General features: G+C 34.4%; 10 protein-coding genes and 2 pseudogenes across 12 annotated transcripts in view; 4 read left to right on the top strand and 8 right to left on the bottom strand.

Moving 5' to 3' along the window:
• Positions 1–20,384: 20,384 nt before the first annotated feature.
• On the top strand, positions 20,385–22,063 carry LOC144547507 (aspartyl protease family protein 2 pseudogene; annotated as a pseudogene). The gene has a single exon (XR_013509091.1). The product of XR_013509091.1 is annotated as an aspartyl protease family protein 2 pseudogene (transcript).
• A 458-nt stretch (positions 22,064–22,521) lies between these two features.
• Positions 22,522–24,992, bottom strand: LOC144547466 (Glycosyl hydrolase family 17 protein). Its single transcript, XM_078296119.1, has 3 exons — positions 24,799–24,992; positions 23,306–24,370; positions 22,522–22,792 (listed from the first exon to the last, which is right to left on the bottom strand). Exons 1-2 carry the CDS (start codon positions 24,896–24,898, stop codon positions 23,331–23,333), a joined length of 1,140 nt encoding a protein of 379 aa, XP_078152245.1. The 5' UTR covers positions 24,899–24,992; the 3' UTR covers positions 22,522–22,792; positions 23,306–23,330.
• A 3,960-nt stretch (positions 24,993–28,952) lies between these two features.
• LOC144547233 (F-box protein At1g67340-like) lies at positions 28,953–29,859 on the top strand. Its single transcript, XM_078295820.1, has 3 exons — positions 28,953–29,077; positions 29,182–29,347; positions 29,458–29,859. The coding sequence occupies exons 1-3, from the start codon at positions 28,953–28,955 to the stop codon at positions 29,857–29,859; spliced, it is 693 nt and encodes a 230-aa protein (XP_078151946.1).
• A 3,335-nt stretch (positions 29,860–33,194) lies between these two features.
• On the bottom strand, positions 33,195–41,902 carry LOC144547450 (RING/U-box protein). 2 transcript variants are annotated; one of them, XM_078296102.1, is made up of 14 exons: positions 41,763–41,902; positions 40,204–40,280; positions 39,964–40,049; positions 39,168–39,258; positions 39,030–39,079; positions 38,846–38,921; positions 38,566–38,672; positions 38,328–38,393; positions 37,216–37,604; positions 37,009–37,117; positions 35,458–36,382; positions 35,292–35,366; positions 33,908–34,867; positions 33,195–33,532 (listed from the first exon to the last, which is right to left on the bottom strand). In XM_078296102.1, exons 2-14 carry the CDS (start codon positions 40,270–40,272, stop codon positions 33,317–33,319), a joined length of 3,219 nt encoding a protein of 1,072 aa, XP_078152228.1. In that variant the 5' UTR covers positions 40,273–40,280; positions 41,763–41,902; the 3' UTR covers positions 33,195–33,316. The 2 variants fall into 2 exon arrangements, with proteins under 2 accessions (XP_078152228.1, XP_078152229.1); XM_078296103.1 differs by having other exon boundaries at positions 41,688–41,813.
• A 15,744-nt stretch (positions 41,903–57,646) lies between these two features.
• Positions 57,647–59,382, top strand: LOC144547644 (Acid phosphatase/vanadium-dependent haloperoxidase-related protein). The gene is made up of 2 exons (XM_078296334.1): positions 57,647–58,491; positions 59,091–59,382. The coding sequence occupies exons 1-2, from the start codon at positions 57,826–57,828 to the stop codon at positions 59,250–59,252; spliced, it is 828 nt and encodes a 275-aa protein (XP_078152460.1). The 5' UTR covers positions 57,647–57,825; the 3' UTR covers positions 59,253–59,382.
• Positions 59,383–61,918: 2,536 nt separating this feature from the next.
• LOC144547607 (putative LRR receptor-like serine/threonine-protein kinase PAM74) lies at positions 61,919–66,965 on the bottom strand. The gene is made up of 11 exons (XM_078296299.1): positions 66,540–66,965; positions 66,054–66,192; positions 65,892–65,963; positions 65,555–65,626; positions 65,390–65,473; positions 64,748–64,896; positions 64,062–64,315; positions 63,689–63,815; positions 63,318–63,386; positions 63,007–63,187; positions 61,919–62,332 (listed from the first exon to the last, which is right to left on the bottom strand). The coding sequence occupies exons 1-11, from the start codon at positions 66,961–66,963 to the stop codon at positions 61,921–61,923; spliced, it is 1,983 nt and encodes a 660-aa protein (XP_078152425.1). The 5' UTR covers positions 66,964–66,965; the 3' UTR covers positions 61,919–61,920.
• A 146-nt stretch (positions 66,966–67,111) lies between these two features.
• On the bottom strand, positions 67,112–68,524 carry LOC144547234 (putative LRR receptor-like serine/threonine-protein kinase At1g05700). Its single transcript, XM_078295821.1, has 2 exons — positions 68,289–68,524; positions 67,112–67,698 (listed from the first exon to the last, which is right to left on the bottom strand). The coding sequence occupies exons 1-2, from the start codon at positions 68,392–68,394 to the stop codon at positions 67,112–67,114; spliced, it is 693 nt and encodes a 230-aa protein (XP_078151947.1). The 5' UTR covers positions 68,395–68,524.
• A 6,062-nt stretch (positions 68,525–74,586) lies between these two features.
• Positions 74,587–75,246, bottom strand: LOC144547235 (secreted RxLR effector protein 161 pseudogene; annotated as a pseudogene).
• Positions 75,247–76,926: 1,680 nt separating this feature from the next.
• On the top strand, positions 76,927–91,823 carry LOC144547237 (putative LRR receptor-like serine/threonine-protein kinase At5g59680). The gene is made up of 13 exons (XM_078295822.1): positions 76,927–77,284; positions 86,525–87,074; positions 87,424–87,844; positions 88,030–88,128; positions 88,222–88,322; positions 88,449–88,520; positions 88,598–88,681; positions 89,033–89,172; positions 89,596–89,909; positions 90,172–90,292; positions 90,588–90,647; positions 90,734–90,914; positions 91,299–91,823. Exons 1-13 carry the CDS (start codon positions 76,927–76,929, stop codon positions 91,729–91,731), a joined length of 2,934 nt encoding a protein of 977 aa, XP_078151948.1. The 3' UTR covers positions 91,732–91,823.
• A 1,473-nt stretch (positions 91,824–93,296) lies between these two features.
• On the bottom strand, positions 93,297–100,523 carry LOC144547238 (putative leucine-rich repeat receptor-like serine/threonine-protein kinase At2g19230). Its single transcript, XM_078295823.1, has 13 exons — positions 100,445–100,523; positions 99,616–100,168; positions 98,892–99,436; positions 98,452–98,590; positions 98,085–98,156; positions 96,076–96,147; positions 95,910–95,990; positions 95,333–95,535; positions 94,838–95,082; positions 94,497–94,623; positions 94,342–94,410; positions 94,077–94,266; positions 93,297–93,828 (listed from the first exon to the last, which is right to left on the bottom strand). Exons 1-13 carry the CDS (start codon positions 100,521–100,523, stop codon positions 93,360–93,362), a joined length of 2,844 nt encoding a protein of 947 aa, XP_078151949.1. The 3' UTR covers positions 93,297–93,359.
• Positions 100,524–108,965: 8,442 nt separating this feature from the next.
• LOC144547239 (receptor-like protein kinase At3g21340) lies at positions 108,966–111,304 on the bottom strand. The gene is made up of 6 exons (XM_078295824.1): positions 111,297–111,304; positions 110,733–110,991; positions 110,197–110,333; positions 110,073–110,125; positions 109,571–109,760; positions 108,966–109,446 (listed from the first exon to the last, which is right to left on the bottom strand). The coding sequence occupies exons 1-6, from the start codon at positions 111,302–111,304 to the stop codon at positions 108,966–108,968; spliced, it is 1,128 nt and encodes a 375-aa protein (XP_078151950.1).
• Positions 111,305–140,316: 29,012 nt separating this feature from the next.
• Positions 140,317–144,179, bottom strand: part of LOC144547670 (putative LRR receptor-like serine/threonine-protein kinase At5g59680) — an 8,400-nt gene continuing 4,537 nt past the window's right edge. The window contains exons 8-13 of the mRNA XM_078296364.1: positions 143,417–143,550; positions 142,692–143,047; positions 142,396–142,522; positions 141,583–141,642; positions 141,134–141,320; positions 140,317–140,880 (exon numbers count right to left, since the gene is read on the bottom strand). Of these exons, the coding sequence (XP_078152490.1) occupies positions 140,412–140,880; positions 141,134–141,320; positions 141,583–141,642; positions 142,396–142,522; positions 142,692–143,047; positions 143,417–143,550 (1,333 nt within the window). The 3' untranslated portion in view covers positions 140,317–140,411. The remainder of the gene's footprint in view (positions 140,881–141,133; positions 141,321–141,582; positions 141,643–142,395; positions 142,523–142,691; positions 143,048–143,416; positions 143,551–144,179) is intronic.

Below are 144,179 nucleotides of genomic sequence, written 5' to 3' on the forward strand. Positions count from 1 at the left end.
TTTTTCATATTGGTCCTCAATTAATATAATTTCACACATTGGTGTCTACTTTGCAATTATACCGCTTTACTTTAAACATTTGCAATTCGATCCTAGTAGTTTTTAAAATCATCACATCTACTTACTTTAATTAAAGGACCAAATTTTAGCAAAGGTTTAAGCCTCTAATTAAAAATTCACAATTTACTCCAATTCCATTATTTTAATTCTCAAAGCCGAAACCCAATTCTATTTACACATACACATCATGTCATATTCATTTCAATATTTTAGCCCCTTTAATTCATACAAATCACCATGGTCATACATTTTACAATTCCGACCCTTAATAAAAATCATTTGCAACATAGTCCCTTATACTTAATTTATTCTAGAAATTCGATCGAGTCGGGAAAATCAACAACCCGTACTTCGATAATTAGTCAATTCACATCCTACGACATTAATCAATTCATCAATACATAATTCACGAATTTTAGAAATTAACCGAAGGAGAAAAATGTCGGAAGAAATTGATCGGGTCCGAGGGTTTCGTCTCGCCTTGCGGCCACCTCACTCGAGCACTATCAAGCATCATAATAGCACCAATCAAGCACCGAGACAGCACCAATCAAGCACCAGTGCAGCCCCAAACCACACCATCACGGCACCAAGCAAAAATCCACATTTCTAGGGTTTCCGAACTCGAAACTCAACGGCAATCGAACCCACGAGAGAGAGAGGTCAGTCGGGAGAGGGGTCCACGGTTTAGGGAGAGGAAGGGTTTTCTGGTGGGGCCGCGGGTCAGGGAGCATGGGCACGGGTTAGGGTTTTGACGGGTGGGGGAGAGAGGCGGGAAAAGAGAGAGAGAGGGGGCGGGTGGTGGTGGGGCTCACGGGTAGAGAAAGAGGAGAGAGCGGGGTGCGGGGCTGGTGGCGGGCTCGCCGGCGACGGGAGGGGAAGAGGGGGCGGAGCCCCTCTTGGTTTGGCGTAGAAGAGAAACAGAGGGGGGGGGGCTGTTTCTGTCACGGTTTGGGAAGGAGAGGAGAGAAAGAGAGAAGGGAGGGGTGGGGGTGTTAAATGGTATGCTTTAAGATTCGTGCTGGATGAGATGAAAGGTGGATATAATTCCAGCATTTAAATTACACTATTAAGATCCGTGTTAGATTAAATCCAAAGGTCCAAACAATTCAGAATTTAAACATTGTTTCTTTTAAATGGGTTTTAATTCTGTTTCTTTTATAAATTCGAGTCGAAGTTTCATAATATTTTGTAACTATATTTGTACATATAATTCGTATATTTATTTCTCAATTTAAGATTCGAATAATTTGATTTTCCTTTTATATAATTATATATATTAAATTTTTGAATTCGAATAAATCGATATCGGATAGTATCTATGTCTATATATATATAATATCAAATCAAGTCCTCAACATTCTCAAATAAATGAAATTGGTAACTTTTATATAATTTATCTCGTACGAATTATTTCGTATAATTATACTCTTATTTTGGAATTTAATTTAATTATTTATTTACACGAATCTAATTAAATCAATTTCTTCTTTCCTAAAACTTAAAAAGAATTGTAACGAATTTTCTAAGTTTCTAATTTACCGAATAATTATAATTTTATTCCTAGTGCTATATTTTATTTTATTTCTAATCTCTAAATTTTATTATACATATTTTCATACATTATTAATATTACGAAATTTTAGTTTCGTTTTAGTCGGTCAGAAAATTTCTGAACGATCGTTAAGTTAATTAAACTTTTTATTTAAGCTAATTGATTGATTTATCAATTTAATCAAGTTTTAAAATTTCCGAATGTAACAAGTATAATTAATGCGGGGATTGTTATTAATTCATAGTAATTAATGCGGAGATAAATGAAAATTCTTAGCGAAATTAGTGGGGGTATAAAAGGTAGTTAAGGAAATTAATTTAGAGAGAGAGAGTGCGGGGATAAATGGGGGGACAGGAGTGGGGGGATTAGTATAATTATTCTTAATTTTATCTTTTTTATTTTGATTTTTTTTTAACTTCAAAAACTAATTTCTTACTTTTTAATTCGTCATTGCCTTTTTCTTTGCTTTCTATTCTTATAACTTATTTTTTAGTTCTACTAAAATTACAATAACTTTTTCTTTTTTCGGTAACTGTAATGTGCACGTTGTCCTTTTCCTATTTTAGTTTGTACCTCTCTATATTTCTAAAACTGTTAAAAATTCTAACTTGATCTGATTTTTGTGTTTATCAGGTTCTTTCTGATTCTGAATCAGTGCGCTGGTTAAATTATGCGGCTGAAAAGATGTGGCCTGTTTGCATGCAGGATATTGTGTCACAGCTACTATTACCTATCATACCATATTTCTTGGACAAATACAAACCATGGACAGTAGTATGGTTTTCTAGGTCCCAATTTTTCATTTTTGGCTTTTTTTTTCTTTCTAATTTTGCAGTCAGTCAAATCTATGAAATAGCAAAAACACCTATCTTTAGTATTTTCATATTCTGTGTTGGATTATTTGTTACCACTTTTGGTACCTCAAAGTTTATGTCATGAATGCAGAGAAAAGCAACTATCAAGAAGCTTTACATGGGAAGAAGCCCACCTATGCTCACTGACATGCGGGTCCTTCAGGAATCATCAGATGGTGACCACCTGGTAAACATTTCCACATTGGACATACCTCATAATGTGCACGGTATGCGCTCGTCGGATGGATATGGTACCGCTAAGCGATTAATCGGGAATAATCGGTCACAATTGGAAAATATTGGCCAATTAATTGGAAAATTCATTGACGGTTTGATCACTGCCAACGACTAATCGGACGATTAATCGGCCTAAATAGACGTTTTTTACAACACTATTTTAAACAACTTTCCAAGTTTTCAAGTGAGATGTTTTAATTTACTCGGTCACGTGATCTGATAAGTTGGAGAACCAAACTATCAATGAAGTTGACGTTACTCTTATACATATACTCTCTAAATTTTTTGTATCATCATTGAGACATATAAAATAAATATTATAATAAATTTTCTAGGTACCTTTTAGAAAAAATAAAACTCTTGGGATTTACTGAGCCAACTTTGAGTACTACTATCTTCTGCCACTGACTACTTCTGCTTGCTGATCTTTACCAGTAAAAACTTTTTCATTCCGAGCTCTCCAAATCATCCAAACAGGCACAGTAGTATCACTGGTCCCCTTTTCTTCCAATCTGTAGGCCTTCTATACAATGCTAGTGATTTGAGCCAGGTTTGCTTGACACAAACACCATCTGTCACTGGCCTATATCCCAGTCTCATACAAACTCCCCTCAAAACCGCAAATGCAAGGCGGTCTCTTCTTCCCCTGTATTGCACATAACACAACCTACTTGACACTGTATGTGTCTCTTCCATAACACCTCTTGAGTTAGAATTATATTTCTTAACAAAAGGAAACCAAAAACCCTTACTGTCGGTGGTACTTCATACTTCCAAATCACAGGTATCGATCATCTTTTCTACTGCCGGATCAATTAGGGCAATACGCCGGTTTCAATTCAGATTTTTCTTTTTTATTGAAATGACTTTAAAATCAATCTATTATGGAGTACATCTTACTAAAAAAAATATGATGAGTATTATGACAACTAATTTTGTGCAATTTCAATGAAGATCATCACGCGAAATATAAAGGTCTAGCAATGATGATAATAAGCTTGGAAAATTTTAAATAAGACTGACATAATCCGGCTGTACTCATGTCAAAAGTGCTGAATTAAATCATACTAAAGATACAGCAACACAAATCATTGTCAGATGGGAGAAAAAAAATGTTATGTATATATACATTAACTGTTGTTTTCGCATGAAATCATTGAATTGACATACCGTAAGCATTGCAAAACTAATCGTCTAATCATGATCATCATGCTACCGATCAAGAAAATTCGATGCTAAGTTACTTTGGAATGAAAAATTCATGCGAAGCGAATTGGAAATTACATCTTCAGAGCAACTATATTTTTTTTTTCAATTTAAGAAATTGGAGGATAACTAATTAAAATCATGTAGTTAAATGAATGCCATCAAATTGATTTCTTTATTTACAATTGATATGTCTTTCATACTGTTGCCATCCAACTATCCCAAATTGTGCCTAATAGATCGTGTTCTTTACAGAATTATGCATTAAAAAAAGAAGTTAATTGACTAAAATCCTTGCACTATGTGGATATCATCCATTGTTAGCAGGCGAATTCTCTAAAAGACTCTTGTCAAAATTAATCACTAAATATTTTTTGTGCTATATTGCGATATGTTTAATATATAAGTTTGGATAAAAGAAAAGCAGAGACCCGTTATTTTTACTTTAAATCGTGTAGTTCATAGGTTTTTTTAGGGTGTTCTGTAGAATTATAATCTGGTTTTTTTAGGGTTTTTTTAGGGTGTTCTTTTGACAAATCTAAACCTATTGTTAAGTTAATAACTTAATATGCGTTTGTATGGAAAGCTTTTGGGCTAAATCATTAAGATCGGTTATCTGTAGAATTTATACATGTACGTGAATAAATTATATGGAATCAAGAGATATGGATACAAATAAAAGCAGATTAATTATAAATAATATAATATGTCCTCGTGAAGTGTTATTTTAGATAAAAAATCAATAAAACAAAATAAGTTCTTTTTAAATTAGATGTTTGTAAAATCTTTTGATAGAGTTATAATTAGGATTTTTTTTATTAGGAAAATTACATTATAGAGAATTTTGCTAATATACTTTGGATTAAATCTATTTTAGAAGGTAGCAGAATATATATTAATTTTAATGGTGCACTTGAAAAAAAATTAGCTGTAAATGAGGTCTAAAGCAAGGAGATTCTTTTATGTATGATTTAATTGTAATGTACTTAGTAAAATTTTAAACAATGCTTAAAATGCAAGATTCGTTAAACATTTAGGTCATTTTCTCGAATTTAGTAGTACTTTGAATTTGAATTTCGTTGATGATATTTTATTATTTTTGGAAGCTAATAAGTATACGGTAGAAACTTCAAAATAGTTTTAATAAGCTTTGCGAACCTTTTAAGTTTAGAAATAAATTTTGTTTAAAGTAAAATGGTTCCTCTTAATATTTTTGAAATAGAAAAAAAATCAATTTAGCAAATAAACTTGGCTATAAAATATTTCGGTTACCTATTACTTATTTATAAATACCTTTATATTGGAAACAACTGAAAAAAGAAGAGTGTAATATCTTATGGGAAATTATTGAAAAAAGATGAGAGGTGGAAATAAAAACTACTCTCATTAGGAGGTGGGACTACACTTTTAATTTTGAGAAAATGTTTATGTCCATCATGTATTGTCCACCATCTGTCCACAGTCTTATCCGACTCCGGTTCAACTAACTTTAACTGCCTTCGGTCCTCACCTTCTAACGGTCTCGTCTTCTTATTTAAACAAGTCGGCCGACGACAAAACCTTCATTTTTTGAATTTCATCATCAGATCAACCAACGCTTCAGTCAGACCATCTCTGCCCAGTCAGGTTTGTTGGAATTTCGGGTAGGTTATAATGCAACAATTCGAAACAGTTCAAGATTTGTTCACTACCCGAAAACCAGAATCCAAGTATAAAACTAATCCTAGGATTAAAACAGAGTTTACCACTAGACGCGCAGCGGAAACTTCAAGTCTAGCAGTAGCCTTCTTTTGCTTTCCTTCGTGTCTCCTTTCCTTCGTGTTTCCTTTCCTTCGTGTCAGATCCACGCAACAGCCTAGCAGTCACGCCTCTATCAGTATCCACACGAACAGATTCAAAATCAACAATCAACTGGTATGCTAGTACCAATCTGAAAGCCCCGTCTTTTTTCTTTCTTTCTCTTACGTTTTCTGATATGTGTGAAATGGAATTTTCTGGAACAAATGAAACCGAACTGCTGCAGGTATATTAATAATACTTATGCATCCATTCAATCACACCATCTGGTTGCACCTTTTAGAAAACGTGATCTGATCTGAGATCATATCAGATCAGATTAGATCAAGAATTTGGGCCTAGCCCAATAAGACTTAATATATTAATTCAGCCCATATTATTTGGCCTGTAGAACACTTCTTACAAGGTTGTCATCATCCTCCTCCTCGACTGTTCGACGAAACAGATCTGGCTTCTGACGAACGAGCCTCAGTGCCTGTGTTTACTCTTCTTCTCCACAATTAGCTTTATAATGATTTGGCTTGTGATGAGCGAGCCTATTCGAAAGGTCACCGAAACAAAGCAAGGTCAACTGATTTCCCTCCGCTGAAATCAATTGACGAGCGAGCATATTCGAAAGAGTACAAATATCAAATGAACGATTATCGATCAACATTTAAGTATTGTTTTTTCTTTCATTGAGCATTGTTTTAGTTATATAGATTCGCTACCAATTTTCATCAGAAGTAACTTTATAACGATTTGATTTGGTGAGTACAAATAAAATTAGAAAGATAAGAGTATTTTCAAGCTTTTGGCGATTATCAATATTTAAGTATTATTTTTTTTCGCTGATTCTTCGTGCCATGGTAATCCAATTTTTTATTCGAAATTTGCCGCAGGTTAAGCAAAACTTCATTATTGCGTTCTATGTATCGCTACTGATCTGTTGTTTCTGGTGGATCTTGATCCGATCTAGTAATACTTCGAGTCTGATCTGATCTGATCTAACAGGTCAGCTGTTGATTTGGTCTGGTTTTGTTTTTTTTTTTTTTATGGAGTGACCGTTAATCTTGTTTTTATTTGGATTGAATGTCAGCAACGGAATTTAAACTCAGTGAGTTATTTACTGATTTTAATTTACATGATTCATCTAATAGGTTTAAAGGTTTTAGTCATTATTTTACAGGTTCTATTTGTTAGGTTAAAAGGTTTTGTATACTATTTTAGGATATGTTTTACAATTTTACAGCATATATCAAATATTTTACATGATCTATGTGTTTTACTTCTTTTCATTATTTTATTAGATCTGTTTAATTGTTTTTTTAGTATATATATGCAATATCTTACATCATATATGCAATAGTTACATGATCTGTTGAACAGTGTTACAAATTTAAATTTATAGTATTTATCTAATATGTTTATAGGATATATATAGTGCTTTACATGATTTATGCAAAATTTGCAGGTTATGTTTAACAGTTTTACTGGTTAGATATTTTACAGGATACAATTTACACTTACATATGATACATCAGTTAATTTTGTAGGATATATTTGTTAATTTCGTTGATTAGATATGTTATTTTACAATATTATTTTTTTCCATAGTTTTTTTGATGCTATTATGAATGTTGAATGATATAATTAGGTTTGCTATTTTGTGGTGAATATTATGTTTTGTGTTGAACAGATGATGTGTGTGGTGAATAATATGGTTTTGTTGAAGATAATGGATGTATGTATAGATTTATAAATTTTACAGTATTGATTGTTTGTAGGTTGTATGTTTTGTTTTTGTAGTTTAAGTTGAAATTTTGTATTTTTACATTTTATTTTATCATTTTCATATGCTCAGTTTACATTATTGAAATTTTATAGTTTTTACGTTTTGTTTTCACAGTTTAAATTCACAATTTTACAGTATTGAAAATTTATATTTTTTAAATTGTATTTAATCGTTTTCATTTGCTAATTTTACATTGTTGTAAATTTATAGTTTTTATTTTTTATTTTCACAGTTTAAGTTTACAATTTTATAGTATTGAAAATTGACATTTTTTAAATTTTATTTAAAATGCTAATTTTACAATTTTGTAATTTTATAGTTTTTACCTTTTGATTTCACAGTTTAACTTGATATTTTTACAGTATTAAAAATTAATATTTTTCAACATTTTATTTTATCGTTTTCATCTGTGAATTTTGCATGTCTGTAATTTTATAGTTTGTATATTTTATTTTTATAGTTAAAGTGGTCAATTTTACAGTATTCATTATTTTGATGATTTATTTGTGTGTTCATTAAATCGAGAAAAAATAATAATAAAAAATTAATCGGAAAATTTAATTTTGCCTTTTTATCACTTTTTTGTCAAAATAACTGCTAATAACTAACACTAACTGCCAATAATTTTCTATAACTATAATTTTCGAAAGTACAGTTTGAAAGTACATTTTTTTTGTCTTGTTGTGGAAGTTGTCATCTGTTTCTAAATAGGGACCACTTCAAATAGTTGCTGGATGTTTTGTGATTAACTGATATATTTTATATGATATATTATATATTTATACATCATGTAGAAGTAGTTTTACAGTATTCGTGTAAGTCAAATTTGTGGACAAATGGTGAACAAAAGTCTGTGGACAATTAGACGCTTCCTTTAATTTTATTCATCTATCACTCTCTATTGGACAAATTAGACAAAGACTTGATAAATCAAGGAAAGATTAATTTAATATGGTGGTGATAAAATTAGGAAAAAAAAAACTGCTTTGGTATCATAGAAAGTTGTGCGTAAAAATAAATTACAGGGTGGTTTAGATATTTTAGATTTACAAACAATGAATAAATCTATCAATAAAATGGTGGATTAGATTTAATAATCTCTCACAAGTAAAGGTAAATGCAAAATAATTTTATTAGCTCAATATGGTAGTAATTGTAACAAATATAGAATCTCTTATTTTTTTAAATCTATTTTAAAATATAGAGACAATTAAATCTATTAAGATAGACATACTATACCTATGTCTCCCTTTTGGAAAGAAGTAGTCAAATTAGATTCGCTAGGTAGATGTAGTGTAATATATCAACCTGGGACACTCTCTCAACTCAAATTCTGGAGAGATGCTTGGGATAACTCATATACCTTAGAGACACAGTACCCCCACTTATTTGAAATCTGTAGCAACCCTAATATATCTTTGCAGGAAGTTATTCAAAGTCAAGGGAAAGGAGTTAAATTTCAGAGATTTTTAGATCCAGTGATGTGTGACGAATGGAATTAAATCCTATACAAAATTAGCTTCGTATCATTTACTCATGCCACCGATCGAATTGCCTGGAAATGGGATAATAATGGGGTCTTTTCGGTGCATTCATTATACAAATTTCTTAATTTTGGAGGAGTTAAAATAGGCAAAGCTATGCTCTGGTGGCAGGTGCCACTACCTCATAAAATCCAGATTTTTATGTAGCTTATGACACATGGAAAAATTATGACCAAAGTTAACTTGAGTCACAAAGGATGGTCAGGTTCACTCAAATGCCAGTTCTGTACAGCAGATGAAACCATAAATCATTTGTTCCTTAAATGCCCTATGGCACAACATATTTGGTTTTGGATGGGTAGTAGTAATATACATCATTTCAAGGACTGGAATACTATACAATATATAGTTTCCTTTGCTTGTACCCTAGATAAACACTCTCAATTAGCCTTCCTAGTAGTCTTTAGTGCGGTTAGTTGGACAATTTGGAAATTGCGGAATGAAATGTGTTTTCAACATAAAACATGTAAGACTTTTCGTTCTATAATTTTGATGATCATTGCTCTATCTAATTATTGGACAGGTTTGCTCAAGCATCCAGCCAGAGAGTTAGTTCCCTTTTGGTTGCCAACTGATGTTGAGGCGATCCCGCTGAGGATATGAGATCCAGAAGACACTCAAGTGGTACAATTTCAACCATATGGCGAAGGCTCCTATTCCAACAGTGCTGATTGCTCGTGATTCATCTATTTAGATTACTTAGATTTATTCACTTGTGTTGCAAAATATGTGTGAGAGGGTGAGTTGAGAACCTTCTATCAGTGGTATGTTTTTTTGGTATTTTCTTTGGCATAACCCCGTAGGGGGGTCAGATATGTTTTGTTTTGTTTTTGCAAGACTGCATGTGACTTTTGGTTTCTTGAATGAAACGGGCTTTAAGCCTTTTATCAAAAAAAATAAAATAAATAAATAATAGGTAATGGCAGATGTAAATATATTATTTTGGTTGTATGGATAGATACGTCGCCGAATGTGGCGATTTTGTTTATTAATATCCATAATTAAATAACAAATACAAAAATATCAATAGTTTTTGGGCATTTTTAAAAATGCTCAAACTTTCAGAATTTTTTATTTCTACTTTCTGCCAGGTCCGTCAAAAATTCTGATGGTTCCAAAAGAAAATGGAAAGCTAACAATTCTGAAGGTGTATATATGATTTTTTTTATTTGACATCATTTGAGCCGAACAATTAAATGTAAGATGTCTGGGTTTTTTAATTTAATTAAATAGAAGGTGTTATGATTTTTTTTTTATTGAAATATTAGAAATATTTTTATATTTTTTGAAAATAGATGGAATACTATAGAAGTGAATTTATTATAAATATTGCGACAAATAACCTGGATCAATATTTTTCAAGTAAGATTTTTGCAATTGTAAGAAAAATTATTAGAAAGACTACAACAAATAATAGAAAAAAATATATTTTGGATTTGAGTTATTGATTCTGGTTCAAAAGTCATTACTGGATAAATAAAGAAATTATCGTGATCCTTGTAGTACATTAAATTCTAAGGTACTCCATCTATTTTCATAGAAGCTATTTTATATATTTAATATTTTAATATTCTAAATAACTTATAGAGAAATAGATGGAGTAACTTAGAATGTGAATGTACTACAAGGACCATAATAATCTATTTAATCCTGAAGTGATTTTTGAGCCAGGATCAATAACACAGATTCAAAATATTTTGTAGTATTTCTAGTACATCTAAATTATAAAATATTTCATCTATTTTGTTTGATGTTCCGTTTAGTATATTCAAATTTTAAGTTGCTTTATATATTTTAAAATTAATAAAAGATTCAATTATTCGGCACTGGCACTATCGCATGATGTCAAATAAAAAAAATCATATATACCAGAACCGCTAGAAATTATGGCTTTCTATTTCTTTTAGAACCGTCAGAATTTCTGACAACCCTAAAAAAATGGAAAGTTAGAATATATGACGGTTTGGATATTTTTAAAAATTCCCACAAACTATGGATATTAATGAAAAAATATATACTTTTGGCTTTCCAATAGTGCCTGATCGATTGAGCATGCAATTAATATATCTATACTGTGCAAAAGGATTTTGCTGCATTTGTTATATTTCATTTCATTAAATATATCGTTCTAATTTAGACTAAATATTAGTTAAAATTTGGTTATTTATGTGAAATGTTATAAAATATCTTAATTTTCTAATTATGTAAAATATATAATTAAAAAAGGAGTAAGGCTTGGGTGCTATGGATAGCTTGTTTGCGTCAATTTTTTTTTTTCTTAATTTTGATATTTATTATCTATAGTCTATTTTGATTAAAATTGCTTATTCATATTTTCTAATTAATTTATATTTGTTAATTGAATAGCTGGATCAATCTCCTAACTAACTGGAAGAAAATATGAAAAATTAAGTTTTGAATGGTGCAAATGAAAGCAATCAACTTCTTAATTTGAAGTCTGAAAAAAAATAAAGAGCTAGTTAGGTCTTCTCCAATTCTGACCCAATTGTATGACTAATTAGATCTAAGATATTAAGGTCAAAAAAGAAAAATAATTTAAATAATTTAAGCTCAACTCGACGAGATCCATCATATTTTGAGATTGTCGAGTTACAAACACTGCCAAGCCTGCTCAATGTATCAATAATTGAATAATTGGAAACAAAAATAAACAACATGTGGCATTTATCAATCACAAGCCTTTCCGTTGATTAGTCTCACTCTAGTCCTTGCTCGACTTCTTCATCTTCATTACCTCTGCTCGTTGACCTCCTAATCCACGCCCCTTCTATTCGTGCTCATTCTTGACCTCGTCATTTTCTGGAACCCACATAAAAGTGGAACGGGTGAGAGATCGAACATTCTCTCAGTGCGGAATTTAGTTCCAGCCCGGATATTTGTAAAATCTTCCTTTTATTTAATCAACAACTAAAATGCAATCTATATTACCCTATCATGCAATGACTACCATTCATATGAGCACTTGTTACTTTAAAATCTTATTAATCACTGATCATTACTTTGCTTATGATACGTTATATCTCAAACCCGACTGCAACTAGCATTCCCTGCATATCGTTCTCGACCGCGACTAGCAATCCCCGCGTATCGACCTTTCAACTATCAAACCCGACTGCGACTAACAATCCCCGCATATCGGTCCCGACCATGACTAGCAATCCCCACGTATCGGCCTTCCAAATATCGAACCCGACTGCGACTAGCATTCCCCGCATATCGGTCCCGACCACGACTAGCAATCCCCGTGTATCGGCCTTTCCAACATCGAACCCGACTGCGACTAGCATTCCCCGCATATCGGTCCCGACCGCGACTAGCAGCCCCCGCGTATCGGCCTGTCCATTCATTCATCTCACAGCGATCATTCGTTTTCTTATGCTAATGTTATACTCAATCGATATATTCTATTCATATCATATTGTTCCAAACGAAATAATCATATTATTTATTATCTAAACAAAGCCAAAGGGGTTGTTCGAATCAACATGCACAATTTCATAAATAAAAATATAATGCACACAAAGGAATAAGTAAATAATTTTACAAAAAGTCCAGGAAACCCGCACCTGATATTGAAGTAATTTTCTTGATCATCTCTTGCATTGTTTAAATCTTTATAAGACGAATCTGATACAATAATATACCTCTAATTAATAATGTATAATATTCACTCGTTATCATTATCCAAAACTTCTTGATTATACTATTAGTATTATATTCCCATATTATTAATCCTAATATTATACTTTAATTAGTTTTACTTTGACAATTCATTTTGATTTGCAAACAAATTTGAAATCTTAATATGATGTATCGTAAAATTAGTATAAAATAACTCAGCAATAAATTAGCGAGAAAATCATTTAATTATTTTTATTCTACAACTATTTATAATTGATCAGAAGAGATCTCTAAGTTTTATATTTGCTGAAATTTATATTTAAATAAAGATTACCTAAATTTTATATTTTACTGAATTTACTTTTAGATCTATAAAAAGATAATTGTAAACAATTATGAAAATGAAATCTTCACTTCTAAATAAATTAATATTGTAATGTCCATATTATATGCTTTCTGCAATTGGACTCAAATTTATGGAAATATTATTTTGGTATGGTTCTCCTTATTAAGAGATTATAACATTCATATAAATAATTCTCACGCAGAAAGAAGAAACAAATTAAGAAATATTTTTAAATTATAATAGAAATAACCAAAACTTAATTTCACGTGACCTTAAAATAAGTACTATATTATGATTACAACGTAAATACTACATTTAATGAAATCAAAGACAAAATTATTTCAGATATTAATATAATTAGATTAATACTTGTTAATAAATATTATTTTCATATTTCTAACATTATTAAAGGGATTATTACTAACAAATTCATATTATATTATAATTAATGAAATTAATATTTATAAGAAAATACTACCTAATAAATTCCAGATAAATAATTTCTTATAACTAAAATCATACAATCCAATGATAAAAATTATTCTAAGCCCATAAACCTGATTATCTTATCCCAATCAATTCAATTTATTGTACTGCCAATTTAATATCAAATGATATAATTTTAATTACCTTAGTTGCAGATTTTCCGAATGAAAGAGGAGCCTTGATAACTTTAGATCATGAGATATATAAATACTAACATCTAATAGTTTTGAGATGGAGAGTTGGAGGTTTGAGATAAATCAAAATAAAAGGGTTGGGTTGGTGGAGACAAAAACAACAATCAACGGAGGCGGCAGGGAATTAAATAAAGGGTGCCTAGTGTAGGGTTTAGTGTTTAAATAGGAAATTAAGAGGAGGCAGTTAATACGGCCATTTTTATTAATAACCCTGAAACAAATGTAAATTTTAAAAATTCTCCTGTTTCCAATTTTTTTTTAAAAATGCCCTGACCGCCTGGGCCCAGGGCGGCCCAAAATTCCCTGTGGGGTGCCAGCCCCTGGGGCGGCCCAAAGCACAAGTGAGGCGCCACACAGCAGGGCGCCTCATGTGTGTGTGTGTGTGTGTGTGTGTTTTTTTTTTTTTTTTTAGAGAAATCTTAGTATTTTGATTTGTATAATTTTGTGAAAAAAAGTTTAGGGTTTATGTATATGTGTATGTCAAAAAATAAAATATTATGAGTATGTCAAAAAATGTAAAATTTGGTCTCCAAGCATATTTTATAATAGATTGAACATCTAACGGTTTTAATTATATTGTTACACTTTTAATTATATTGTTGAACTTTAATTGTATTATTAAACTGTGTTATAATAACGAAATGTAAAGTGCAAACAACATAATACCAACATGAACATGAAATAATAAAACATAATGTCAACATAATGCGCGCCAATGTAATACAGCAGTCCCATAGTAAAAATACTACAGTCAGAAATATATTACAATAAACAAAAAAGTTCACACAAGCAAAATAGCAAGTTTATCTGCCCCTACCACGACGTCTCAATAAACCTAACAAACGACTAGTTGTACTGGTATGAGCTGCAGGTGCGGCATTACTTGTAGAGGCTTGGCAACTAGATGATTGGCTCGGAGGGGGGGGGGGGGGTTGTGTTCTACCAGTTGCTTCAGCAACAACTCTAGCATTTTCTCTTTCGTTGTGCGCGTTTATGGCATCTGAAAATAAGAATACAATTCAGTTAGTAATATAATAAAATCATAAATGAATTCTGAAAAATGCTACATACCTGCCCTGCGCCTGTCAGAAACGGAACGACGAGCTTGATTTCCCGATGGCCTCCTACCACCCATCTCGTCCATGGTCATTATAGCACGTTTGTGTCTCCTCCTCCCCTTCCTTATCCATCCTTCTGAAGGGAGTATTCTATCACCGACATATGCAGGCCACTCGTGCTGATCGGGATAAGAATGGAAAGATCCACCCCAAGTGGAAGCAAGGTAATCGGTACGGTACATGTCAGCAACATAGTGATCCTCGCAGTAGTTCCTCACTCGGCATACCGCCATCACGTGACTGCATGGTATGTGACTTAGTTGGGGTCCCTGGCATGTACAGGTTACCGCCCTAGCATCTCCGAATTTAACCACGTACTTGCAAGCCCTCTTGACAAACGCCATAGTGCTGTCTGGTTTACGGCTGGTAGGAACGTACTCATTTGGATTTTGCACTTCGAATTCTGTTCCATCATTACCCATCGGGATCACGGTCATAGTTGCACCTTTGTCCCTGTGTCGTCTTAGTTTCTCCTCCACTCTTGTTGAAAATGACTGGTTCATCCTTATTAATTCTGCGGCCTTAGCACGTCGCATCTGAAACCAGGCATTTAACTTGTAGAATGTGTCCTCTACAACTGCAGCCACAGGCAACATCCGACTCTGCTTGAATACTGCATTCAGCGACTCGGACCCGTTGGTGGTCATAATTCCCCAACGCCAACCTCCATCACGGGATTGATATATTTTCTCGTATGCTGGATCTTCGTTGACATCTCGGGGATTATTTTTGCCCACCTTCATTAAGTAGAGATTTGCCTTTGGCATGTACTACATAAAAAATAAGGAAATAGAATAATGTAAGTAAACAATTGTACTAAAAAAAAATGTTTTCTTAAAGTACAATAATATATGTAAACAATTGAAATACATGTACCTTTGCAAAACTGCTAGTCATCTCTACCACCCTTCTCGGCTTTTTCTTTCTGCAATTCCATCTAAATGTATCAGTAACCCACTTGTTGCCCTCGGTTGCCTTGGAAAGGTTCTCCGCAACGTGTTGCATACACAACCTGTGCACACACTGGCCAGTACGTGTTGACCAACCGTAATCTTCACGATCAAAAACATATTTTATTCCTTTGTGCTGGTCTGATATCACGCAGAAAAACTTCCCTTCCCCAATCACCCGTCTTCTTAAAAACTGCATAAAGAATCCCCAGTTCTCGCTGTCCTCTTTATGAACAATTGCAAACGCCAAAGGCAACAGCTGGTTCTCAGCATCATATGCGCATGCTATCAGTAGCCTCCCCTCGTAACGGCCAGACATGAAGCATGCATCAATGCTGATAACGGGTCTGATGTATGGCACAGCCTGGATACAAGCACCGAAAGCCCATGCTATGCCCTTGAATTGTTGAGCTCCCTCTATTAGTACTCCGTCTTTATCAAAAAAAGGGCCATGCCATCGCTCATATACGGTGCCGACATTTGTACTTGCCATGGCCTGGAGCAATGGTGCCAGATAGCCATACGAATCCTTCCAACTACCGAATATCCTGCAGATAGCAAGTTCACGACCTCTCCACAGCCTGTTGTATTTTGGGATTACATATTTGTATTTGTGTCTGACGATCATAGCCACCGCCTTGATGCTCATCGATGGATCCAACTTAATGTCCTCCTCAATTGCATCGGCAATTAGTGATGTCGTCAGCTGCGCATGGTCTGTCCTTGTGGACGCAGACTTGCATGTATGAGGTGGTTCACACTTCTTAATCATCCATGCTTCCCCTAAACCCACAGGGGTTGCAAAAAGGCGGAACTCGCAGCGCGGGTGAGTTTTACACAGCACAACTAACCTTGTTCGGTCCCTTTTGTGTAGTATACATTCCCAGTTGCCGTGAACATGAGTCTCATTTATTTTCTTTACAAGTTCGTCTATGTTGGTATAAACTTGCCCTGCGGCAAGTTCTTTATTGTATTCAACACGAGGACCGAAGAAACTAATGTCTGCCTCTTCGAAAGCTGTGGTGTCGTTGAATGTGGCGACCGGATGCTTACTTTCCCGACCTGTAATCGGGAATTTTTCTGCCCTGGATAAACCTGGTACATTTGCATCACCATCTGATAAGTCATCAGCTTCCCTAACCCCTTGGTATTCGTCCCCCGTTTCCATTTCCCTTTCTGGTATGGCATCAATAGCATCAACATCAATATCAATATCATTTCGATTAACGGGTACCGGTCCTGACTCTGGCATAGTTGGAAATCTAGGGATTATGGGTGTCTGTCTGGGTGGTGGTGGCAACTCTTCAGTATTTTCTGGGGAGTTGTGGTACCCCTAGTTGTCATAACCGGGGCTGTGGTACCTCTGGCTGTCATAAGGGGACTGCTGGTGATATTCCTGTTTGTCATAAGGGGATTGCTGGTGGTACTCCTGGTGGTCATAAGGGGAGTGCTGGTGGTACCTTTGGTTGTCATAAGGGGAGTGCTGGTGGTACCCCTGGTTGTCATAACCCGAATTGTCATAACCTGAAGGTCCCGCCCCAGCCGAACTTGAAGGTCCAGCCCTCGTCCGGGAAACCCTCTTCGAATATATGTCCATCACCGGGACCCCACAAGCCACAAATTGAGTATACACAACTCTCCACAAATTGGCATTTGTTATTGGAAACTTAACAAAGTAAGGTCTACCCCCCACACGTGAGTTGTCAATCCGTGTAGCCAATTCTATTTCATACCTGTTGGGGTTTACAGATGTCTTTTCGTATATTAGCTCCTTCAGTTCCTCAAATGTGGTATTTTCATTAATCTCGAAGCCAAATGCGACTTCTTTCGTGTAATGCACGCCATCTTCATCCCTTTCTAGCTTGCCGCCGACATACAGTGCAACTAACATCTCTTCTTTAACAAACTACATTTTTAAAAAAAAATTACAAGTATTACATGACATAATAATGGGTACAATAATAAATGACTAATTGAAAAATAAATGACTAATTGAAAAATAATTAAATTTTTTTTTTTTAAAATTACAATGTTGATACAGTACGTGTACAGCAATTGCTACAGTAAATATACGGTACGCTACAGTGCGTGTACAACTAAATTGCTACAGTAAACGTACAGTACGCTACAGTCAATGTACAGTAGGCAACAGTAAATTTACAGTAGGCAACAGTAAATTTACAGTAGGCAACAGTAAATGTACAGTACGCAACAGTAATTACAACAGTAAAAAATAACTACAGTAATGACTAATTATTATAATTAAAAAACATACCTATTCACTCAGTTTCTCGCCTCGAGCGAAATTCTCAAATCGAGAAGTGACAGAGGCAGAAAACGGGGTTTATAAATCAGATTAAATATGGGGCGCCCTGCTGTGTGGCGCCTCACTTGTGCTATGGGCCGCCCCAGGGGGTGGCGCCTCACAGGGAATATTGGGCCGTCCTGGGCCCAGGCGGTCAGGACATTTTTAAAAAAAAATTGGGGACAGGGGCATTTTTAAAATTTACATTTGTTTCAGGGATATTAATAAAAATCTTCGCAGTTAATAGGATTCACGTAGTTTTAATTTTTTTGAAGGGTCGGTTATTTTTATGGAATGGGCTGCTACTAAATTTTAATTGGGTCATTACTCAAATTTATTTCTTAAGTTACCACGTTACATCGATATTCATTATGCTTTTAAATCTCTCAGGTTAATTAATGTCAATAATGTTGAACAAATAAAAATAAAAAAAAGTTACGTGACAGAATGTTACACTAATAAAATCACCTCATATAATATCATTGATTTGAATATATTGCCTGACATCACAAATGATTGAGGTTAGTTTATTCTTACAATATTTTGATTGAAAATAATATAATGAGTTAGTTATTTATTGACGGGCCTTTTTCTTTGTAGGTTATCATGTTCGTAGCATTAATGGAGAAAATAAATTAATGACCTATCATCAATTTGGATGGACTTTTTTAATATGATATTGAGAATTTGTGGAATATTTTATCAATTTAAATTTTATGCAAACAATTTATTAATTTTAGCATGATTGATGTAATTTTTATTGTAGTGTTTTGTTGTACTTTTAATTTATTATTTTAATCACAAGTTGAATGTTAAAATTAATTATGATAATTTAAATTCAATATATTTTTCATGTAAGTAATAATGTCATTTTTTTAGTGATTTTTGCACAAAGAATAGATAAAACGTTAAGTGACAAAGTATATATATATTTTTTTTATAGTAGATCATTAAAAAATTGTGAAGTTATAAAAAAATCGATATATACAATATGATAGATCTTAATAATATAATACAACCATTCACTGTTGTAATTTTTTTTTAAAAATCTTAAAGATTCAATTAATGAAAATGAATATAGAATATTTATTATGTTAATCTGATTTCTAAGGAAATAAATCATATAATAACATATGACATAGATATAAATTTTGAACAAAATAACTTACTTTATAAAAATATAATTTTTAAAGAAAAAGTTATGTGGCAATAGAGAGAATTAGTTTTTAATTAATGAAAATACTTATGAAGAATAAAAATATCTATATTATAATATATTTTAATTATGCTGTGTTAATAAAACTTTTTATTATTTTAATATCATCACCCAAAATTTGTGTTATCATAAGAAAACCGGACCCGCGAGTAGGTGACCGTTGTCGGCATCCTCGTTTTCCTTGACTAATTTGTCGTTCCGTTTCCTTTTAATGCGGCCGTTACTCTTCTAGAATAAATTGTTGCTAGAATTCCTGAAAAGGTACTTTTGGTCTTCGAATATCAATAGATAAAATGCGGAATTTAAAAAATTACATATGACTTAGTAACTAATGCACAAGTGAATAATTTTATAGGGGACCAAAGATTTTGAGTCTTTATTTTATAATTTTGATATATTTAAATTGTTAAAAATCAAATGAATAATGTTCGTATGAAGACATATTTTTGAGCTATAGTGGACAAATATACATTAGAATCAATTTTTTTATTCAAATTTATTAAATTTAAATTTATTATTCTATAACATTTTACTCTTAACTATATATCACAATAATATCTAAGTACATAAATTAAAAAAAAAAAAAAGTCAATTAACCTCGTTCATTTTACCAGGTTCGTCTCTAAATCATGCTACCTAGAAATTTGGACTCATTGCTGAATTTAGAAGTGTCATTAGAATTATATTATAAATATTTTCTTTATGGCGGGCGCATTTCTGTTCAGATTCCAAAAATGTTTCTAAACCACAAAATAGAATTCATAAATTCCAAATTAATAAGATAAATGATACATTATTCCTAAAATTATTTGTAACTCAAAACTACTGGAAAGAAGTAACGCTGAAACAAAATAATTAATACGGATAATAAAGAGGAATCGGTCAGCAAACATGCCATTATGAGGTAGGTCTAGTGGTCTACCATTAATAAATTCTAGAGAAACGGAACACTTATCTTATTGCCTAAAATACCGTGTCTCTTTATCACCGTTTCTGTATCTGGTCGACCGGGTCCCAGCCCATTCTTCATAAGTCATAACTAGTTATTTATTAGTCACGCGTCACTGGGACCATCACTTCACTCTCCTCTCAGTCTCTCACTCGCACCGCGAGACAGAGACTCACCTTTCCCATGGCTTCTCTCTTGTTCCACCTTTTGCTTCTCCTCCTCCCTTATGCCTGCATCTCTACCCCTTCCCACCAAACCCTTATTCCTACACCTCTACAAGATTACCCCACACCTACTCCATTCGCCGAAACCCTAACCCACACACACTCACCGCACACCGTTGAAAACTCCTCTCTCCATCTTCCCATTTCTCACCATGACTTCCTCCACCTTTCCTCAAATCTCACCTCCCATTCTCTCCTTCTACTTCGCCTAAACCGTGACTCCGCCCGCGTCTCCTCCCTTCATTCTCTCCTCGCCCTTCCTATCCATTCCAACCGCTCCTTCATCTCTCCAGTCGTCTCTGGTCTCTCTTATGGAAGCGGCGAGTACTTCACCAGGATCGGAATTGGGACGCCTCAGACCCAATCCCTCTTTGTGCTTGATACTGGGAGTGACATTATCTGGCTACAGTGCGCGCCGTGCCGACGCTGCTACAAGCAGACGGGTCGCGTCTTCAACCCACGAAAGTCTCGTTCCTACCACTCGGTGCCATGTACGGTACCACTCTGCAAACGTCTCGATCTGCCGGGCTGTGACAAACGCCGGCGTCAGTGTTTGTATGAGGTTTCCTATGGGGATGGGTCAGTGACTACAGGTGATTTGTCAACAGAGACTCTGACGTTTTCTGGTGGGTCACGCATAGGCCGTGTGGTAGTTGGCTGTGGCCATGACAATGAGGGTTTGTTTGTGGCAGCAGCCGGGCTTGTTGGTCTGGGCCGTGGACCCCTCTCCTTTCCTTCACAACTTGCGCACCGGTATGGTCGCCAATTTTCATATTGCCTTGTTGATCGTACCAGTTCTGGCATAATTCCAAAAACTTCGTCAATTGTTTTTGGATTGGGGTCGGTACCAGCTGGTATTAAATTCACCCCAATGGTCAGGAATCCTAAATTGACGACTTTTTACTATGTGGATTTGATCGGGATTAGCATCGGTGGGACCCGTATTGCAGGATTAGCTCAGTCTGATCTGCATCTCAACCGGCAAACTGGCAGAGGCGGTGTCATAGTTGACTCTGGTACTTCAGTCACAAGACTATCCCGTTCTGTGTATGTCACGGTACGTGATGTATTTCGGGCAGGTACGGGTGGGTTAAAACAGTTAGCTGGTGGGTTTTCTCTGTTCGATACATGCTATGATCTCTCGGGCAAGTCAGCGGTGAAAGTGCCAACAGTGGCAATGCATTTTGCAGGAGGAGCTGATTTGGTACTTCCACCAGAGAATTATCTCATACCAGTTGATACAAAGGGAACCTTCTGCTTTGCATTCGCTGGTAGTGATAGTGGGGTTTCTATTATAGGTAATATACAACAACAGGGGTTTAGGGTTGTGTTTGATGGAGACAGAGCAAGAATGGGATTTATTCCAAAAGGTTGTTGATGAATTTTGGATTGAATAATGCCATAATTAGATATACTGACAATGAGGAAGTGTAAGATGAAAGAGAAGAAGAAGGCTGATCAGCGAGAGAACAAATAGTTCTGCTTTTGTAGAGAGCAGAGAGTTGTTATTACGAGTTCAGTGGCATGTTTCATGTGTGGTGCTTTGTTTGATAGATCTCGGGTGTAATAAAAAATAATGAAAATGATGAAGTGTTTTTATATTTTCTCCCAAACGACAAGCAAACAAAATTAGTTAATACTGTATCGACTGACATTCCATTCCTCTGGAGTATCGTCCCCCCCTCTGAAGATGTATATATATATTTACTGAGAACACATGACGAGGATCGAGATACACAATTCCTCATTTGACGGAGGTACAAGTTGGGAAGATTATAGAACTAAAAATGTCAAATTTAAAAAGAGTGGTTGACTACTTGGCCTATTATTTAATAAGAAACTTGGCTCTTTACCACATTCCCTTTGCTAATTTGTTTATTTGTTTAAACTTTTATCTATCTAGTTCGTTGGGATCGTGCTGTGGTCCATTGGGATTGCATTATTCCACTAGTTCATTAGTCTCATGTATAAAAAAAAAAAGAAAGAGAAGAATGATATATTAGTGATAAATACAGAATGGTATAAAAGTCATAAATAAAAATATAGGTGAAGATCAGATTCGGATTGAGATACCATCAGAAAATATGTGCATTACACGAAACGTAATTCTGAACATAAGATCTTGATGTTACAAAATTCAGTACAAAATGTACAAAAAATTTATTCTACAGCTTGTTTGCGTCAGAAAGAGGGAACATTTACAAGTTCATGTTTCTTTTTTACATTCTGAAGTTAAAAAAAACCAGAAAATTCATCATTTGTACATGTCATTGTTGTTCTCCTTTTCCCATACGCCATCTCAATTGCATTTTATAGTGTAGCTCAGTTTGAACACCTTGCAGGCAAATAAATAGCAGAATTCAGGTCTAAGATAATTAGCAAGTAACTAGATTTCATTAAATAGAAATAATTTATTATATAAACAAAAAACAAAAAAAACAGATGTAACACACAACAGACGTCAATTTCCTATTCCTTATTTTTCGTGAAGCCTACAACATTTGTTATTATTAGAAATTCATTTAAAAAAGGAATGCTAATTAAGTCATACGAGAACCTGCATACATCTAGCTCCTAAAACTGTCAGAAAAAAATGCCAGTACCAAACTCTGGGCCTGGTACCAAGCTCGATAGTTTTAATAATTGTGGTTCACTACCACTGCCCTGGATTATTTTTACATATAAAGTGCATTTCATGACAGTATGTTGTAAATACTTCCGTTTACTGTGCTCAGTACCTATTGTCCTTCACAATATTCCAGTGAGAATATATGAAATGCAATACTTCATCCATATAGATCAATTAATTGTGGGTCTAGAAATTAACTACACAATTTCATCAACATACCTGAAACAAGAATGGATGTGACAGTTTACATTTGATAAAACCCGTTTTGTGCTTTCACTAATTCTGTCCTTTTAACACCACCTTTCTTCTCAATGCCGAGCTCATACTTCTTGCTTCCATTTGCATAGAACAAACCCCAGTGATTCTCAGTTGGTTCTCCTACCTTCAAATCTTCATCAAAGAGAGCAAACAGATACACCATAACAGGCACACCAGGTCGCATGGGTGTACCTGCTACTGGGACCCGCATCACGTGCTTGATCAACCTCTGATTAAATAGTCTTGCATTATCCAAACTAGCAGCATTGTCATTTTCATACCCATTAGTAGGCCAACCCGTTTCGGTCACAACCAAGGTTAGGTCGTGGAACCCTAGAGAAGCAGCAGCCGTGTTCAATGCATCCACTAATATATCAAACAGGTTTCTGTAGACAAGACCAGTGTTCGGGTCGGTGTAGAAAAGACTAGGATTTTCAGTGAATAATGCAAAGTCGAGGGGGATTTCGTTGGTCTCTTTGTAGGTTAGGTATGGGTAGAGGTTCACCATGAAAGGAGATTGGGTCTTGTTAAGAAACTGTAAAATAGGTTTCATAATCGGACCTGCAATTCCATCCTGAAAAATGCCATTTGAAGGAGGCGATCGAATTGCTAAGACAGCCACCGAATGGGTTGTGGTGACTTTGATCTTTTTATGGATTTTGAACCTTTTTAGGGATTTGTAAACATTTTTAATGGCTGGGAGGAGGTGAGGTGCTAGATCTGGTACCATTGAGACCTCATTTCCAACCGAAATTGACAAGATTTTCGTATGGTGAATGAAGGGTAGAATGCTCCTTTGCAAGATTAGGTCAGCTCTTGTCGGGTCTGTGGCCAAAAGAGGGAGTTCTTGATCGGGAATGCAGAGGGAGAGAGTTATGTTTGTATTAGAGAAAGCCTGGATCAATAAGGGATCCATGTCAAATGTTTTTACATGTTTTATGTTGGAAGAGGTGATTAATTTCACGGCTAAGTCGGGAGGGGGTAAGTTCGTGCCCAGTCTGCCATAGTTAATTCCAATGCCTCGACCTGAATAATCATGAAAATTATGGAGAAAATATTGATTACACTAATAACTAAGAAATGCATATTGAACAAAATATAAATCTTGAGGAAGGAAAGACAGAGACACTAAGTTTCATATTTTCATGTGTATTTGTAGTTCCTTATTTTAGTATCTTGAGTGAATGAATAAATTACAGGAAAATATAAAATCAACTAAAGATATACAGAAGCATATAAAATAAAAACCAAAACGATAAGAAAATCCTACAAAATATTGCAGAAAATTTTAGCGGCATTTTCACAAGCAGGTGACGGACTTGGGTTAAAAAGAACCAATTCAAGAAACAAAAAGAATGACATTGCACTAAAGAGCTCAAACAAATCAAGAATAATTATTTGACTAAAAAGACGGAGCTTTATTAATGAAGGAAGCGAATTAGAGCTGAACTTACCTCCAAAGAAGAAAGAGGATCCGATAGGGAAGAAGAAGCAAACGAAGAGGATGAGGTGGAGACAAGCGCATCTCACTAGCACTTGATCCGCTGCTGCCATGGCTGATCTTGGTTTCTTTAAGCGAGAGAAAGACGGAGACACGAGAGGTTAATTGGCGCCCTTTGGTTTGAACGCTAGTCAACTGAGGAGATGAAGTGCTTAACGAATTGGAGCGAGTAATTTCGGATTTAGAAAGAAGTTATGGCCAATTTTTTGGGCCGGGTTCACTGAATGAAAAATTTCACGAGATGAGATCTCATGGACATGTAGGGGTGTGTAGCCGAAAACAAAAAAAAATATAAGGGTGCAAACGGATCGGATACGGATCTGCTAAAACCATATTCGTATCTGTTTTTATTTTTCGGATACGGACACGGATTAGATATTAGACGGATATGGATACAGATTGAATATTAATTGGATACGGATACGGATATCCATTTTTTTATAATAGTGAATAATATTTTTCTTTCATAATATATATTGGGTAAGGCTAAGGTGCTATGGGTTGCATAGAGGACTATGATGCTATGGCTCAATATTCGAGTTTTTAAAATTTAAACGGTCGATTCGAACAGTTCATCTTGTTCTTCATATTAATGTGTTTGAAGACCAAATTTTGCATTTTTTTTGAAATTTTTTGCTATTTGTTTAGATAGGCAGAAAATCAAATATCTGAATAGTGCAGAATTTTTTAGATCAACTGATTTTCTATCTATCTATCTAAAAAAATAGTAAAAAATTTCAAAAAAATGTAAATTTTGGTCTTCAAACACATATTAATATGAAGAATAAGATGAACTGTTCGAATCAACCGTTTAAATTTTAAAAACTCGAATATTGAGTCATAGCATCGTAGCCCTCTATGCAACCCATAGCACCTTAGCCTTACCCTTTATATATTAATAAATCATCTGGTTGAGATCTCGTGCGAATCATAACACGACATGGACATTCCAGATTTGTCCTTCTAGAAGGCCTGAGTATTTCCTTTATCTAACAGATAATAATAAAGAAGGGTCTTGCAATTATCAGAGGCGAATTCATATGTAATTAATGGGTCAGACCCTTATTTATTTTCTATTTTTTTATATTTATAATCTATTTTAATATAATTTAAACTAAAATATTGTGGATAATATAAAAAAGTTTATATACTTGATATTCATTCACATTTGACCCTCTATAGTCTGAAAGTTTGGCTCCGTTCTTAATAATGATGATGTATAGTAAACTTGTAAAAATTTAAATTGACTAAAAATAATTCAGCTAGCTGCACCGATGTCAAAAGTGTTGAATTGGATCATACTAAAGCTACGCCAAAATAGATCAATATCTCTCACGACCATGCCACCAGATTTGGAATCGCGACAAGATAAGCATCCTTGCTTCCATCCTTAGTCCTGTCAGCCTACATCGCAAAAAAAATAACAAATAAAAACAATACGAGTCAGATTATTTAACGATGTGCTTATATATAATTGACTTAATTAAATAACTATTCAAACCTATTAGATTAATGAAATATAATTAATTAAATATAATTATGCAAAAAAATACGATAATCATAATATATAAAGCTAATTATACATCAATTGAAAATGTTTTGTATAAATATTGCTATCAGTATTATTTATGTTTTAAGGTTTTTGAAAAATAGTATCTAAAACAAACACCATATACTAATTTAAGTAGGGAAAAAAATGGAAAGTATATATTGGGTATATGTAACTTGACATTATTTTAGGAATTAATATTAATGTAACATGTCAACGAAGTCTTCTCGAGTCCAATTTTAGAAGGCAAATTTTATTTTACAACTATTTTGACCGAAAGTTGAGCTTTTAGTACAAATAACACATTCAAATATATATTTAGTGTAATCAAGGATGATAGTATATATTATTTCTTTTTTAGACTTTAATTTTTTTTTCTTTTTGGACTGGAATTGGACTTTTTTAGCATTTAGAAAAAAATAACAGGGTATTTTTGTCAATTTCTGAAACTATGCTTACTCGGAGTAAAACTAGGGTGCTCTTAAGTTCACCAAAGTTGTGGTGAGCTTAACTCTAAAACTCATAAAAGCGATTTCAAATAATGAATCCGAACCGTTGAAATCCGCCTACCTTACGTGTGATGCATCTACATATGAAATTTTTAAACATTCGAATTAATTTAGTATAAAGTCAAGCAGTCAAAATTAGAAGGTTAATAAATTAATTTTAGTGCATTCATTTTTGAACGTTTTTTGACCGCTTGACTTTATACTAAATTAATTCGAATGTTTAAAAATTACACATGTAGATGCATCACACGTAAGGTAGGCAGGTTTCAACGGTTCGGATTCGTCATTTGAAATCGACTTGATAAGTTTTAGAGTTAAGCTCACCAAAACTTTGGTGAGCTTAAGAGCACCCTAGTTCTACTCGCTTACTCGTTATTAAATGCGAAAAGGCCTCCTAATGACTAATGAGTGCGTATCCTCTGAGATATCTCAACTTTTGCATGACCGACGTGTCCGGTGCCTATTCGGGGGTAATGTAAGGAGTAAGTATTTGTGTGCTTTGAGATTCGTGCAGAACGTATTTAAATGGTTGAGATTTTCCATGAAGTCACGCAAAGTTTGAGATATCTCAGAGGATACGAATTCATGACTTACTCGAGTCCTTTCACACCTTGTTTGGATGGAGAGCAGAAGAAGGAATGGAATGGAAAGAAAAGAATTTGTTTGTTGAATCGTGTTTGGTTGACAAATTATGTCGGAAGTGAAAGGTATAGGAGATGAAAGATTTAACTATGTATCATTATAATTAATAAAATCAGTTTTTCTCTCAATTTGAATTTTAATAGATGGAAAGAAATTTTGTTGTTACATACAATTTTTTTTTGTCACAATCCTACAACAGTCACTGAATTCTCACCAACCTTCTAAATTTTAGTCAACCAAATAAGAAATAAGATGAAAATAAAAATTAAATTTATTTTTCCTCATTAATCATTCAAATACGGAAAAAAAAAATCAAATATATTAATCTCCATTTCTATTACATTCCATTTCCTTTCTATTATTCACCACACATTCGTTCCTCTACTCTCCATCCAAACATAAACATAGTGTTAGATGTTTGGTCCTAATAACAGAGGATCATAAATATCTGGGCTATGTGAGTCACTTAAATCTTGATGGGCCCAATACGAAGTTTCTCTTGCGAGTTTAAATGGGCCTTTTGAAATCCACTAGATTCGTTTTCCGTTCGGTCAGCTAGACCCAGTTCACAAGTATGATTTTATTTCTTAAACACATTTAATTTAACTACGTATTTTAAAATATGTAGTTACACTCGCTTTACTACTATGTCTATTGACTTGTTAATTTGGTACAAACTGAGCATTTTGCAATTACTAATTTTATTTTTTATTTTCACTTTAATTTTTAGCAGTGAGAGATTTTATAAATAGTTCAGTATATATGATGTTATCTTTGTGTAATTAGAATATCTATGCTGGAATAATCCTACAATTTGCATTGATGTCTTAATGAAATCAGCCGAGAGCTTACAACAACAACAAAAATTAGCATTTTAAAATCAAATATGGTATATGTTGAGGGAATATAGTTTAAGGTCATTGGCAAATAATATATATCAGGGATATATACCGTCTATTTAAGAACGGAAAAAATTGGAAAAGTACAGGAATAGACAACTCCGCTCTATTTTAGAAATTACAATTCTTTCAACTTGTTAATAACTCTTCTTAATTCCATTTTAAGAAGATAGTTTTTCTTTATCAAATTAAATGAGGAAACTTTTATAATTGTCTTCTAAATTCTCTCTATTGTAGACTTTCACGAGATGAGAGTAGGCAAAAAAATGGAGACTCTCAAATTATAAGGAATTTTTTCCTAAATTAGGGAATTGTTTTTCCAAATTAGGGAATTGCTTTCTTAATTATTTCTATTGCTGCTACCTTCCTAATTTGCTTTGTGACCCAACGTTATATATACACGTGCATTATAAATCATAAGAGCACGTACACTATTGAAAAGAAAGAATAGCATAAATTAATAATGCATCGCAACAAACAGACTTCGAATGGTGCTACAACAAAATCAATGAAGAGAAAGGTAAACACCTCGATAATCAACATGCTCCCGGAAGATCTAATTGTCGAGATTGTAGCGCAGCTCGTTTCTCATTCTTCTGAGCCTTTTGTCGATCTCTATAATCTCAAAAACACGTAAGTATTAATTTTTCTCTTTAATTAACTTGTACATGTATATATGTAATATATTTCATTATATATACTTAATTTGTTATCTTTTGTTGTTAACATGCATGCAGGTCCAAATTATTTTATGCTGCGTCAAAAGATGAGATAGTGAAAGAACGTATAGCACTGGACAGGGAGTTTCCGAGTTTAAATTGGACGGTAACTGATCGTGGCATGTCTATTCTGAACGCTTGTGCAGAAGCTGGTAATGCCGAGGCTTGCTTCATACTTGCACTGGTAAAAGGGTTAATTAATTGCAAAGTGCACCTGTAAATTAATTCATACGGCATTTAAATATATTTGACAAATTACTTTTGTGTAATTAATACGGCATTTTATTTCTGCAGATAAATATATTTGACAAGGAAGATATTTCAACAGGAGTAGACCTTCTAAAAAAGGCAACATGCAAGGGCCACACAGAAGCACTCTACTTGATGAATATTGTAACTCTGCGGTTCCAAGAGCATCATCTACTTACCGCAGTCAATTCTGACGGTGTCTTTGGAGCAGATGAAATAAATTTTGGCCACGGTGATGATCAGTTTGAATTATGCCGCGAGAAAGTTGTGAACCTTATCAGACACATTTCATGGAATAAATGGCAAGCTACTCTTGTGGGGAACAGACAACAATGGTGCAAAAATTCAGAATGCGGAACTGTCAGGGGGTGGGATCGTCATAGAATCTTTTGTAGCAATGCATGTCGTTGGAATCACGAGTATTTTGCTTTATGCAGAGAGATGTGATGCTATAGATACTCTTATTTTTGAATTTTAATCATTTAGATGTTCTATTTTCATAAGAAGAACTGATGATTTTGTACCAGTGATGTAAGAAGAATTGATGATTATGTTCTAGTGATGTAAGAAGAATTAATGATTTTGTAACAGTGATTTATGGTTATGGCTCTAGCTTGTACTATAATTTGTTTGATGATTTTCGTGGTCGATTTAATTATAAACTGTTCAATTAAACCATAAATTTTGTTTTTTTTAAGAGCGTCATTATTGTTTATAAACTAATTTTGCGAAAATTGAGCTACTGATTAATTAGTACAGATAACACATCAAATTTTTGGACTGGAACTGTGTCATTAGAAAAAAAAAAGGATATTTTTGTCAATTTCTGAAACTATATATGCTTAGGATCGTCAGTACTCGGTATTACATGGGTCGTGTTAATTAAGATAAATGATAAGAAATGAATAATGTATAATTGTCAAACAAATTGATAACTAACTTAAATAATTTAAACTAAAAATATAACAAATAAATATATTTAATAGACACACACTGGATGCCTCCAGTCAAGGTGCTACTGGACCTCAACATCACAGCAAAGAAGATAGTTAGGAGTCTTAACAGAATTAGTTAGGATTAATTGATTAGATGCCGTAACAGAGTTATCAAAGGCTGTAGATGCTATTGTGTTCACTATATATATAGACCAATTAGGTGATGTAATAGTTTGCTGAGAAAATCATAATACAAGAACAAGATTTCCTTCTTCATCTCTAATCACTTTAATATTGAACACATCCTGTACGTAATATCATAAAATATAAAAAAAAATATTATAATTTTTGTATCTTATTAAATGATATAACTTATAAAGTGAACAAAATGATATAAAATGTTGTATAAATAAAGTTAGTATAAATTATTATAAAAAAAGATAAAGGCTTACATAAATCAATTTTAGCACAAATTACTAAATAAAAATTTATAAAATGTTGCATAAATCAATCTACTTATAATAATAAGAAGTCTAATGTTATACATACAAATAAAATAATTATCATATAATTTAATATTAATCAATTACCCTATAGAATAACATATATGAATAAATAGCTATTACATATATATATCCTTATTTTATATGATATATAACAAATTTTTTATGCATATTTATACCCGTTAAGTTAGTGAAAAAAAATATTATCTATATATATTTTCTTTATGGAATACAATACAATGATTGGCACCCGTAGAATTGATGAGTGTGGTTAATATGTACATGTGGCGTGTTAAGTAGGAAATTAAATGCATGTTGGGGCACTGTTTAATTGTCATTGTTATCCCTTCAGAAGGATATACATGAGACTCTACACAAATATAACAATTAACGATTCCATATAAGAAAAAGGAAATTAATCTATCTCCTCGAAAAAGGATTTGTCGTGTAAACTATATATATTCGTTCCTTTCCTCCGGTTGAATCAATCCAACGGTTCGGAGTTTCATTTAGTTAGTAGCACACTTGACACCTGTGGCTTTTTTTCTCATTAATTAGTCAACCCGTCTAGTTATATATATATGTTATTTTTCACCCGCTGGCCGCTAATCTTTCAGTTATAAAGAACGCCCTGCTAGAACTTTGCGAAATGGAGAAATGAATGAATGATCTATATATCATTAATTATATTGAGTCATCTGGTTAATTAATTGAGATCTCGTGCGAATCATAAAGCGACATGGACATTCCAGATTGTCCCTCTAACAAAAAATAATAATAAAATTAAGTCTTGCAATGATGATATCTATCTTAAGTAAGCTTGGAAAAATTTAACTCGACTAAAATAATCGGCTGCCCCCATGTCAAAAGTGTTGAATTGGATCATACTACAGGTACACCAAAATACAGATATGAGAGAAGTTTGTTATGTATACATTTTTGTTTTTGCATGAAATATTGCAAAAGTAATCGTCTAAATCATCATTATCATGTCCTTCCAAACAAGAAAGTTATGATCACAGAGAAGCGAAATGGATAACACATCTTCAGAGCAACTATATATTTCAAAGTTTTACAAATAGGAATATGTAATTAAGTATCCAAATGAAAGAAAAATTATTCAGATATATGTTTAATTTTAAGAAATTGGAGGATAACTAATTAAAAAGATGTATAATTATATATATTTTTTTAATACTATCAAATTGATTTTTATACTATCAAAATCCTGTATATATATTTGCAGGTATCATTGGCTGAAATGAATTCTCTTTTGAAAACTTGGTAGTAGCTATCAAGGTTCTTGAGAGAGAATCAAACTCTCGACCTTTGGGTATAACAATTCTAGAATATTTTTCTAGTCAATTATGCTACCTCCCCTTTCTCAGGCTGAAGTAAATTCTCACGATGCCTTCGTAGCGGATGAAATACAATTTGGTTACACTCATAATCACTTTAAATTTTGTGTGAGATAGTTTTTGAACCTTATCAGACATGAAACAAATAATAGGCTACAGATACAGAAAACGGATAACAATGATGCATAAATTAATATTGGCAAGAGCTGGAATTGCCCTATAAGTTTTTGTAGGGACTCATGAGCATATTGCGATCGATGTGCAACGAGATGTGAAGAAATAATTCCAATTAATTAGTTAATTTTGGAATAATTTAATTTACTTGCTCACAATTAGATAAATACTCTTATTTTAAATTAAAATTATTTTTCAAATATTCTATTTTGTTAAAAATATTGAGGATTTCCTACTAGTGATTTCTAGTTATGAATCTACTGACTTACGTTTGGTGATTTATTTTTATTAACTGGTTGAAACCATCGATGATTTTGCCTACGGCAGTATTGTTTTATAACTTTGACCGAGCACATTTTAATATAGAGATCATATAAAATTTAACAGAAGTTCCTTTAGTGGAGATTGAACCACTAACAGTACAAATCTTATCTGCACCTGGTCTGCACGAAATTTCCAGTCGCACCCCAGGCGCATCTGCTACTATTTTTTAACTGCTGACCGTATAATGGTCTTGATCAAAATTTCAAATGATATTACATCTTTGCAATACATTTGTTCTTTTTATTCAGTGATTCAAGGATGACCTTAAGAAACTCAACTGGGAAAATTAGTTTGGAGTGGATAAAAGATCTCATTGAGGAATTAAATTATTATCTTTGAATACGTGTTTCAAGATGATTTTAAAAAATTATTGTTATTGGTTATATTTTCGCACTGCTTAGTAAATTTCAACGCCATAAATTGTTATGCATAATGTTCTAATATGCTATCATGCTTTCTAGACTCGACCCAACTGTGATACTGTACAATCATGATTCAATAGTGAATATAAACTCCGGATATTTACATTATGCATTAATTTCCAGGAAAACATATTTTCCACATAAAAATAAATTCCCTTGCTAGTCTTAAATTACTTAGTTACTCATTACTACACATCACCCATCTTTTGAGCAGCCTCAACATACTGCTCAGCTAGCTTTTTTACCTTATCACCCTCCTTTATTAAAAAATTTGCACTCTTCTCTTTCTGGTGATATTTCATAACTTTTTCTGTTGTTTTCTCAACAGCCCACCTATATTGCCTGACATTTATCACCCCACTTTTGCAAAGAGGCCTGATATGTTCTTTCACATAAGCTTCAACCTGAAATTAAATCAATTTCAATTTTACACAGACATCTATTAGCTAGAGCAGAATTGAATATAAGTAAAAATGAACTCGTGGGAAATTATCTAAAATGAAAAAGGAGGATATACAAAGAAAACTCTGCTCTACAGCGAATGCAATATATCTTATACAACCTGCAAAAAGGCAATATAAATGCCACCACAAAGTATGGCACTTTGCTCAATTATTCAAGCAAATGGGGGCAAATAGGTACGCGAGGCACTTTCTACTTAACTAAATGTATTCTCCTATGTTTTGCAGGGGTACACCTGGTATTTCCAGATTTTGAAGAGAGAGAGAGGCAAGTTGCCCTAAATAAACTCCCCATCGTAAGAAAAATATATGATTTACCTTTTTTGATATAGAAAGCGCTGAATCAGATGGCTTTTGGTTCACAGGCCCCCGTGGTTTCTCTCCCTCTGGTGCATTCTCACAAACCATTGAATGGGTAGGTGAGCAACTCAATTTCTCTTTATTATGTGAAATTGACTTACTACCAGCACAGCTCTCACCCTCCGATTCACACTCATCTTTCCAATCCTCTCTGTTAGTATTCACATTACTATCCATATTCACATTTTTATTTTTGTCACAATTTTTCGTATCACCAGTTTCTCCATCTGACTCTTTTTTTTCATCTAGTGCTTCATTCTCTGACATCTTTACTACAACTGAATTATCTTTTGGCATGCCCAAATCTTCCTTTTGACCCGATACTGAAGACTCCCATCTAGGAACCACATTATTATCTAATTTTCCTTCATTTCTCTCCGACTCAGAGCGATCACTCCCAATGCACTCAAAATCAGACTCCTTCCTTTGTCCGTCTTGCATTTCTTTGGTTTCGGTATGAACCAAATCTGCTTCACCCTTTAATGATGAGTTATCTTCTACACTGGCATCATTTCTTTCTGGGCTATTTGGAGGTGAATCAGACAAAAGCCCAGCCATTCTCAAAACCTTTTCAATATCACTGTCATTCTTTTCAATATCACTATGATTAGCCTTTTCAACATCGCCATCATTAGATTTTTCCACATCATCATCACCATCAACATCACCATCAACACATTCAGGTTTTCCAATATTTGGGATATTTTCTACCTTTTTGTCCAATGTGAATTTGTTGGCATGTTGTCGAAGGGACTGCGAAACAAGATTAAGATAGACTAGTTTACTATTAGACTGCTTGCATATTTCTTTTTCTATGTTAACTGCATCAGCAACTGCCAGCTCAGTTTCTGCTGATCGACAGATTGAAGGTAGGTTTGCTCTTCGTAAAAAATGTTCAGTAATCCGATAAAGTTGAGCCTGAAAAAAGATTATTTTCGAGTAATTCAGTAATAATTATTTTTACTTAATATATTTATAACTAATGTAACTTTCATTCTTTTGTTTTGTTTAACTTCTGTCTAATAAATGCCATGCATTACAGTGCTGGAAGAAAAAGATCATTAAAATCGGAAAAGTGTTCTATTTATTTTTCTTTTGTTTAATTTTTACTGTCCTTCTTAGTGTCCGACATTTGAAATCTGTTAACAACAAAACTAACAATAACATCCTTCAGAAAATAAGAATTACTTGTTCCAGGTTTTTTGTTTTAACATAAATAGCATTGATCAATATTAATGTCTGGGTTGGGTTTTATTGTTTACATACTTACTACAGAGAATAGGTTGACAAATTAAAGTGATATATTGACCTTTAAGATCCTAAAATATGAAATTAAGAATACCTGCCTAACGGAGATGGGAACTTTGTTGTGACGGTCAGCCCCCAGCACCGGTCTCATATCAAGGGGAAGTCTTGCCTACAGATAGAAATTGAAAAACCAAAATGTATTATAATGTCAAATGGTAAGAATTATTGATAAGAAACAAAAACAGGAGAAAACAACTAACCAGTAAAGGATAATTTCCCTTTAACAATAATCCGTCTTCACCTCTCTCCTGGTTGGAACCTGAGTTCATTGAGGCATTCTTTCTAGCTAGCACCTCAAGTGCCCATTTCCTTTTATCAGTCTTTATTTCACCAGATTGGTTTGTTATCTTCGCTTGGTTAGTTAACCCTTTTGCAACCGTAATTTTGTTTTCTTTCTTAATGGGAACAACACTTGATTTATCATCACTTTCTGGTTTGTTATGGTTACTTTTTACAACTGAGGCATCACTAACATCAGACAAGGGCTTTATATCATCTTTTCTTGGCAAAACTGAGACATCGGCTAAATAAACCCTAGAAAGAATAGATTTTTCCTTCTCCTCATTTTGTCCCTGACAAAGCTCGGACCATGTAGAACCTTTCTTAAGGAGATCAAGAATTGACTGCAAATTCTCGACTTTTTCCTGATTCACCTTTGAATTACACCGGTATCGCCAAAATTCAACCTCACAGTCCCTCTGCCAGGCTGGACGCCTCCTCCCGGTGGAAGTACTGTAGACCTTCTTCATTAAATTCTGACGCGCCTTTCCTGTCTGCACAGTGGGCCGTTTTGCCCTCACAACAGATGGGCCTGTTTTGTTTGTGGCTATAACTGCACGAACTGCCTTAAGAAGATTATCATCATTTATTGAGTCCTTTAGGGTGTTTATCTCTGTTTGTAGATTATCAACTAAGTCTGATGGTTTCTTTTCTCCTTCCTGGTTTCGCATTATCTTTCTTGTTCTGACCCCCGAATTAACTTTTTCTTTGTTTAACGCCCTTGGACTCTGCTCAGTAACTATACTCATGATATCTGGAGCGGATAATTTGGCTTTCTTTGATACGGCCACTGGTTCCATCATAATTTCAGTGTATCTTCTTTTAATGGTTTGAGGTGGCAGTTCACTGAAAGAAATGATAAAAGATAAAATAATTACAAAGCAAACTTTTTTGTTCGGATTGCTGAATCGAGAACCTTGTTTAAGAGAATGGAAAATAATTCCAGTGAATATAATGAGTACAGGACATGACTTGCACAATGTGTTTGATTCAACAGATGAGGCAGATGAGAACAAAAATGGAGAAGCACTTTTTTAATGAAGGAAGCTTTTTCCTTTATAGAGTCAATTAATTCTACTCTCCAAAGATAGAGAGAATTATGGAGGAAATTATAACAAAGCACTTTTTAATTTGTGCATACATTATTAGTTTATACCATCTCCAACTCCTATTCTCCTACAATATAAGTTATAAAGCAGACTGCAAACTGAGACTTTATCTGTACAATTCTTTTGGGGCAACAGACTCATACAGTTAGTCCAGGGGTATATTGGAACTACACATCTTAACAACTAGAAATGTTTTTCAAAAATTAATTTTAGCTTATGAATAATTTGCAAGCATGAAACAAGCTAAGCTCAGAGGAAATTTACCCAAGATAACAAAATCCCTCTATACTGGGGATGTCTTCATGGTCTTAACTGAATATTATTTTCGAACAAAAAGTAGCAAAACTTAAGGAATTTACTTACACGGGATGCTGTGAGACATTACTTGAATTTTCTCCCACCAAATTATCAGCTTTAACTTCCTGCTCCTCCATAGTATCAACCATATCAATTTCCTGCGAGGGCACCTTACCTATAGATGCAATTATGATACAATGTAAACTTTATTATATGACTGCCAACAAAAGTTACTCTCTCAATAATTCATAACCTATACCATTGTTAAAATACCTGGTTTAGTCTCTAGCGCAACAGGTCCATCACAGACTTCAATTTTCATTTCTTCATTCATTCCAGATTTCAAATTTGTTTCACTAAACATTGGTTCTTCAGAAACAGACTCAAATATAGGAGATAATACCAGTGGAAATTTCTGATCTTTCAAAATCATTTCTGACTCTTTTAAAACCAAATCTGATTCTGATTCTTTGCCTCTCTCACAGTTGTCAGCAGATCCCTTATGAAATGAGACCACAACTGCAGTTTCACCATCATCAATAGAAACTGATACATTCCCAGGAAATAATGAGGCTATATTGCCAGCTTCAGTTTCAGAATTCTTTTTTGGACTATCTTTGAAAGTAAGAACTGGTTTTGCTTGACCAGTATCAGAAGCACACCTATTGAAAGAGAAGTAAATGACAGTAAAACAAAAAACAAAATAAAGACATATGGAGTGGAATAACAGAATGTATATATATGTGTATGTGTGTGTGTGTGTGTGTGTTTCTCTCTCTCTCTCTCTCTCTATATATATATATATATATATATATTTTTTTTTTTTTTTTTGCAGTTATGAGCAACATTTTGTTGTCTTGGCAAGCAATAATTATCACATTCCACCTGAGACCAAATTTTATTTTTCTTTCTGATAGCTGCACTTAGCATCTACTTTTGGAATGATATGACAGAGAAAGTAAATGTTGATAAATGTTGACAACTTTGCCCCCAACTTGTAACAACTATAGATAACAAAGTCAGGGCAATTTAGTGAACTTCTTGGTCACTTGTGTTTTAACTAGTGAGATGTTATTCAAAAATAACACAAAAATGTAGCATACTAGCAGCAAGTTCGCAAAATTGGTGGTGTTTCCTGCCATAAGATTAAAAGGTTGGTTTTTTATTGCCAAAAACTACACAAAAATCCAACCAGAGAGGATAACTGTACAAGCATCTAAAAATCTAACATAACCATGGAGATAAAATTAATATATGATCATATCTAGTAAAAACAATAGAGAAAACTCACAAATGCTAATAGATAATAAGATGCAATTGAAAGTGTATACAACTACACAAAAAAATTATTCATCGATAAACACCAACAGAAAGAATAAAATTACCTTGGGCATATCCAGCCTCCTGCAAAATTACAACTTGGGTTGAAATCCACACATATAGCATGATACCTATATTCATAAAATATGCACACATTATTCAGCATGCGCGATGCACACATTTGTAAAAAAAGCCCAAAACTCATCAACAAATGTTTAACTAAGATATGCAATGTACATAGTGTCTAATCGGAAAAAACATGATCCATATAGTTCTAATTTTTTAAGAAAATAAAACATGTACCAGTTTTCACAAGAATCACAAGCAACTGATGTATCACTGATCAAATCACCATATGTTGCTACACCGCTCTGGATTTTGCACCCACCTCCATTCAAACATTTAACATTCTATCAAAGAAAGTTGAAATTAGCACGGTAAAAAAGTTTTGTTTCTGATTAAAGTTGCACGAACTGGTTTCAAAATCCTTCTACCAGGTTTTCAGTGTGATGCCTGCCACATATTGTATAGATGAATTTGCAATAGACATATGAACTAGAAATGATGTGTATAATGTTATTACTTCTTCATTGATATAGTTAGCTGGGAAGTAAAGTGTGTCAATTTCACCCTCCTTTAAGTACCAATCATCACCTTCTCTGAATGGAACAAAGGTTAAAAAAAGCATAAATTAAGCATTAAAATCAAACAAGAATATGGTATAGTTGGTACAAATGTAAGGAAAATTGATGAATGGCCATTCTCACATCGAAAGAGAAGATTCCTCCCCATCAATACAATCGCTCGTATCATCCACCTTGCAATTTGACAGTATGAAATCATTTCAATTTATCACAAAAGATTATGAGAAATTTTATTTAAAATTGCTCCAAACCCAGAATTACAGGATGGAATGTTATAGAGTGGAAGTCATTTTTGCAAATAGGGCAGTGATTTGAAAAGGCTGCCCACTGCTCAATACATTCATAACAAAACCTGTTCATTAGAAAGAAACTGCATTAGTGAAGAAGGCACACATCATTAATCTGTAATATAATTTAGAAGAAAAATGAGCAAGCTCTAGTTGCACGTTTTTCAAATTTCACTGAATGTTTTACCACGATCGTAAATGCCACCCAGGATTTCACATATTTGAATTCAAAATCAGTTTCTTATGTTATTTTCATATAACAATTAAATGCTAAATTTGAGGTTAAATTTATAAGAAGCAGACAATATTCTCCTTGGTTTCATATGAACACAACCTACTTACTCATATATACATTCAATACCCTTTTAGCTTTGGAACCCAAAATTAAAATTCATTTAGCATGACTGCAGTTCAGTTTTGGCTTCAAACCATTCTGGACTTGAGGCAAAATCATCAATTTTGATACTAAAATGGTGGTGGGTAGTTGTTATTTTCATAACAGTAGCCTAATGGTAGGGCTGTAACAGAGAATATACATGTATGGTTAGACACAGAAAATATTATACAAATTGAATCTATTTGTAAAAATAAGGTCTCCTTGAAAAAATCATATCCATCTGTAAAGTCAGGTTCTTTTAAAATCCATGAGGTCAGTTGACCAGTTTGACTGTTTGAGGTTCAATTTAACAATGCTCATTTTATAGTTTGTTCTTTGTAACATAAACTACCGCTTAGCTGCGACAATTACATTAACATAGTTTTACACATACCAGTGTTGGCAACAGTCCAGGACACCTCTCTCAGTTACAACACCAGTGCATATTACACAAACTTCACCACTAAAGGTAGCATCCTCCTTCAAACAAAAAAAAGTATATAAACACATCAAAATCAATCAACAAAAATAATATGATAATGACACAGGATTAAGCAATTTTTCAATTGTTGTATCAAATAATCTTTATTAGAAAGACGGCAAGTGTGGATGTAAATTGTGAGAAAGTAAGTACTAGATCATCCTCGGCACCATAATCTTCTCCTTCCATAGTTTCTAAGTCAACATTTTCTTCAAGATCCATGAGGAAATCTGCCAAAGATTAAAAAAAATAACACATACATTATATCAGGCTCCAGATTTTAAATTGACAGAATAAGGTTTACAGAGACTAAAACTTCTAAATATATTTGATATGGTAACTTCAATGTCCAAATGCTGCTTAAGTCTATGCTTCTATGTATTATTGGAATTAGGGCATAAGGGACCTTTTAACAGGCTCAAACTTTTTCAAAATAATGGAATGAGGTTTAGAGAGGCTCTAACTTCTAAATCAACGGAATATGCAAACTACGAAGTCTAAATACTGCTCAAGCCTATGATTCTATATATTATAAGAATTCAGTCATAACAGACTAACTGAGTAGGATGTGTGATTACAATTATGAGACAGTGACTACAAACAAGCTAACAAACTACTAAAAACTATAAGAGGAACTAAGATGAATTTTCTTATTGGAAGAACATATTTTCTTTCAAAAATCTCCTTCAGAATAGAATGGTATGCAACATGTTTTCAGAGAATTAAGAAATAAGATCCACTAAAAGAAACTTTTTTCACTGGAAGTCAAACAAGCAAAAGAAAATTACAAATGTCACAATTATCAGTTTTTATTTCATTACATACTCTTCTCACAATGTGGCAAATCCCAAGTCGAACAGATTTCTTCGATAAGTAAATTGTAATCAGCAATGAAAGATATGGGACACTTTGACATAGATTATATTTGGTTACAGAATAGAGGGAGAAAAAAAAAATATCCAGCCAAGCAGATTGAGTAAAGACAGGAACAACAAATGACATTTTTATAGGAAGTAAGTTGCTTAATGACTTTCTCATTGATCAAATCACAATTTCCTCAATTACAAGGTTTGAATGAATCTAACTGCTCTTAAATTTTGTCGGTACCAGTGGAATAATGGGTACATTAAGATGAATGAGTTGAACAAATTACCAGATTGACCAAATTAAATTGAAAAAATTATTGAGGTTTAAACAATCAGAAATCAATCTCTTATCTTGTCAATGGAACAATTTAATGGATAGCCAAAATAATCTACTGAACAAAACTTAATTGTATCTAACCAAGAAACTCTCTACATTTTACCATGTTTATCTATGCCTCTATCAACTTTTAAACTCATTTCCAACTAATCATGATTAAAAAATACCAGCTTCACTTCCTCTACAATCCATCAGGACCTACTCCATATACAGAAACAAATTGGCACATCTATAAAACAAACACCGCAAGGTTGAAAGTTTCAGGCATTGAGTACATGGATATAGTTTTCACGGTTTACTAAAATCCACTGTATATAACTCTTTCTCTGTACAAATTTCTAGATCGATCATTCCGACAAATATCAGATGATGCAATTTATTAATAGGAAACCAAAAAAAAAAAAAAAAGGTAGATTCGGGAACGAGAGCATTACTGGGGAAAGAAAAAGTTGCAAGAGGTCAAAATTGAGAAATTTAAAGAAGGCGATGCAAGAAGAGGGTGAGCGTACCTCCGGTAGTCAGACGGTGGTGATCACAATTCTCACTCTGTCGTTCGTCGGAAGCAAAGAGGGACGAGACGGGAAATTTTTCTTCAACTTCACCCGGGGGAGTACACTGTCAAGGGGGACCCGCTTAATTGCCCCCTTTCGGGCCGATGTTAGAAAAGCGATTCCGGGCTCAGTTAGTTAACGAAGCCCAATATATAGTTTAATCGATCTGGGGGGTTTTCAAAACGTCAAATTAGGATGTACACGGTCGGATACGGATTGGATCATCGGATAGCGATCAAACTATATTAATATTGTATCTGTTATACTTTTTTTGAGAGAAATGTTCTGGTATCCTGAGTCATTATATTCAAGTGTGTCCTTTAAGTAGTTTAACAGAAAAATTTTTCAATGTTATCTAACTTTTATTTTTAGCGCTAATATCTAAACATTTAAAGTTGTGTTTATAATATTTTATAATGCTACTCGCAAGTATATAAACCTCTGTATGAAAACATTAAAATTCTAAATCCGTATAGTTTTAACTTCTAATTACTTTTGTCTTCAAGCTAAAACGGAAAATTTTATTTTACCTACTTTTTTTTATTTTTTCTCTAATCATTATAATTTATTTTTCCGACGATCCGTGATGAATTTTACGAATCTAAAAATATAAACGTTTTCTATTCGATTTTATCTTTCAAATAAGATACATGAAGAAATATTTTTGAGTAATTTTAAAGTCATTTGTTTTTTTAAGTAAAACTCATGAGCACTTTAAATTTTCAAGGCTTTGTACATGAGGTTTATATGCTTTGAAGTATTATTGTTGAGGTTTAAATTCTTTGTATATGAGATTTTTATGTCTTATTCTAGAGATTTACACCTTGGTTGGATGGAGAGTGGAGGAAGGAAGGGAATGGAAAGAAAAGAAAACTTTTCGTTAAATCGTGTTTGGTTGACAAAATTATATCGGAGGTGAAAGGTTTAACCTTATATCATTGTAATTAATAGAATCGGTTTTCCTCCCAATTTGAGGTGTAACGGATGGAAAGAAATTTTATTGCAAATATTTTTAGAAAAAATAACACAAATGTCCAAGTCTATATCTTACCAATATAATACTCATACAAGTTTTTTTTTATCACAAACCTACAACAGCCATCAAATTTTTCATTAACCTTCTAAATTTTAATCAACCAAACAAGAAATAAGACAGAAAGGAAAGTTAAATTTATTTTATATCATTAATCATCCAAACACGAAGAGGTTAAATATGTTAATCTTCCTTTCTATTCCATTCCATTCTCTTCTATTCTTCATCTCCCCTTCCTTCCTTTACTCTCCATCCAAACAGGGTGTTAAAGTGTTATTAATGAGGTTTATATGCTTGTAAACAGAGATTTAAATTATTTTGAAGCAAAATAAAAAATAAAAACTGAAAGTCACAAAGATTTAAAGTGGTAAAAAAATTACGACACAAATATAGCTCGAAAGTTATTCTTCATGGATCTCATTTGAAAGAGAAAATCGGATAAAAAATGTTCATATTTTTAGATTCACAAAATTCATCACGGATTGTCGAGAAAATAGATGAGAATGATTAGAGAAAATAGATGAGAATGATTAAAGAAAAAATATAAAAAAAGTGGGTGAAAAGAATTTTTTCGTTTTTGGCTTGAAAATAAAAGTAGTTAGGAGTTAAAACTATACAGATTTAGAATTTTAATGCTTTCACATAGAGGTTTATATGCTTGCGAGTAGCATTGTAAAATGTTATAAACATAGTTTTAAATGTTTGAATATTAGACTAGAAATGAAAGTTAGATAACATTGGAATTTTTTTTCATGTTAAACTACTTGGGGGACGCATTCGAGGATTTTGTTTGGGATACAATTATCAGGCTCCTTTTTTAATATGATACAAATACATATAGTTTTGGATATGAATATGGATTGGATATTAAACGAATACGGATACGGATCGGATATCGGACGAATAAAGATATAATTCATATTAGTGTATTGAAATGGACCGACCGGTCCAGAACTAGATCGGACCACCTGTGATTTGGATCTGGATCGTGCCGTACTATTGATGGGGTCAAAATCAATGCTAATAATATTTATACCCTAATTTTATACTCTGAGTTAGGCTACTATGACATTGGTGTTATTTGAAATTAAATAACACCAACTTTTAAACCCTTAGATCTGCCTTGAGATTCGTAATATCCGCTTTTACTGTTCAAGCACTTTATTTTGTACGAATCTCAAGGCAGATCTAAGGGTTTAAAAGTTGGTGTTATTTAATTTCAAATAACACCAATGTCATAGTAGCCTAGCCCTACTGCCAATTCGCAAGCGTACGAATCTAGTGTATAGTATAGATCGGGGTATCAATTCGCAGGGATGGTAAATTAAGAGATCTAAATGCAAGCTAAGTCTAGGTTATCGGTTCCTTTAGGTTGGTTGGTTGTATTTGATTGATTGATTGATTGTTGGTTGTAATGTTGAGTTACAACAGTAAAATAGTATTAGATTAAGTGTTTAGAAGATGGACTTCTAGGAACTCAGACATTATATCATTCAGACTTGTTTAATCTAGGTTTTGGATAACATAACAGTTGCATATGGTCTGTCACCAACCGCATACTACTGCTAATACCTGTCAGTGTAAAGTTATTCAGTAGCATGCGGTTCTGTTACCATCCACATGCAACTGCGCATACCGTACAAGGGCTGATTTCCACTCCAATCGAAATCGCATATGGTTTGGCCTGAACCGCATATGCCCTACAGTGGTATCAATTGCAATCTGAGAGTTGCTAATCCTATTCTAGTGTTGATCTCCGATCAGTCTCACAACACCCTAATTGAGTAGGTCCTGGTCAGGTACCTAGTACAATCATATTAAGATTAATGATAAGTCATAATTACTAATATTAGAAAGGGTCAAGTTCACTTGGTCAGTCATTCCTCTAACCTTTCATAATAGCAACAATTAAGATTACTCCACTACTAGTTATAGAGTGCGACATTCGTCTGCTAAACTATATCCTAATAGGTCTTTAACTGAAGTTCGGATACAAGCAGTCACCCGGTTGGTCTATTCTACTCATATCTAAGATAATTATTATTTGGTTATTGGTCAACCTCACAATGGTATACAAGGAGTGTACATCTCAATGTATATGAGGTTCGTTTAAGAACCGATTAAGTAAGAATATAAGTAGTAAATCTCAGTAAGAATTCAAATCATAGTGCAAATGACAAATACAAATAAACAACTAGATTAAACTCATAAGAATTCAAGATTAAACTCAAATACACTTTCGACTTAGATTGCAAGTATACAATCCTACCGCGTAGTATATTATTGGGTATCGAACCACAAGGAGTATGGTAAATACTATGCTTAAACTTTAAATAATAAATTTCAGAAAAAGAAGAAAGTAAAGTGCAATAAAGTAAATGGGGGGGGGGGGGGGTTATTCTAACGATTCCTAAGGTTGGGTTCAATACCCAAAAGAAAGGAGTTTGAAACAATAATTGTAAATAAAAGTAAAAGAAAGGAACTGATTTGCTTTCAAGATTTAGAGATCTAGGGGTCTTTGGTCTACAATCCCTTGCTAACTCTATTAATTCGGTATTTGTTTGAATTCATGTATGATTTGACGATGTTTCTAACCTAATATGTTATTAAGGATTACTTTCGTAAATTAATAACGTGCCTAAGTAATTCGGAGTTCTCGATTAGGTCCCTCACCCTAGCTACCTAGACCCATTGAGCTCTTGTTAGTCTCTCCTCTTCTCAAATATTGGTACTTCACAATTAAGTCCATCATACCAATACCCGATTCGAATTGAGATGTCCTAATTAGGGTTTGACTTCACGGTTAGGTCCTTCACCAAGTTCCTAACCTTAATTTCTATAGTTCCGGCTTAGATTAAATTGGTTACAATCTTAATCTAAACCTAGGGTATTTGCATTCATAGTTTGGTACTATCCTATTAATCACAGTCAATTTTGGTTTTTTCGAATCCAAAATAAGATACTACAATTCAAGTACTAACTATGTAATTAACACAAATTATTAAATCACAGAAATTAACAATCAAATCCCATAAAACAATCATAATAAAAATAAATAACCGAATAAAATAAAATTAAACAAGTTCATGCATTGACCTAAACCCCTAGAGAGAGAACTACTCTCTCTTAGAGAGATCCATTACAAAAAGTTGGCAAAGTAAGAAGAAATGAAATAAAAGAAGTAATTACACCCTTTATCAAATCAAAAACCTCTATCTTGCCGAATCTTGCTCAGGAAACCCTTCTTCTCCTTACTTGAAAGCTTTCCTTACTTCAGAATTTATCGCTAAGTATTGTGTGTGTGGAGAGAGAGATGAGAATGTGGATTGATGGATGTTTTGAATGGGAATGAACCTCCTCTTTTATAGCCAAGGACCATGCCCAATTAAGAGGCTAGGAAGTGGAGTTAGTGGGGGCTATATTTGGATTGTTTTCCAGGATTGCCTTGTCCACATTTGACTATAAAAACGTGTCCTTGGTGCGCCAAAAATAGAAACTGTGTTGAAAACGTGTAATTTTGGCTGTCTGCGAGTTTAGTACGTCCAACTGACTCCAAATTTATTTTTTTTAGTTTTTCATGCTGTAGATCTTCTTTCTAGCTTTCCAAAAAGTGGTCGTATGCCCAAAACGGAGTTACGAGTCAAAAGCTATATATGGCTATTTTAAGTTCAGGCTCCAGTATGAGTTCTGCTACAGTGCGTCCGCACTGGGCTCGGATTTTTCCTGTGCGTCCAGATTTCATCCGCATCGAAATCCATGCGTCCGCACGGATTTTGATGAATAGCTTATTATACCTTTCTAAAATTGGCGCGCGTCCAGAAATTCATCTAAGTACTTAGTGCAGCCATATCGCAAACTGTGCGTCCGCATTGAGCATTTTTCTTCGGTTTTCTTCATTTTTCTTCATTTTCTGCAAATTAAAACCAAACAAATGCAGTAACTTGATCCTAGGTGTATTCTATTCACTTTATATTCAAAATACAAGATATTTGGTGTTGTTGTGTGATAAAAATTAGATCGAATATGTATATAATTTAGGCTTATCATTCTTCTCTTCTAATGGAGACTTCGTTATTTTATTGATATCTCATTTGCATAGCCTCCGTAAGAGAAAACCCTAATTCTAAGTGCTTTATGATGTAGAAATGTGTATGTGTGCACAGAGATGATGTTTCCTGGGCATCTAGATACTTATATAGGCTTTGGTTGGCAAGTTAGGGTTGTAATCGTTGTTCTGATAGTTTTTGCGTGTGGATGCCTGAGTTGCATGCGGTTTGTGTGTAAACTGCATAGAGGGCATAACTTCCTGCGGTAGCTCTTCTGGGTCGCATGAGGATGAGGGCATCCGTACAGCTGAGGCTGAAGTGTCAGAATTGCTTCATTTTATACATGTTTTAGCTCGAATATCATCGGAAATATGTAATTCTCTTAGATCAAGTAAAATAACAAAAATGAATCTGATTCTTTAGAAAATAAGTAATTATAACTCGATAAATGATAATATTTTAGACTAAGTGATAGGGAAAATAACGACTTATTTCACCCCTACCAACCATGCGCCACATCTAAACCGGATTGTACCGTAGCTAGAAACGGGTCTAGCATGGATTTGGGTCGAATTTTTTCACTAAAACCATGTAGAACCGGACCGCACTAACCCGTGGTTAGAATTTGGATTTTAAATATGCCTCCTTTCAAGATATTCTGACATCCGTCAATTAATCGTTAAAACTGTACCAATTTGTAATATTTTGTATAGAGAAATTATATTATTTGGATACTAGAATTCCATACCTTCATTTTGATAAAGAACACAAAAATTCATGTAGCCATTTTCTCTAAATTGTATATGGTAAAAACCTAGGATTGCTAATTGGAATTTCATCTTTTCTAATTTCTAACATCTGTCAATTAGTCATTAAAATTGTACCACTCTGTAATATTTTTATATAGATAAATTATATTATATGAAAACTAGACTTTCATACCTTTAGTTTGGTATAAAGAACACAAAAATTCATGTAGTCATTTTCTCTAAATTGAATTTTGAATCTAGTAAAAAACTGGAGCTACTCACTAGAGTTTTAGCTTTTCTGATTTCTGACCTCTGTCAAATAATCGTTAAAACTATACCAATCTGTAATATTTTCGTATAGAGAAATTATATTATCTGAAAACTAGACTTTCATACCTTTATATTCATGATAGAAAATATAATATAATTAACTCACAAATGTTGAATTTTAAAACTTTATAATATTTCTAGATGTGTCAATGTGTACAATAAGAATAAGATGTAAGTATTTTCATATCCGTACATGTTACAAATTGTTCTTACCCTCTACGAATTAGCTCACCCGTATCCTACCCTTACCAGTTATAGTTGTTGGATAACAAAACAGGAGCGAGTAAATAACGAATAATATAAATATAATTATTATTGTTATTATTAACTAAATAAAACATTAAACATTCATTTCACAAATATATATACGTGTTTTGAAGGTCTAAACTTTATTGGGATTTGTTAGAATTTATTTACGTATTTTAATAATTAATTAACAATAAAACAACTATTAAGTGTAGTTAGAGAATGAATATCCATTGCTCATTAATATATATAATATATATAATATTATTTTTTATAATTATCTGATCGGATAATGGATACATAATATACTTTACGAATATCCTTATCCATTTAGATAACAAAAAAAATATTATCTATACTCATATTCAATAAATAAATAAAAAATCTTACTCACACCTATTTTATCAAATGCAATTAGAATAGAATAAAAGAATAAAAGATGCCACTAACACTCCTAATTATTTCTTTAATATTGAAAAAATATCAAATTAATTTATTATCAATTAATCACTTTCGAACAATTCAAAATAGGGATCGACTAACTATCCCCTAGTCAATTTCCCCCATTCATCCCCCAGTCAATAACTACTTGTGGGGACCATTAACTTTTTTTTTGAAAGCTTGTCAACAGCTGACAAGTAACTGTATTAATGTTAATAAAAGTGATACATTTGACACGTACAATCTCATACAGATTGTCGTTCCTAAAGCCTATTGATTGAAAGAAATTACATTCCCTATGTAACCCGAACCTGCCTCTAATTTATAACCCAAAAATGTTAATTGAACTGAAAAGAAAAACACATTATCCCTCACACTCAGCAAATTTGTAACCAGAGAGTTATCTCTTGCTGTGCACGTTTAGCCAGTACCTCCGGCGTAATTCTCCTGCCTTCAAATATTATAGCATTTCTTTGCTTCCATATCATCCAAGCCACACAAATAAAACTAGTAAGCCATCGATTATAGAATATACCCCCTTTCCTTTTTGCATCTGTTGCCGATTTCTCCCATATCTGTTGCACTGTCATGGCCGGTGTCATGAGATTGCCCACTCCGTTTCTTGCCACTGCAAACCAAACCGCTACAGAATAGGGGCAAAGGTACAGGAGATGTAACACTGATTCTACCGGGCAGTTTCGACATAAGACACAATCTGCCTTTATGTGCATTCCCCTTCTTCTCAACTCATCCCTTGTCAGTAGCTTGCCGGATATGACTGAATATGCGAAAATTTGAACTGTCTGAGGGATCTTACATTTCCAAATTGCGCTGAAAGCTGTCTGGATGCGTCCCCCCTCTGTCAGAACTTTATAAATGGATTTAACTGAGTAGTGACCTGTTTTGTCCCATCGCCACCGTATCTGATCCTGCTGCCATGTGGTGAATACCATATCAGTCAATATTGTTTCAGCTTGGTTTATTTCCTCTATCACCCCTTGTGCTTCTCTGATTGATATATGCGGTTTACATGCCATCGGAATCCTAGCCACTGCCCTTGGGTTTTCATTCCAATTGTCAAACCAATATGAAATGGTAGAGCCATCCCCTACAGTCCATGCGGTACTCCAAGTGAATAGATGCTTAATTCTACATAACTGTGACCAAAAAAAGGAACCCGTGATATTCCAAATCTTTGGGGTCAAGTTAGCATTCCCCTTCTTCCGTATTCTAACGATTACAATCGCCCATATACTCTCTGGCTCATGATAAGCCTTCCACCACCATCGTAGCATTAAGGATATATTAACCATCTTGAGATTAGATACCCCCATACCACCGCAATTCCTAGAAATACAGACCGTTTCCCAATTAGTTAAGGAAATTCCTCTTTCCGAACCGCCGTTCTTCCCCCAAAGAAATCCTCTACGGATCCTGTCAATCCTTTCAATTACCCATTGAGGTAATTGGAAGCACGTCATGTGGTAAATGGGAATGGCCGAGAGCACTGATCTTACTAACTCAAGGCGACCACCTCTGGATAGCATTTTACTCTTCCATCCCCCTAGTTTCTGTTCAATTTTTTGAAGCAGCGGCATGTATGTTGCTTTTGTTGGTTTCAACACCGTCAACGGCATTCCTAAGTATTGTACCGGGAATTGCTCTTTAGTACAACCCAATACACTCTGTACCCAAGCAATATCGACCTCCGCCAAGTTAATAGGCACAAATATGCTCTTTTTGTAGTTTATTTTGAGGCCCGAAATTGATGAGAAAATTCTCATAACCAGTTTGAGGGATATTAGTGAAGTAACATCTGCTGATGCAATTACTGCAGTGTCATCCGCATACTGCAATGCAATTATTGCCTCACCAATTTTCCTCGTTAGCTTCCTCTGCAAAAATTTATTCAGTGAGCCCACCATTTGTTGAAAGACATCAACAGCTATATTAAATAGCATTGGTGAAAGAGGGTCCCCTTGGCGCAAACCTCTTTCGTGCCTGAAAAAATCTGACCCTTCGCCATTAATAATGACCCGAGATTGAGCCGTAGTCAGAAGCGCTTTTACCCATTCAATCCATGTTGCCGGGAAACCTCGTGCTTTCATTACCTCAAAAAGAAACTCCCACTCAATTGTATCAAATGCCTTAGCAAAGTCCAATCTCATGAAGACAGCTTCCCTTTTGGACACCGAGATGTGCTGGAGAATTTCTCTAGTCGCCACGAAATTATCCGTGATTTGTCTCCCCTTTATGAAGGCCGTTTGATACGGCGATACAAGCTCGTTCATAGAACGGCCCAGCCGAATAGCCATTATTTTTGAAATTAGCTTCGGTATTATGTTGATGATGCTTATTGGGCGGTAATCCCCAACCAACTGAGGCGATATTGTCTTAGAAATCATGATGACATTGGCGAGGTTAACCTTAGACAGATCCACCTGTCCATTAAAGAATCCTTTAACAATGGTGCAAATTTCCTCTTTCAAGGTGGGCCAATATAATTTAAGGAACTCATTCGGGATCCCGTCAGGACCCGACGCCTTATTGTTAGCCAGTGATTTGACCGCCATTTCAATTTCTGTTTCATGAACCGTTGCTATTAGATGATCCAACCTCGGGTTATGTGGATACAATGCCTGTGAATTGAAATGTTTGACATGTATAGTTTGACCAAGGGTATTCCGCATGTGTTGTAAGAATAGCTGCCTAATTTTGGCTTGGTCTGAGTGCTGCCGGCCCTCATGTGTAATAGCAAGTACCGCATTCGTTCGCATTCGAGATGAGGCAAAGGCATGAAAAAACCGAGTGTTACGGTCACCTTGACTTAACCATTTGCACCTAGCACGCTGCCTCCACCTCTCTTCAAGGTTGTTCGCTAATTCAAATGCTCGCTCTTTGACTTTGCATCTTAACTTGAATTCATGTTGATCCAGTACTCTTCTTTCTTCAATCCTGTCAAAGAAAATAGTAGCTTTTTTGCAAAATGACAATTGAGTATCCATTAGAGAGAAATCTTTTTGGTGCCAGTAAGCCAAAGAATTATGTAAGGTTAGTGTTTTTTTTGTAAAATTTTCCAAACTTAGCTGTGGGTTGCCCTCCCCATGAGACCAAAGCTGTTGAACAATTTCTCTGGGAGTATCATATTTCAACCAAAAAATTTCAATCTTTTGAACCATTGGACGAGTTGCCATGTTTTTGCATGTTAGAATCAAAGGCACATGGTCTGAAACCACCATTTCCATTGCCTCCAACTGCACCACCGGGTAATTTAGTTGCCAATCCGCCGAAGTGAATACTCGGTCGAGTTTTGAGAAAGTTGGTCTCGGTCTCTTGTTAGACCAAGTAAACTGTCGGTTCTTTAACTGTACATCCACCAAACCAACATCTCGAATTAGATCATTAAATAGGTCCATGAGTTGAAAACCTCTCAGATCCCCAGAGCGATCAATTAGCCATCTAACCAAATTAAAATCCCCCGCAATAACCCATGGATAGCTGATTAGACATGCCACTGTCTCCAATTCTTGAATGAAGTCTGTTTTCTCTTCATCTACACTTGGACCATATACATTTGTCACCAAAAAACTGAAACCCGTGCTCTCTTGCCTAAGTACAACCGACAAGGTATGTACAGTAGACCAAGAGGCAATGAGTTCAAAGGATCTCTTCCAAGCAATAATAAGGCCTCCACTTGTGTTGAATGCTTGGTTGTAAGCAACATTTAAATTAAAAAAAGAAGGTAAAAATCTTGAGACATACTTGAAAACTACTTCATTAAGTTTAGTTTCTTGCAATAAGCATACATCACATCTAGCCGATCTAATTACATCACGAACGACATTGCATTTTTCAAAGTTCCCTAACCCTCTAACATTCCAAGATAAAATTCTGATTTTTTTGTAATTCATTAAAAAGATAAAAGCATCTCAAGATCAATCTTAACTTAAAAGCTAACAAGCTTCCCCCGAGTCAGAGTCCTCATCAGACTCAACTCGAAAACGGGCTTCACTTTCTCTAAATTCTTCCTCTGTCGGCCCATTGTTATCTGCTTGAGGACATGCTCCCATTAAGTTCCTTTCTGCGTTATCCTCACTTAAGCTTTTGAAAACCTCATCAGTTGAAACCCCACATGCTTTGGCGATTTGCTCCCCATGGATTTGTTGTATGGAGACCTCAAAATGGCCTTCTGGATTGAGATCTATTGTGGCCTGTGTTGTTGCTTGGAGAGCCCTTTTCGACCTATCCTCTGGCCTGCCTTGAATTGGAACAGGCTTCCTCTTAGTCCCTTGCTGGGCCTCTGAACTTGTAGAGCCCGATCCAGCTTCACTTAAAATTAGTGTGGCCGGCTCCTGTGGCAACAGCGGCATAGTTGACGGATGTGAATTATTACCTTCTGGCGGACCCGTTAGGCATGCCTCTTTGTCTGGAGGCGACAGGGGTGTAGGATTGATTCTCTGTATCGGCTTGTTGTTGCGCACCCAGGTATTAGATCGGCTTCTTCTGCCATATTGACCCGTTTCATTAGAGCACTCATTTGAAGTGCCCTGTGCCATCGCCCTTCCCCTACCACGCCCAATCATGCCTTTGAACCGTATGTGTCTGGACGTATGAAATGGCTGAACGTGGATGTACTTGTTCACGTGTTTGGGATATGTTTGATTTGGTCTTCTTCTTGACTGGATTGGTTGTGGCCCAGTTGCTGTCGAAGAGGCCCTAAAGTGGTGTATATTTCCTTGTGCATTCCCATCTGCACCACAGTCAATCCCCTGTCTTGGAAAGAGCACTTCTTTTCCCTCTTTTGGAAACTGGGCTACAGTACCTTGTACTGGCGTCTCTCCAGGGCCCCCAGAATCATCTATTCCCTTTTTTTTTTTCATCCCGTGATAGACGACCTTTCCTAGGAGAGTCAGGGTTCATTGAATTTCCCGTTGGCATGGTAGTGTCTGACTGCGTAGTATTTGGCTGTGTGCTCTCCTGTGTGCCGAATTGTGGTGATGGTGATATCTGACTCGCTACAGGTGAATCCTTCCTAGTTGCAAGCCCCATAAGGTTATCTTCATGTTTCTGATCGTCTGTGGCCTGAAGGAGGTCCTTGAGTGTGTACACTAATAACTCCGCCGTGTTTTTGATTCCGGTCAACACCTCCATGACCTCCGATGGAATTCTGCTTGGGTTTAAACCAGTGCATAGCTCAAGAAGAACTCTCTTAGAACAAACTATTAGGTCAGAGTCTTCATTCCTTGCCGGCAAGTGGTTGAGGTAATCTTCAGGAGAAGAAGGTGGCCTAGGGGGGGAGGGAGGTCGGTGCAACCTTGGTGGGGCCTTGGGGAAGTCAGCAGCTTCATAGATGACACCCTTTTTCCATGCAATAGTTCTGATCCTCACTGGATGTTCTATGCCACCGGCAACGATACCCATGTTGAGAGGAATTCTGGCCAAGTCGTCTGTGGCCACCACTACCCTTGCAGCCATGAAATTCGTAGCATGTTCTGGTGCAATTGTCCCTAGAAACAACCCAAACTTGGACACCATTCTGGCTATCTTCTTCTCATCCCATACATGTACCGGTATTCCCACCAGATCCAACAGGACCTTAAACCGAGGTACTATAACATTTGCATTATGGGTCTGAGACCAATGCTCAAAGATGAAGCCTTCATCCCACAGTGAAGTTGGCGTTGCCTTGACGAAGGTATCCACTGCCAAGCCCATCGGCAAGTGGATGAGGAAAATGTCTTGAGAGAGTTGAGCAATTCTTATCTCCTCTTCTCTTACCAAGCCCGTATCCACGGCAATACCGACAACTTGGTGCACTTCCAGAGCAAACCGTGCCTCCCTGCCATTAAGCACAACTGCTCTCCCTAGCCTTTGAACCTCCTTATAAAAGTCGTCGTCTCTTTCAATGAAGCACGTGATTTTGTCAGGTCTCCCCTCAGGCATCTCAGGTGGTGGAGGCAGATCTCCAATCAAAAGGTCATCGAACAGTGGCTCAGAGTAGTTTGGCAACTGTATGTGTTGTGTTGGATGGAAGGGTGGTGCAGCTGGGTTTAAGTCAGTGGCAGTGCAGGACCGGCCGGTGTGACCCGTTGCCCAGCACTTGCCACATCGTTTGGGGTTGCGGCATTTCGATGACGTGTGACCTATACGGCAACAGTTAAAACAACGTCCCCACCATTCCGGGTACGTTGGCAGAGATGGAAAGCGGAGCTTAGTGGGGCTGTGGGGGGAATAATAGAATTTGGGTGAAGTTGCGGACAGAGGGGAAGGTGGTCTGGATGAACCCGGAGAGGTCTTAGCCGAGTCCAATCCTGTCGAAGCTCTGCTAGAGTTTGAGGAGTTACCTGAGAGTACTTGAGCATATGACCTTTCTAGCTGATAGGGCTTGTATGCTCTAACCTGGTCAATCCTCTCGTCCGATGGAGTCCTCCAGTGGTCAGGGAACCTTCGACGCCTTCGAACTTCATGCCATTCACCATCGCCAGCCATGTCGTCGTAGTGTTTCTTCCTCTCGTTTTTCCTCTCCTCCTCTTTTTAAAAAAGAGATCGAGAAAGGCAGGAGCTATCGAGAGAGACAAAAGTTGCAGCGCAAAATCGGAGAGAATTCGTGGGGACCATTAACTAACTGTACTTCATTAATTACTTGGGGGACCACTTAATATTTGATATATTTTATAACTGACGCGTGCAAGTATGAATACCTATGCGCATAAGTGTTAATATATATAATATATCAAGTATTCATACCTAAGATACCAAGTATTTAAAAAAAAAAAACTGGACACATCATATACGCATCTCCTACATGTTTTTAGAGTTGGGTTTTTTTTCTCCGTTTAATCTCAGCAATATTTTCTGACAATCTGTGAGAAAATTTGCAAATCTAAAACCATGGACGTCTTCTACGTAATTTTCTCTTTCAAATGAGATCCATGATGACATACTTTCGGGTTGTCGGTCGTGCAAGTATTCATATCTTGTCGAGCAATTATTCATACCTCCTCGTTCAAGTATTCATATCTTGTAATGCATCTGTATATAATTCATGTCTGAAGTGTTTGTGCCTGATATATTTTATCAATTTTTTTTCCATATGACAGAGAATGACATCTGAAAGTATCAATTTTATTTTTATTTCCATATGGCATGTGATGATGTATGAAAGTATTAATTTCAAATATTGCAAGTATTCATATCTTGTCATGCAAATGTTAATATTTTATGTATCAAGTGTTTTATCTAAAATATTTTATCAACGGTTTTTTTTCTTTTGACATCAGATGACGTTTGAAAGTACTAATATAAAGTATGCAAGTATTCATATCTCCTCATGTAAGTGTAAATAGTCCATGTATCAAGTATATGTATCTAACAATTTTTTTTTTTTTTTCATATGGCACTGGATGATATATGAAAGTATTAATATAAAGTATTGCAAGTATTCATACATTGTCATGCAAGCGTGAATAGTTCGTGTATCAAGTGTTTGTATCTAACATATTCTCTATTTTTTTTTGCTTGTGGCACTAGATGATATTTGAAAGTATTAATATTATGTATTGTCAGTATTCATACCTCATAATGTCAGTATTCATACTTATAACTGAAGTATAAATTGTTACGTTGAAAAATATCTTAATTTAATATTTTTTTACAAATTACTCTATTTGGTGCTTGATTGTATTAATACGTAATATGGAAAGTATTCACACCTGTGCATTTATGTACTAATATTTACGTTGTAGACTATGTTGCTTGGATACAGGTACGGATATTGTATAAGATACGATACGGATACGATACAAATGCGACGATATGACAATTTTTAAAAATCTAGAATATAAGTATTCATACAACATCGAGCAAATATTCTCACGATAAATAATATCTAAATATAATATTTTTATTTATAACTTAAGTTTCATTGATGTACTGCCTCCAAAAAAAAGTTGACGCAAAAAAATAAATCATGATACATTTGCGTCAATTTTTCAATGGAATCATTTTTTTGTTGATGTACTGCCGTACTGGCTCCAAGAATCATGATCTTGTTCATAAAGTATACAGTCAAGGGAAAAAAAGCAAAAGAAAAAAAAGAAAAGGTCTTGAATCCAGATATTGTTGAGGTATTTAATTAGTCCCACAAGACCGCCATAAATAAATGACAAGCATTTATATACTGGGAAGTCGGGAGTGCTTCTATGTTTTGAAATAATTGAGTCGGCCCAGGCCCATATAATATGTACGAGACAAATCGGATACGGAGAGAAATTGCTGGTTGTTTTTTTTTCTTTTTTAGAAACAGTTAAGTTAAGTCGTTAATTTTAATGATTAATGAGTTAGTTATAGAAAGGTAGTTAGACGGGGGATAAATGGGGGATAGGAGATGGGGGATAAAAATCTTTATTCTTCAAAATAATACAGCAATCTTAGAAACATACGAACCGTCCTAAAAATTGATCGACTATTATCAATTAATCACTCAGCGCATTTTAGTTTAGAATATGATCCGTTCGATCTTCTTAAAATCCATGTAACTCAAATCTCCGAACTATTATTGAAAATCCACCGGTCCTGGGCTCCTTTGACCTTTCGCTTCCTAATCCATTCAACCAAGTACATTGAAGAGGCCTCCTCGGAATTTTCGAAGAGCGATAACAATTAACAAGGAAAAGAAAGAATTCGTATCCTCTGAGTTATCTCAAAATTTGCGTGACTTTATGGAAAATCTTAACCGTTTAAATACGTAATGCACGAATCTCAAAGCATAAATAATACTGACCCCATACATCACTCCCGAATAGACACCGGACACGTTGGTCACGCAAAAGTTGAGATATCTTACGAAAAAGAAAAGGACTTGCCCAGAATCTTCCCGTAAGATCCGCTACTTTATGCCATTTGCTACCCCTGAAACGTCAAACAACGTTATAAATTACGAAAAGGATCACCATCTAGCCTTCCTCCCGGTACCATCTCATTCTCATTTGGTTAATTTATTTCTCCCATACAGCCATACTGGGGTGGGGGTCAAATAACAGTCGATTTCTTAATTATGAACACCCAATAGATAGATAGATAGATAGATAGATAGATAGATAAAGGGCAGCATATTCACTATCATCCAGTTCCAGTTGGGGTCTTTCTCCGCTCTTCAGTGGCGATGCGGAGCAGCCATGGAAGTTGTAAGCTTGAAGCCCTGTTTTAGGGTTTTCTCTTCTCTCCTCCCGCGAAAGCCTAACGCTAACCCTAATTCAAGAAAGTTAAGTTCTATCTCAACCAGACCGTACTCACGTGCCTTCTCCAAGCTCAGCTCATTTCCTCTGAAAAACCCGCGATTCGAAACCTTACAAAACCAATCCAATGCGATTCCTCATTTTTTCTTCATCTTTTCCCTCCTTCAATCTCTTCCAAGGCTTCAATCTTTCCTCCATGGCGGCTTCTCTGACCCCACCAGTAGGCCTCATTTCAAGTGCCAAGCTGGCATTAGTACTATCCTCATGAGCACAACTGCAGCCGCCATCTCCAAGTCGCGTGTGAGCCCGTTTATCTGTACATTGGCTGCCAATCCAACCTTTGTTTCCGGATTAGTCGCCTGGTTTCTGGCACAGACTATGAAGGTTTTTCTTAACTTTTTCGTGGAGAGAAAGTGGGATTGGGGAATTTTGTTTAGTTCAGGTGGGATGCCTTCGTCGCATTCTTCTCTTTGTACGGCTCTGACAGCCTCTGTGGCATTGTGCCATGGGATTAGCGACTCGATGTTTCCTGTTTGTTTGGGGTTTAGTTTGATTGTGATGTATGATGCCATTGGTGTCAGAAGGCATGCCGGGATGCAAGCCGAGGTATTCTATCTCTCTGTTATTTTAAAATTTCAGTAAAGTTAATTAGTGGTAAATAAATATAATCAAGAGGGAGATTATCATTAGGTACCTCAAATTTTCTTTCTGAGGCATTTTGTCAAACACAATAGTGGTGCACATTATGATTGATCTAAATTTTTCAGATTTCTGTAACAACAGTCACAAATCAGCTTGAACCATCCAATATCCACGTCAATTAAGTTTTAACTTGAGAATTGCTTATTGTTAGTATTGGGATGGTTACAGACTAATAGTACTATGAAAGGACAGTACTGTACCAATTTTGGTAAGATAAGCTATAAACAAACTGTTGAACAATTTAACAAATACAACTCAGAGTCTCAGATTGGGGTAACCAAAGCAAACTAAGATTGTACCAAAATCAAAATAGAGGAACATATATAGATGAAATAAGGGACAAGTTAACAATTGAAAGTTGCAAAAAATGGGGTTAATAATAGGTGTGCACCCAAGTTTTTAGGCCAGTGTCATTCTTGCATTATTGTACAAATCCTTATGTTTGCTATAATTTTGTGTATCTTTTAATTTCTTAGTTTTTTTTTTCCTTTTGTGAAATTTAGGTGCTCAATAAAATCATTGAGGACCTATTTCAGGGGCATCCAATAAGCGAAAGAAAATTGAAGGAGTTCTTAGGTCACACTCCTTCTCAGGTTTTCGCAGGGGCAGTTTTGGGAATTTTAGTGGCGTGGTTTTGTTGCCAAGGCTGTATTGTTCCCATTTAGTTTTTAATTTCTATTACAATTATTGGGTAATATCTCTGAAAGGGGAAGTACAAACATGTTGATAAATCTTTCAGGATGTAACAAAAACACAAATAGTTTTCTGTTCCTTTTAACTTCAACTACTAGACTAGATTATGTGGTGCTTTTATTAATTCTTCATTTTTAATCACTAGATGGTTCTGGCCTTGTTGGTCTAGTTAATTGTAGGCATAGGTTGTAAGTAAAGTCACAAAGCTAATATACAATCGATTGTTCCTAGCCTCCCACTGCAATTCTCTTCCCAAAGAATGGCTACTTTAAATATATATATAGCTTTCATATATTGCAAAGATTGGTGGAACGGGTTTTTTAATTTATAGGAAGGTTGTGTACGTGGCCATTGCATGGCATATGCAATATGAATGGCACTGTGTGAACTATGGGCTTGCGAGGCCCAACGCTGTATAACCTGCTCATAGATTTTTGTTAATATATTAACCCTGGCAGCCATGCACTGCCCGGGGAGTCATTGTCGAGCCCAGCAGCCCGAACAAATGTCTCCGCTAATTGCAAACCCAGCATTCAATCCTATTCCGAATTTCCGATTCGTTTCGAATTCACAATTACTAAATTCAGACCGTTTTTTAATTCTAACACAAATCTCAAAACAGACTCCCATCCCATCTTCTTTCGACCCAGGCACCCAGCCAAGTAGCCAACCGGCTGGGACTAAATACGGCCGGATTCCATTGTCTCACGCTATCGCTCTCTTTTCTTGATCGGCCGATGGTGACAAGTGCGCTCTCTCTCTCTCTCTCTCTCTCTCTCTCTCTCCAAACCCGAACCTTCACTACTAGATTCATTTACGAGAGTTACGGCTCACAGGTGTGGGGCAAGGGTACCTTTCTCTTCTGTTTTGTTTTGGTGATCGACCCAACCCGTCTGACTTGATGCAAGTGGCGATATAGTTTCTTCTTTTTTTTTTTTTTGCGAATTGTTATTGGTTCGATTAGAACTTAATTTGATTTCATTCGTTTGCGTCATTTCGTATTTATGATTTCATGAACAATAGTAATTTCATTCGTTTGGGTCATTTTGGAAAACGATTTGGTTGTACGAGAGGCTAGGAACAATCGATTGTATATATATATATATAGATAGGCTAATATACAATCGATTGTTCCTAGCCTCCCGTACAACCAAGTCGTTTTCCGAATTTTAAAGTCCAAATGATCGATCCAAACCGTTAGATGTGATCTCCATATTAAAATGTGTTAGGAGACGAAATTTTACATTTTTTGGAATTTTTTTACTATTTATTAAGCCACTTTGAAAATCGCTGATGGTGGCTTAACCAAACAGTAAAATCAGAAGCTACCGTTGGATCAGTGATTTTCAAAGTGGCTTAATAAATAGTAAAAAAATTCCAAAAAATATAAAATTTGATTTCCTAGCACATTTTAATATGGAGATCAGATCTAACGGTTTGGATCGATCATTTGGACTTTAAAATTCAGAAAACGACTTGGTTGTACGGGAGGCTAGGAACAATCGATTGTATATTAGCCTCTCTCTCTATATATATATATAGAGAGAGAGAGAGAGATTGACTAATATGCTTTCGGTAGCATATGGGTCGAAGTGCTACCGGTCCAAATTTAAAATTTCAAAATTCAAAAAGTTGATCTGAACCGTTCATCTTATTCTCCATATTAATATGTGCTTGGAGACCAAATTTTACATTTTTCTGAATTTTTTTACTATTTATTAAGTCACTTTGAAAATCGCTGATCCAACGGTAGCACTGTTTTGTTAAGCCACCGTTGGATCAACGATTTTCAAAGTGACTTAATATATAGTAAAAGAATTCAGAAAAACATAAAATTTGGTCTCCAAGTACATATTAATATGGAGAACAAGATGAACGGTTCAGATCGACTTTTTGAATTTTAAAATTTAAAATTTAGACTGGTAGCACTTCGGCCGAAGTGCTACCGAAAATATATTAGTCAATCTATATATATATATTAGCTTTGGTGATTGTACGTAGAGAAGCTCAAACATACCAGTCTCATAATTTAAAGGCAATAATATTAGCAGTCAATTCTAGATGTCACTTTAATGTTGAGTTTTATATCTAAGAGGTTACTAGCTAGCATTTCTTGTGTATGATCCAATAACCAATTATGGACTTGCACCAAAAAATATTCTTATGGGTAAAAAAATATTCTAGATGTCACCACTGTCATAAATTTGTTACCAGAAGATGTAAGTAAATAGCTTCATAAATTACAACATTTCATAATAATGTACAACAAATATAAAGAATGTTTACATACCAGACTTGGGAATAGTTAAAAAAAAAAAGAATTAACAAATAAAAAAATAGCTTACAAGCTTGTTTTGATGGGATTTGTTTGCTTCTACTAGTATCTTTTATTTTATGAAGCACAGTCACAAAAGACAAAAGGGAAAAAAAAAAAAAAATTCTATGTGGAAAACAGAGATGAAGTCTCACAATATCTGTACCTAAATTTATAAAAAAATTATAATAAACAAAATACAAAACAAAATAAAATCTTTTCCAATGGATGAATTCAATAAAAAACTGGGTGAATTGACAAAACCTAGATCCCCTCCAGTCAAATTAAGGGTAAACATAATGAACTCACAATTAACAGATACCTGATTATCTGGCGGACGGAGCCATTGAGCTGAGTGATAATACACCGCCACTAAGTCCACTGTTTGAACTTTCGGTATGTACATTTTTGCTTCTCCAGGTCAACTCTGCTTGCAGGCTTTCGTCTATCTGTGATACAACTTCAGCCATCTTTGGTCTCTGATCAGCTGTCTCAGCTGTGCACCTCATTGCTACGTCTATAACCTTCCAAACAGAATAAGTGTCATACTCTCCATTCATATTTGGATCACAGATGTCGTCAATGTTTCCTTTGGCAAGCTCTCCTTTGACATGCTCAACTATGTGAACCCTCTCTCTCTTTGTCACGACAGGACACTCCCCTGTCACTAACTCCAAGAGTACCACTCCAAAACTGTACACATCACTCTTTTCATTAAGGCTCTGAGTTCGATGAGACCTACACAAGAAAACAGAAAGAGCATATTTAATGATTTTCTTTCTATATAAATAACTCTTTTTTTATCAATACATCTGTTAATCGGCGCTTTGTCGACAACCTTAAAAAAAATGATTTTTCTTTCTGAGGTTATGGTACTATGCATAGCACATAATGGTCCGTACTATTAAGTCCAAATAATTCATCCGAACAGTTCAGCATGATCTCTATATAGAAATGTATATGTAGATCAAAAGTTGCATTTTTTAGAATTTTCTTAATATTATTTTATATAGGTAGAAAATCACTTTATCAAAATTTTCTAGACCATTCAAAAGTAGTGATTTTCTACTTATATAAAAAATAGTAAAAAAATAAAAAAAATATAAAATTTAGTCTGCAAGTATATTTTCATGTAGAGATCAATTGAACGGTTCATACTGACTATTTGGACTTAGAAAACTAAAATATTGATCCGTAGTATAGACTACGGACCAATCTGTGCTATGCATAGTACCGTAGCCTCACTCTTTCTTAAATATACCTCATTATATAAAGAGAAGAATCCTGGTGGACCTTAAATTCAGGACCATGAGTTCTATACTGAAATATAGTGTGGATTCATTTTCTAAAATTATTAATAGTATATTACAGTTCAGGAAAGAAATTGTAAAGATTGATGAAAGCATACATACTCTGGATCAATGTAGCCAAGTGTCCCAACAACTGAGCAAATTGGGGGGCTTGAATTGTTGCTGGTCACCTTTGATAATCCGAAATCTGCTATTCTAGCCTCAAGATTGTTGCCTAAAAGTATGTTACTGGTTTTGACATCTCTGTGAATTATATTACATCCAGTGTGTAGATAGTGCAATCCTGTAAGCAGTTTCAAATAAATGCTCAATAATACACCCTACATTGCTTACAAAAAAAGAGAAAAACATACATATAAAATTGATATGGAGCAAATATTATAGAACAAAATAAATTTCAACTTGCCACAAACCTTGTGCTGCATCATGTGCAATACGGAGCCGCTCTGCCCAGTTTAATACTCTAGATGTATCATATTTACCTGCATAAAATGATCATGGTCTCAAAACTTGTTGAAATGAATATGCTACAATTAGATGATCATTATCAGTTCCATTTATAACATTATTTGTAATTTATCTTGTTACATTCTTATCTTTAGGTCATTGGACTCCTGTTTTATCCTGGAATTGAGTTTAGGAATACAAACTTATGCTCTAGATTGTTCTATATTATTGAAAATATTGATTGCAGTATTGAAGAGATTTGCTTGTATTTTACGCAGGGCATCAAATTTAATTACATGATATATATTCATACAGCAAGTATGCTTGAGTGGGGTACCTCTAAGGTGATCATGAAGGCTTCCTAGAGGCATGTACTCATAGATGAGTGCAAGATGATCTCGATCTTTACAGTATCCAATCAAAGTGACTAAATTATTATGGTGAACCTGAAGTAAGGTTCTGACCTGTGAAACATGGAAAGTAATGAGTCGTCAAAATGTCTCATTTATATGAAGTAACTAAATATTGGTCATTCATTGTTTTATGTAATTTTCAAGAAATCCATGAGAACAATTAAAGGCAAGAACTAACTAGGAACCACATCATGTATATTACGATCTGTTCTAGGGTTACTGTTGAGCATATATCTCTCAACTATTCTACTACCAGTAATTATACATAAATATTGACATAGAGATAAAATATCATACCTCGGTAAGAAACTGCCTATTCATGTGAAATGCTGTAGGTTGAGAGGAAACTTTTACAGCAACCTGAGTTGAGTTGTCTAATTTTCCATGGTAGACAGTTCCAAATCCCCCTCTTCCAATTACTACCAAGAAGTCATTGGTTCTGTTTTCTAACTGTGTATAAGTGAAATGCCGAAGCTCAATATTCAACTCATCATCTACTGCTGCAGTTGACCTTGGAGATTGTTTTCTGGGCACTATAATAGCAAGCATTTCTTCAAAGGAAAAGATAGTCAATGAATGAAGTATGCATTTTGATTAAAAAAAAAATAATTAGAGAATTATTCTTAATTTGGTTGAGTATGAATAGTAATATTGTATCCATATCTGAACTGCATTATACTCTGTTATCTTCTTCTGTACTAGTATATATTTGCTATTGTAATTGAGGTTTAATACCATTTTTTTTTTCCTTCCCTTGGATGCAGAGATCCATACCATTGTTTAGCAATGAACGAAGGACAATACCATATCTAGTCATAAGTATACTAATCCATTAGAAATCTACAGAAGTGTTTTACTTTATTTCAAAGATCCACATGGACCTATGGTAATGGATAACTAATTATGGCAATTCTTTGGAAAATTCTGAGAATTAAAAAGGTACATTCAGGTGACAAAGGTTGGGATTTCTTAGTGGAGAATACCTTGACAGTTCGGCTTTTTTCGCATGACAATTATAATAATTGCCGTTGCGATTGCTACCACTGAAGCAGGAATTGCTGTTGAAAGAATGAGAATCAGAGTTTTGTTTGACTTTCCTGAAGATGATGGCGAGGGATTGCATGAAGGAGATCTATCAGCAATAAAAAACTCTAATCAGCACATTTCTTGCAGGGCAAGTTTCGTGATTTTAAGAAGGGTTGGTAAGGCGCCCCATTTTACCATGCCCCCCCCTTTTTTTTTAATCTAAAAGTTCTGAATGCCGAAAATAAAATTATAAGGAAATTTATGGAATGGATAGTAGCATTTTTCTGGAACATCATGGTTTCAATTTTCCATATGATCAAAATGCGCGCTTCTTTGTTGATTTCTACCAATTGGAACTTAGAGGGAGCAGAAAAGTGATATTGGACAAATATTGGTAGGTCTTTGTATTTTTTGTTTGACAAATATTTCCAGGTCTTTGGACTTTGATTTTTGGTGTGCAGTGTGCTAGAAGCATATATGTACTAAAACTTTTGAACTTGAATTATAAAAGAAATCTTCTAATAGACATCAACAACCAATACTGTCAAAATGTCAATTGTTGGTGAGAAAGGCTAAATCAGAAACTAATTAAAACTTACATTATTAGGTCAATAATTCCAGCTTCTGCCTTCTTTTTGAGGTTCGAAGGAACTGCTCCTGTGAAAGAATTTCCTGCCAAATTTCTACCAGAAAATAAGAAAGATCAAATTTTTGCATCAACGAAATGATATTGTTAGATCAATTTTAAATCAGCTAGTACATACAAGACTTGAAGGGATGGAATTGTTGCTAATGAATCTGGAATGATCCCTGTTAAATTGTTACATGACAAGTCCCTGTTATATAAAGAAAATTAGCATTAGGTTTCTCAATATCTATGCTTCACTAACAGTAAATCACACCTCGAGCTTGGAATCTTGCGTAACTTATAAGGTGCATTACTTCACTAATTATTGTAAATAAATGTAACAGTATGTTATTATTTGTCTTTCTGACAATTTCTTTGGTACTTTTATAACCAGAAACAGAGGAGATGAACGATTTGGTTTTGGTGATCTAAACACAAATCAAACTAAAGAAAATGAAAGTAATTGTACAAACAGGTGTTGAAGAGCAGAAAGCTGCGAGAAGGAATCTGATATTGCACCTTTCAATCCATTTGAAGATAGATCTCTGCATTCATTTTATTGATTGTTAAAACTTTTCTTGCAGAAGCATTGCAAGTGGATATTGGAAAGCTAAGTTTTGCTAATAGAAACTCACAGAGTAACTACTCTCGGGGACTGGCTAATGAGGTAGCTGCAATTTATGCCACTCCATGAATATTGCTGTGGGCTACATGGATCTCCCTCCCAACTTCTCTTTAGTTGATACTGTGCTCTAATAGTATTGATGGCTGCAACTGAGTAATGAGAAAAATAAAAGGAAATACATGTTAAATTCAATTGTGTAATGACAGATTAACAACAATAGCAGTAAATAGTAGTAATTCATTTAATAAATTTACTAATTATGCATCAAAGTAATCTTTCCATTTTAATTTGTTTAAATGTATTGAACCTTCTGGTAAATGAGCTATAAAATGCTGGCCGGCCAGAACAAGATTCCCTGCTGCACAAATAAGATACGTACTAGTATATATTGTCCTTGCAAGAATTTGCAAAACAAATTTGTGACCTTGGTCTAAGAACCATCATATCAATTGACAAACTCATTGTATAATGGTATTTTTGTTTTATTTTTGCATACCATCATTAAAGTCAGTATAGGTGTTTTGCATAGGGAGAATAGAGAAAACTTCAAGTGCATTGATAATCGGTGGAAGTGTCGAGTTGAATTCAGCATTGAAGGACCATGAAAAATAATTGTCGACCATAGGTACAGGATTGCATACAAAATCCCCCTGGAGGTATGGCGGAACATTATACGGGCCACTACTAAACTTTCCATTCAAGAAAACACTGAAAAACCTCCATTTATTCATGGAAGGAACTACGACGTTGCTATAGAATGCAACAAAAATGTAACTGTTCTTGGGATTATCAGGAGACCATTCGAGGAAGGTGATGTTTGTCGCATTGTTTGCTGGGATGATGGCTGTCTGAAGGGCTGCAAGGGGTGCCTCATAAATATCTTGATTAATGCTGATGTTGTCAGTAGTGGAAAGCCCCATATAAGTATTAGGGTCATATGATTGGGGGACCCATATGCGATCATACTTGTCGTCAGGGTACCTGTTATTCATAGTTCCCGTTAATATTCTGGCAAAGGCATATATCTACCTGGGCAAATAACATAGAATTCGCTAATTTTGAAAGATATCATGCGCAAATAATGATAACATACCTAATTGTTTCATTTGTGGGTCCAAAATTGAGGTGGAATTCAAAAGAAATTGATTGGTTGTCAGAAACATATGGATATAGGGTTTTTGTGAGCGGCCGGATTTCCAAGATAGATATAAAAGGAGTCCCATGACCAGTATTTACAAGGCAAAGCCATATCAAGGATGCTGGAACAACTGTCGCAGCCTCAAACTGGTATGCCTGTGATGCATCGGTTATGTTAACCGTCATCCATGGATTGACCCCTATGTGCAGATCAAACTGTATACTCTTGTTTGGTTGTACACTGTTTAGCCCATCATAATTTCCATACATGAAAGAGGCTCTTATATAGTACTTTTGACCCATGGTGACATTTGGTAGGGTGTAGCAGTTCCTGTAGCCTGTAGGAAAGCTTCTAACTGTTTGATACTGTGGTGGTAGAGTTGAATTGATGTAGTTGCTTGAAACTTTGACATTTGACCCACTGTCAATGAATTGACCATCAGACACATATAATAAGCCTGTGCTTGGCTCATAGTAACTGGAATCGGTACCTATGCCACAATCGATGCTCATGAAACCTGAAAGGGAAAGAGCAGAGCATTTTGTCCCTCGTTATGTATAACACTGGTAAATAATACCAATGAAAAACTAAAGTTAAAATACAGCATTAGGGTGTTTGCATTTTCAACCCTAAGAGCATAATTGGGTCTGATAGTACTACAAATTTGATGGTATAGAACTATATATATTATATTTTTTTTCACCTCACAAATACTTTTTCCGTGAGGATTAGTTACTAATTCAGACAGCCTAAACTGAAAAAAAAAATCATTAATGAATAAAAAAGAGCAACTATTTTCAAGGAAATTGCATAGATGTGAAGGTACTGATTTGGAAGAAGAGTTCATAGCATCATATATCCGTAAAACCAATAGTTGCATTCATGGAAAAAATTATGAAGCAACGAATTTTGAACCTCCATTAGCACTTAAAGGAAAAACATACAGAGAAAAGGGGAAAAAAGTTGTTTATATATGTTCTTATAGCATATAAAACTAGGGAACTCGGCTGATGGATGGGTTACTAAATCTCTTCAAAATCTAAATAAAGATATAAAGAAATTGCGATATTGTATCAATTAACCTTTTCTTAATTGTCAGATACATACCTTGATCATTGGCTGCAAACCCCTCAGTGAGGAACAAGATGGAGAAAATAATGTACCATGAAACCACCATCTTCATAAATTTGCTCACTATAACACAGACGACCATGATCCCGACCTCTTCGTCTTCTCGGCCAATCGACCCTTCTAGTTTTCAAAACGAACAGATAAATAGCTAGACTAACCCCTGTTACTGCTAGGCATATTAATGCATGCAGCCCCCCAAAATCATATAATTTTCATAATTTATTTTGTTTTGATTGCTTTTCCTTGGCTGTGATATTACAGACATCTCATATTAGTTGAGATACATGCCTGAAAAACATTTTAATAATTCTCCACTAGTGATCAATTTTGTCATAAATTGTGATGCTTTTGGTATCTACGTGCTGTATGCTGTTGCCGGCGGCATAATCTTACTTGCTTAATAACATATTTTATTTTCCTTTTTGTTTCTAGTTAAGAGCAAATCTGTGATAGCTTTTCCTCTTAAAATTCAAGCCGGATATACTGGGGCATTCCACATCCCCAGTTTTCTTGTAGCAAATTATGAGGCCACAACAAAATGATTCGCTATATATATAGATACACGACAAGTGTAACATGAAATATTTTTTCTTATTAAATGAGTTGACTAGGCTCTCTTCCAATCCAATACTGAAGCACCTACCAATGAGCTTTGCTATGTCAGATAACCAATTTCTTCCAATGATTTAAAGCAATTGAAGGCGTAATATAACAAATCAGAACAGATCCATTTATTTCTATTAATATGTATTTCTTTGTAGAACTGGAAATTGGGTGTCCTATGCACGACTTAAAATTTTTGTGATGCCACGTAATTTTTCTATTTTGTTTAAAAAAGACTTCAATTGATTGGATAGCTTCATTAATTTACTTTTTCTATTCACATTTTGTATGTTAAAATTTTTCTAGACAATTAGTTTAGAACTATTAAATTCTTTTGTGGTAATCAATGTTGATAGAGGTTTTTTTTTTTTTTTTTTTTTTTTGCTTGTGTAGATGTTATTTTCAAGCCGAAGATTACAGAAAAAATGTGTCATATTATATAAGATTAATAATCATTAATCAATAAAGAATTATCTAACGGAGTAGTGGTGTTTATGCGTAAAATTAAACTTGTGTTGACAAGAGAAAAAAACTTTGCATCGGTTGATTTTTGCAGTCAAGCTACTCTCCAATACGTATAATTAACGGACTGTCCATTTTAGATTTGAAAAATCAGATCGTTAATTGTTGGTCCATCCGACAAGTACACAATTTTATGAGATTCACCCACCTATATAAATTGGAATTTTGGAGAAAGAACAGTTTCATGATATTTACACTTTTTTTTTGTTAGAACAACATTATCTCAATATTTTAGTATATAAACAATTTTAGAAAAGCACACAAGGGCAGTTCAAAAACTTAGGGTTTGGACACTCACCTCTTTCCCCTTTCATCCAACTCCATTCTTTCTACTCATCCTTGCAGGCCTTATCTCAACACAATACTTTTTCTTTTTTTCGGTTCTACCTCTTTGAGCGGAGATAAGAATGAAGTAGAGGGGAGAGATCGGAGTCAACTAGAGCCGAGAGTGTTATATCGTCAGAGCTCAGAATGTAGAGTTCTCATCTCGAACGCTGTGCGATTATTAGTAGATACGGTTGTTGTTAGAGCGTGGCGGTGGTCAAAGAAACGGATCTAGTTATGGAACGAGATAAAGATTAAGATATTAAAGTGATTAAGAGTGTATATAAGTAGGATTAGAAGATTAGAATAGTTTAAAATATTTCATGAGAATAAAAGAGTAGATCTAAGAATTACGATCATTTAATTTATTTTAAATACGTTTTTTTATCAACAAAATTATTAATAGGTATTTAAGACTACTAACCTTAAATTTTTTTTTCCTTCATTAATAATTTTCTTTAAGAAAATGCTTCCCTCTCATGTCTTATATTGGATTTTCGTTCCTTAAAAAAATGATTATGTTTATAAAATGTATTATATGGATAAAAGTTTGTATATTATCTCATACATTATTATATGTTTTTTTTACAAACTCTGTAATAATTTAATAAATTATATCTAACTTAAACTATCCTTGAAACTATTTTAAAGGTCTTTTGATATTCATAATTAAGTAGGTCTTTCGATAACACCTGAAACAGGTTATGGCGTTTCGATACATTCTCCTGATTTTCTTATTAATAGAAAAGTAAAAAAAAAAACATGGACAACGCAGAACAGTTTCACAGAAATTCAAAATTTAAGAAAAATGTTATGATTTATAACGTCCCGCTAAATTTTCACTTTGCTCCTAGTCCCGTATACATAAAAAAAATATTGCTACAATACGAACTGTAGCATTTTATTTTTTGGAGTTTCATTTTCATATATGTTAAAAAAAATTAAATCTAACATTATAAGTATTATATATATGATTATATATAGTGTTTATTAAAAAATAAATTTACCATAGCATAAAATTTGAACAATTTGTAATTAATAGTTTTTTATTTGTGCATAATGAAACAATATTCAACCTGTACGATATTTGATTGTTAGACCATGTATATGACGAATAACTAATTTATAAATTAACTTTTTAATATCAATCTCATTTTAATTTCAAATTTGATTTCGGAATTAAAATGGTATTTTCTTTAACATATACGGAAATGAAAAAAAAATTGCTTCAGTAGAGGCGTTATAGTCCATAACGTCTCTACTGTAACAATTTTTTGTTTTTACAGAGCCAGAGGTAAAATAAAAATATAGCAGGACGTTGTTTTTAAATTCTGAATTTCCTCCGAAAAATTCCTATTAATTGTCGGCTCAGAATTGCATATGAATCTGCCCAAGGTCTGTAAATATTGTTACTGTTGCCGTGAAGAAATAACTTGATTGATATGTCATTGATGTGATGAGATGATATTTGTTTGCATTTCGTACAGGGTTGGAGTATCTTCACAAGATGTGCAATCCACCGCTAATTCACAGAGATGTAAAAGCCAGCAATAATATTTTTCTTACCAGAATTCTCGAGGCCAAGGTAGGTTTCTGATTTTGGTTTAGTCCGGGCTTTCTCAGGCACTCATGTCTCCACCAAAATCGTTGCATGGCACACTTGGTTATTTGGATCCCTAGTATGTTGTCCCTGCCTCTGCAGTCTGTTATTTCTAACCTGCTACTTATCTGTTCTAGTCATTTTTCAGGACGTATATATTGGCACTACAACAGACTCCTATGTGTGGGAATTGTTGCCCTTGTAATGCTTGTTTGCCAAATTACGTTCAAACCTAAATTCAAAGCTGTTATTAGTGTAACAGAAGGACATTAAACTCCCCTATATATTATATTTTACAAATAGTCATACTGATCGATTCTCTACAGGATCATCAGCATTTTCCATTTTTTGTTTCCATATTGTAAGGTTAGAAAGGAAAATGTCTACCAAATTTTATATTTAAAACACCAAAATATATATAAATCAAAATTTACAGAAATTTCTTTGAGAGTGGATAAGACCTATAACTAGTTTTCATTACTTCATGTACTTGTTTGTTTGTTGATTTGTTTTATATCTCTGCAGTTACGCTTCTACCGCCCGGCCAGCTCATAGAAAAAAGTGACGTGTATAGTTTTGGGGTTGTCTTGCTAGAAATCATCATTCATCACAGGCAATTAAGATGCCAATTGGCCAAGGCCCACAAGGGAGTCAGCATTTGACTCAATTTGTGAAGCAAATGCTCTCCAGAGGAAACATAGAGAGCATATTGGACCCAAATATGGGAGGCCAATACAACCTAAACTCTATTTGGAAGGTTGCTGAGCTGGCACTCAGGTGCACCGACTTACCTGCTAAGAGGCCCGACATGACAGCAGTTGTTACAGAGCTCAAGGAAAGCCTGAACCTAGAAATTTCTAGCACTGAAATTGATAGTGATGCTTCGGGGGATATAAGCAGTGATTTTCTAAGAAATGATTATCCTTTTGGTGGTGTGATCCCTAGTGACAATTTTGAGATGGCACATATTGGGGGTTCGAAGCTACCAGATTATGGTCCTTCGGCAAGATAAATATCAGCTTCAGATAGAAAGGTGCATGCTGCCGACCTGTGTTTGCTATCCTGCAAGTGATTTGGTTTGATGGTTCATTTGAAAAATAAATGACCTAGCTGTTTTTCTTATAGTAATTTACGAATTTATACATTCAGCAGATCATTTGTTAAAGTTTTTTTCTTTGTGAGGTTGAATGTAAGAAAATTGGAACCTTTGGCATGACAAGGTGCTTTTAAGAAGACATAAACTCTGTATTCTGGTATTATAAAACAATTTTTATGAATTTCTTTTGGTTCATTTCAGTTGACTTGCACAGATCATGAGGATCATAACAGCAATTGATCATGAGGATCACAAAATGAACCGGTTTTTTAATTAATAGCATTAAAAAAAAAAATTATAGATGGCATCGATTCCATAAAAGGTGCCAAAATAACATAGCATCGAACCCATGCATTTTAGCAGACAATTCTTCGAACACTTCATGTGCACCCATAAACATAATTTTAATTTTTAGCAAATACTGATTGGATGCATATTGACACACATAAAGTTTAATAATAATTAAGTAGAAATAATTTACTGCCTATCCAAAGCCTACACACCATAAAGAACATGAGAGAAATTTTTATTCTTGTGTTACATCAAATCGACCAGATCTAATTTTAAATTTAAATTATGTGTGAATTCAAATATTATATTAGGGCCTGATACAGTAAATAGATATATGGCTGGCAATCATACCGGCTGTGAAAAAAACAAAAAACAAAAAACAAAAAACAAAAAACAAAAAACACAAACCTGGCCTGGACACTTCATACCAGCTGGCTGAACCATCCCGTCCGTGCTATTTTTGTACATGTTATATACGGAATCCATGTCATGTATTCAAATATTATTTTTCAATTGATATTAACACAAAAATCAGAAAAATGAAGCACCCTAACCCCATTATATCACATATGCAAACATTCCAGAAGAAACATGCTCATTTTTTCCGTGATTTGAAATGATAGGCTCGCCATTACAGAACTGGTGCAAGTATAATCTGGATCCCCACATATAGATATAGGTCTGGCAACACGAGTCCAAAGTCTCAGTTGACAAGTTAAAACAACAAAGACAATTTAAAACAATAAGACTAAGGTTGTAATAATTCTTAATGAGTTGCATAAAATTATGGAAATGATACAATTTGATCAGAAATTATGGATTAATTTTCCACATAATTCACATGCCTAAAGGTCCAAATTTATTAATTTATTCCAGCCGATCCTAGAGCACAATCAACTTTGAATTCAAAATTCATAGCTGGCTGACATGCATTTTTCCAGTAAGGTCCTTTTGACATGGGAATATTACAGGTATCACCAAAATTTCCAGGTCAATCTTCACAACTTGTAAAATTTACATAATATGCCCCTGAAATTTACAACTGGTGTACCAGTACCCAGAAAACATTAATACCAGTACTCCCAATATACAGAGAGGTGCCCAAAGAGGTTTAGATTGATGTGTTAAGTTGGACAGTTGTCAGAATGGCATAACCGAGTCAAATAGAGCATCGGTAGTGGCAAGAAAGGCATGAACACAAAGTGTAGCAACGAGAAAATTGATCTAATCACATTTCCATGCTGTTGGAACAGCAATTCAATGTCAACAATGTGTTGATTTATGGTACCTACAAGTACCAACATCTAGAACAAGGCAACAAGTGAAAGAGGGAGAGATCAGGTGTTCTGAACACCATGTTCATGGAAACCGGGTTCAAACCAGATATAAAACAAGAGCAGGGGACCTTGGTTCGGACGATAGGAGTGTCACAAATACAGAACAAAATTGAAAATAACACCACACTCCCCAAACCGCCCTCCCTTATTTTATTTCTTTTCTCTGATAAAAACTTACAAGAGATTAGACCATCCTTTATACCCAAACAGGATTGGCCTCCAAGTTTCTTTTGTTTTAGTAATATATGCATACAAGGAGAGAATCTAATATTTTAGGAATATAAATGTACAAGGAAATAAACGAAATATGCAAGCTTGCAATCTTCTCTGTTTAGGCACATATCTATCTTGACCAAATCTTCTAGCTGGCACCTTTACAGCTCATCTTTTCACTCCTCCTCAAGTTGGTTGGTAGATGTCCACCATACCTAACTTGCCCAATGAGCTGTCGAAACTTCGGGTATCAACAGCTTTAGTCAGAACATCTGCTAATTGTTCCTCTTATCTGACATGAGGGAACCGAATGATCTTGTCTTCAAGATTGTGTTTTATGAAATGGCAATCCACCTCAACATGCTTGGTTCGATCGTGTTGCACCGGATTGTGGGATATGTCAATTGCTGCTTTGTTGTCACAAAATAGATCCATCTCCTCCTGTGGCGCATACCCAATTTCGGTCATAAGTTTCCTTAGCCATAATAGCTCGCACAATCCCTTAGACATGCCGCGAAATTCAGCTTCTGCACTGGAAAGAGCTACCACATTCTGTTTCTTGCTTCTCCATGTTACTAGATTGCCTCCAATAAATGTGAAGTAGCCAGCCATGGATTTTCTGTCTATCACATTTCCTGCCCAGTCAGCATCAGTATAGCCACTGATCTTTAGGTGTCCATGTTTCCTGAACTGTATCCCTCTTCCCGGGGAACCCTTTAGATACCTGAGAATTCTATTTACTGCTTCCATATGTACTTCACTTGGTGAATGCATGAACTGACTTACCATACTTACTGCATAAGCAATGTCAGGTTTTGTGTGCGAGAGGTATATCAGCTTTCCCACCAATTTCTGATATCTTTCCTTGTTGGTTGGAGTCTGGTCCGGATAATTTCCAAGTTTCAGATTTTGAACTACAGGTGTGTCAGCTGGTTTGCAATATGGCATTCCAACTTATGTGAGCAGGTCTAGCACGTACTTACTGTTGTTCTAGCAATAATCCTTTTAGTCTATTTGACTAATTTGCAAAAACATACAATTATTAAATTTTACGATTTCTTCTATTTTAGAATTATGCAGGTTCAAGTCAAATGGAATTGCAATATGAAATACTTGAACTGAAGAAATCATGAAGACTTATCAAGAATGTAAATTGTAAAATCTAAACTTGGTAAAGTGTTTTTGATGTTGTTTCAACAAGATAAAAACGTTGGTAACGTTTGTAAAACGTTATAACGATTATACCTTAAGAAAACGCTGTGAAACAACTCGATCAAAGTCAAAAAAAGTCAAAAAAAGTCAAAAAAACGGTGCTGTAACGTTTTAAAACGTTGGTAACGTTTTCTGAACGTTTTAAAACGTTGGTAACTTTTTAAAACGTTGGTAACGTTTTAAAACGTTGGTAACGTTTTAAAACGTTGGTAACGTTTTAATTAATTTCCAAACTTCAGAAATTCCTGATTTTGATCAAGTTTTTTACAGTGCAAAACGTTATGTAACGTTTTATAAACGTTGTAACGTTTTATAAACGTTGTAACGTTTTATAAACGTTGTAACGTTTTATAAACGTTGTAACGTTTTATAAACGTTGTAACGTTTTTGAAACGTTTGTGTAACGTTTTGGTGCAGCTCTCGGACTTTTGAAGGCTCATAAAACGTTACCAACGTTTCTGGAAAACGTTGTAACGTTTTAGCTCAATCAGCTCATTTTTGAGCTGCCACTATAAATAGACCGAAGGGATCACTTTCAAATCCAACCTAGCCGTCCCTAAACTTCAAAAGAGGCGATTTTCTGAGAGCTTGGTTCCACCATTGTTGATTGAGCTTAAAACTTCAATATCTCTCAATCAATCTCAAACAACCTCAAATCCACTTCACTAATCTCTAATTAGATTAGGTTAGAGTGATCTATTGAGTGTTTCTCTTGTTCTTGAGTAGCTCGTGTGACTTCCCTTGGTTGTAAGGGCTCGCCGGCGCTCATCTCTCGTTGGCCGTGACTTCCCGTTTTGTAAGGGCTCACGGTTCACAATTGTAATCCTTTCATATTGGGTAATAGAAAGGCGCACCTAGAAAGAGGTTGCGACGCCCCGGAGACGTAGGCCATTGTTTTGCCGAACTCCGTTATCATCCCGCGTGTCAATTTCTCTAAACTCATCTCTTTTACTTTCAATTGCAATTAATTTTCAGTTTTCGAGCTAATTAGCGGTGCCCCTTAAGTATAACAAAGTGGTATCAGAGCAAGTTGCTCAAATTAAGACTCACTTAGTTTGAGTTAGATCAACTTGGGAAATGACACCTTATAGATGTGTGAGAGAACCCCCAATTTTCGGTAATACAACCAACAATTTTAGTCATTGGAAAAATCTTATGATTCAATTTTTTAAAACCAATGAGGTTTGGGACATTGTAGAAAATGGATATGTACCGAAAATTGATGACAATAATAATGTGACCGCCACATCCAAACTTGAAAAGCAAATTAATCTAATTGCAATAAATTATATAATTAATTCGGTTAGTGAATCTATCTCATCATTAATTAATGATTCGTGTAGTGCCCATGAAATATGGGAGGATCTAACCAATCGATTTGAAGTAAATGCCCAGATTAAAATGAGTAAGACAAAGATGGATGAACAAGATCTCAATCTCGCGTTGACGGCAAATGTAGATGAAGGTCCCTCGGCAATTGATGTGGACTCAATTATTGCAAGCAAGAACATCACCGACGAGACCACTATCGAATTTCTCATAGACCTTGTGAAATCAAGGAACATCAAGAAGGGCGATGATGGAATCGAAGCCTCAACTAGCTCCGCTAATGAGGTACATTTAAATTGGGGTCTTGATGGTATTGAGTCCGAAGATGAATTGACCGATGAGGAAGAAGGTGGTGAAGAATACAATGGTACCATTGATGAGACCGAAAATAACTTGTACACCAATCGGTTAGAAATCAATGAGTCAAGCATTTTCAAAAATGAGAGTATATCATGCTATGATGATGAATCAAAATTACAATCTCTCCTTGATGAGTCCAATAGAATTTTGGTTGAAAAGGAAGGTATTATTCAAAAATTGATTGCTAAAAATGACATGTTAGAATGTGAAGTTAGGAATTTAAAAACATCGCACATAGGTGAAATAGGCATATTAAAGGTTAAAGTTCAAACCTTAGAGACCGAAAATAGGGCATTAAGGTCTCCTAGTGAATCTTCAAATGTCACTAGTCTAGATCCTTATTATGTGAGTAATTTGATACATGATCAATCTTATCATAAAATAGATAGAGTTGGTCTTGGATTTGAGAAGGATAAATCCTCATTTAAATCCAATCACATAAAAGGCCCAAAAGAAAAAGGGGAACATTCTCAAACTTCAAGTATTTCAAATGCCAAACTTAAGTTTAATTGTGAGCAATACTCAACTTATCAATTCTTTACCAAAAATGGTTTAACTCCCTTGAACAAGGAGTCATCCAAATTGAAGTCTTCTCATGCCTCAAATGCTAAACAAGATAAAAAGTCACCAAATTATGCATTTAGGTATAAGTACAATAAAAGAAATTTCAAGAACAAAAATACTTTTCAAAATAGTGATAAGAACATGTTTAATCCAAAGGGGTCAAACAAAACTTATTTCAAAGGACCCGATGGATAGTTTTATGAACTTAAAAATAAAAATGCTTTACAAAACCAAACTCAAAGAAATGGTGTAGCTAGAGATGTTCCCCAACATCATAATCGATTTGATTTCAACAAAACTAAGAGTGTCACATCTAAAGTTGCAAATAGGTCTCATGATAGTCGTAGGTGTAGCATGCATGAAATTAAGCATCAATACCAATCCGCTTTCAAGCAAGGTTCTATTGCTCAAAAGCCATCAATTACATTTTGTAATTATTGTTGCAAAATTGGCCATACCTCCTTAGAGTGTAGGTTTAGGAATGGAGACAACAACTCAAATGTTGTTTGGGTTCCTAAAGTTAAACTAGCTTAGATTCATACATAATCTCCCCTAATTTATTCAATTTGCCAAAAATCAAGGGGGAGATTAAACAACGTATGTGTTAGTTACTAACTCAACAATAACTAATATATACTATTGTAGGAGTGATTGATTGCATCTCATAAACAAAATGCTTGGATCATTGATAGTTGTTGTTACACACAAATATTATGCGCAATCTAAACTCTGCATAATTATGAAATTCGCTTCCGCTACATACCAATTATGTGTGACAACACTAGTGCCATAAAACTAAGCAAAATAAAAATATTTGTGTTAGCTATGACTCATACATATCGACACCAAAAACCAAATTGTCAATATTTTCACGAAATCCTTGAATTGTTGAGTCTCATGAATTGTGTAAGCCCCTCGTCTCCAGTTTGCTGTTTCTTGCCCTCATCTTCTATCCTCGCGGGTCCCAGCTCTCAGTTAAACAAACTACTTTTCTGTCACTAACATATTAATGTGAGGGGTTCGATCCCAGCTGCAGAGTTTTGTCTTTTAAACCAATTCCTGACCGCACCTTTGCCCGCCTGCCCGAGAGCTCGTCTCATTCAATCAGAGCATTGACGGAGTCAAAATCAAAAGTTTCTCCCCAAATCGCAATCTGGGATCGTGATACATCCCTATTAAATCTGTTAGTTTAATCACGAGTTTAATTTATTGATTTCCACAAATGTTTTTCCACTGTATAACTGTATATAATATCCTGATTTACAGAATTCGGGGGTTTCTTGCTATTTCAAAACATTTAAACATTGTTATACGTATTTTAAATTAAGGTCAGTTTGATTATTCTCATACTTTGATGGGACAGTGAAACAATACAAAAAAAATTCAGAGGGTCAAATTTGAAATTTGGACTAGTAATTCAGATTAGAAATGTTCAATTACTGTGTCTGTAATTTGCAGGATGTAACATTTTTATAAACTATCCAGAGGACGTTAGTTTGTGGTGCTAGCACACAGGGCCGGTTCTGAAGATTTCAGGGTCCGGGGCGAGAGAAAAATTTGTGGTCTTAATATAAATAATTTTTTTATTGATATATCAACAGATCATACAAAATATAAGGGACATAAAGCCAATACCCTTCAAAATAAAACACATACAACGAGTCAATGATTAACATACCCATATCATGCTTCTTGCTACTTGTTTTTTGCTCCTTACTCCTTGCTTATTGATAAACCAATTCTAAAACCTTCCTTGTATTTTGTACCTACACAAAAAGCACGTATAAACCACATCTTATCTGAAATGACCCCTCCTTGCATTTTTAGAAGCAAAATTATCAATTATATGTTAAACATCAATAGTTTTCAACATATTTTTTTCAACACTTAATATTGTTAATCCATTCAACCTATCTTGAGTCATAGTTGTTCGTAAATAAGATTTTATCAACTTTAATTTTGAAAAACTCCTTTCTGCAGATGCCACAGTAATAGGTATAGTTAGTAAAACTCTATAAGCAACCAAAACATCCTTTTCTATTTCTTTCTTCGCTACCTAATGCATATTTTCTAGGAAACATTATTTTAAATTAAAAGATAAAACAAAGTAATAGAACGATAAAACCTAGGCAATGAGGTAGAGCAGTCCAATATAGAGGCCGCGCCGTTGCCGCGCTCGCTGACAATTTTCTAGGTTTATGGAATCACGTTGACAATTTTCTAGGTTTCTGGAATCACGTTGGATGTGTCATCGTTGATTGTTGAACAATAGTGTTGATTGTTTCTTGGTATAACCTCAATTAATTTCTTGGCATATATGCTTTCGTATAATTTAGTGAGCAATATTGTTGAAGAATATATTGAAAGTTTCAAAATAAAGAAACTTTGACCAACAGTGAAATGAAAAAACAAAAAAAGGAATGATTGAATCACGGATATCAATCAGATTTTAATACAACCATTCATGGATATCAATCAGAGATTTTAATAGCAACATATCACAGATATAATTGATCTTCTGTTTTGCAATTTTAATACATACAATTTTTTTTTTTCGGGGCCCTTTTGGAGTTTGGGGCCCAGGGCCATTGCCCTGGCTGCCCTGGGTCAGGGCCGGCACTGCTAGCACATCGATTCACACTTTCCAGAGGACGTTAGTGAGAATAATCGATGGTGCTAGTGAGAATAATCTGATTATTCTCATTAGTTTGAGGTGCTAGCACATCGATTCACACTTTCCATACTTTGCATAAATTTTCAATTACTATGTCTGTACTTTATTCTATTCACACTTTCCAAAGAACGTTATAAACTATCACGTTTTTCTTATATCTCGAAAAAACTCAAATCTGTTCTCCATTATCAATATTTACTTAAATAATTTCCTATCAATAAAAATTTCGGCCACTTGCAGCCTTGCACGCTTCGATTTCCGAATTGATGTGAAAAAAGAAAAAAACGTGACTTTCCAACTTGGAAATGTCAAACTCATAAAGAAAACAAAATAAAAAAAGTGTGAAACTGCAACAAAAAAGGAAAAAAATAACAAATCTCCATTTTTTTTCTTCATCTTAACTTCTTCATCATCGTTCAACAAAATAACTTAATTCATGTGTTGCATTAAGAGTAGAGTTTGGCAAAAACCCGGGTCGGGTATACCCGTCCGTACCCGCCCGTACCCGCCGCCCGGAGTACCCGTGCCCGAGCCCGGGTATGGGTCGGGTACTCGGGTACGCGGGTACGGGCAAAACCCAGACCGGACCCGTTATTTTGGAACAATACCCGACCATACCCTACCCGAGTTTACCCGTACCCGAGTACCCGTACCCGTATACCCGAGTACTGTTCATCCATTTCAAAATTCAAAAAATATGATTTCCCCCCCCCCCAAACCGGTGCCATCCCATCCGGACCCACCCGGACCGGACCGACCGGATGGGACGGTTTTTTTTTTTTTTTCTTTTCTGTTTCTGTTTTTTTCTGTTTCTGTTACTGTTATTCTTTAAAAATTAAAAATTTAAATTTTATCCCTCCAACCAAAATTTCTTTAAATACCCCTCTTCCTCCCTTCATTTTCACATCTCCTTAACAATTCTCATTCTCTCATTTTCTTATTCTCTTAATCTAAGTTTCTATTATTCTCAAATTTTAAATTTATTGTTAAAAAAAATATATAGTTGTACATTTAATTACTTCTACAAATACGCAAACGGAATTACGAAGGTATCGAAATTACGAAGTTCGGGACCTTCCGCAAGATTTTTCCGCGAGATTTAAAGGTTATATTTATTTCATGTTAGATTAATTTATTTTTGTAGAGTAAATTTAGTTTATGTAGATTTATTGGATGTTAAATAATTAGATATTTAGATTTGTTAGATTTATTTTATGTTAGATTTGTTAAGTAATTAGATTGATTAGATTTATTGAATATGTTAGATTTATTTAGTTTATGTTAGATTTGTTAGATGTAAAGTAATTAAATTTGTTTTGATGCTAGATTTTATTTTTGAAATTCGGATTTATTTTTCATAGGTTTAAAAAATGGGTTATATTTATTTTTGAAAATATGTGAAGTAATTAGATTTATTTTGAATAGGTTAGATTTATTTTTGAAAATGTTAGATTTATTTTGAAAATGTTAGATTTATTTTTGAAAATGTTAGATTTATTTTGAATAGGTTAGATTTAATTTCGATTTTTTAATTTCTGTTTTTTAATTTCTGTTTTTTAATTTCTGTTTTTGAAATACTTGTGTACTTGAAAGATTGGATTCAATCTGAAGAGCGCAGGCAACATGTGCCTGAAGCATCATCATCCGAAGTCGACACTGAAGAAAGCAGTACCGAGGCGCAGCACCAGGCTAATTCGGATTCAGATGGTGCGGAAGAGAGCGAAAAATGGTATAGGAATGAGAACTTCTAGATAGGTAGTGTCGGTATAAATTTCTAACCTCTTTTAGTCTTTATCGTTATTTTTTAAATTATAAATTTCTAAATATTTCAATTAGTTTTTAAATTATTCATTTTAAAGAAGAATTACTAACAAAAAAAAAGTTAGAACTCCGCCTATGTTATTTTACATAGCCGGTCCCAAGCCCGGAATAAATGAGGAGGGTAACTTCTATTGTTTTAAAAATTTCGAGATATAAATAAATTATGAAACTATATAATTAGAACGAGAATTTAAAAATAAAATCAAATGACTCGTGTAAAGAAATAAATAAATACATTTGTACTTAGGCAACTAAACAAACAAATTTTGGCAAGAATAATTTATATATATAAGTTACAAATTTTAATTATTTAGGAATTATAAAGATGTGACTTGATAATTTTATGTATATATATACACACTATTTGATATTGAATTATTCATATTTTAAAAGTCGAATTATAAACACGTAATAACATTTATATGACATTGTTAAAAAAAAAACCAACAAAAAAAAAAAAAAAACCAGAAAAAAAAAAGCAAAAAAAAAAAAAAAAAAAAAAACCAACAAAAAAACCAGCAAAAAAAAACAGCAAAAAAAAAAAAAATACCCGTACCCGCCCTACCCGTACCCGTACCCGCCTTACCCGTCAAGGGTACACGGGTAAGGGTATAGGACGGGTAGGGTATGGGTTTTGAAAATTATACCTGCCATACCCGTACCCGAATACCCTTGTACCCGAGTATACCCGTACCCGAGACGTACTCGTACCCGAGACGGGTATACCCGGGGTACCCGTACCCGCCCGAGTATAAATACACTAATTAAGAGTAAGGCTTGGGTGCTATGGATAGCATAGGGTAATTCGTGCTATGGTCTTAAAAACATATCATATAAACTTCAAACTTCGATTTAAGTAACTTAATAAATTGTTTATATAATAAACTTGTAAAATATTAATTTTTACTATGTTTAAATTTTTTTACTATTTTTTATGATTTATGAAAGAAGGTTAAAAATGACCTAAAAATAAAAGAAAATTATCAATATTTTAGGTCATTTTTTGCCATTTTCGTAAATCAGAAAAATTAGTAAAAAAAATTCAAAAAAGTAAAAATTAGAATACTACAAGTTTATTGTATAACTAATTTATTGAGCTACTTAAACCGAAATTTGAAGTTTATACGATAGATTTTTGAAGCCATAGCACGGATGACCTTATGCTATCCATAGCACCTAAGATTAATTGACAAAGAAGGAGACCTTTTTTTTTTAACTTTGCTACTCAAGTTTATTAAAAATATGTCTGAGTGCTTTTTATAAAAAAGAAAATAGCAGTTAAGTAGCAAAACAAAAAGTGTTCAAAGAAAAAAAAATCTATTTTTATTGAGCAAACTTCACATCACCTTTTAATATCAATTTGTTTTTTTTTTAAAATAAAATTTTGAAATAATTAAAGTGAATCGTTAATTATGTTCTATTTCTAAAGCAATACATGTACATCAGAACTTGTAAAATTTTAAATCAAGTTGTTCAAGGCAAAAGGTCAGAAGTGCAAATTAATCACAATAAATAATTTATTTATAATTAATTTATCGTTCTAAAATTTTATAGCCGCCGCTATGAATATGATTTAAACCATTGACCTTAAAATATATAATTGGAGTACAGATAAGATTAACTAATTATTGACCCAAACATATCTTTAATCTGATTCATGCCATATATCCGTTGACTTGAGAAAGGGGAGATAGCACAACATGGTTAGGAGAAAATCCTAGAGTTGTTGTACCTAAAGGTCAAGAATTCGATTCTCCCTCATGACTTTGCAATTTGTGCGAAAGTAATAAAAAAACATATATCCGTTGACTTCTTGGTAATAAATACTAAATAATAATGCCTCATGCATCATCTACCACTCAGCAATCGCAAATCTCAAGACAATAAGAAAAATCGGATGGGCGTTTCACCTTTCTAATATTTGTGCAGTTTGAATCCGATGCCGATCGGAAGCAAATTTGTGTCCAATGAATCACATCAAAACCGTCCAATTCACTTTAAAGTTTATGCGTACTAGGGGTGGCAAAAAATTAAAGCTCATAGGTCGTGGATCGATCATGACTCGCATTTGACTCGCTCGCTAACAACTCATTTGTTAGTGAACCGAGCTGTTAACGAGTCAACTCACCACTAACTCGATCAAAAATTAACAAGTTTGAGTTAGGGCCTACCTCGTTCGCGAGCTGGTGAACCAGCTTGGTTCAAGTATGAATTTGTGAATTGGTATGAATTTGCGTGAATTTAGTATGCATTAATTTATTTTGTGAACTATGTTTGTATTAAATTTGGAGATTTAATATTTTAGTATGTATGAAATTAGACTAAACTTAATTTATGATAGTTGACTTTATAATACATTATCTAATACATTTGGACTTTTGATCCACGAGATTTCGCGATCTGACTCGGCTCGCTTGTTACCAAAACCAATGAGCCACAAGTCACTTTTTCAACTCGGATTTGAATGTTGGCTCGTTGCTAAAACGAGCGAGCCATAAGCTTGATTTAGTTCGGACCGAGTTGGCTCATTACCAACCCCAGTGCATACGAATTATAAATTGGACCCGAACTATTCTCTTCTAATTAATGTAGCAGTGGATCTGAAAATGCATGACCGTGTCTTGCGTCAACTGTCTATTAGAAAATTGCACAATAGAAGAGAGAATTAATTAAACAATTAATTTGTTAGCGTACATGATTAAACAAGAACAAATTTACTATATCGTCCCTTAAATTTTATATTAGCAAAGTCATACATATGACAAGGTCAACTATAGGTTTCTTGGCTAGTATAAATACTGTATCCCGAACTTCCGATTGTGTGATTGAGGGGGTATATTGCGCATCATATATGTTTTTAACTGTTAATTGGCCGGAAGAATGCATTTTTGGTGCTCATATCATCTGATATTGCTGGTCCTGGTCTTCGTCTGTGTTCAAGGCCAGAATCCAACTTCTTACGGTAAATATATATATATATATTTATTTTTTCTGCCTTAATTTCATTTTGATCACTTCCACCTCCTTGATTTAATAGTTGATTCCTTTATTGTTGGAAAGTTCCCAAATCCCAATCCAAGTGTTTTGTTGGAGTGAGGCGCGAAAATAATTTACTGGGTATTTTGTTCAAGTGAATTAACATAGAATTAATAGTTGATTCTAAAATTAAAAATTGCTCTATGTTACCAGATTCACACCCCTTTTTCAATTTTTGATCACTTTGCCCCCTTTTTCGATTCCACAAAAGTAATAAGTTACCAGATTCACACCAACTTTAATATATAGTTGATTCTATGTTAATTTTTTTTAAAATTTTGTTCAATACATCACATTTTAGTAAGAAAAAAATAAAATAAAATTGCTTTTAACCGTTTATTTACCAAGTAATTCAATATAATAAATAAAAAAATCAGCTTATCTTTCGGTAGAAGTAAATCAGATACTATACACTTGTTCTTATCTTCGATATATTCTTTCTTTATATCGTCTTCATAGATTATACAAGTTAATCGCCACATATGTATCTTACATAATAATTTGTTTGTGTAATGTATTAATACCTCTCTAACAGTAAATTTTCTAATAAAATTATAATTGCTTGACTATCCAAATTTTATTTATTTAATTAATTAGAGCATGACGTCCTTTATTCAGTAAAGACACAAACTAATTATAATCAGCTCCATTATATTATTTTGAAGTACAATCTCACACGCATCTACGGTGCAAACGGATCGGATAATAGTAAATTAATACCCGTATTCATTTTTATTTTAGGAGATGAATACAAATCAAATATTAAAAATGAATATGGATATGGATCATATACTAAACAGATACAAATACGAATAAGGTATTATTCGGATACCTAATTCAAATAATATTATAACAAAATTAATATATTATTCAACAAAATTATTTCTTCATTAGAAAATATAAATAACATTAAATATGAATATCATTCAGATAATAAATCATTCTGGTGGACAATATATTTTTCTCTTATTAAACTTTTTATATGTTATTATAAAATATCTATTTTGTTCAAAAAAATTAATCACCAATATAATGATGTCTTGATTAAAAAAATACCAAAAAAAATAATTTTCTTTCTAAACATACATGATTATAAACAAACGAATATAAAGAAAACATACGGATACAGATCCTTCTTTGTATTCCTAATTGCGCCCTCATATTGCTCCAAAAGAATCAAGATTAACAAAATCAATTTGATCAACAAGTACAAATTTATTACTTTTGCAGGTTTCATAAACATAGACTGTGGTATTGCAAGCAACACTAGTTATGATGACAGCTTCACAGGTTTAAGATACATATCTGACGATCAATATATTGACACGGGATTGAATGGCAAAATCTCTAGTCAGCATCCAGTGAACAAAAATAAGTACACAAATCTTGAGACCCTCAGGAGCTTCCCTAACAGTACTAAAAACTGTTACACTCTAACGCCAGCAACAAAAGGATCAAAATATCTTCTGAGAGCAACATTCTATTATGGGAACTATGACGGATTAGAAAATAGTCCCAGCTTCGACTTATATTTTGGTGTCAATTTTTGGTCATCCATTACCATCTCTGAACCTGATTATTGGTATGCTTTTGAGATAATTGCTATTGCCCCTGCAAATTATATTGAAGTTTGTCTATTGAACACGGGACTCGGGACTCCTTTCATCTCTGTGCTGGAGTTGAGACCATTGACTAGCACTCTCTATGAACTTGCAAACGCCACTAAATCTCTGAATCTCATATATAGGGGAGATGTGGGATCAAATAATTCAGTGGTGAGGTATGCAAAATATAGCATTTATCAGGAAAAAGAAACTTCATGTGCACTTTCAGGGCTTATTTTGTGGTAATAATATCACTTGGACATCCTCAATTTGTCCGTTGTGAAAATTTATTTATAAGACATTATAGTCGTCCATATTCCCTAGACTTCATATTATTATAATTGACCTACAATTGCTTACTTCAAATCCCAAATTGGCGGGTGACTTCCAATTCTCAGCTCCCCAACTGAAGTGATATTTTTTAATCAAATGAAGTTCAGTAAAATTTAAATTTCTATTTAGAAAATTAATATTGTGCAGAACGAAATTCAACAATTAGTCATCTCTTTTGTTGTTTGAGAGCAGGTACCCTGATGATAACCACGACCGGTTATGGTTTAATTACACAGAGTCTTCATGGGCAAAAATATCCACTGGCTCTAGCATTGACGGCTTTCTATTTGAGGTCCCATCCTTGGTGCTACAGACAGCAGCTGTTACCTCAACAGCAAGCAACCCCCTTGACATAACATGGTCGACATCTAATAAGTCGGATATCTTCTTTGTCGTGCTCCATTTTGCCGAGATCCAGATCATGCAAAACACTAGTCTGAGGGAGTTCTACGTTTACGCAAATGGAGAGCAAAAGTTCAAGGACCCAGTTCCCATCAAGAAGTACCTTAACCCAGTTTATTCTTGGTACTTAGATACAGGCCGCACAAATTATAATATGTCACTCAAGAGTTCTCCAAGAGCAACTCTCCCACCTCTACTCAATGCATTTGAGGTGTACACAATCTTACGTGTGACAATGTTTCCTACAGATACCATAGATGGTAGATCTCTACACATTTCTAATTTAAGTCTTAATGCTGCTGATTGTCCTCAGTGGAATAATTTTTTTACTGACAAACAAACTTTATAAGAAATTGGTTAGAATATTTGACAGAAAATTTTTAATCTTCCATACAGTCAATGCCATTAAATCAATCAAGGAGAGTTATAGTATTGGGAAAGATTGGAATGGTGATCCTTGCCTTCCTACAAGTTACAGTTGGAGTGGGATACGCTGTACAATTAATTCCTCCAATATTCCCAGAATCGAAGTTCTGTGAGTTTCACATCCAATACAATAATGCCTTCTTGAAATCTTTCTTTCTGTAGAGAAAGCAATTAAGTTCTATTTTTTGCAGAAATCTATCATCCAGTGGATTAACTGGTGCAATGGTATCTGCCTTTGGATACCTAACTGAGCTTGAGAAATTGTAAGTTCGTTTAATATTTAGCAAAAGAAAATTACTTTAGGGAAGTTATTATAACATCACTTACATTATTGTAACAGAGCAATTAAACAGTTTCTGACATGAAATTCTCTTTTATAATTCTTTCAGAGACTTATCTCACAACAATCTGTCAGGCAACATTCCTAATTCTCTGGATGAATTAACATCACTTACATTCTTGTATGACAAAAAAACCCTTTCTTTTTTAGCCAGAGCATCAATTTCCGCTTTCTCATCTAATGCTTTTTTTATTACAGGGATCTCTCAGAAAACAGTGGGCTTTCAAGAACACTTCCTCCTGGTCTCCAAAAAAGACAAAAGGATGGTCATTTGACTGTGCTGTATGTCTACTTTCCCCATTTTGATCAAACTAATAATCCTTTAGTCGTACCACTTGTTTGAAATGACATCTCTTTAGTTTAGAAATTTGTTTACTAATTAAGTTGATACATCCATAACTAGTGACAGCCTGGCATCCCATGCTTAGATGTTCCAAACTGTGCCAAAAACTATCAGACATTAAATGCTAGGTCCTTATCTTATATTTGATTGAGTCTGTATTATTTGTCATGTTGTTCTGTGAATGATAAGGTATCATTCTTTATGCTCGCTTAGAGGAGCAACAGAAATAATTTCACATAAAACCTAAAAAATAACGAATAATATAATTTGACCAAAGTATTAAATGTCAGTTTCAACAGCACTGATGCTGGATCAGGACACAAGAAATCCTCGAAAGCAGTTATCTTTATAATTGTTGCTGTAGTTATCGTGTTGCTGATTATTGGAGTAGTGACATTATTCTTTTTGTGTCAGAAGAAGAGCAAGAAAGGTAATTGTTCCATAATATTAATGATTTTATTTTTTAACCAATGAGATCCTTAGTAGAGTTTTGAACCTGCAACATCTCACATGGAAGGCATTGCCTCGACCAATAGAACAAAGACTGGTTCTCAATATTGATTACTTCTATTTTACAAACTTTTCTTTCTGGGATGACATAAGATCAAGAGCTTTTTTATTGGTATATGCATATATGTAATTTTGAGAGATATCGGATTATTGACTACCACCTTCAATCCAAAACAGCACATAAATATGAAAGGAACTTATACCCGCAGATCAAGGTAATGAAAAGTTGACCTGGCGATCTCTCGTCATTTAACTGAATTACCTACACTGTTTGCCCAATTTTTCATATTAGTTGATTGTTGCATTTCTTCGAAACATTTGATTAATGATTTAATATTTGTAGATAAACGCATCAACCCACCTACAACTCATGAGGATCCTACATCAATTGGTACGGGAAATAGCTCTCATGTTATTGATGACCCAAATAACCCTAGCAAGTCTGGGGCTGGAGGAAAGGCATCAAATTTCGACAAAAAGCAATTTAGTTTTTCCGAGCTGAAGCTTATTACAAATGACTTTAGAGAAAAAATTGGAATTGGAGGGTTTGGCGAAGTTTTTAAGGGAAGACTTGGAAATGGAAACGAAGTTGCCGTTAAAGTTCGTTCTGAGTCATCTTCACAAGGGGCTCAACAGTTTTTGAATGAGGTAACAGGAGTATCTGTAATTTACTGTTGTAGCATGAGGCATGCATCATTAACTATATATTGCAAATTGCATCAGTAATCAGAACCTAGTATATCTATGTTCTGCATTTCTTCTTACAGGCGCTTAGGTTACCTGAATATTCATACTTTAAAGGAAGTAATACTTTGAACATATTGTATACTATGAAAATCTTTAGATCATAGTATCATTTTAATTAAAGATATAGCATCTAATGCAGAATGTATCTCAAATTGTTATCTAGGTTGAGAAGTTGTCAAGGGTTCATCACAAGAACTTAGTCTCACTTGTTGGCTACTGCATGGATGGAAATTACATCGCTCTTATCTATGATTACATGCAACAAGGAAATCTGCAAAATTGGCTTAGAGGTTGTAAAGTTGCAGAACTAAAAGTTTTTTCCCTTGTTTAAAGTTAGATTACTATCAATATTTCTCCAAGTTATTCACTGCACCAATATTATTTTATAAGCACTTTGGATGTAAATCAAGGACCCAAAATGTAAATTTCAATCACATACTCACATGGCAGGCTTCAGGATGAGGATCTAATGTTACTAAAACAAGTTGCTAAACAACCAGGAGATCAAAATTTTTTCCTCAAAAAAAAAAAAACCAGGAGATCAAAATTTGGCTTATAAATTTAATAATTGACATATTTGACTTGTAGGTAACACTCAGCCCCTTTCATGGAAACAACGACTCAGAATTGCATATGAATCTGCCCAAGGTCTGTAAATTTTGTTACTGTTGCCATCAAGGAACAACTTGATTCATATGTCATTAGTGACCTGATGATCTTTGCAATTCGTACAGGATTGGAGTATCTCCACAAAATGTGCAATCCTCCACTAATTCACAGAGATGTAAAAACCAGCAATATTCTTCTTACCAGAAATCTCGAGGCAAAGGTTTCCGATTTTGGTTTAGTTCGTGCTTTCACAGGCACTCATGTCTCCACCAAAGTCGTCGGAACACCTGGTTATTTGGATCCCCAGTATGTCCCCCCTGCCTCTTCAGTCTTTTCTTTCTAACTTGTCTGTTCTAGTATCATTTTTTAAGATGTGCTGGCACTAGATCTGACTGTTATATGAGGGCATTGGTAGCCCCTGTAATTTGTTGAGCTTCCTTCAAACCTTAAATTAAGGCAGTATTTAGTGTAACAAAAGGACATGAAACTCCCCTATATATTATATTTTACAATAGTCCTCAAGTTCTACAGGGTCATCAGTATAGTCTCCATAATTTTATATTAAAAGTTTCAAAATGTATATAAATTAAAATTAAAAAGATTGTTCATTTAGGGTGGATAAGATCTATTATTTATAGTTTTCACCACTTTATGTACTTGTTTGTTAATTTTTTTTTTCATATTCTGCAGTTATGCCTCCACCTCCCATCTCATAGAAAAAAGTGACGTGTACAGTTTTGGGGTTGTCTTGCTAGAAATCATCACCGGCAAGACACCAATCCACCAAGGCCTACAAAGGAGTCAGCATTTGACTCAATTTGTGCAGCAAAGGCTCTCCAAAGGAAACATAGAAAGTATATTGGACCCATATCTAGGAGGCCAATACAACTTAAACTCTATTTGGAAAGTTGCTGAGCTGGCACTCAGGTGCACCGACCTACCTGCTAAGAGGCCTGATATGACAGCAGTTGTGACCGAACTCAAGGAAAGCATGGATCTAGAAATGTCTAGCTTTGAAACAGGTAGCGTGGCTTCGGGGAGTATAAGGGAGTATAGTGGCAATTTTGAGATGGCACAAATAGGGGGCTCGGGGCTACCTGATCATGGTCCTTTGGCAAGATAAATATCAGCTTTAGATAGGAAGGTGCTGCATGCTCTGTGTGTCCTATCATGTCAGTGGCTTGGTTTGATATAAAATTGTTTATTTGTAAAAAAAAAAAAGATAGTTCGTTGTTTTCTTGTAGTAATTTAAGCAATTATAGATTGTTTTTTAACAGTTTTTCTTTGTGAGGTTGAAGGTAAGAAAAATGGATCCTATGGCACGATGTGCTATTAAGAAGACCTTGACCCTGTTATCCTTGTGTAATAAAACAATCTCCATGAATTCCTTTTGGACTTTTGGTTATTTTATTGACTTGCATAGATTAATTGGTAGTAATAATAATTGATCATGTAATCGGCTACTCAGACTCTCACCTACTGTTGAGGTATATAGGAAGCCTCAGATGTTAGATTTTCAACTGCTGATTCAAGTGGTTGAAAAAGGATGCCAGGATGGAAAGCAAGCTTGCTGTTGTTTGGGGCTAGGGTCATACTGGTAAAATCAGTATTGTCCGCGATCCAGCTTGGCCGCTTCACAACATGCAAGCATTCAAAAATTTTAATGGGTTTTCAGGCAGACATATAGATCCAGAAGGAGATTCATATGAGAATGTACTTGTAGATGAAATTTTATAATTTTAAGAATTGTTTTTACTATTTTTTGAGATATGTAATAGAATATCACTTGATAAACATTCTAGACTATTCAAAAGTAATGATTGTCCACCTATCTAGAAAAATAATAAAAAAAATTAAATAATATAAAATTTATTCCACGAGTACATTTTCATACATGAATCATATTGGGAGGTCCGAATCGACTATTTGTACTTTGAAAATGAAAATATTGATCCGTAGTAATGGACAAATCTGCGCTATGCATAACAGTGTAGCCTCATTCAAAGGACATTATAGTACTCTATAATGCACAAGTGAGTATGGTGGCTATTGTGAGATGCCACATATTGGGGGCTCAGAGCTACCAGATTATGGTCCTTTGGTAAGATAAATATCATTTAGACAGCATTGTACTGCATTCCCTGTGTCTCCTATCCTGTGAGTGGGTTGGTTTGATATAAAATTGTTCTTTTGAGAAGAAAATTACCTGGTTGCTTTCGATTCAGCAGATCATTTGGTGAAGTTTTTTTACTTTGTGAGGTTTGAATTGAAAGTAAAGGAAAATGGAACCTATGGCACCCTGTGCTATTAAGAAGACCTAAACTCCGTCATCCTTGTATAATAAATCAATTTCCATGGATTCCTTGTAAATTAAAATTGCTTTCCATAGATAGCTAGAAACCAGAATTGATCATGGGGTTCACAAATTGAAACCATTAAACTAGTGACAATAGAAATGATCTGTCAATAATTACTGTTAATCATGAAAGCACCTTAAACTCATTACACACATATGCAAACATTCTACAAAAAACATTTTCTCTTTTTCTGTTCTTTGAAATGCTACAGAAAAGATATGACTCCCCATTACAGAATCGGTGTAAATATAATCTGGATCCCCACATATAGGTCTGTCAAGTTGAGTCCAAAGTCCCAGTTGACAAGTTAAACAATAAGACTAAGGTTGTCATAATTCTTCATGAGTTGCATAAATTATGGAAATAATGTACAAAAAATAAAGTAGGTCAAATCCTATCTCGCAGCTGGACCTGACACTATATTTCCCATCTCATATGTCTGACTAACCTCTCCCACACCACTAGGATACGTGAAAGCATTATCATTCCTCATATACATAGAACTTGTAGTACTACTAGGGTTTGAACTATGACCTTTCTCATTGACAGTCTCAAGCTCCAAGCATTCTTTCAGCTCAGCAACAACATCAGCCATAGTGGGTCTTTGAATTGAGGTATGAGAAACACACCGCAATGCCAGATCAGCAACTTTCCACACAGAGTTCACGTCATATTCTCCTTGCATGTTGGCATCTACAACATCTTCAATGTCTCCTTTGGAGAGCCTCTGACGGACCCATTGTACAACATGACCCCCTTGTGGGCCCGCAATTATTGGGGGCTGTCCCGTTACGAGCTCAAGTAGAACAACTCCAAAGCTGTATACGTCACTTTTCTCGCTGAGCTGGTATGATGTGTAGTACCTTGAAAGTAAGAAACAGATACTTAGTTAACTGAAAATTAAGAAACACGTTTAAATATTCATGCAATATTAATAAAAAAATTCTGACCAAATTTATAATCTTTTTCTTATGACCAGTCGAACCATAACTTCACACTTTTCCATAGTATCCTATTATCCTACAACTAGATGGCTCTTTTGAAAATATTTAAATTTCAATACATTTATGTAATAGAATGAACCATAAATACTGATGATGAATGGTCATACTCTGGATCTAGGTATCCCGGAGTTCCAACAACAGCAGTGGAGATATGAGACTGGACATCATTGTTGAAAGCCTTTGACAGGCCAAAGTCGGCAATTTTTGCCTCTAACTTTGAATTGAGGAGAATATTGTTGGTTTTGACATCCCTGTGAATTAGAGGAGGTTTGCATGCCTTGTGTAAATACTCCAAACCTACATTTCATAGAAGGACACATCAACAATTTTCTTTTCTTTACACACTCATCAAATAAAAATTTAAAAGCTGACCTTGTGCAGATTCTAGTCCAATTCTCAGTCGATTTTGCCAATCCATTGGTTTTGCTTCTGCAGCAGGTCCTGAATTTGATATTTAAAAGCCAAATCTTTAATTAAATTGTCCTTGGTGTGTTTTATCTCTCTTTTAGTTGTCAATGGTAAATTACCTCTGAGCTTGTCTTGTACGGTCCCCTCAGGCATGTATTCGTAAACCAGTGCAGAGTATTCTCCATCCTTACAGTAACCGATCAAAGACACAAGATTCCTGTGGTGAACTCTTATCAAGTGTTGTGCCTGTATAAATTCAATTCTTAGTGCTGTTATTTTTCCTTTGTTGCATTATCTTATGGTAAATTTATTGAGAAAAGAGCAAAAGATAAAATTAAACAAAAAGGGAACACTGTATGCTACAAAAAATGGTGCAGTAAAGATAAATATAAATCAATCAAACAGAACTACATATTCTTCCAATGAACAAACGAAAAACAAAAGATAAAGAATTAATTACCTCACCGAGGAACTCGTTGATTCCCTGTGCAGCAGACTCTGACCTCATTTTCACTGCAACTGGAGTTCCATCTTCAAGATACCCAAGATATACCATCCCAAACCCGCCTTTCCCTATGCCTTTCTCAAAGTCATTTGTTATAATCTTCAACTCTTTATGAGTGAAACGCCGGTTATCCAGTTGCAATGAATTATCTTCGTCATAATTCCCTTTAGCACTACTGGCTCGTGGCCTCACATAGGCATCTATGTTTCATTTTTTATTTAATTAGATGTTTGGTGTTCATTTATAAATGGAAAGACGCTAAAAACTTGTCCAATTATGAAATGTAATAGTATATAAAACTGAAATTACTAAAATATACAAGTTCTCAAAATAAAATGCTTTGATTAAAAAAAAAAATTAAGAGGTAGGTGAGGTTTCATGATAGATAAATGCTGGAAAGGGTTAAAAAAAAAAAGGCAATATACAAGTTCAAAAGTTGTTGATAATTACCATGTGGTCTTCTTCTTTTTCTTAGCACAATAAATAGAACCACAATGGAAATGACTACGACTGTAACAGTTACACCTGCGATAACACCTGATTTGTTCATCTTGTTTTCTGACACAAAACCACTCAGGCTTGATGAGTTATTACTACTAGATGGACTAGAGCCACTGACAGGTCCAGGGCCATTGCTTCCATTATCATTGGCTCTAGAATTGCCAGGGAAAACAATATTAGTGTGAGATATTTATAATATAATTAGGAGTGATATCTTTTAGCAAATTTCATGTGCACGTGCAACAGATCAAAATACCAATTCCACAATAACATGGTAAATTCCATCACTGCCTTCTCTCATCTTAAAACTATCCCTGGTCCTTCTAGTCTAGGAACATACTTTGGAGTGATATCTTTTGGGCATAATTTGAACAAAATATGATATATTGAGAATGAGGACTTTTGCTGATAAATTCTGATTTGCAAGGTTACACGTGATATTTTAGACTTTAGAGGTAATCCTTCAATTCTCCTTTTGTATTTTGATTCAGTAGCTCAGGTACGTCAGTTTCAATGGTTGCAATACCTTAATGTTAGAGTTCCATCTTGTGACTTCTTTTGAAGAGCTGAAGGAACAGATCCACTAAGCTGGTTAAAGGATAAATCTCTGTATAGAAAAGATCATATAAAATCGTTAAATTAATAGAACAGTTCTTAATATAAGCTAAGTGAAAGATGATTTAAATACTTACAGGAAAGTGAGCACTGGAAAGAGTGCCAGAAAATCAGGTATAGGCCCTGTTAAGTTGTTGTGAGATAAATCCCTGAAAATAAAGATTGTTCATAGTTAATAATTATGCAAAACTCTTATGCCTAAAATGGAATCCTCATTTGGCAAGGTTCTTATCCTTGTATAAAATATGTACTAAACCAGGCCAAGTAATAGTGCTGTTGCCGCTCCCTAATCTTGATATTTAATTAATATATTTCCTATTAATTAAAATTTTGAGGGAGGGGGTACCAATTGACTCCACTCCCTATCTAGGGGCCTCCAAATAAAATAACGGCCCCTTTTTTTTTCTTTTTTTTTTAAACGACACAGAGATCAAAGTTTTGCCAATTTTCAAATGGAGTAAAGAAGGCCTCGCCAATTTCAATTGTTTTTTTTTCTATTTAAACGGCACAGAGACCAAGGTTTTTTTCTTTTTCTTTTTCAGTTAATAAAATTTCTGTAAAAATAAAAAAATGAGGCTACTATTTTATTTGGAGGCCCCTAGATAGGAGCCATAGGGCCAATTAGGGGTGTACAACGGGCGGGTCGATGATATTTTATTAAAATTTGAATCCAACTCGATTACACTGGGTTAAAAAAATTGTTTACTTGACCCACCCATAACCCAACCCAACCCATTTTTTTTTTATATACGGGTTATTACGGGTTATACGGGTTATACGGGTTATACGGGTTATACGGGTTAGACAGGTTAAACAGGTTATAATTTAGATCGAAAATCTATTATATATCTTTTTACTATTTTTATTAAAACTAGGTACAAATAAAAGTGACAAATATAAATAAAATAGATGTTTATTAGTGATAACAAGCGATTATTAAGTCAAAGCATTATTTAATTTAAAATTTTCTTTTTAATACGATAAATCAACAAAATTGATGTCTATCAGTGCACAGTCCGAGGCTAATTAATTTGAACAACTTAGCCAAAACATAGGATATTATTTTTTTTAAGAAGAAATTTTAGTTAGGATACAGTAACCGAAGTAATTTAAAAATTTAACTGAACCACTGCATTTAAACCGAAAAAATCAGACACTTAATCCAAACTTTTTCAGTTCAATTGAAAACTAAATAAAACATTAGAAAATTTAGCTATCTCGAAATGTAGAAACGTAGATTTGTCAACGGGTATAAACGGATTATTAAGAGCAAATCCATGACCCGACCCAGAGTAACTGATTTGTCAAAATCCAATCCGTACCCGACCTAGTAACATCTCAACCTGGTAAAATACGAATCGGGTAGGATGGGTCAAACGGGTCGGGTGGGTCGACAATATTTTTGTACACCCCTAGAGCCAATTAGGAGCCTTCAGTCTTTGGGGCTGCAGAGACGTTTGATGATTTGGGTATTTTTAGAATTCTGAAAATTCTCATCAAACATGAGTGTTTTGATTTATTTATATTTTATTATGGTATAAATAAAAATTTCAGGTGATATGCGAATTCGAAAAGAACCTGGGTATAAGGGACTATCGGTCCCTTCATTCATTCACCTCTCGAATTAACCTAATCGGATATGTTTGGGTCCCATTTGATCAGGCCCAAATTTTTAGCTGAATTGGACCCACCAACAACAGTTACCAACTTGGGCTGACTTAAACTTGATTTATTGATTGATTGCTCCCAAGAAAAACATGATTTATACAAGGAATTGGGTTCTATTCAGAGTACTTTGAACAAATTTGATCAAAGCCAGACCCAAATTGTCAGATCTACATTGAGATTGGTACGAATAATATATAACTTATTTAAACGGCTCCATGAATCTAAACTGTTCACGTGTATTTTGACACATATCAGACAACTTAAGTCCGGTTTTGGATGACTTTATGCAAAGCTTTGGACAAAACCCCATCCTTTACAGAATTACAGGGCACCGACGCCATACCATCTTTGATCTCTGAGAATTGTGTAATGTAATTCTTTTTGCTATTTTTGGTTTAATCAAGCAAAAAAAACTTACAGAGACTGAAGCTCCGTAAAGTTGGAAAAATAAGTCGCAATCCCACCACTCAATCCAGTGGACGACAAGTTTCTGCAGGTCAAACGAGAACAAATGAGAGCAAAGTAATTGTGACTAAAAGAGAAAAAGAAAAGAAAAGGGAGGGGGACAGCGGTTTAGGGTTTCCTAAATCAAGAATGAGAGTATGAGACACTCAAGCTTATTGTCTCATTGTTGACCTGTTCAAGAATGCACAGAGACTTAGGAGCTACATTATATTTGCCAAGCAAATCCAAATCATTTCTTCTTAGTAGTTAGTAGCTAGTTAGCTACATTATAATTTTTAAGATGCATTACTCTTTGAATGAATTAAAAGATAAAAACTTACAAAGAGATGATACGAGGAGGTGTAGCAATCCCGTAATTGCATGTAACTCCAGTCCACAAAAGTACTTTTGGATTACAAGGATCTCCTGTCCAGTTCTTCTTCAGTAGATACTGTTCTCTGATTGCCATTATGGCAAGAACTGATGTTTTTTTTGGATTAAATGACAAGAAAACTATAAATTAAAAAATTTTCATTTATTTTTTGCATTACCTGCAAGGAATCTACTTGCCATTATGGCTGGAAATGTTTCTAATTATAACGTTCATAGATGAATTGTTAAATTTTCTCATCTGCCCTTGTTAATGCTGTGAAATTCTATTTCTCTAATACTGATCAAGTTTTTTTAAGAAACTACATAATATATAATAAAAAAAATTAAAAAAAAAAGAGAGAAAAGATAAGATAAATTTGCAATTGAGGAAAAAAGAACAAAAACCTACAATCGCTGCTGTCTGTAGGCAAATCGGCTGTCGGTAGAACTACAAATATCTCAACTGCATTTAGTATCGGTGCCAATGTGGCATTGTCGGTTGGTTGAAGCAATACATTATACTGTGTATAGCTAGTTGGCTGAGTATACCCATAAACTTCACTAGTCATTAGATACTGGGGCACAACCGGAAAATCATACCACGTATATCCATTAATGGAAATGCTAAACTCCCTAAGTTGGTCGGTGCTGTTGCCGCTGCCCTTCTTGGGTGGCTTTTTCGGGTCTGGCCCTGGGTTAGGTGAAGGAGGCGGCACTAACTCTGCAAAGTACATTACAACAAAATATGTCGGGGATTTGTATTCCAATTCTATCACCCAGTAGAAGCGGATCTGATAGCCTGGATCGTTGGAGGAACCAGATTGCATCACCATAGAAGGTGCCTGAAACATGTCATTTGGGGGGGTTTTCACAGGGGACGTTGTATTCACTTGGGTCCAGCTGCTTGGACTGTTGAACGGCTCCCAAATTCGGTCAAGTGGGTCAGCTGGGTACCTTGAACGATACACATTCAATTTGTGAGAAGTACTGAGAATTGAGAAAGAACATGTGCCAGTAGCAAATCTGGTTTTCTGCCTAGGATTTCCAACTAAATTTGAGAACCTTTTCCAATGTGCTAAGAAACCTTGCATAAGAGAAACCAAAATGAAAATTAAAATGGATGCTACATTTACCTTACCAACACAGAGTCATCTACTCCGGCATTCAGCCGCCGATGAAGCGACATTGAAACTGAAGAATTTGCCACCGCAGGATACAGACCAGGCTTAAGTGGCCTCAAATCGAGGCTAGATATGAACGGTGTTCCTTGACCCTTATCCAGAAGGCAAACTTGTACATAGTTGTTTGTCACAATGGTAATTACTTCCGCAATATATGCAAAAGATGCATCACTGATGTTCATTCTTCTCCAGAAGTTCACACCGATATAGAGATCGAATATTGGGGGCTTACTCAAACCATCATAATCTCCATACATGAAAGTTGCTCTGATCAGATACTTTAACCCAGAAGTCAATGACCTCAAAGTGTAGCAGTTTCGAGGTCCAGTTGGGAAACTCCTGACGTCGTAATAATGCTTTGACACAGCAGATGTTATATAGACGCTGGAAACATTGTGGTTTGTTCCTGTATCTATGTATTGTGCATCTGAGACATAGGTTAAACCGGTGATTTTGTCGATGTAAGTAGAATTTGGTGGAAGCCCGCAATCAATGCTTATGAAACCTGGAGAAGATTTTATACAAAAATTGTTTAGAACTTCAGGTACGTCACAGTGTTTGGAGAAAATAGCTACAATTGTTCAATAGATGATTAGTCATTTTCCTAGATAATGGCATGTTTAATAAAAGAAAAAAAACATCTTATTCACCAAATTCGAAAAACTATTTAAGTACTAAGTTGACTATGATCATGTCTCCATTGGTTGTTTACGACTGTTAAAAAATTGCTTACATTTCCATATGCTGATAAGAGAGAATTAAGTTGAAAATGCAACCATACCAAGAGAGTCAGGCTGGCTAAGAACACCAACAAAGATGTCGACAAGAACTAAGCACCAAAAGGACACCTTGAACTTCATTTTTCTTTCCAGGTTCTCTTGTAATCTTGCTGAGGAAAAAAGTCAATTGAGTAACGATGCTTGAAGCTTCAAATAATGCTCTCTATATGTTCTTACTTATTTGGGAACTTCTCCATTTTCCCCAGTTTAAATTCGCATTTTTTAAATTGGTAAAATAACTACAGATGGTTGGGCTTATTAATTTATTACACACGAGTTATTGAAAATGGCGATAATTAATGGACCAGCTACATTTTCCTTTTTTTGTACTTAACCTTGCAAAAATAAATAAACAACTTTCAAGGGAAACATCAATTTATTGGGTAAAGATTTTAACATAGCAACTATGACTTCATGCAGCGAACGAAACATATGAAGTGCTGTTCTGATTCTATTGATGGCAAAGGCTTCTATGGACATATTGCCACACCCACAGGCTAGATGTGTGAAATGCAGAGATTCAGGGTTACATATACAAATTTTCAGAATTATAAATTATCTCTCGGACCAATCCAGTTTGCACGTCCCTAAATTTTTGTTGTTGTTGTATAAGCAGTTACATCATCCACAATTATACAAGCGAGGATTGCACGTTGATGGAAGTCTAAAAGTCTATTCTCTAAAAATTCAAAGCATCATTGACCATGTCCTGACTAATTAACTCAATGTGTTTGTGGTCCGGATCGCTCTGAAATAAATAATATAAAAAAACTGGTTTTGCGGCATAATCATATATATAATGGAACACCATTCTTTTTTGCCGTACATATATTATTTCATATATTAAGTACGGTTTTTTTATTGCTAATGTTTTGTTTCATCAACATTTTTTTGTAGAATGTGCATCTTATTTTTTACTATAGTATTGTTTTGACTTTTTCTATTTGAGGTCTTTTGTGGTCTACGGAGATATAAAATTGATAATCACCTTAATTAGACTGCTCTAAAAATTTAAGTAGAGGGGGATGGGTAGGGGTGCAAACAGATAGAATATTATCCAACTATATCTGAATCTATATCTGAAAATTAGATACGATTATCCGATATCTGAATATCTATGTAAATACGGATATGGATATAGTTTTAAATTTTAATTATTTGTATCATCTGAATAGTAGATATATATATTATATATTTTAATATATATTATGGAAAAAAATATTGTTATTCACTATTATAAAAAAAACGGATATCTGATCAGTTCCATATCCAAAAAATAAGCAGATACGGATATGATTTTACCATTATTTGATCTGTATCCGATCGGTTTGCACCCCTAGGGAGACGATGGAAGGAAAGGGGTGGAAGGGAAAAAAAAATGGTAAGAAAGGGGTCAACTCATAGGCACTTGCTTGATCTAGTGAAGGATACGGAGGGAAAGAAGGTTAAGAAATAGTTTTGTTGTTTTAACTTCTATTTTATATGTAAATATGACTATTTTGCTCTTACCTCTTTAAAAAAAAAAAGCTTTTCAATTACATAGCATGTATAAGGCACAACCAATCATCCGTCTTTACTCTTTTGAATATTTTCTGGGTCAATCTTTGAATTAAATTAGACATGACCATCCAATGCTCTCGTAGCATGATGCCTCCTGTAGCATGATGTCTCCTGTAGCATTATTGTCTAAATTTGCAAATCCTCTTGTAGCATGATGATAAACTTTATGATCTTCATTTTCATAATCTTTATGATCTTCTTGATTCAGCATCCAAATGATATCCAGCCATTTCAAATAACTTGTGTGAATCATCCATCAGATCATCATGTATCAACTTATTCTTTATAACTCGCGTAGATCATGTAACATATTATCTTGTACAACTTATCACGTCAACTTATCATGATATGTATGTTTGACTTGCTTTGATCTTCGAACATAACAATTAAACCTGCATACATCTCAAACAAAGAAGCTGTAAAATTCAATATTTATATGTTTTGCAAATTAGTCAAACAGTACAGAAGATTGCTTACAACAACACATAAATATAGGCGAGATTGAATGGAGGAAATAAATCTCCTATGAAAATATGTAAAAAATGGGTGGATGATGAGAGAAAAATAATATATATTTTTTTTATTTGTAAGACAAGTGTTGATATGTAAAATTTTAAGTATGTACGGAAAAAAAATGAAAGTTGAATTTGATTAAAAAAAAAGTTACGAAAGTTCCAAATCAAAAGTAGGTTGGAATTTTTTTAAAGAATTGGAGATGGGAGACTAGATAATATACTAAAAAGTTAATTAGTATAATAAAATTCCAGAAGAAATCTTGACTTAGTACATTGAATGTATCATAGTATTAGTTATTATATATATCTTGTATATGTTAAAGAAAAGTTAATATTCAATTGCTATAACTGAAAATATATAATAAAATCAAAATGTTAAATTAATATGGTTCACAACTTATTCCTCACTGAAGGCTTTCCGGTAAATTATATTTTTGGTATACACTCCTGAGGAATCATATTTTTTTAGTTAATAGAATAGTAACTAGCAAAAATACTCCTTCAAATTTCAAATTTATGTCTTAGTTATAAAAAGTTAAGTTAAGACATAACACATAAATTTAGAAGGTCCTAATTTTTTTTGTCCAATTTTATTGTAAAAACAAAATTTGTAGATTGTACACTCCTCTCTCTTTTGAACGCTTCAAAACAAGTTAAAACTTGCCAATATTAATTTGATCATGTTTAGAATGATAAGATTTAACTTATACAAATAAATGATCAAATAAATAGTGATAACAACAAATGTGGTGTATTATATATATTAATTTGGAATGGCACATATATTGAATAGAATATAATCATGTTTATTTATATGAGATCATTAAATGATAAATAACATTTCTTCAATGATAAAAAAAAAGAAAAAAAGAAATGAAGACTTGACCTTCCTCAAAAAAGAAACCAATTAGTTATCAATCAATTCAAAATTTTCTTAAATAACATTTAAAAAAAATAAAATCAATCTAAAAATTGAGTATCTGATAATCAAATCAAATAAGTGTGATAAGTATGTGTTTAAACAGATTAAGACTTTTACACATTAACAATAATAATATAAGATACATACAATAAAAAGCAAACTATTTGATCTGAGAGTTGATATTCAATTAGAAATTTTATTTTTAAATAATAGTTATTTGCGTATTATGACAAGAGATAATAATAATAATAACAAGGTAAAATCACCGTATTAATTTTTGGAGATAACATTTCCATTTCTATTTCACCCAACCTTGAACTCAAAGAAACCATGTTGACTTAAAATGAAAAGTCAAAACTCATATCCTGATATATATGTACCTAGAACTCACTTTGTAAAGTAGAAAACAAGTGAGAGATCGGATATATATTTCAGGGTGGCACTCAATTTTAGCTTGAAGATTTATAAAATCTACCTTGTAAAATATATCCCAGCAACTGAACGATCTATAGAAAGGTAAAATGTTATGGAATAATTTAGATTAAAAAAAAAAAGCTGCTAATCCATTCATATTGTGTTTCGAATTACTGATTTCAATAGTTAATTTATTAGAATATGGGCGAGATTAAATCCTTCAAATAAAGTGTAATTTTCTAGTCAGAATGCGGAAGCACTATTTTTCAATAACAATCCGCATTTCCATTTGAGTGATTTTTTTCTGTCAGTGCCATAGACAGACACTTGAACCGTTTTGAAACATTTTGTGACCTCATTGCAAAATGCAAACTTAGAGGGTCTGGATTCCTAAAGTAACTCAAAATTTGAAGTCAAAACCCGGATCAATTCTGTCCGAAGGAGAAATTACGGGAGCTTTTTAATATTAACGCATATTCTAATCGAATGGTCCAGATCTATATTGTTGCATAGCCCTAACAGTAATCAGTAATCACCATTTGTGGGACCCGTGGTACTTGTCAGAACCAACCAATTTATTACTGAAGAAATTTGGCGGGTTCACCTTGGAGACAGGTAAGAATTATAATGGTCCATCAACTCTGAATCTGTGATTCTTTCTCCACTATCATCACGAATAGTCTGCAAATCAGGAAATGTTCGTCCTACTATAAAATAAAATAATTATCCGGATTTAATTCAGCGGAATTAAAAAATCGTGATTCAAAATAATTTGAGTGTAATTTGAGAATAATTTGGAATTATCCTTATAAGATATCTCAGTCCCATAAAAGAGTAAAAACAAAAATCGGAAATCTTTTTGCAAATAATTCTTAAAATTCTTAAATAATTTAGTCAAAGTTCGATCAACCGAATAATTCGGTGTTTAGTTTGTTATTATCAAAAAAAGAAATTATTCATGAATATTGTGACTATGCTCCATAATCCATAATTAGGTTTTTTTTTTTTTTTTTTTTTTTAAATAGTTGACAGCGGCTGTCAAGCTTGTACAGTAAAATTAAAACAAATTACAAACCAGTCCTTGCGGAGTGTTTCAACAAAATCTAAACCACATAGCACCATCTTGCAAAATCGTCCTTCCCAACACATCTTGCCGGACTCTTTTTCCTCTGAAAATCACCCCATTTCGGTGGTGCCACAACCACCAGCACGTGCATATCATTCGATTTACCCATTCTGCCTTACTCATAGTTCCCTGTGAACTGACTTCCGCCCACGAGAGCTCCCAGATTTCTGGTACCGATAGCGTCGGTATCAAAGCCGAAGTAAGCAACTTCCTGCCAATTGTGGATTGAATGAACATCCATAGTGACCTCGCATACCGACAGGTAAAGAGTAGATGAGAGATCGTTTCCGGGACTGGAACACCACAAATAGGACAGTTTACATCGCAATTCATATGCCTTCTCTGAAGAACTTTCTTTGTCAGTACCTTGTCATTGATCATTAAGTAACCAAAGATTCGAACTGACAGGGGAACTTTGGCGGACCAGACCTCTTGGAATGGCCAAGCCGTTTTACCTCCTTCTGATAAAACTTTGTAGATGGATTTTGAAGAGTACACCCTGCTACCAGTAAGACACCATCTTAGTTCATCCTTTTGATCGGTGAAAGAAATCTCGAATTGTGGTGCCACAGAGTGTATGAGAGGCATTGCATCTCTGAGTGATAGTGTTGACATTGGAGGTGTATTGCTGTCATGAAAGTTGATAATTGGAATTCTATCCCAAGTATCAAACCAGAAGGAGATATTCCTGTCATTCCCGATAGCCCACTCAGTACAGAGGTGAAATAATGGCTTAAGTTTAGACAGGCCTTTCCAAAAGAAGGAACCACCTATTCTCCAAATCTTAGGTCCATCTGCGTTTGTTCCTTTATCATACAATTTGATCATGGTGACTGACCAAAGTTCACCTTCAGCCCGGTACAGCCTCCACCACCATCGAAGTAGGAGAGCTTTATTTTGCTGTTGTATATCCGAGATGTCTAAACCGCCAATTGCTTTGGGATATCGACAAGAGTCCCAATCAAGAAGGAACATGCCTCTTGCACCATCAACCCCCCTCCCCCAAAGAAAGTTTCTTCTAATCCGGTCAAGTTTTGCAATCACCCAAATTGGTAAAATGAAACAGCTCATGAAGTAAATTGGAGTTGACGAAAGAACCGAGTTTAGGAGCTGTAATCTACCCCCCCTTGTCAGAAACTTCCCGAGCCAGCCTTGCAATTTTTTTTGCATATTTTCCACCAGGGACATGTAGCATGATCTTGATGGTTTCTTAACTGTCAAGGGCATACCCAGGTAAACCATTGGAAGCTCAGCCACTGCACAGCCAGTGATTGCTTGAAAACGCAAAATTTGATGTTGGTCCAGGTTAAAAGGCACAATAGCACTTTTTGCAAAGTTGACTCCTAGTCCCGATACTTTAGAGAATAACCTGAGAAGTAACTTGAAATTGACCACCGTTTCATCATCCGCTTTGATAATAAATGCAGTATCATCGGCATATTGAAGGGCCGAAATTGGATTATGTATCCTTGGGGAGAGCCTAGAGGAGGAGATGGAGTTCATATTAGCCACCATGCGTTGAAGGACATCCACCGCAATGTTGAACAAGAGAGGAGATAGTGGATCTCCTTGCCGGAGACCCCTCTTATGGCTAAAATAATCCGAGCAGGTTCCATTCATCACAATCCGAGAAGAACTCGAGGATAGTAGATTGGTGACCCAAATAATCCACTTTTTCGGGAAGCCCCTGCCATGCAGTACTTTAAGCAAAAAGGTCCAATTAATTGAGTCAAAGGCTTTAGCAAAGTCAACTTTTGCAAAAATTGCTTGATAACCATGAGATGACAGGTATTGCAAAGTTTCCCTTGTTGAGAGGAAATTTTCTGCAATGTACCGACCTCTCATGAAGGCGGTCTGTTCCATAGAGATGAGATCAGGCAGGACTTTTGCTAGGCGATTTGCCAACAGTTTAGAAATTAACTTTGGGATGATATTGATAATGCTAATAGGTCTGAAGTCCTTTGTTCTTGTAGCCGAATCATTTTTTGGTATAAAAATCACATTAGCTCTGTTAACATTAGTGAGATCTAACCGGCTTTCGGCAAAGTCATGAACTATCTTCATGATGTTACCTTTCAACGAAGGCCAGAATTCCTTAAGGAATTCATTGGGCAAACCATCTGGACCGCAAGCTTTATTGGAAGCTAAGTTCGAAACCGCCAATGAGACTTCATTCTCAGAGAAAGGAATGGCCAGTTGAGTGAGGTCAGAGCTGTCAGGGTATAGTTTGAGCACATCTAAATCCAGCACCTGGGAGTCAGAACCTAGGAGATTAAATAAATCCTTGAAAAAAGCCTCTCGTATTGCCTTCTCATCATTGAGTGTGATCCCTTCGTGCTGAAGCTCCACCACCGTGTTCCTTCTTGCCCGTGCCGAAGCAAAGTTATGGAAAAAGGAAGTATTCCTATCTCCAAATTTGAGCCATCTACATCGGGACCTTTGATACCACTTCATCTCTTCAAAATTGGCCAACTCAAATACTCTCTCTTTGAGTTTGATTCTCAGCCCAAATTCCCTTTCATCAAGGTTTCTTTTTTCCTCTATTCGGTTAAAAAATAGAACCGCTTTTTTACAAAAATCAAGTTGCTCATTGATCTTACCAAACCGTTCCAAGTGCCAGGATCGCATGTCCTTATGCATCATATTGCATCTTTCTGTAAAAGCACTCAGCCCCTGTGAGGTGTCATCCTGCCAGTACTGTTGCACTGTTTGGTGAAGCTGAGGATCGGATCTGTGCAATAAATAAATTGGGACCATTCTTTTATATTGAAGACATCTTATAGTTTTTATTTTTTTTTTATAATATTTGACAGAGGCTGTCAAATTACATCTTATAGTTTTTATAAGTAACGAATTGAGTTTGGTCAGAATGAAATTAGTCTGGACTCTGGACTATTTGTTTGTTTGTTTTTTTAGTGTACTCATACAAATTTTTGAAATAGCTAATTTTCTCATAAAAATAATATAATATCCAATATATCCATAAAAATTAAAATTCTTTCTTTTATCTCCTAAGTATGAGTTTAATTCGTCAGATAATTAATTTTATTTAAGCGAACAAGAAAAAAGAAGAAATAAGCAGAGTCAGCAGCCTTGCATTCTTATTTTTGCCAAAGTATCATTCCTATGTTTGTTTTAAAAATAACTAAATAAAAATTATATAAATAAAAAGGGATTGAAGAAAGAATTTTAAGTTTTTATGGGGATAATGGATATCATAGTGTTTTTATGGGAAAATCGACTATTTTGAAAGTTTGTTTGAGTATACTAGAAATTTTGCCAAAATTAAATGGGATGTACATCAAATCTTGAATACATACTTGTAAACATCGAAAAAATAATTATCTACAATTTAGAGATGCTTTAGTCAAAGTAGTCAAGTTAATCAATTGTTATGAATGCTTTAACTTCATTTTAATGACCATAATTGATTTTAGTGAACAGTACCGTATAAGAAAGGGGCTAATCCCTTGTCTAATTACTATACAATTTAGAAATTAGATGGCCACTTTTTTGGGATCATTTTTTTCTGTTCTCCAGCCACATGTAGTTTGGATGCATTAACCAATAAATTACAGGGACTGGAACTCTGCTCCCAACAAATTAAAATTTAATGGACTGCCAATTGAACGCTTGAATGCATGGATTGGGAACCTCTTTACAGTCAAATGACAATTTTTAGCTGATTTCGTTGAGCATTTACTTCTTAGGACATAGGTAGTGACAACAACACTTAATATGATGCCTACTCAATAATTTAACTAGTTAAATTAATTACACATCAAATGAAGATACGAACTGAACTTCAACCAAACCAATTTTTTTGAAATAAGGTAAACAAAAAAAAATCTCACAATCAGTGAATGACCTTAGAAATGTCAATATCAAATCAATTATATACTTTATTACTATATATAGATTATGGAAACTATATATAGAGGAAGAAAAATGGAGGCACAAATGATCTTGCAGATGATGTAATTAATTTATCTAGCAGCTGGTCTTGGTGCCGGTGCCATTTGACCCAAGTAGGCCATCTCTGGAATACTATTGTCACTAACATCACTGATGTAGTTGTTATTCCTGGAATAATTATTCTGGCTGCTGGAGTATGTATGTGTTGTACTTTCACTACCAGTCTCCTCTGTGGCGATCTCGAGATCTAGACTTTCCCTAAGCTCTGTGACAACTACATTCATCGTCGGCCTTTGAGCGGACGTTTTTTCAGTGCACTTACAGGCAAGATCAATGACCTTCCAAACAGAGTTTACATCATATAGGCCATGAATTCTCGGGTCTACTATGGTATCAATATTTCCTCTGGAGAGTCTTTGGCGCACCCATTCCGCCAAATGGCCCCCTTGTGAACCAGATATAATCGGCGACTGGCCTGTGATGATCTCGAGCAAAACAACTCCAAAGCTGAAAACATCGCTCTTTTGGCTCAGTTTGAATGAGGTATAGTACCTGAAGATGTAACAATTAGTTAATTAAGACTTTATGTCTATTACAATTGTCTCTTTTCCAAGCAATACCAACAAGAAAGGAGGTTGTGGTAGGTGTTAAAGAAAAAAAAAAAAAAAAAAATTACTCTGGGTCCAAGTAGCCGGGAGTCCCTACTACAGTTGTTGAAATAAGACTGCTTCCATCCATATTAAAATCTCTTGATAGTCCAAAATCTGCAATTTTTGCCTCCAGATTTGCATTTAAAAGAATGTTGTTGGTCTTCACATCTCTATGAACAAGTGGCGGATTACACCCTTTGTGCAAGTACTCCAGTCCTTCATTGTACAGAAAATTTTAACTAGACGTACTATAAGATTTCAATAATGATGCTTTCTATATATGATGCATGTGCAAATATGGTTTAACTGTAGTTTAATGCTTTCTATGTTGTTTCAAATTCGGGAAAATCTCCTGCTCATAGTCATAGATGAGTGGGACAATCATTCCAAAATAGTCTATTTGTCCATCCATTCATGATAATATTCAGTGTTACGTTTATAATGTAGCATATTTTGTAAGTGTAATGTTATAAAAATCATGTCGATCGCAAATGAAAAACTCAAGGTTTTGTGAAGCTTATTGTGTACCTAGTGAAGATTCATATGCAATTCGAAGCCTTTGTTTCCAAGAAAGAATCCGTGTGTTATCTGCATTCAAAGAATACAGGTATTAATTACAATATCAAAATCTTGGGAAATGATGGAGAGAAATTGAAAAGTACCTCTGAGCTTGTCTTGTAGAGTTCCTTCTGGCATGTACTCATAGACAAGCGCCATGGAATTTTCATCCAGACAATATCCAATCAGAGAAACCAAGTTTACGTGATGAACTCGTGTCAAGTTTTTAGCCTGAAAATTAAATAGGTCAACCAAAACCCTCATGAATTAATTTAATTCAAGGGACTCTTTTACAAGAAATGGAGTTTTGTCTTAAAAAAATTGGACGAAGTCTTATAAAAAAAATCCTATCATATCCATTTGATTCGCGTTGAGATTTGTGCGTATGGATTTGGAACTGCACAAATTTAAACAATTTTGTGAATTTAATATGTCTGTATAAGATTAAAATAAAGAGAATTTAGATCTGACATTGGATAAAATTCTGTCCAAATTTTACAACTTTATTGGTACGTACATGAGAACCCCCACGGTCAGATAGAGGTGATTCAAGTGATGGGAATAAGGGAATAAGGGATTGGATCAGAAAAGTTGAGAACAAGTAATAAAATGGAATAAGGGATTAATTACCTCAGCCAAGAATTCTTTTACTCCCTGAGAAGACGTGTGAGAACGCATCTTCACTGCAACTTGAGTTCCATTTTCCAAATCACCCACATACACACTTCCAAACCCTCCAGTGCCGATGTTACTTCGGAAGTTATTTGTGATTTTTCTCAAATCATTGTAACTGAATTGACGATTCTCAAAATCGAAAAGCTCATGTGCAACGACTTTATTTGATTGAGATGTGTTTGAGTGAGCTTGGCTTGCAATTGTAGCATCATTCCTATAATCAATTTTTGGTTTCGGAAAAGGATTACCTGCATTAATTTATTATAGCATCGATCATTAATTGCTTGCTAGTGGTGTTCATGGATCCATGTATAACTTGACTTTTGACTTTTTGGTTTTTTTTTTTTATAGGTTCTGTGCACAAGTGGTTACCACGCAACATATATATATCTTAATTCTCAAATGCTAATTAACTCAATTAATTCTACATTGTTGCAAGTACAATTCTAAATTAATTTAGAGTGGTTATTACTTTAGAATATGAAAATAAACAGTGAAAGAGAAAGAGGTGAAACTTACATCTGCATCTTCTAAAGCAGCAACACAGCAAAATGAGGAATAGAAGAAGAATTACCACACCTGCCCCAGCAAGCGCTAATGTTGGTACTTTTTTGTGGACCAATGGAAGCTCTGACAAAACAAGCATTCCCCATTAATTACACAATAAATCAAGAAAATTAGGAGAGAAAAATGGTAAATGAAACAATATATAAGTACAGGGGCGGTCCAATGGCTGTCATGTCGGAACCGTCTGATTAGTATATCAAGATCGGTATGTACGTACTTGATCAGACGGCTCCTACTGATGATCTCCCAATTCCAATATTACATTAGTCAATAGTCATAGGGAACTTACGGACAGAACGCGGCACGCCATCGACTCCGTTAATTGCCACGAGCAGCACCAGAAGATTAAGGTGCCATATAACCATTTTAATTTCCTCGACGAGAAATATTTCTTGCTTCTCTAGCTCGCCTAGAAGATTTTTCCTGGAAAAGACAGCTTTTATAACGTGCGACTGTATATATGTTTAATCGTACGTGTTTATGAAGGAGTTGTTCTTTTACCAGGAAATTAATCGTATAAAGAATCTCCATATGTCAATATGATATATATCATCCAAAAACAAAAACAAGGGCACCACGTTTAATTTTAACCTACGAGGTATTAGAAAGGTCAACCGATCGACCCTTTCTCTAGAATTGCATTTTGTTAATTATTAGGTTAAATATTAATTCTCAATTTAAATAGAATTTAATTTTTATGGGTGGAATTTTTAAGCGCACAAAAGACTTTGATAAGAAATTTGGCCAGTAAATAGTCATGCGATCGGACGACTGTACGTACCGATATAATTAACTCAGCGATCGAGGATCATTATATCATATTTTTCCTTTGGTGATGATACTGGTGAATAATCAATGGCAAGAGCTTAATTATATCTTGCATGAATAAAATTATTTAAGCTCGAAATAAACATATAGCTACCGAGCAATTGAACTTGAAATTATATATATTTAGTCGCTTTGAATAATTAGTCTTCATAAGTAGGGCAGCACGTCCTTAATTATATGTCGCCTTTGTTATGTGCTTTTGTTTTGTGCAGTGCATATCAAATAATTATCAAAAGATGGTAAAGCACAACTCATTGGCATTAGGATACATCTTAATAGAGTTGCAATGAAAAATTAAATAGAAGAGAATGAAAATGCAGGAAGTACTGAAGACGGCGTGCATGAGAAGAGACATCGCATAGGTGTATTTTTTTCCATTTCTCTCTCTCTTGTTCTCTTTCTCCATGTCTTTTATCTTTTTTGTTGTTGAACCCGTCATGAGCGGCTAAGTAACCCTTTTCTATTATAAAGATATGTTATCTTGAATTCTTATGAGTTTAATCTAAATGTTTATTTATATTTATCATTTGTGTTTGATTTGAATTCTTTGGGAGATTTACTCTTTGTATCATTACCTAACTTGGTGTGTTTTAATTAACATAGAGATGCGCACTCTATGGTAGGCGTATAGAGTTGACCAGTAGAAATATGGTACAATTATCTTAGATCCAATAAGAGAAATAGATGTAACTGTTGATCTCTTGTGATCTGAAATTCAATGAATATAGATCTGCAGACGAACGTCGCGTTCTATAAACTGATAGTGGGGTAATCTTAATTATTACTATTACTATTACGGAAGGCATGTAGAAAGGACGTAACTGTGAACTTAAACCTTTCTAGTCTTGATAATTGAGACTTATCATTAATATTTATGTGATTGCTTAGGGTCAAACTAGGGTACCATCCCCTTACCAGTCTTACTCAATTAGGGTGTTATAGCGTAATTGTGATTAACACTAGAGTAGGATTAGCAACTCTCAGATTGCATTTGATACCAGTATAGGGCGTGTGAGGTTCTGATCAAACCGTGTGCGATTCTGACTGGAGTGAAAATCAGACGTGTATGGTTGACGCAGGAGGGGGTCCATCAATGCCATTGGTTTTTTACCCATAACAAATGGTCAAAAGTTCAAGGTAATTAAAGCGCTACCACTTGTGACGTACACTATCTGTGCGGAAGCACATCCGATGGTAAAAGGACGATGGCAAAAATATTTTTTGTAGTAGTGTCTAAACCACTATATTTTTCTATTCCTACATATCTACACTCTTTATTCTCACTACTTTTATAATTGGCATATTCTTTTATTCTGCATCTCTTTTCACAAATTTTGTGGAGCTTTATCGGTTCTGCTCATCTGACAAACTCCGCGCTCCAATAACTGTAGCCAAGTTTGATCGAAATGGTATGCTTCACATTGATTCCGGTCCTGTTCCTTTCCCTCACTTCCCTCTCTACTCGAGAAGATAGAGACGACAGAGAAGAAAGATTGTTGTGTCATTTGTTCCAATCAAATTACTTTATACCTTTTTCTCCAAAATTTTAACGGAATATTCTCATTATGCTTAAAATATTAACGGAATATACTCATTTCGTCTAAAATACTAACGAAATTTACCCAACAATTACTTCTAATACCATCAAATTAAGATGTGGATCAAATTGGTCTAGTTCAAAGTTTTCGAAGCAAAAATGAATGTGTGATTTAATAGAGTCACAATGATCAAATACATAAAAGAAATAAGAGTTAGGTTATGGTACTAAGCATAGCACATTTTGGTTCGTACTATGGATGGATATCTTAATTTTTAAAGTTCAAACAATTCATCTATACTGTTCAACATGATCACTATATGAAAATGTGCTTGGATGTCAAAATTTCACATTTTTTAGAATGTTTTTACCAGTGTTCTAAATAACACGCTATATCGATGCTATAGTGGCACTATAGCATCTTCGAACATTAAACGCTACGCTATAGAATAAAAGTGCGATATTTCAGCTATAACCGCTATAACAGTAATAATGATCCACTGTAACGCATAGTGTGTAGCGTGTAGCATGTAATGTATAACGTGTAGAGCACGCTATGGTACATAGGCTTTTATTTCAAGATCCAAACTCATATTTTATTTAAGGATTGAATTTTTCAAGGTCTAGATTGCTTTTTTAAAACATCAAATTATAAATAGTTTATGATATGATATTTAGGTTATTTTGAATAGAAAGAAATAATTAGTTTATGTCAAGATAATTAGGTATTTTGAATAGGAATTTGGACTTTGCACTTATTCAATATAAATATAATAATTTCTTAATCAATTCGATATTACTTATTGTTCTATGAGAATTTAGATAATGTTGAAGAAGAGGTAGCCCAGATAGCTTGTATCCATGATGCCCACTTGATCGGGAAGCCCCTAGCCACAATAACATTAACCAAGAAATCTCATTCAATGGAGTCAAATCTTCTTCAAGAGTATGTGTGAACGGGGACGCCTCTTCTCCATTCTTTCACAAAAGGGGTCTTTGACAGGGGGACCCGCTCTCCCCCATGTTATTTGATATTGTCGTCGATCTGTTTCAATGCATGATCCAGGTTGCAAATAAGGCTCTATCCATCCCTCTATCTGCCAAGATTATGGAATCCATTGTTGCATTTCAATACGCCGATGACACGGCAGTTGTGGCAAACGCGGATATCTCAACACTAATTACATTTAAATTGGTGCTAAGGGTATTCTCTAGTGTCTCTGGACTGGTGGTTAATTATGCAAAAAGTTCCTTTGTCCCAATTAATATCAATCCAGATGACATCTATGTATGCAGAGCTGTACTAGGCTTCTCACAGACTTCCTTTCCGGTCAACTACCTTGGCATGCCTCTAACCATCAAGAGGTTGGGTAGAGCTCTGTATATTCCACTTGTTGAGAAGATTGAAAAGAGATTGGAAGGATGGCAATCAAGACTAATTTCCAGAGGCAGAAGAATACAATTGATCCAATCCGTGCTCTCAACTATCCCAATCTACCATATGCACTGTTTTCTTCTCCCTAAATGGGTCATCAAAAGGATTGATAGAGCTAGGCGAGCCTTCCTCTGGGGAAGCACAAATAGGCCGGTCAATGGCGTCTCACTATGCAACTGGCAGCTAGCGTGCATGCCAAAAAGCATGGGAGGTCTGGGGTTACCCGATTTGCACCTAAGGAATGTATCCCTTATTCTTCGCTGGTGGTGGAAGTCTCATAACGACAGCAACTCCTTATGGAGCTCAATCATCACAAGAATCAGATGGCTGGGGGTATCTGCCATAGGCCCTAAAATCTGGACAAAAGCGGGCTCCTTTTTTTGGAAGCAATTGCAGAACCACAAATACATTTTCCATCTCTCCACCATCTGGATACTAGGAGACGGGTCAATCATCTCCTTTTGGTTCTATAATTGGGGAGAGGATGGAGCAATCGCACAGCAGGGCACAAGGTTACCATGTGCAGCCGTATCCCTGCGTGAAGCCACTGACAGGTACCATTTGACTGAAAACCTAGTCTTTACCGACGCGGAGGATGTTTTGAGTTGGAGATGGACCGCGAATGGGCAGTACAGTGCTAAATCGTTGTATGAGGTACTTACTGCTGCGGGTAGAACTGATTGGCCTTTTAAGAAAATCTGGGAATTCAACATCCCTCCAACGGTAAGAATTTTCATTCACCTTTTGCTCAAAGGTAAAATTCTGACTAAGGAGGTCATGCAGAGATGCCGTTTCAACTGCGATTTGATTTGTGTAATGTGCGCTGCCAATTGCATTGAGTCAGCGGTGCATCTGATATTCCCGTGTAGATTTGCAATAGCTCTATGGAGAAGAGTGGAAGCTTTAACTGGTGTTCGATTGTTGAGGGCCGAAAATTCGGTTCAAGAAACATGGAGGGCCTCCTCTCTGTTAGGACAATCGATCAGAAGATGGCCAATTCTCTTTTCTTGTGTTTGCTGGCATCTATGGAAGTCTAGGAACTCCAGAATTTTCGAGAACAAGGTGAGACCTTTAGATGCTGTTGCGGGATGGTTGGTACATGAGGCAACGCTTTGGGAAAAATTTTGTAGGTAGGTGAATGGGACTCAATTAAATAAGAATTGTTGTGAAGTTTAGATATATTGTGTATGTCTTAACCAGTGGCGGGGGATAGGCTACTCTGGATCAGAGACTTATCTCTAATTAGTTAAGGATGTATGTACTATTCGACAATTCTATGAATGCATATCTGGCAGCCTCTGCCCGATTTTTTAAAAAAATATATAATTTAGATAATATTGATAATTAGTACAATTATGATAACTTTAAAAAAAAATGCTATGCAGAATATCTTTCATTATAGCGACGCTATTCGCGATAACTTCTTTTTAACCTTAGCATGGAATAATCACTATTTAGAACCTTAGTTTTTACTAATTATTTAATAGATACAAAATCACTTGATGTAAATTATAAACAATCCGGAGTAGTGATTTATTTTGTATAAATCTAAAAAAAATATAAATCCTGCAAAATATATAAAATTTGGCCTTCCACTGGATTTTCATATGAAGATCATGATAAAAAGTTCAAATTAACTATCTAAACTTTAAAAATAAGTATATAAACATGTAGTACAGATCAAAATACGCTATGCATAGTAATGTAACCTCACTCAAAAAATAATATATCTTTGTTCCTTATTTCATTCCTTGGAGTGTCCCTATTGTTTATATCAAAGGTTTAAATACCGTTTATCGTGTCATAGGTGGTCTCACTATCAGGGAAATATACTGTTGGATTTGCAAGCTAATACATGTAAGATAATTTCACAGAAGATCCAGAAGTAATTATTTCCAAGAGATGCGCATCCCTCTGTATCTTTCTATTTTGTTATTTGTAGCTGTGTCTAGGTATAAATTATTCAATTACTAAATTTACTTTTGGGTGTTAGATTGTTTCCTGTTCTGTATGGATCGCCTATACATTGTGATAAAATGGAGGCTCCTCTGAGTATCCTGATTATTAAGAATTCTCTTTGTAACAAACATATTTTTTACCAATGAAATAAGGGAGGGAACGGAGATTCAGGGAGTGTCTGTGTTCTCTGTGTTTGTTTATTTTTGACATATACAATTTGTCCTTCTTCTTCGGCGCAGTCCCATTCGATTTGAGTGAAAAGGCGGAGCCGCGGAGGAGAAGAAATGAGAAAGGGGAAGAATTAGAAAGTGCGTACTGCGCAGGAAGGAGAAGAGAGAAATAAATCTGCTGTGATTTCAAAGAATCACAGGGAGACAGCGATTCAAAATCCCTCCCTTCATTTTATGATATACACGAATCTCAAGACAAGCTATTATTTATACACTAATCTTAAGAAAAATGAAAGGAGAGATTTGGAATCACAGGTTCCTACAATTCTTTGGAATCGCAGCAGATTTATTTCCAGGAGAAGAGATGGGTCGGCATGTATTAATTTTACTATCTTAAAAAATTACAATCCAGTCCTTCTTAATTTTACTATTTTTCAACTTTACATTTTTTTTTAGTGAAAGGCCCTTAGTTATGTATTAATTTATCACAAAAAAGTCCAAATTTTGGGAGGTCATATCTGAGCTATTAATTTTACTATTATTTGAATGTAATATTATCTTAATTAATATAATTTTTTTACAAATTATTTTTTTCAATTTTTTCATATTTTTCGGCTACAAAACAAGGCTTCTGCTAAAAATATCTGAGTTACCGATCCGATTCTGGTCGATTCATCCGATTCTAACTCGGCGGTCAAAAATCTGATTCCGATTCTGATTCCGATTTTTTGAACTATGGTTATTGCTCAGCTTATCATGTAATTTTTTTCTGCAGTTGTTCATTTACGTATTTAATATTTATATTCATATGTATTGTTCATATATGTGTACGTATTTACTGTTCATGTACTGTTCATATACGTATTTACTGTTCATATACTATGCATATACATATGTATTGTTCATATACGACTGTTCACTACTATTTACAACTGTTCATAATTGAAATCAATAAAATGACAAAATATTTACCATTTATGAATGCTATTGGAATTTCAATACATTTTGGAGGGAAATTCATTTTTGACCAGAATGGAGCACGTTACTCCAAACCTCCAGTAAATACATATTGGGTTGATGAAAATTTCTCATTTGAGCAATTGCAATCGCTTATTTATGAAGTGAGCAGCTACAATAGGAATCGCTGGGAATTAGAAATAATGGTCCGAATGGTCCATTATTGAATACATTTTGAATAATAATTAAACACATTAAAAAATGAATACAATGAAGAACAAATAATTATTTTAAATAGCATTTCTACATTAGAATAATAATTAAACAAAACTAAAAATAATTAAACAAAACATAATTTAAAAGTATAATACAAAGACTAAAATTAATTAAACAAGCACAATTTAGTAATACAAGAAATTATTAAACAAGCATAACTAAACTAGCAACACTTAATTTTAATATATTAAGCTAATTTTAGGTTAAGTTTCTATTCTGACGTCTAACATAATCATCCCATCTAAGTCTAGCAATTTCATATCTTTTTGCATTCCTTGTCTGACGTTGATTGTTAAGTCTTTCAACATCTTCGCCGTACTCTTCATCTCCATCTAGTATATCCACAATATCATTTGGATCAATTTCTAAATTAGCATTCGCAGTCCAAACGGCATCGCCATTATGATATACAATAAAATTGTGTATAATGCATGCTGCTTGAACTATGTCCGCTTGTTTATCAGTTGCGTGATATGTTGCAACTTTTAAAATGGGACATAACATTCTGTGACAATGTCTGTTTTCTACTATTGTAATACCACGGCACTTAGGTAATGGGCTCAATTAATTAAATTATTTAATTAGATAAAGAAGCTAAACATAATTAATCCATTAGATTTATCAAAATATAATTGTAGGCCCAAAATAAAAATAATCTAACCGAGCCCACGAACCCAAGCCCAATATCCGAATTAAACTACTAAACCTAGTTAACCACTATTTAAACCCCTCATAATTCCCCCCCACACAGCCGACACCATTCCTAAGAAATCAAATAAAATAAACAAAGTTGAGAACCTAGCTTCAATTTCTTTTCCCGTCGGCTACCAAGGTACCCCATTCTCAAAAACTAGTTAAATTATCTTTATTACTTAAATACTTTAGTGAATTAATGATACATCTCCCAAATAAACAAACACCTAAGTTTTCTCTGTAATGTCTTATTTGTTTATTTTTTTTCTTTTCGTTTCTTTTTATTCTCTTTGAAATCCAACGCATAAACGATGCATGACATCTATACAGCTTGGTTTGATTCTTATTCTTTCTTTTATTTATTTATTTATTTATTATTTTTATTTTATGTTATTTCCTTGTCTTTTTATTTCATGCATAGTTCGACTTATAATCGGTGCAAGACACCTACACGGGTCATGTTACGATGACAACCCCAAAAAGGAACCATAGACGTTCCAATGGTTGGAGTAACGGTAATTTTGAATCTCATACAATGATTCTATCAAATTTTCTTGCATTTCATTTCCTCCCAACTAAAAATGATTAGTTCCATAAATATACATAAATATCATCGTGAATTTCTTTTCTGGATATAAGTACCCTATTAATACTCAAGCAAGATTTTTGAAGTAGAAGAAAATCAAGATTTAATATATAACTTAATGGCACTTTCCTTTAATAATTCATTTGCAATATTTTCATCTAAATATTATAACGTTTGGTTTTCTTCCTTGTCTGTTGAATTACTTTCCTTACATACACTTAACTTATATGTATAGATATATTTTACCAAGCATTGAGGATGCACTTCTAAATATGTCACATGATTCAAACGTCCAAGATTTTTATTAGTTATATATATATATATATATGTATATATATATACACACACCATTTTATCCTTGAATTAATTACTCGTCAAAATATTATGTTTTTCCTTTACTGTCTCGACCAATCTTAAATTAGGTTCATTTTTCTCATTTAAATTTAATAGATATGGTTTTCTAGATTGAACTTTATTGAACTTTATTAAACTAGTGAAATATTGATATCTGTTCTTGTCTCAGCCGAGGGTAGTCAGTGTATATTATTTATCTAACATCCATTGAAATAATAAGATTAAGCTTCTTAGATTTTAACAAGTCTTTTCCTCTTATTTCGTAATGAATAATCTGTGGCCTAAATAATTAATTAGAGAATCAGTGATTTATTTCCTTTGTTAATACTTCGGTTATTTTTTCGACCTTTCGGAATTTATATGACCTCTTTCTAGTGCCTTTATTCTCTGCAAGAAGTCTTCATGAATATTTTTTCTTTCGGATTTAATCCACCTTTTAAACTTTAATGATTCATTATGTCCTCTTAAATGACTTAATCAAAATAATCCAGATTAAAGGAATTATTACATAATTTAATTAGTAACTAAAGAACAGTAGAATAATAAATATGAAGTACTAACTTAGGAGTAATGTATATATATCGATTAGGTTCGAATTCTGGAAATTTAGAAGATCTCGGGACGAATAACGACCTCCCTACGGCAACAGGTGCGGGTTTCCTAGACTTTATAAAACTATTTTACTTTTCTATTGTTCATTCAACTGTTTATTTTTATTGCATTAGTTGGATTTATGCATTTTGTTTTCGAACCATTCGACTTGAGTAGACATAAATAAATTGCATGAAATGATAGGATTCATATATTGACCAATGGACTTGCATGAATAGGATGTGTTGAGCATGGCATGAACTGTGTGATCGAATAAATGTGTTTTTGAAAACAAACGAATATGGTAATTGAACAGGGGCCAATATGCTTGCATATTGGGATGTATACTGTTACGTTAAGAAATTTTTAATAATAAAAATTAGAATGTTTCAAATATAATCGAAAATTTTATTGGCAAACTAGGAGTCAAAAATTTAAAACAAATATAACCTTGGTCTGAATTTTCGAAACAACCAAATTTAATCGAATCTTGAAATTTATATCTTATATAAATTTGGATCAAGATGCAATCTTTTATGCATGAAAATAGGTATAAAAGTTTCTTTTATTAATATTAAGCAAGTAGAGGGTCTATTTTGAAAAATGTCCAAAATGCATGTAAACAATTCAACCCCTCTCTCTTTCCCTTCGTTGCTCCCTTGTGTGTGTGCTGCCAAAAGAAAGAGAATGAGAGATCATCTCTTCTCCCTCAAAAATCCACCAAGAAATCTTGAGAAATTGAATAAAAGAATGGAAATTGTTGAGAATCTCTCCTTCTAGTGGTCATCTAGCTTTCCCATTGGTACTCCCTTTCTCTTCTCTCTCCTCAAAAATCTGAATTTTATCTCCATTGTTAGGGTTTTGCTCAAATCTGAAATGTTTGTATAAATTATGAGTAATCTATCTCCATTATGCTTCTAGGTTGTTAATTTAGTGATTATCTTCTCAATTCTATCTTAATTTTGATTTTCTATCTAGGGTTTGATACAAATCCGAAAATTAGAGAAGGGTTTTGATTTGTCTAGTCTAATCCAACAAATAAGGGTGTTAATTGGTAAGTTCTTCTCTCACTTTCTTAAAATCTGGAATTATTTTGATTATGATGGATTTAGGATTTGTGTAGTTGGGAAAATTGATAAATCTGAATTTTTATGTGACATTGTCTATTTATGCAATGTTCTTGACTTCATGAAGTTAATTAGTGTTGTTGTGCTTGATTCAAACCGGCCCTTGCAAATTTTATATTTTCTACTAAGACTTGAGTGTTTTGATCGGTTGAAACTCTCGTGTTAAATTAAATTTGGTTATTGAGATTTTGAATGGATTGAATCAGTTTTGATAACCTTTTATCTCAACATACGTATGTCATTGATTAATTAAATTTCCTTTGCTTGAATGACTTGTCAACAATTGCTTGATTTTCCTTCTAAAATTCTGAATTAGTCATGATTTTCCTTGAAGGGTTGATTAACCTATTTATACAACTTTGAATAACCAAAATTACCCTCCTCTCTATGCTGGTATTGATTTTCAGTTTAATAGTATTCCGTTTCAGCATTTTCTGGTATACTGGTATGCTATTATGAGTTGCCCAAGGTCATTTCTATAATTTTTCAGCATTCTGCATAGTTCTGCGTTATTCTGCAACATTCCAGGGTCTGTTTTGTAAATTTCCAGTATTCTGAACAGCTCTAGGTCAATTCTGGTAAATGACAGGGTTTGTAGTGTAAAAATTCGGGTCTGACAAGGTTTAGGGACTGATTAGTGACAGAAAATAAAATTGTTTAGAAAACAGTCCCTGGCTAGGGACCTCTTTGTGACAGGATGTAAAAAGTTGTAGGATAAGACTTTTCTAATGGAAATTTCATAGAAATACTAGTTGCAAAATGTATTAAACTTAAGTAATGTTTTCAAAAGAAATTTGAATAGAAGAAATTATTATTTTTAAGTTTATTTAATAATTTGTGAGCACAGATAGCTACTCAAGAATAAATAAATAGAGTACCAAGTTGGTACAAGTTGATCTCTTTTCTTTGTTCCCTCTTTTGTGCATGTTGTTGTTCAATTGGAATTCTAAAAGGTGAACTTTGCATATTCTATGATGTCCAACGTATTGAATCAAAATAGCAAGTGTTGATGAACAAACTTGATTTACCATTAAATTCGTGACTGCACAGTGGGCAGATTTTTAGGCTGACTAAGGAGCTAATTTGAACGGGCAATTCTAAATCATTCTGGACAAAGGAGGAGTCTATTTGATGCGTCTCGGAGTCTAGTTTCTAGTGGTTCAAGTTTCAAGTTATTTGGAGTTTCCTATAAAAAGTTATTGCAATTTTAGTAACCAAGGGTCAGAATTTAGGACTGCTGTCTATAATTCTGTTTTTCATTTATTTTGTGTTCTTGTTTACTCTTCCTCCAATAGCACTCTCTATTTTTAACATCAAGAAGGTGGATACAAATTTATATGGATTATGTTAAGGAAAGTATAAAGAAAATAATATCACTCAAGTAAGCATATCAATCGTCGAACAAAGATTGAATTAAGTATATATGTTGATATAGGTGTGGGCTCGGTTGAGCAAGATTTTGCGTGACCTTTCGAGACGTTCGAACCATAGGTGCGCGATACTTTTTTCATAATCAGGTGCGGGGTTCTTGGACTTGTTTGATGTTTTATTTTCAGAAATTAAATTATCTTTTCCGATTGTCATGTTGTGTGATTGATTGTTGCATACTTGGAATTGTCATGTTGTATGTTTGATTGTTGCATAATTGGAATTATGTGAATTGTGTGCATAATGCATCTAAAACCGAATTGTTGTGGTATGGTTGATTTGCATATTTGTATGGTTGTCATTTTTATTGTTCTCTTATGAATTGACTATGGATAAAGGTCACCACAAATTGATGATTGTGAAATGATATGTGAATGAAATGGCAAGGTTGAGCTGTATCAGCTAACTTTGAGATGATATGTGAATGAATTTGCAAAGTCTGCAAGCTGGCTTTGATCCCAGGATCCTAATGGCCTTAGGTGAACGGCCCTCGAGGTTTCCCAGTACCGGTTGGGACGAGGGGTGGGTGACTGTATATATATATGTTGATTGTGATTATGGGTGACTTATGTGTGACGTCTGTGGCTCGGGGGCATTACCCTACGTGGTAATGCATTTGGATGGTCAATTGACTATGACGACATTCTGAATTATTTCATGTGAATTTTCATTTTATGACTTCGAACCAGACTTTAGTAAATGGTTAAGCCAAAGCATTTACAGATGAGTGTCAGACAAAGGGTCCAGCTCGGTGGAACATCTGTAGGTGTCTGTAACCCTACAGATGAGGGTCAGATAAAGGGTCCAGCTTGGTGGAACATCTATAGATGCTACCAGCCATAATAAAATAAGTTAGGCCAAATATGTGTTTGTTTGAACTTCATCTTGGAAATTCCTTAAATTGTTTTTCATTCGATTATTGATGTCAAGCATGTGCATCCATATATATAGTGTAATAGAACTGCTAATGTGATTTTGTATGGATTTCATTTTTGAACATGGAGTCTGATTGCAAGTCCAATAACCTGATTGTGGCAAATTCGCACTGAGAAATTTATTCTCACCCCCACCCTTTGGGTTCTTTTTACAGGTATCGGTGCGGCTGGGTCTGGAGAGACGCTAGTAGTTGACCCTTGATATAGATCACCATATTACCTTAGTATATGTTTTGTTATTTGACTAGAGATGTATATATGTTGTGTTGTTATATAATTCTCTATGTCATACCTTATGACCTGTATCCGTATGAATACAATTTATATGTTTTACCTTTACCGGATATTTTGTACCTGGACTGTTATGTATATTCTTGTTTTACATCTTTTATTGTGATGTGATGAAAATATTGTAATTGCCTTGTAAGCATACATGGAGTTGTATGCTTACGGCGGGGCCCTGTCACGCCTCGTGGCCGTGGGGTGTGACATATACATTGGATTTAGTTTCGACTGGACCCCTCGTTAACGTGGCTATAGGCGAAAGCGGTCCTGTCACAGATGTGATTGTAGGCTGACGCGGTCCCTTCACGGACGTGATCGTAAGCGCAAGCGGTCCTTTCACGGACGTGATGGCAGGCAGAAGCGGTCCTATCACGCCATGACCTAGCGGCACATGAATTCACCGTCTAGTGAGGCAAACGAACAAGATTAACGGAGTTTTGTTTAAATAAATGAAAGTAGTAAGAACGGATAGAACGTGTATTGCATTAAAAAGGAGCATATGCATTTTATTTTCTTATCATATTTGTGAATGCAAGTAAAGGTTTTATAAGCTCTGGGCTGGAACTAAATCCCGCACTGAGAGAAGGTTCGATCTCTCACCCGTTCCACTTTTATTTGGGTTCCAGGTAATGAAGAGGAAGGATTCGAGCAAGGACAAGAGTGAGACTAAGCGGAAAGACCCATGATTAATAAATGCCACATATTGTTTAGTTTTTGTTGTATTTCTTTTTCATGATTCAATAATTGATACATTGAGCAGGCATGGTAGTGCGTGTGCTACTAGCCATGTCCGCCATGATCGTTTGTTAAACTTAGTTGTTTATGAAATAAATGTGGCATTATGTTTTGTTGTTATTGATAATGTATGTGATGTGCATACACCTTACGTAGAAATACGTGGCGGGTTGTCTCGGGGTGTGACAACTATGATACGGAACTTGATCTTCGTAAGCAATAGTTATAGGAACATGTGTACCGTCAATGGCACAAATGCAATCATGTATATTAAAAAGTAGTGAATAATTAAACTTACCTTAATTTAAAAAAAAAACATTAATTTGAGAATGTCGAGGGGGGCATTTATGATTTCTACAGATAGTCGAGTAATAGCCTTAATTACAATATGGAAGTAACGGCTTACTATATCACCTAACCTTTGGAATCGTTCTTGCACAGTGCGATTGCTTGTATTTTTAGCAAGTGTGTATAAGAACATTGCAACTTGTTCTTCAATCAACATTTGTCCATCCTGGAGCAACTATTTGTCTCTCAACAGCTTGACAAATGCACGAAAAACAAAAGTCTCCATACGAAATTCTCGCTTACAATGACGCTCATGACCATCTAAGACTTCATTGACATACATCATTCCAGTTAAGATTGAAGTATGGTATGGAGTTGGTTCCATTATATTTCTCTTTATATGTGGCATGATGAGATTTGTATAGAGTATGGCTAATATAACATCAGTGTCATTTCAGTCTATATAACACCAACTCCAAAATCTATCAAATCGAGTTCAAATGATGAATCCAAACCGTTCAAACCAATTTACTTTATGAGTGATGCATTTACATGCAAACTTTTTATATTTTCAAGTTATTTTAGTATCAAATCAAGCGGCAAAAAAATTGAAAAATGAATATATTAAAATTAACTTAAAAACTCAAACATTTGACCGCTTGACTTGATATCAAATAAACTCAAAAACTTATAAATTTTATATGTAAACGCATAACTAATGAAGTAGATCGGTTTGAACAGTTTTGATTCATCATTTGAACTCGATTTGATAGGTTTTGGAGTTGGTGTTATATAGACTAAAATGACACTAATGTTATATTAGCCATACTCATTTGTATAATCCTCATCATCATTATTCATTTTCCATTAAAGAAGATAATCCATTATTTTGCTATGAAAGATGTGAAGAAGTATTTGTTGCAATAGCTCTATATATAAACAATTTAGATTTTTTTTTAAAATAAAATAGTCATGATCACTCTTTTGTCACCCTGTAGTTTATGGTCAATCATGACATTACTTTTCAGTGTGTGGTCAGTTCATCCATTTATCACTTTGCAGTGTGTGGTCAGTTCACTCTGATATCATTTTTCAGTGTGTGGTCAATTTACTCATTTATCACTTTGCAGTGTGTGGTCAGTTCACTATAATACCACTTTGCATTATATAGTTAATTCACTCATTTAAACTTTTTTAGAATCTGATATATACAATTATATTAATTATAATCAGTGATTAATATTAATACACTTAATATAGTTTAATATTATTATTATTATATCTTCTATAAAAAAAAATAAACAAACATCTTAATAAATTTTTCATGCATTTGTCGAACACCTACATTTACAAATTTTTTATGAATTAAATAACTTTAATTTTGATAAATTAAAAGTTTCATTCCCACATTAAAAAATTTCATTCTCGTAAAATTCTCATGCTGCCGAAGATCGAGATATCGATCTCAGAGGATGCGATTCATCTTTGATGGTATCAAATTGGACTAAAAAAAGTTTTCAAGGAAAAAGGCATGTAATTATTATAAACGTTCATTGAAATAAGATAAAAGTGCACACTTTTCAAGTAAAACTTCCACTCCCCATTACATCTTTTTGAAAAATCCCATGTACACTCCGTACAAAGGCGTAAATCACCCCAATTGGAAGACGAATTTTGTGAAAGGAGTCGCCGAATTTTTTATTAATATTCAAATTTACTATTAAATTTAAAAAAAATACTCAACTCAGCACTCTTTTTCGAAAAATACCCATTCTGGAAAATTTTTTTTCTGGAATTAGCCTCCAAAACCGGATTTTTTTTTTCCGGAAATAGCCTCTGTTTCCGGAAACAAATTTTCCGGTTTCCGAGTCCGGAAATTATTTTTCCGAAAACAGAGCCGAATTCCGGAAATACCATAACCTACAAATGCCCCCGTCCCCATCACCCCCTCTCCATCAAATCATCTTCAAATTTAAGGTAATTTTTAATTTGTTTTAATTATTTTATTTATTTTATTTAAATAGTGTAGAATAATTTAGAAAATATCGTAATGGTCCCGAATAATTTAGAAAAATACCAAAAATAGTCCCGAATAATTTAGAAAATACCGAAATGGTCTAGAATTGTTTAGAAATTACCAAAATGGTGTACAATAATTTAGAAAAATACCAAAAATAGTCCCGAATAATTTAGAAAAATACCAAAAATAGTCCCGAATAATTTAGAAAATACCGAAATGGTCTAGAATTGTTTAGAAATTACCAAAATTGTGTAGAATAATTTAGAAAATACCAAAAAATAGTCCCGAATAATTTAGAAAAATACCAAAAATAGTCCCGAATAATTTAGAAACTACCCAAATGGTCTAGAATTATTTAGAAATTACAAAAATGGTGTAGAATAATTTAGAAAATACCAAATGGTGTAGAATAATTTAGAAAATACCGAAATGGTCTAGAATTGTTTAGAAATTACCGAAATGGTGTAGAATAATTTAAAAAATACAAAAATAGTCTAGAATAATTTAGAAAATACCCAAATAGTCAAGAATAATTTAGAAAATACCAAATAGTGTAGAAAATTACCTTAGTAATATAGAAAATTGTTCGATTAATTTAAATTTTTTTTAGGAATTTCTTTTCTTTTCGGGTCCCTTTCGGAGCTCTGATTGTCTGATCGATCGGATCTGAGATTTAGGTTTTTATATTTGTATTTTTTTCATTTTAATTTAAAATATAATTAATTAGTTCATTTTAATGGTTTAGAATATTGTCTGATTAATTTAGAAAATACCAAAATGATGTACAATAATTTAGAAAATACCAAAATGGTGTAGAATAATTTAGAAAATTCCTAAATGGTGTAGAATAATTTAGAAAATACCAAAATGATCTAGAATTGTTTAGAAATTACCGAAATGGTGTAGAATAATTTAAAAAAAATACCAAAATAGTCTAGAATAATTTAGAAAATATCCAAATAGTCTAGAATAATTTAGAAAATATCAAATGGTGTAGAAAATTACCTAGTAACGTAGAAAATTGTTCGATTAATTTAGAATTTTTTTAGGAATCTTTTTTTTTCGGATCCCTTTCGGAGCTCTGATTATCTGATCGATCGGATCTGCGATTCAAGTTTTTATATTTGTATTTTTTTAATTTTAATTTAAAATATAATTAATTAGTTCATTTTATATGGTCTAGAATAATTTAGAAAATACCGAAATGGTCTAGAATAATTTGGAAAAATTTAAGGTGATTTACAATATTGTTCGAATTTTGTAGTATGGCAGACCAAGTACTTAAGCATAGATTTAGCCCCTTGTTGTGGATAGTTCACGGTAATCACAGGATATCTGAGGCGTCTAAGGAGGTAAACATTTACTTATTTCAATTTTCATAACTCTGTAAGTAATCAAATAATATTGTAATTAATTTTTTTCTTATTTTAGAGTAAAAAGATTTTAACCGTGAGACATTATCGGCACAAATGCGAGTATAATGAGAGGTACGCACCGTTTTTAATTCGAATGAGCTTATATCAGCTCGCGACATTGCCCGATATCGCCCTCGATGCGGCCCTCATTCATGGACTTGTCGAGCGGTGGCGTCCGGAGACGCACACTTTTCATCTTCCATTCGGAGAGATGACAGGTATTAACTAATTTAAATATATTTTTTTTGTTCCTTACTGACAAGTCAAATATATTAACTCATCCCATCCGAGATTTGGATCCTGGAACACAGCTTTAATTCCCAAATGTCTATCCGATATGACACAAAAGAATCGATTATCTCCAATTACTTCCAACCTTAACCATCTCATAAAAAAACCCCAGTTATCAGCGCTTTCTTTCTCCACAATTGCAAAAGCTACTGGAAGCAGTTGGTTTTCGGCATCGTACATACATGCCGTTAGCAGCCTACCTTGGTACCGTCCCGACATGAAACATGCATCGATACTAATCACTGGTCTGAGGAACGGTATCGCTGCAATACACGCTCCAAATGCCCATGCCGCTCTGTGGAAGAACCTATCAATTTCTTTCTCAATCGGGGTCGACATCACACAATACTTAGTTCCTGGATTGTTTCTCTTGATGGCTTCCAATAGTGGAATAAGCAAGTTGTACGAATTCTCCCAACTCCCAAACAGATTTGGAATAGCAAGCTCACGGCCTATCCATAATTTATTGCACTTGGGGGTTACCTTATCATATTTCATCATGACGATATCTCGAATATGATTTATAGAAGAGCATACATCCCTTCTAATGGCCTTATCAATCGCAAGGGCAACCATCTCTGCTGTAAGCTGACAATGATCAGTACGTGTTGTCGATACTGTGCACGTATGGGGAAGTGCTTGTTTGGTAATAATCCAAGATTCTGAAAGACGGTTCTGCTTCGCGCTCACCTTAAATTTACAAAAAGTATCTCTGCACACCACCTCGTAACGTCTAGGTTCGCTTCGAAGAACCTTGCACTCACAATTATTTTCAAGATGAAACTCATTAATTGCTATCTTTAGAGCCGTTTTCGACTCATAAACTATACCCTTAGCCAATGGATTATCGAATGTTTTTTTGACCTGGCGAAAAAATCAACATCTGCAGGCCGAAAACCGGATATGTCATTGAAACTGTCAACTGGATATGTCATATTTTCCCGACCAATTATCGGGTACTGTGATTGACGGGATTGCATTTGACGGGACTGTGGTTGTGTAACACCGTGAAAAAAAAATAATAATAATAACATAAAATTTTAAATGCAAATTGAATTAAAAGCCTAAGTGTTAAATTAAATTGTATATATATATGTATATTCTTCTTTTAGTAATATCAAATAAGTGGAGGGTCTATTTTGAAAAATGTCCAAAATGCATGTAAACAATTCAACCCTCTCTCTCCCTTCGTTGCTTCCTTGTGTGTTTGCTGCCAAAAGAAAGAGAAGGAGAGATCATCTCTTCTCTCTTAAAAATCCACCAAGAAACCTTGAGAAATTGAAGAAAAGAATGGAAATTGTTGAGAATCTCTCTCTAGTGGCCATCTAGCTTCCCCATTGGTACTCCTTTTCTCTCCTCTCTCATCAAAAATCTGAATTTTATCTCCATTGCTAGGGTTTTGCTCAAATCTGAAATGTTTGTATAAATGATGAGTAATCTATCTCCATTATGCTTCTAGGTTGTTAATTTAGTGATTCTCTTCTCAATTCTATCTTAATCTTGATTTTCTATCTAGGGTTTGGTTCAAATCCGAAAATTAGAGAAATATTTTGATTTGCCTAGTCTAATCCAACAAACAAAGGTGTTGATTGGTAAGTTCTTCTCTCACTCTCTTAAAATCTGAAATCAATTTGGTGTTGATCTCTTTTCTTTGTTCCCTCTTTTGTGTATGGTGATAATTAAACAAAGTCATAATATTTTTGATGAAGTGCTAATATTGTCTCCGAAAGGCTTAATATTTATTGTGTATGGTGATAACTAAACAAAGTCATAATATTTTTGATGAAGTGCTAATATTGTCTCCGAAAGGCTTAATATTTATTGTGTATGGTGATAACTAAACAAAGTCATAATATTTTTGATGAAGTGCTAATATTGTCTCCGAAAGGCTTAATATTTACTGTGTATGGTGATAATTAAACAAAGGCATAATATTTTTGAGGAAGTGTTAATATTTTCTCCGAAAGGCTTAATATTTATTGAGAAAGACTTGATTATTTATTCCAAAATAGATGATACTGATTGAGAAAGTCTCTATACTGATTAGAAAAGTCTTCATATTAAATCAAAAGGAATTTTAAATCGGAAGGCTATTAAATAGGTCTCTTTTATTTGTTCCCTCTTTGGTGTATGTTGTTGTTCAATTGGAATCCAAAAAGGTGAACTTTGCATATTCTATGATGTCCAACGTATTGAATCAAAATAGCAAGTGTTGATGAATAAACTTGATTTACCATTAAATTTGTGACTGCACAGTGGGCAGATATTTAGGCCGATTAAGAAGCTAATTTGAATGGGCAATTCTAAATAATTCTGGACAAATGAACAGTCTATTTGATGCGTCTCGGAGTCTAGTTTCTAGTGGTTCAAGTTTCAAGTTGTTTGGAGTTTCCTATAAAAAGTTATTGCAGTTTTAGTAACCAAGGGTCAGAATTTAGGGCTGCTGTCTATAATTCTGTTTTTCATTTATTTTGTGTTCTTGTTTACTCTTTCTCCAATAGCGCTCTCTATTTTTAACACCAAGAAGGTGGATACAAAGTTATATGGATTATGTTAAGGAAAGTATATATGTTAATATAGGTGTAGGCTTGGTTGAGCAAGATTTTGCGGGATCTTTCGAGACGTTCGAACCATAAGTGCGAGATACGCTCTTCATAATCAGGTGCGGGGGTTCACGGGATCTGTTTTGGATTCTATTACTTAGAATTAAATAACGGTACATGTATATATATATATGTGCTTATATATATATATATACCGATTGAATTGTTAATTGACTTATTGTGCATGACCTCATGTTGGATCTCTATTGTTAGCATTATTTGCAGCATTGCATGAAAATAAGTAATGATATAATTGAATTGATATGATATTGTTGATCTAGCATGTTGGTATTGTTATTCGATTGATTGTTCTATCGTTTTGATAATTGAATGGAACCACAGTACTGAAATGTGAAGAGGGCAGAGGATAAGTTAATTGTGAATGAAATGAGTGAATTGTAGGGACAATGTCTAGCTAGCTACTAGACTTTGTCTCAGGGCCCATATGCGCATACGGTGAATAACCCTAATTGTGGAGGGTATCGGTAACCAAGGAGAAAGGCAGAGCTAGGTTAACTGATACCAAAAAGGTAGAGTATAGCAGGAGGATTGAAACTGTGGATAATTGATTGTTATTGGTCTCTCTTTGGAAGAGTGACAAACCGTTGCATGATCGGGAGATATGCAATCCTAAATTGGAAATTGACGAATTGATATGGATGTTTGACTATAAACCAGGCCAGATAAAGGTTAAGCCAAATGAGATGGATAGTCGATATCTATCAATTGTAACCGGACTTAGCAATTGTATCTGTTATACCAAACCATTCTATGAATTCTTCGATTTCATTTGATTGTGATATGAGTTGGATTTCAATTGCTTCTATAGGTGTTGCATATGCATTTCTTTTATCGAATTGTTAAATTGAAACTCGTTGCGGGTTTATTTAGTTCCAGTAATGGATTTTCTTACAAATCCAGTAGCCCTGACTAAATTCCGCACTGAGAAAACGGTTGACGAGTTTTCTCACCCCCTATCCCCTCGGGGAACTTTATTCTTTGGTATGTGTTTGCAGGTAAACGCGAATAGAAGGGATTCGAGTGCTCGACCAGTGAGGTTTAAGCCGCATAGCGATAGGGTATGCCTCACATTGAGTCCATTTTGATGTCGATAGGGTTTTGGTATGGTATTTGTGTATAACCATGTTATCGGACCGTGTCGAGTGGTTTTGTAAACCTAATTGTATCTTAAACGTTTACTGTGATTTAATATGAACCTTTTTTTTGTTTTTGTTTTTGTTTTAAACTGTGTATAAAATGTTAATGGGAATTGATTTGGGGTTGTTTAAATCTTTCAATTATATAGTTATTGCACGAAGTTATATATACTATTGAGTATGTTTTGATAATCTATTAATGTATTTGTATAAACATGATTTTAAATCGAATTAAATGATAAGTGGTGATGTTGTAAACCGATATTATGTTAGGTTTACACCGTAATTGCCTTGTGAATGTATAGTCATCTATATATTCACGGCGTAACTGCACGACCCCTTGTTCCGGGGTGTGACAGGTTGTGACTGGTTGGGCTATTCGATACCATCATCAGAACCCGATGACTCACCGGAGAGCATCTCATCTCCACTCTCCAAACTATCAGAATCAATTACATCCACAGGTACATCCGAATAATCACGTACATGTCTGCGGACCATACTGGAACTGGGTCGAGATCTCGTTGGTATATCCACAGAGTGCCGACCGGTACTAGGTCGGGATCTAACTGGTATTGGGTCTTGATCCACAGGATTCTGACTGGTACTGGGTCGGGCTATAACTGGTTGATCCATAGAGTTGCTACCGATACTGGGTCGGGATCTCATTGTTCCATCCACAGAGTACCGACCAGTGCTAGGTCGGGATCTAACTGGTATTGGGTCGGGATCCACAACATTTCGACTGGTACTGGGTCGGGATCGAGGTTCAGGTATATGACTGGTATAGTTCGGTTCCAATTCTACATATAACTCCAGAACCGGTAACCTTTGTGGAAAAGATGACACAATTCCTAAAATCATTTCGAATGATTGTTGGTTCATTACCGGTACTAATTGGTAGTCATGTTGGCCATCGGTGGACATGTTAAACCTGGCCTGGATTTCTAGATTTGCATGGCTAGAATTGTACCCAATTAATTTATAAATCTCATTCACAAGATAATCAAAACTGTGGTTCACAGTTAGTGGTAATGAGTATTTAGCTTAGGTACTGTAATAGACCCCATCATCATTGTGTCACACCCCAAATCCCGCGGGGGTCTGACAGCCTGCCGCGTGTATCTATCAGGTGTCACATATACACGCAAGGCAGTGGATCTTTTATATGCATTACCAATATCCTCATTCGCTGCGTCCGTGTAATGAACCTGAAAATAATCGGGAGGGTGGGGATGAGAATAAATCCTCAGTGCGAAATTTGCCACAGTTTAGATTATTGGACTTGCAATCAAACTCTATATTCAAAAATGAAACCCAAACCAATAACAGTTCAAACAGATATATATTCATAAACATAAATAACAGAATGCCAATGCACGACAACAGTTTAATCAACCTGCAACACAGTTTACGGAATTTCCAAGATGAATTTCAAACACAACATATATTCTGGCTTAACTCGATTCATAACTCAGTTCATTAGGGCTTGTAGCAATTACAGATGTTCTTTCGAGCTGAACCTTTATCAAACCCACATCTGTAGGGTTACTGACACCTACAGATGGCCAACCGCTGGACCCTTTATCTGACACCCATCTGCAATCGCTTGGCTTAACAGTTTATTACGATCTGGTTCGAATCATATAAAGAAAATCCTCTCTGGAATCGTTTCCAATATTCGTCATATTCAATCGACCGTTCAAATGCATTAACACGTAGGAAAATGCCACCGAGCCATAGACGTTACACAAGTCACCCACGATCTCAAATCACATATCATCACATAACATAATCACCCTCCCTCGTCCCAACCGGTACTGGGAATATCGAGAGCCGTTCACCTAAGGCCATTTAGGATCCTGGGAATCCAAGTCAGCATACAGCCCGACTTGGCAAATTCATTGGATCCAAGTGCTTAACTTCGTAAATCCATTCACATACATTCACATACACAGTTCGTGGTGACTTTCAATCAAAATCAGATCACAATAGATCAACATAACCTATAACCATACCAGCATGCAAATCATTCAATTCAGATCAATTCGAGTTTAATTTGATTGGGCTATGCAAATGCTCTACACAATTCAGTGATGCAATCAATGATATTCAACATGACAAACGAATATGCAGTTTAATTCCTGAAAATAAAGTATCAAACAAGTCCAAGAATCCCGCACCTTAGTATGACGAGCGTACCGCTTAATTTAAGGATCGGACGTCTCGTATTGTCTCGCAAAATCTGGCTCGACTGAGCCTACACCTATATTATACGATTACTCGGTTTAGTTCGGTTACATTCTCAAAACTTAAATTCCAAAAGTCGTATTTCAATTCGTCAATTCTTTTATACCTTTCGGCTCATTTATAATCATTTTAATTCAAGTCCAATTCCAAATTTACATATACACCTCATGTCATATTCATTTCAATATTTCAGGGCTTATGAAATTTCAAGCCCAATTCACCTTATTTATCCAATTAAACACTCAAAGGCCCAATTTACTCAATTATTTCACTTTGGCCCATTTACGGATCAATTATTTATTTCCAATTCAATTTAATTAAAGACCCATAATTTAGTAAAGGTTTAAGCCTCCTATTTAAAATTTACAATTCATTTCAAGTTCATTATAACTATTTTCACTTTCAAATCCCATGTATAAAATTCTCATGCATGTCTTACATTTTAATCCAATGGCCTACTTATTTAATTTATTTACATTTTTGGTCCCTGTCAAGTCAAGAACTGGTACACACACAAAATCAGCACCATTTACCGGGAAAATCAACAACCCGAGCAAAGGTGTAATTAACTATAATTCTCTTTACAAAATCCTAACTACAATTCCCTTTAATTCATACAATCACTATGTTCATATATTTTACCATTCCGACCATTAATAAAATCATTTTGCAATATAACCCCTTATACTTAATTTATTCGAGCAATTCGATCGAGTCGGGAAAATCAACAACCCATACTCGAAACTTAACAAATTCACATCCTACGACATTAATCAATTCATCAATACACACAATTCACGAATTTTAGAAATTAACCGCAAGAGGAAATGTCGAAAGAAAGTGGCATGTTCCGAGGGTTTCGTCTCGCCTCGCGGCCATCTCACTCGAGCACAAGCAAGCACCATAGCAGCACGAAGGGAGTACCGGGACAGCACCAATCGACACCAGCACGGCTCAGCACCATAACCCTAGTTTCTAGGGTTTCTCGAAAGCTCGCAAAAATCAACGGCAATTGCGAAGAATCCAAGAGATTAGTGCCCCGGGTTAGATAGAGAGAGGAGAGGATGGGGTGGCGGCCGGCGGGGTGGCCGTGGCAGCAACCCAAGGGAAGAGGGGCGGAGCCCCTGTTTTTGGGCGTAGAATTTCTGGCGGGTCAGGCGGGTCGGACCAAGAAGAGGAGGAGAGGGAGATGGGGCTGTGGCGCGGCGCGGCTCACCGGCGACGGAGGAGGGAAGAGGGGGCGGAGCCCCTCTGTTTCTTTGGCGTAGCAAGAGGAAAGGAAAGGGGGGGTTGGGGATGGGTCACGGACAGAGACAGAGGAGGAGAGGAAAAGAAATAGGGAGGTTTTCTTAATTGATGCTTCAAGATTCGTGCTACAAGGTTTGAATGGTTGAGACTTTCCAAAAGAAACAAAGTTTAAATTAATTGATACCTATAGGGTGCGAATTAAATCTGACGAAAATCAGAAGTTATAAATTTTCAATTACCTTTGTTATAAGTTTTATTTTTTTCTTCTAAATGAGTTCTAAAGTTTAATAATTCATATCATGTAATTATCCACAAATCATTCCTTCATTTCATGACTCGAATCGAGGCTTCATAAAATTTCCATAATGTCGTACGAATATTTTCAAGTGTTGATAATTCAATTTTAGAACCCGAAAAATTTGATATCAAATAGTGTATATATATAAATATCAAATCGAATATCTAAAATTCATAATTGAATGAAATTGTAAGTTTTATATTAATCTTACTGGTACAATAATTTTGTATATTTATTCTCTTAATTAGAACTCAATACAACTATTTATTTTATGTTTTAACCCTCTAAATTTTAATGTACATAATTTTATGATTCATTTCTATTTCGAAATTTTAGTTTCGTTTTAGTCGGTCAGAAAATTTCTGAATGATCGTTAAGTTAATGAAACTTTTTATTTAAGCAAAATTGATCGATTTATCAATTTTAATCAAGTTTTAAAATTTCGGAATGTAACACATTGTATTGGATTTCCCCTCCAATATAAATTTTCACACAAATAGTTGTCATTTTTAATTTCGATTGGTCTGGCAATTTAAAAAATAATAGCATATAAGTAATTACAAATTGTGTTGCCATTAATAAAAATATTCTATACAATTTTCAATAATTATTCTACACTATTTTGAAATTTCATAAATTAATAGGGCAACATTCTAAACTATATTGAAATTTTTTAAATTATTATAAACCATTTTGGAAGGTTGTAAACAATTCTAAAATTTCTGGATAATATTATAAAAAATAAAAAATATTTTGGAATGAAGTAATTAATTATAAATTAAATTAAAATAAAAATAACATAAAGAAAATAAAATTACCTCAATCGAAAACTGATCGATCTGACAGTCAGAGCTCCGTAAGGAATCCGAAAAGCAAAAAGTTCCTAAAACAATTCTAAATCATTTCAGAATTAATCAAAATTATTTCAGAATTACAAATTAAATACTTCTAAATTTAAATTATAAACAAATTAAATTTAAATTATAAATAAATGAAATTAAAATTATAAATAAAATAAATTAAAATTATAAATAAATTAAATTTAAAATATAAATAAATTAAATTAAAATTCTAAATTATAAGTAAATTAAATTTAAATTGTAAATTAAAAATTATAAATAAATTAAATTGTAAATTAAAAATTATAAATAAATTAAATTTAAATTAAAAATTATAAATAAATTAAATTTAAATTATAAATTATAAATAAATTAAATTTAAATTATATATTAATTAAATTATAAATTATAAATAAATTAAATTTAAATAATTTGAAATAATTTAAATCATTCAAATTAAATAATTAACTTTAAATAAATTTAAAATAATTAAATTGAACTTAATTTAAATAAATTAAAATAAAATAATGATATAATAACTTACTGTGGGAGAAGACGCGGTCTGTGAAAGTGACAACACTCCGCGGATTTTATAAACGAAATCAATGCAATTTCAGAAAAAAATTTTCCGAAAATTCCCTCTGTTTCCGGAAAAAAATTTCTGGTTTCCGAAACAAGAAATTTTTTTTCCGTAAATAGAAGGCTGAGTCCGGAAATTTTTTTTCCGGTTTTAGAAGCCATTTCCGGAAAATTTTTTTCCGGAAAGGGTATTTTTCGAGAAAACATGCTGAGTTGGTTATTTTTTTAAATTTAATATTAAATTTGAATATTAATAAAAAATTCGGAAGGAGCCGCATCGGATCATTTTCAACTTTCAAGACAAGTAAACAGAAGTCGAGTCCAAATTTGCTTAGTTCCATCAAGAAACAGACAAACAGTACGGACCTTTTAATACCGTCTGCGGCTGGAGTTCATATTCAGTGAACTCAAAAGTTGAGTTTTAAATTGGAATTGTTCGATTCAAATTCGTGATAATTCATTCAAAATGGAGTGTACACATCTCGAGCAACGAATTCGAATTCTGAGATAATTTTGAACGACGTAATTAAATTGAACGGTCTTGATTCAAAATTCAAAAGTTGAGTTATTTTAGGAAATTCATACCCGCAGCTATAGATCAAAAAGTTTATTTTGAGAGAAAAATGAGGATCAAACTCTCAAGTTTCATTAATGGTTGACATCGAAAGTATTTTTCTGTTACTAAGAACTTATTACATAAAATAAAAATGAAGTAGAAATTTTAATAGAGTAATTTAAGAAAGGAAAAAAGATAAATTTTAGAATCACTTAATTGAACCCCTCCTGTTTCAGTTTATTGTTTCAATGGACCAAGAATTTGCATCCTCTGTGATGTTCAAACTTTAAGTGTTTTTTAGAAAATCTCAATCGTTCAAATATGTTCCGCATGAATCTCAACGAACAAATATTTCTGACCCCTGCACTATCCCCGAAAAAGCACAGTATATGTCGGTCGCATAAAAGTATATCATGAGTGTAAATGGTCAGGTACTGTTATTTACAAAATTATGATCAATCTGCGTACTGTTATTTACAACACTATTTCCGATCACCTCTGAATCGACTTTTTTTTCTCTCTCTACAAAATTGGGCCGGATTAGATAAGCGGGCCGAATGGAAGGTGACGATGGAGAGGTCGCCCGACCTTTCATAATGGGGAATTTAAGATGGGGGAGGGTTTTGCTCGGCAGTGTTGGATCTTTCGAGCCGAGAGTTGAGAAGAAGTGGTACTTGACCATCACACTGAGCCACAGAGGGTTAGAACTCTTATAATTTTGTCATTACTTCCTTTTTCTTTTATTTCCTTGTTCGGCTTCGTTATTGTGTTCCTGATCTTTCAAAGAAGGGTCTTGAGATTCTGATCTCAACAATTAATTTGACTCAGTTAATTAAATGTATGTCTGATTTTTTTTTTTTTTTGGTTAATGTTTTGATTAAGTTGACCTGAAATTCCAAATGGCTAATAAAATTAACTTATTGAAACCTAAATTCACTTGAAATTACCATTTGTTTGATGAGATTTGATTTTGAAACTGAGAACAGCTAGTTGTTGTGTAATTCAATTAGTGTTGCATAAGCATTGAGTGTAAAACTAAATAGTCAGACCTACCAGATCGCAAATTTTTGCAATGGTTCCTATAGTTTATATAAATAGTTACTAGTTTATAAAATAGAGATAAAATGATTTTTTTCAAAACAACATCAAAAGCTAATTTTGTTATTAAATACATAATAAAGAAGCTAAACTGCGGTTCACAAAGGTAGAGACAGCAAACTGGGTTTTGATGGTAGAAGACAACTCTACTTAGTTATTTGTCACTTATGTATTTATTGATAAATTTTAAAATGAATTATTATTGAGTCAGGTCTAATGGTGGCTGGGATGGCTAAGCCAGCTTATCACATTATAGCTATATGAACCTTTTGTTTTCTCTTTGGAAAATACAATAACAAACATATGAAATAATATGTCAAAAAAAAAAGATTAATTGTACCTAGATGGTTTAATTTGTTTAAGAAAAAGCACACTTGGAGACTAGGAATTATTGTTATTATTACACAACATTCACAAACTCGAAATTAAAGTGTAGCAAAGTTCTAATTAAAATAAAAAATTGAATTAAAATAGAAAGGAACCGCACAAAATGCTTGTAGACAATTCACTAAGGAAAAAGATGGACAAATTATCTTGCTGTGGGACCTGGTGCAGGCATGCCTTCCATGTAGGCCATCTCGAAAGCACTGTTTTGACTAACATCACTTACAAAATTGTCATTTCTTGCATAATTATTCGGGTTTGTATAAGTTGTACTCCCGCTACGGGTGCCCTCTGTAGAGGTCTCCAATTCAAGGCTTTCCTTGAGTTCTGCAACTACTGTACTCATTGTAGGCCGCTGAGCAGAGGTGTGTTCCGTGCACTTGCGTGCCAGTTCAGTAACCTTCCAGACAGAGTTTATATCATACTGTCCATGCATTGTTTGATCCACTATGCTTTCTATGTCACCTCTTGATAGTTTTTGACTTACCCATTTTGCCACATGGCCTCCATCTGGTCCTGCGATGATGGGAGGCTTGCCTGTAATGATCTCTAGAAGAACAATTCCAAAGCTAAACACATCACTCTTTTCACTTAGCTGGTATGATGAATAGTACCTGAATTGCACAGATTTAATCATATGTTATCTCAGGGCTGAATCAGGTGTAACAAAATTGAATATATGTCAGGGATGAATCAGGCGATCAATTGTTACATTTGTTATTACTTGGTAGGCAACTACTAAGTTAAATTCTGAGGTAAATTTTCTCTTTAAATCAATAAAGGAAAATAAAGGTTACTAAGAAGATCAAAGAAAACAAATTAAAAAGAGAATTCTAAATCAAAAGCAATAAAGAAAAGGGGCCTTACTCAGGGTCTAGGTAACCTGGGGTGCCAACAACTGCAGTTGAAACATGAGTACTTGCTTCGTTGAAAGCTCTTACCAACCCGAAATCGGCAATCTTTGCCTCAAGATTTACATTTAAAAGAATGTTGTTGGTCTTCACATCTCTATGAATTAGTGGTGGATTACATGCCTTGTGCAAATACTCCAACCCTTCAACGTTTTTGTATTGATAAACACTTAGTTAAATGATGCTATTTCAATTAAGTAATGTCACACCCAGTATTTTCATGATGCTCTACTTCTTAAATCCTCAATAACAAACAATTATGAACCTCAAGTGACAATGAAATTGTAATTTATGTTACCCATTTTTTTTAATATGACGCAAAAAAATGTAAAACTAAGTAATTATCCACATTATTGAGCAAAATGATATGTGCCTCAGAATCCAGATTTTAAAAAGTTGTTATACCTAGTGCAGATTCGTATGCAATTTGAAGCCGTTGTTTCCAAGTCAATGGCTTTCCATTACCTGCAGTCCGACAAAATTAAATGTTTAACTATATTATCCAGTGTAGTAATATTAGGTAATATGCGGCGCATATGCGGCCGCATATGCGTATGCGGCTCCGAACCGCATAGAAAATCAATATGCGGTTTAATATGCGGCCGCATATTTTTGACCGCATATGTTTTAACAGGCCGCATATAATCCTTGAACCTGTTATTTGTTCTAACTATTTGTATTTGTATTTGTATTACTATGTATTATTATGTATTTGTACTGTTACAGAACTTGTTGGTTTTTACCTGACCAAACTGATAATAAATCAGCTGTTATTCCTTGAACCTGTTATTTAGATCCCAACCAATGGACTTCATTGATGTTGGAATCGGAATAACAGTAACAGGTTACTGTAATTCTCAAGGAAATGTATTACTATTTGTATTACTCTGTATTACTAATTTACTATTACTGATGATATTGGCATGTTGTCATTACTATGTATTTCTATTTGTACTCATAAATTCTTATTCCTATTTGTATTACTATGTATTTCAATTTTCAAATATATATGAATTCTTATTTTAAAATCCGCATATATAAATCCGCATAGAAATCCGCATATGCGGCCGCATACCGTATATGCGGTATGCGGTGCCCTTCCGCATACCGCATAGAAACCTAATATTACTACACTGATATTATCAGAACACATAACTATTTGAATAACCTCGATCATGGTAAAAGATAATGATTGGGTAAAGAATAGTAATTAATGACCTCTGAGTTTATCTTGTAGAGTTCCTTCTTGCATATACTCGTACACAAGCGCCATGCAATCTCCATCCATGCAATAGCCAACTAGTGACACCAAGTACTTGTGATGAACCCTTGTCAAATTTTGTGCCTGGAAACAAAGGGAAAAAAAAAAAGAAAAAAAGAAACATATATCTTTAACCCAAAATGGTTACCTTAGCCTTCTAGTCAGGATCTTAAAAAAAAAAAAAACGAACAATATATATGGAACAGACCTTGTGTAAGGACTAAGATATGGAAATGTAAAATAAAATGGTTACCTCAGCTAAGAACTCTTTGACTCCTTGTGAAGATGCCTGAGAGCGCATCTTCACTGCAACTTTAGTTCCATTTTCCAGGATGCCCACATACACACTTCCGAATCCTCCAGTTCCAATATTATTCTGTAAGTTATTTGTTATTCTCATCAGATCACTGTGAGTGAATTGACGGTTTTCAAGATTCAACATTCCTTCGGCTGCTCCATTTGGTTTAGATAGGCTTGAATAATTGGAGCCAACACTATTGGCTTGAGGAATGCTTGGTTGAGGACTATTTGCATAGTTTCCTGCATAATGATTTGCCAGAGGGGTGGATCCATAGCTTTCATATGGTTTTGGTATGTTTATTTGGTTCGCTGCGAGATGAAAATATTGAAGGTATATTATCTTGTCAGCCTTGAATTAAAAAGCAAATATAAAGGTTGGTTTTAGCTGCGCAGATGTGAGCGTCCTGTTTATAATTAATGATGATTTATCACAAAAAACCAGCACCAAAAAGACAGCCCAACTGGTACAAGTTACGACCACCTGAGTTTTCCTGGTTATGTGTTGAACCCAGGCCAATATATTTTTCTTGGTTGTTGTTCTGATGATTGGTTGCAATGATAGGCTTTAATAACACAATAAATAAACCGTATAATATGAAACAGGCAATTGGAGAACAGTTATTTCTTTTATCTTAAAGGGTAAAAAAGAAGAAAAGAAGCAGAAATGGCATGACTTACGTCTGGGCCTTTTCAAGCACAGGATTAGTACAATTGCAACTGCAATGACAAGCACCACAATCACGACCACCACGACTGCTATTAGAACTACTGAGATTTTCTTTTTGTTAGTCGGCTTTTTAGAATCTCCAAACCTATACAGCAAGAAGAAATTGAACAAAAAGGCCAACATAATTAGTAAATTAGAAGCTGGAATAGTTCCAAACCTGCTGGTATTCTTACAAATGATGCACCAAACGAGAATTTTACTCGAGTTATCTTGCAAGTTAACTTTTTATAGCCTTTGATGCAACCAGAATGCAGTCAGTTCTTTTGATGCTATTTTAACACATAGATGTTTTATTTTAAGCCACTCTGTACTTACTCGGGTGGAAATAGGCCCCGTGCAGTTCTACTTTATTTCTGTTTGGAACTCAACATCTTCTCTATCAGCAAACTTTTGTGCGAAATTCCAGACTTCTGTTGGACATCCAAACGTGGGGAAAAAAAGAGAGCAAGGAAGTTGCGGAAGCTCGATATTGATACCTGCTGTTGTTAGTAGTACTACTCTCAGAACCGGAATTGGAATCGGCCGGAATCGGCTTGGAATCGGGTGGAATCGGCTCGGAATTAGGTGAAGCGGCTCGGAATCGGGTGAATCGGATTGAAAACTCGGATATTTTTGGCAAAAACTTATTTTGTATAAAAAAATGGGAAATTTTTTGTTAAATAAATAATTTGGAAAATATTATGTCATGAAAAGATTAATGAAAACATAAATTAT

This window comes from Carex rostrata, chromosome 31 (assembly GCF_964058835.1).
Source record: "Carex rostrata chromosome 31, lpCarRost1.2, whole genome shotgun sequence".
In the NCBI taxonomy this organism is placed as follows: domain Eukaryota; kingdom Viridiplantae; phylum Streptophyta; class Magnoliopsida; order Poales; family Cyperaceae; genus Carex; species Carex rostrata.

Bases quoted from the DNA above. Each gene is read 5' to 3' on its own strand.
- LOC144547466 (XM_078296119.1), bottom strand. From the start codon at position 24,898: ATGGCAGCAGCGGATCAAGTGCTAGTGAGATGCGCTTGTCTCCACCTC. The intron at 24,371-24,798 runs GTAAGTTCAGCT...ATGATTATTCAG, and splicing joins ATCCTCTTTCTTCTTTGGAG to GTCGAGGCATTGGAATTAAC.
- LOC144547233 (XM_078295820.1), top strand. From the start codon at position 28,953: ATGAAGAGAAAGGTAAACACCTCGATAATCAACATGCTCCCGGAAGAT. The intron at 29,078-29,181 runs GTAAGTATTAAT...ACATGCATGCAG, and splicing joins CTCTATAATCTCAAAAACAC to GTCCAAATTATTTTATGCTG. The intron at 29,348-29,457 runs GTAAAAGGGTTA...TTATTTCTGCAG, and splicing joins CTTGCTTCATACTTGCACTG to ATAAATATATTTGACAAGGA.
- LOC144547450 (XM_078296102.1), bottom strand. From the start codon at position 40,272: ATGGATCTTGAAGAAAATGTTGACTTAGAAACTATGGAAGGAGAAGAT. The intron at 39,080-39,167 runs GTAATTCTGGGT...TCAAATTGCAAG, and splicing joins ACTCTATAACATTCCATCCT to GTGGATGATACGAGCGATTG. The intron at 38,394-38,565 runs GTACATGTTTTA...TTATGAATATAG, and splicing joins TGTGATTCTTGTGAAAACTG to GTATCATGCTATATGTGTGG.
- LOC144547644 (XM_078296334.1), top strand. From the start codon at position 57,826: ATGGAAGTTGTAAGCTTGAAGCCCTGTTTTAGGGTTTTCTCTTCTCTC. The intron at 58,492-59,090 runs GTATTCTATCTC...TGTGAAATTTAG, and splicing joins ATGCCGGGATGCAAGCCGAG to GTGCTCAATAAAATCATTGA.
- LOC144547607 (XM_078296299.1), bottom strand. From the start codon at position 66,963: ATGGGGCTTTCCACTACTGACAACATCAGCATTAATCAAGATATTTAT. The intron at 65,627-65,891 runs GTTTGTACAATT...TTTATATAACAG, and splicing joins CTTTCTGCTCTTCAACACCT to GGACTTGTCATGTAACAATT. The intron at 64,316-64,747 runs GTATTCTCCACT...TTTCCTTTGAAG, and splicing joins AAAAAAGCCGAACTGTCAAG to AAATGCTTGCTATTATAGTG.
- LOC144547234 (XM_078295821.1), bottom strand. From the start codon at position 68,394: ATGGTCGTCTGTGTTATAGTGAGCAAATTTATGAAGATGGTGGTTTCA. The intron at 67,699-68,288 runs GTATGTATCTGA...TTTCCCTTTCAG, and splicing joins GTTTGCAGCCAATGATCAAG to GTTTCATGAGCATCGATTGT.
- LOC144547237 (XM_078295822.1), top strand. From the start codon at position 76,927: ATGGATGAACAAGATCTCAATCTCGCGTTGACGGCAAATGTAGATGAA. The intron at 88,323-88,448 runs GTAAGTTCGTTT...TAATTCTTTCAG, and splicing joins CTAACTGAGCTTGAGAAATT to AGACTTATCTCACAACAATC. The intron at 88,521-88,597 runs GTATGACAAAAA...TTTTTATTACAG, and splicing joins TTAACATCACTTACATTCTT to GGATCTCTCAGAAAACAGTG.
- LOC144547238 (XM_078295823.1), bottom strand. From the start codon at position 100,523: ATGAAGTTCAAGGTGTCCTTTTGGTGCTTAGTTCTTGTCGACATCTTT. The intron at 95,991-96,075 runs GTAAGTATTTAA...TTTTCTATACAG, and splicing joins TTTCCAGTGCTCACTTTCCT to AGATTTATCCTTTAACCAGC. The intron at 95,536-95,909 runs GTATTGCAACCA...TGGCAATTCTAG, and splicing joins GATGGAACTCTAACATTAAG to AGCCAATGATAATGGAAGCA.
- LOC144547239 (XM_078295824.1), bottom strand. The intron at 110,126-110,196 runs ATTTCTCTCCAT...TGCAGATAACAC, and splicing joins AAGCTCAGAGGTACTTTTCA to ACGGATTCTTTCTTGGAAAC. The intron at 109,447-109,570 runs GTAATTTTTTTT...TTACATCTTCAG, and splicing joins CCCGGCTACTTGGACCCAGA to GTACTATACCTCATTCAAAC.